At 42.1% G+C, this 144,179-nt stretch overlaps 2 protein-coding genes and 1 pseudogene across 2 annotated transcripts in view; 1 reads left to right on the forward strand and 2 right to left on the reverse strand.

The window, feature by feature from the left end:
* GPHB5 (glycoprotein hormone subunit beta 5) overlaps positions 1–2,027 on the forward strand; it is a 4,488-nt gene extending 2,461 nt beyond the window's left edge. The window contains exon 2 of the mRNA XM_059666443.1: positions 595–2,027. Within this exon, the coding sequence (XP_059522426.1) occupies positions 595–783 (189 nt within the window). The 3' untranslated portion in view covers positions 784–2,027. The remainder of the gene's footprint in view (positions 1–594) is intronic.
* An 11,475-nt stretch (positions 2,028–13,502) lies between these two features.
* RHOJ (ras homolog family member J) lies at positions 13,503–97,261 on the reverse strand. Its single transcript, XM_059694102.1, has 5 exons — positions 96,401–97,261; positions 38,277–38,335; positions 29,047–29,211; positions 27,067–27,162; positions 13,503–16,070 (listed from the first exon to the last, which is right to left on the reverse strand). Exons 1-5 carry the CDS (start codon positions 96,639–96,641, stop codon positions 15,927–15,929), a joined length of 705 nt encoding a protein of 234 aa, XP_059550085.1. The 5' UTR covers positions 96,642–97,261; the 3' UTR covers positions 13,503–15,926.
* Positions 97,262–101,063: 3,802 nt separating this feature from the next.
* On the reverse strand, positions 101,064–101,203 carry LOC132223252 (U2 spliceosomal RNA; annotated as a pseudogene).
* Between the last annotated feature and the right edge of the window lie 42,976 nt (positions 101,204–144,179).

The raw sequence follows: 144,179 nt of genomic DNA on the forward strand, positions 1-144,179 counted from the left end.
AGAAACACAACTTTTGGGGGGTATAAGTCTGCCCCATACCGGCCTGCTCTTGTTGAGTTGGCTGTTGTTATTCTTTTATTTGACCATTTAAGGCAGTGGTTCTCAACCTGTGGGTTGCGACCCTTTTGGGAAACACATATTACAGTGGTTCTCAACCTTCCTAATGCTGCGACCCTTTAATATAGTTCCTCATGTTGTGGTGACCCCCAACCATAAAATTATTTTCGTTGCTACTTCATAACTGTAATGTTGCTACTGTTATGAATCGTAATATAAATATCTGATATGCAGGATGTATTTTCATTGTTACAAATTGAACATAATTAAAGCATAGTGATCAATCACTAAAACAATATGTAATTATATATGTGTTTTCCGATGGTCTTAGGCGACCCCTGTGAAAGGGTCGTTCGACCCCCAAAGGGGTCGCGATCCACAGGTTGGCAACCCACAGGTTGAGAACCGCTGGTCTAAGGGAAAAGAGGCCAGTGCCCTGACTAAATAGTCAGGTATCGCACGTGTAAAACATTCTTGCGGCACCTCGGTTGAAAAGCGCTGTTCTAATGGCTCCCTGTTTTCTACCTGTGGGGACAGAAGCCCATTCTGGAGCCCCCCTACATCGAAGCCCACCATCGAGTCTGTACCTACAACGAGACCAAACAAGTGACCGTCAAGCTGCCCAACTGTGCCCCGGGGGTCGACCCTTTCTACACCTACCCCGTGGCCGTCCGCTGTGACTGCGGGGCCTGCTCCACGGCCACCACCGAGTGCGAGACCATCTGACGCTGGCGTGGCCGGCAGCACGGGTGGCAGCCTGGAGCCTCGCAGAGACCCACCGGCACGGGCAGCACCAGCAGCACCAGCAGCGATGACCCCTGGATTCGAGGACTGTTTAATTTGGACCACACTGTGGAGGAGGTTGCCTGTCTCCCTTGGGTTCAGCTCAGGCACCAGGCCCGGAGGCAGCACACAGCCAACAAAATGCAAAGTCACACCTGTGCCTTCACTAGAATAAGTTCTCTGGTTCACACACCTGCAAATTAATTTTCCTCTACCTTGAAGCTCAGGACATAATTTGTATAGCACCATCGTGGGTTTATAGCACGCCAGTGGTTTCAATGCAGTGGGCGTAATTAGGAAATGAGGCTAGGAAGTCTTTAAATTCTCATGTCCTCCTTAATGACTGGCCTCCAATAGATTTATGACGAAAGGGCCAGAAATCAATAAAACCGCTGCTTTAGTTCCCCTGCCTCCACCCCAAATCCCACTGCAAGCTTCCTGAGAGAAAGTCCTCCCTCTCCTTGGAACTGGGCAATTATTAAAGCAGGTAGGGAAATGGTAGCTCAAAAGGAAAGGAATCTGGATTTGGGTGATTTTTTTTTTCCAAGCAAAATTCCCTGGGTCCCCTCAAGATCCTTAATAAAGAGGCTCCTTTTCAATAAAAGTTCTCTGAAACAATAGGGAATGGCAGCTATCATTTACACTTAAAAACGTACAAAATTAAACTCATGTGTTTAGACTCATGGGATGCTCTCCCAAAGCTATGCCCCAAATGATGAACCACAAATATTCTTTCCCATTTAGCCTATTTGAAATTGAAATTGTAATTTCTTTTAAACTCAGAAAAAATGTTTGTAAGGGGTAAGACTGCGTTGCTGGCTCGGGGAACGTGATTGTGTAGCCGTTGCCCGCTCTAAGGCCTCTGGCAGGTGGTTCTCTGGCTCTTTTAAAACTCTAGTGCTTTGCAAGTGTCTTTAATTCTGACATTTTGGGGGTTGAAATTGACCTTGTTCCTTTTCCACAATATGCCATAAGAATCTTATTACTGCAAATAAAGCCTGTCTTCTGTCTTTTGAATTGATGAGAACTTTCCAAAATAGTTTTTAATACACCTGGGACAACAATAACAGACCCTCTTTAAAATGAACCATGAGGTTCCTTGTACCTTCATGTAGGATGTCGTGTTTAGGAAGGAACACACAGAGCCGGCTGGGTAGCGTGAGTCCCTGACGCTTCTATCCCTGACGCATCACCGCTGGGAGCCAGGAGTCCTCTCTGAGTGGGGAAATCAAGGAGTCCCCATGAAAACAGTAAAGCAAAAGTTGGGAAGATGGTCAGGGATTGGGATGCTGAAGCGGACATCCGGGAGCAAAATCCACCCCACTCTTCAGTGCAGGTCTGTGTTGGGCGGCAAGAAAGTCAACCGTAGCATGACAAGTAGTGAGTGCCTGGGGCCTCTGCGCGGACGGTGGGCGGTGACAGGGGATAATACCGGGTAGCGCCACTCACATGTTCTCAACCCATCCCTGAGCACGTCCCTCTGGACTTTTTGAGAGGAAGGGCTGCTTCTTCAGGAAACTTAGGGTGACGAGGCAGAGGTTATGGCTGGCCAGAATTTGAGAAATTCATCAGTAAGGGCCCTGGCAGTAAACAAATGACACACTGCAGTGGGACATTGAGGAGAGTTTGAGCAGAGTTAGGGAAACCAACAAGGGCTGTGAAACACTTCTAAACACCTGTTTAGAAGCAATGGGCAGCCCTAGGCTAAAGCAGTGGTCGGCAAACTCATTGGTCAACAGAGCCAAATATCAACAGTACAACGATTGAGATTTCTTTTGAGAGCCAAATTTTTTAAACTTAAACTATATAGGTAGGTACATTGTTATTAACTTAATTAGGGTACTCCTAAGGCTTAGGAAGAGCCACACTCAAGGGGCCAAAGAGCCGCATGTGGCTCGCGAGCCACAGTTTGCCAACCACGGGTAAAGGAACAAGAAGAGGAAGTGATTATCAGACCCCAAAGAGAACTGTAGGAGAGGGACGTATAGGAAGACGCAGCCATCACCACACTGAGGCCTGGTGGGGAGGGAGGCTGGCACACACCCCACCTCACTCTGCTCGCATGCCTGGATCTCCTGTCGAATCAAACTGGAAGGCAGGGAGTGAGGGAGCCCATTGACCCACTCCATAGATGCCGGCCTCCTGGGAAGCAGGGGGCTATGTTCACCTGGCGGGTCCTGTGGACACGCCCTTCAATAAGGCCATACAAGGGATGCACAGGTGAGGGGCGCGGGCGTCATGGGAACCTGGATCCTGGAGGTCCTTTGTAGACTGGGGGTGATAGCAGGAGAAACTGCCCTGAAACCGAGCTTCCCAGTGTCAGGGGAAGGGAACCGGGTTCTGGAATAACAGACCAGTCTGATACGTGGCCGTAAGCGGCGTAATTGCTGTACCGGCAGCAGAGCGCCTGGCAGCCAGGGGACTCTGATCTGCAGGGTCTCTGAGGCTGTTCCTAGTCCGTGGTGTTCATAGTAAACACACATTGTAATCAGAAAAGTTATTAATTAACAGGAGGAGACCATCTCTGTCAGTGCTCAACTCAAATCCTTTCAAATGTCTCTGTTCACCTTTCCTTTCTCCTTCTCTCTTCCACTCCCCTCACTGCCACAAATATTTATGAACTCTAATTTTGTGCAAGGCACCGTGTTTGGGAAATAAAGCTAAAAATATTGCTGCATTGTATAGCTTTCTGGCCGTAAGCAGGACCCTTTTTATTAATTTTTTGTAATTCTTGTGTCAACCACACTCAGAGGCATTGCTGTTACCCTTCTTCGGGTGATGACACCAAAGCTCAGAAAGGCCAAGCACCTTGCCCCAGAGAGACAGCGGATAGACAGCACGCGCCAGGCTCCTCTGACCCAGAACCAAACTCTCCCTATGGAGCGCGAAGCCTTCCTTCTCGCAGAGCTCCTTCCAGTCATTCCTGCCCGAGAAGCCTTTACATTTATTGCTGTCAGCCTCTCTCCCCACCGATGAGCAAGTTTGCAGTTTCTTCTGGAGGCGCCTAATGCAGAGTGGGGTTGTTTGAAGGAGGTTGCAAATTTTCTCTAGTTTCCTGTATAACCTCTAGGAAGACAGTGCTTCACTGTTGCTCAAATCACAGCTGATACCAGGAGAGACTGAGCGGGGCGGGGGGAAGGAGCAGGGCCTCGGAGGGAATTCGGAGAGACGGCTGCTGAGAGGAAGGTTGTGTGCTTGCAACTCGCTGCCCCGGGGAATGTGAGCGCTGGGTGTAAGGGAATGATGGCCCGTGCTTGTAGGGGAGTGCTGGATAAAACCAACTCTCAGCAGCTCCCTACTCTTGGAAATACGTTTATTTTGCAATTAACAAAAGGTAAGGGGAATTTCCCGGACTCCCCCTCGCAAGAGCATGTTGGAATGGAGAGTATGGATTCTCACAGCTCATTCTGCTTCTGGGTTTATTAGCTCCATGGATGGAGATGAATGTGATTTTTGAAGGTCGAGGCTGCATGGCTGGGTGTAGCGCTTCTGGAGTGAAGGGGCTGCTAAAGGCCTCCGAGGAGATGGTTTCTATTAAAGGAACAAGAACTAGGGAAAGGATGAGAACAAGAGGAGCAGGTGCAAAGCGCTGTGACTGGGAGGGTGAGGCAGAGACTTGTCTCCAATGGAGAAGAATGTGAGGGGTTGTCCTATTCTCTGTCCCAGGTCCTCATTACGAGGAGTAAAACAAATAGTTCCTAAGGTTTTGGCTTTGTATTTGCCTCTAAGTTCTTCCGGCTGTGCCATTTCTTTAGCATACTGGGTAACTGAGTTAACAAAAAAGACTTCCTGACACACAGAATCAATTACATGCTTTGACCTTGATTGCTAAAAAACTGGGGCTTCTGGCCCAGCTGGTGTGGCTCAGTGCTTGAGCGTTGACCTATGAACCAGGGGGGTCGTAGTTCGATTCCCACTCGGGGCACATGCCCAGGTTGTGGGTTTGATCCCCAGGAGGGGACGTGCAAGAGGCAGCCGATTATTGTTGCTCTCATCATTGATGTTTCTCTCTCTCTCCCCCTCGCCCTTCCTCTCTGAAATCAATAAAAATATATTTTAAAAAAATTGGGGCTTCTGGAAAATCATTCAAACCCGCAGTACAACCACTTCCCAAAAGCCAACCAACCAACCAGACAACATTCCCCCAAAGAGAAAAAAACATTTTATTTTAACGAAGAATATCAATATCACCAAAATGAGAATGGTAACTTTTTGGGGGGTGATGTTGAAGATAGGATTTTCAGCAAGGAACAGATGAAAATATCCCCAAGTTGCAAATACTCTGTACCACTTAAAATCATTGGAAGGAGCATCTGTTCACCTAAAATATACTATACACACAATAAAGGATATAGGTGCATCATAAACGGCCATTATCTTGAGAAAGTGTACATGCAGGATTATGCACTTAAAATAGACATTTAACCCTGTTTGTTTGCATGTTCTTCCTACAGGAAATGCATGAACAGATCATGCCCCACTGTGTTGGTCACGCGGATGCCTGAGGTGTCGCCAGCACGGTGAGGTGAGATGCAGCTTCAGAGGAAGGTGAGCTAAGCTTCGAGGCGCTTTCAAACCTCCAACTTCCATTTCCCTCTTGGAGTCTGCATATGGAAATGAAAACATTTCGGGGGACCAATGTTACTGCGTGGAATTAAGACATCCAGGCTTTTAAAATATGTGGGAAACATTTTTAAGATGAAGATTTTGCTCAGCTTTTGGCTCCGGCTTGTGCAAGCTCAGAAGCTAATGCTGAAACACCTCCCCAATTGAAACGTAAGTACCAGGTAATGAGAAACCGAGTCCAGCTGAAATCGGCTGCAGATTTCAGCATTAACAAATCCAGAGCCAACTTCAGGACACAGCCAAAGGAACTACTGTAGCACCCGTTCACTCATGCCAACCTCTGGAAGCTGCAGACAGGTGGAGGGACAGAAGCCAGTGGGCTCTGATCTGGGGGTCCTCTTCTTTAGCACTTAATTCTTTCTTTTTTAAAATTTATTACAGAGAGGAAGGGAGAGAGAGAGAAACACCAATGATGAGAGAGAATCATTGATGGGCTGCCTCCTGCAGGCCTCCTACTGGGGATCAAGCCCACAACTGGGGCATGTGCCCTTGACCAGAATGGAACCTGGAACCCTTCAGTCCGTAGGCCGACACTCTATCCACTGGGCCAAACCAGCTAGGGCAGCACTTCATTATTTCAATGTGCTTCATTCAGTAGAAACATTTTTATTCAAATGAAGAGAGGCTCTCAGATATCTTGGACTGGGATTTCATGTTATTGTCATAGTAAAGGGACAGTGACTGAAACATTTAAAAATTACAGGTAAATAGATCCTTGAAGAGAGATTGATTATGGATGCCAGTTCTCTTGCCTTATTCATTTCTCCTGAAGGAGATAAACTAGACTTTGCTGTATGGGCTGGGGAAGGAAGTGGCTGTGGGTGTGCAGGGCGTGGAGGCTGCCGGAGGGCAGGCAGTCCCCGTGTGAGACACTTTTGGCAGCTCGCACCAGTAGTTATGAGCAAGCAATCAGAGGTGCACCTGCAATAATGAACACAATCCTTGGTAAGACTCCATTTTGGGGTTTGACTAAACCCTTACAAGAATGCCAGCCACGTTGGGTAGCCAAGCTGCTCCCAGATGTAAACACTTTCCCAGTTTAAAAGCCTTTCAGTGTAACAGCATCTTGAAGACAAGTGGGTTCCTGTAGCCGAGAGCACGAAGGCAGACCTGTCAGCAGGGCCAAGGGAAGCTGCTGCAGGGAGCAGAAGCTGGCCCTGGGCAGAGGAGGTGACGCCGTGAGGACTGGGTGTGCTCAGTGACATCAGGTGCTTTTTCTGCCATTTCCAGGGGCAAAGGGAGTGGCAACCCTCACGCTCTTTCTTCGTTTGTTTGAAGGGAGGTAGGATTTGCCTTCAGAACTTCTCCAGCAACAGTGGAACTTGAATTAGAGACGGTAGGCTTCAGTGTGTGTGTGTGTGTGTGTGTGTGTGTGTGTGTGTGCATGCGCGCGCACGCAAGTGTGTACTTTTTAAAAGGGCTCTTGTACACAAGGTGGGAAGTCGGCGGGAGAACAAAGCTGTTCCCTGTGATGGTTAGTAAAAACTTGTTGACTAGGTGACTACAACTCTGGTCTGTGCTCGGGGCCTGCAAACAGAAAGAACTCTGGGGAACGCCCTGCTGAGAGGGCGAGCTGTTCGCAGTCAATCTATTCTGGCATCTAGAGCGCTGTGTCTTAATGAGGTTTCACCAGAAACTTTATGCCTCAGAAATGTGTTTTATCTCCACTTTCTAACTTCATGTGATATGAATCTCTCTTATTTCATCATGGAAAACCATTCTAGGGAGCATTTTATTTTTATCCCCCTATAAAAACCAGAGAGGCATTCAGAACAGCAGTCCTTCAGAGTTAGCAGAGTTAGCAGATCTTTCTCTTTTGATTCCAAAACATGCCTTTTCCTTTTCTGCAGCTGGGCAGCACATGACGAAAAAAGAGAGGGCTTCCAAAAGCCTTCTTATCCATCCAGGAAACGAACAACTCAAATATTAGCTTAAGGAATACCCAGAAGGTAGCATCTGAGAGGCAAGCGCAGCTGACGGTTTCTTCAGCAGGTAGTGATGTGTCTGGATGTAAAGGCTGGTGATAAGCATGGTTGTCTCATAAATCAGCATTCTCAAATATCACTGTGCCCATGAATCACCCAGGGTCTTAGTAAAATGCAGATCTGGGCCCGGGCGGCATGGCTCAGTGGTTGAGCATTGACCTATGAACCAGGAGGTCAGGGTTAAATTCCCAGTCAGGGCACAGGCCCGGGCGGCAGGGTTGATCTCCTGTGTGGGGTGTGCCTCTAGGAGGCAGCAAATCAATGATTCTTTCTCATCATTGATGTTTCTCCCTCTCTCTTCCTCTCTGAAATAAAAAAATAAAAATAAAATGCAGATTTGGATTCATTAAGTCTGGAGTGGGCCTGAGGTTCTATAGTCCTAACTAGCTCCCAGGAAATGCTCACGCTGTTGGTTCCTGGACCACATTTTGAGTAGCAAAGGGCTAGACAATGTTCCCATTTTCTCAGAGGCCTGGGGAAGGCAGTTTCCTTGACTGGTTGCTGGAGACACCCTCAGACTACCCAGAAGTGAAAATAGGAGAAAAGACGAATGGCTTAAAAGTCAGAATATGGCACAAAACAAATGGCAAGGTTAAAGAGAACATGAAATAACATGCCATTGATTGTGATAAGTGGACATAGAGAAGCCATTACGTAAGAAGAAGATTGTGAGAGAGCCGACCCTGAGCAGGCCAGCCATCCTTCCCTTGTCAGGCCGTCTCCTCTGTGGAGATGACACGGCGAGAAACAGGGGCTGTTTCAATTGGGATAAAATCCTGCTGAGATGTCCTTACACAGCAGTTGCTGTTTACTCAGAGCAAAAACAATTTAAGTCAGGCGATGAGAAGAATGTAGAATTTTGAACCTTCTGGCCCAGGGCTCCTCTAGGGAGAAAAAAAAAAATCCAATTCCTTAAAAATAATTGATTTAAAAAGTGGTAGTGGGTGATACTTTCAGGTATTTACAAAGCTGCCACAAACATATCCCCTTGCCATGAAAGAGTTTTTATTATTTCTCCAAAGAATCAACATACACTCAAAAGACTGACTTGTGCAGGGTCCCTGGGAGGCTAAGTGGGCTCTGATGGCCTCTGGGCAGGACGCGGTTCTGGGCCTTGGGGACCCTCTCCTCAGATTGCCCCAGACATCACATTCCTAAAACAGGGATCAGAACCTGTTCACCAATCAAAGATGACTGCATATCCTGGAAGGCTAGGAGGACATGGCTGAAAGTGCACCAAAATTACTTCAGCTAGAGAGTATCCTGAAGTTTCCGAGTCACCCCAGAACTCAGAACAAAGGGAAATGACCAGGGTAGGACATGTTTAAAACACATGCACAAAATGACTCTGGCTTGTGATAGAATATTCCCTAAGGAGAAAAAAGAATAGATTGTGACCAAGCTTAATCATGCATCCCTTCCTCTGATTTCCTGTAGTGGAAGTTGAAAGCCAAGAACTGTTGTTGAATTTGCATCCCGCGAATTCAGAGACAGCCAAACCCTCCCGGATGCACTCCTGCCCCAACGCAGACAGCTCTCTGGGGAGCAGGGCCAAGCCTCTGCCGCCGGGAGTGCCTCTGTGTAGAGATTGGTGCTTTCATCTCCTTTCTGGTCTTTGTTGTCCATGGAAGCACCATCCATTGTTGCTCTGACTCATATGTGTGTACTCCGTTATTGCTGCTGTGCATTTTACATGCCATGTTTCCATTCAGATATATTTCACTGGAGATGATTAAACATCATTCATACAAAGAACTGTCTTTACAGATATCCCAAAGTCATCCATTTCAGGTTTTGAGTCATGTCCATTCCCAAGGAAACTTTCAAAATGCTTTACTCATTCATATTTCTCCACGAGTTTCCCTTGACTGCCTGCTCTGTGTTAGCAGAGAAAGTGTGAGGGTGATGACTTGCCCTGATGCTAAAGAGCCCCCAGTCCCCCCAAACCCAAAGAGCATTGTCCAGCATTTTGTCCATTTTTAATGCATTGTGGGGCGGGGTCATCGAGAATTAACACACAATTTACCCTGTTGGTTGACTCTGCTTAGATACTGGGAAATATGGAACGCCCTTCCCACGGACAGCCCTCCCTTCTTCCCTGTGCCTCTGGAGACCAGGCAGAAATGAGCAATTCTCTGGGAGAACTGTCAGGTGTGTGTGTTTGTGCCTTGTGTTTGCTTTTAGCGTTCTCTCCATCCTCTAAATATTTCCTTTTAAAAAAGTACTTAACTTCCTTTGTAAGAAACTCAGTGTCCCCGACCTTCTCATTTCCTCTGTGTCCCTAATGGTCCTTGAAATGAAAACACTGGGTTGAGCTTCCTGATTTGCACTTGTCAGCCTGCACAACGGCTCTTGAGAGAATACCTGGTGACCTGTGGAATTCTCTGTGGAGAGAAAACGCACATTTTGCACTCTGGCATCTAAACATAGGGGTAGATTTAAAACCAAAGACATACATGGTTAGGTGATCATCTCCAGTATGGTATCAACATTCCTTCAAAGCAAAACCTCAGTCTCTAATCTTCCATCACGTTGCTGTCATGGGTAAGTTTGCCGTTAGGAATGCAATACTGCATTGTTAAAGGCTTACCTCAAGTCAAATGTTTCTTCTTGAAGACCTTCCACTTGGCGAGATCATTGCTTAGAAGACCTCAATGTGCTAAATAATGACATTTTTTGGGGCTTCAAATTCTGGGTTTAAATTTTTAAATTTTCTCCTTAAATTGTGAGCATAGTTGTGATTTATTCTTTACTACTGTTTAAGTTTTATTTCATTCGTGGTGGTTCTGTGAAAATAGTATATGGTTATATTCACTTCATCTGGCACTTACGGACCAGAATCTTCCAAATGGTTCTTTGCATATCGTGATCAGACATATTGTTTTTTTTTATTATTTTTATTTATTTATTTTTTATTAAATCTTTATTGTTCAGATTATTACATTTGTTCCTCTTCTTTTTCCCCCCATAACTCCCCTCCTCCCAGTTCCCACCCCACCCTCCGCCCTCACTCCCCACCCACTGTCCTCATCCATAGGTGCACGATTTTTGTCCAGTCTCTTCCCGCATCTCCCACACCCCTTTCCCCCCCAAGAATAGTCAGTCCATTCCCTTTCGATGTCCCTGATTTTATTATAATCACCAGATTATTTATTCACTTGATTCTTAGATTCACTTGTTGATAGATGTGTATTTGTTGTTCATAATTTGTATCTTTACCTTCTTCTTCTTCTTCCTCTTCTTAAAGGATACCTTTCAGCATTTCATATAATACTGGTTTGGTGGTGATGAACTCCTTTAGCTTTTCCTTATCTGTGAAGCTCTTTATCTGACCTTCAATTCTGAATGATAGCTTTGCTGGATAAAGTAATCTTGGTTGTAGGTTCTTGGTATTCATCACTTTGAATACTTCTTGCCACTCCCTTCTGGCCTGCAAAGTTTCTGTTGAGAAATCAGCTGACAGTCGTATGGGTATTCCCTTGCAGGTAACTGAGTTTCTTTCTCTTGCTATTTTTAAGATTCTCTCTTTGTCTTTTGCTCTTGGCATTTTAATTATGATGTGTCTTGGTGTGGTCCTCTTTGGGTTCCTTTTGTTTGGGGTTCTCCGCGCTTCTTGGACCTGTAAGTCCATTTCTTTCACCAGGTGGGGGAAGTTTTCTGTCATTATTTCTTCAAATAGGTTTTCAATATCTTGTTCTCTCTCATCTTCTGGCACCCCTATAATTCTGATGTTGGTATGCTTGAAGCTGTCCCAGAGGCTCCTTACACTATCCTCGCATTTTTGGATTCTTTTTTCATTCCGCCCCTCCGGTTGGGTGTTTTTTGCTTCCTCGCATTTCAAATCATTGACTTGATTCTTGCGCTCCTCTGGTCTGCTGTCGGGAGTCTGTATAATATTCGTTGTTTCAGTCCGTGTATGCTTAATTTCTAGTTGGTTCCCCAACATAACATCGAGGGTCTCATTAGTTTTGTTGTAGATCTCATTAAGTTTATCGGCGGCTTCTAAACAGTTCTTGAGAGACCTTAAAAGTGTGGTTCTGAACTCTATATCTTCCATTGACAATTTTGTCCTGTTTCTTTGTCTCCGCATTTTGTTATGCTTTCTTGGTGCACCCCCTAGTGGTCTTTGTGCGCAGTCTTGTAGTTAAGCCTTGATTGTTGAAGCAAAAAACCAGGGAGGGTTTGACCTCCAGGCCAAGTGGCTGTGGGAATCAGCTGTGTCTGCAGAGAGAGAACTTCTGTCCTCTAGGGAGGTGCTAATCTAGCCTTTGCCTGAGGCTATCCGGCAAATGCCTCTGTGCAGGGCTTGGGCGGGGAGGGTCGCACAGGTTCAACAGGGTGGGCCGGAGAGAGCAGTTATGGCGGCTCTCAGTCCTGTCCCCAGGGGCTCTGCCTCTCTGAGTCCCAGCAACCGCTGCAAAGCTCGGAGAGAAAGCTGCACTCGCTCTGACCGAAGCCAGACAGTCCCGCTTCTCCCGTTTGAGACTGGGTCCCTAAAGACTCGCCCGGATCTGGAGCTCAGAGTCTGCGACTCCCTCCCGATTGAAAACGCCAACCGCGCCCTCCCCCGCCAGCCTGCTCTGTGCACTCCGCACCTCAGAATTTGACTTCAGCACTGCGCCTCCTCTGAGTGTCCGTATGCGTTTCTCTTTCCTCCTAGTTGTAGGACTTCCACTCAGCCAGCGTTCCTGTGGTTCTGGGTGATGTCCCTTCCGTGTTTTAGTTTCACTTTTGAAGTAGTTGTTCAAGGCAGCAAACTCCGGCGTTAGCCTATGCCGCCATCTTGGTTCTCCTCGTGATCAGACATATTGTTATCAAAGTCTCATAGCTAAAACTCCCTTCTTGTCATATGTGTATGGCTTATTTTTTTATTTCTCAGTTTAGTGCTTCCTGGTTTGGGGATGCTGTAGTTATTACAGTTATTGAGTAACTGTTCTTTGAGTATAACTTTTCTTGGCAGAAATCAGCCCAGATTTATTCCTTTGACATAGCTTTGATTTGTGTCTTAGTACTTTTGTATTTCTAAAATAGTTCAAATAGTCCATTAATTCTACCAAACAACCAATCATCTGATTGAAAAAATATCTGTCAAACTAGTTATTTGAACCATTAGAGTTGGATTACATTACTGTATACTGTGCAATTAAATTAGGATTATATTACATTGTATACTGTGGATTTCAGGCATATCATATGTCAATCAAATTCTTGTCTCTAGGTTAGATGGATTACCTTATGTATATTGACCTAAGTCATGTGTTTGAAATGTGGCTGGGATCTATAGGAAAAACAAATGCTATTCCAGTAATATAGCTACCAATGTCCAACTTAATATCTGTGATAATGATATAGTATGGAGTTGAAGGGCACTGGGTGGGAAGTAAAAAAGCTGAGATCTGTCCCAGCTCTGTTACAAAATGCCTTCTCTAACCTATCTAGGCTTAAGTTTCCTCATCTGTACAATGAGGGGATTGGACTGTAGTTTCTGAGGTCTCTTCTAGCTCTGAAAAGTTAACATCTACCAGCAAAGGGAGATGGGCTGTCCCTTCTTGACTTTGGAAAATGGTGTAGAACATTAAAGGACACTTCTTCAGATTTCTATGCCTCTTCTTATCTTTGGTTGTAGGATATAATTGTATTCAATCTTCTGGCAGAAAATACTTTTTCATGAAATGAACTACGTCTTGCCATGAAACAGGATAAATGATTAATTGGTGTAATGATACTAACTCATTTAGGTTGCTTTTTTCTTCATTATTTTATTCAATCATTAGCTCATAAGACCTCTAGGAGCCTGTGTCCCACCCACACCTAACAGCCCCTCCAGGTTCTGGTTCCAGGAGAGAGCGAGTGTGACCTTCCCCCTGTGACGGAGGTAATCCCTGTGGCCCACGAGGGAGGGGATGGCCTTGGAACCACTTGCCTGTCAAGTGTACACATCTGGACAATTCTCCTTGGCTGAGCAAACATATTGCTCTCCATTTTTCATTCATATCAGTGAAAAGTGAGAGGCCCTCTAATAAGATATAATTATGCAACAATGTAACAAAATTGGCTAATGGCACTTCATTTATTACAGGGCTAAATGCTCATTATTGTTTGTAAAGAATGAATTTATAACCTCAGCAGAGTTAAGTTTATACATGGTTGATTTCTTACAAAGGTAGAAAGTCCTTGTTTTCTAGTCAAGCTTTGACTTACAAAACTTTCGTTTTCTTTTAGGTTGGGGTGTGTGTGTGTGTGTGTGTGTGTGTGTGTGTGTGCCTTTAAGAGAATGTTGAGCAACTAGATGGGAGAGAAGGGATATAGAATTTGAAATGTGGAAGAAGGGAAAACACATTTCAGAAATTGTAAAAAACACACAAAATCCAAAACACTGAGGGGGTGTCATGGAAGGCATTAACAGAGAAGACCCACACCATAAGCTCCTATGTTTATGTGCTTCCTGCAGGGGCTAGAAAGACTGGATTTTCCTAACGGAAGGAGTGTGAATCTGGAAATTCTTAAACTAAAATTGGTGTAATTTCATGCTGCAAAGAGGCACTTTGCTTATGCAATTGAAATAAAAAATAAAGTGCCTACCTGGGTGTTTCTAGGGTAATTGTAGGCAAATGAGAGTAATTAGAAGCCTCTGCAGTCTGTAATTAAAAGCTAGGGAGTAACGAACTCTGTGATAAAAGATCCATGGATGTTTGGGAGAGACATACAGAAAGGACACCAATCCTTTTTGGAGGTTTTTACTCCCCTAAGGCCAAAGTCCCCGTTCTATGAACACATGATTTTGAAAAGCAGAGTTTGGTCCTCACAGATCTAGCCCCTAAATACACATTTGGGATGATGAGTGTGGGAAAGAGGAAGAGGCAATATTTTAGTGTCAGTTATACTTGGAAAATGACATTTAAATAGAATGGGAGCTTACATGGGGGCAAGCTGAGTTCAGTTGTCCCCCCTTATCTGTGGGGTGCACATTTCAAGAACCCGAATGGATGCCTGAAACCAAATCCTATGTATATATGTTATGGTTTTTTTTCCCTATACACACATATCTTTCCACTTAAAGGAAGCACTGTACAGCTTCTCTTTGGCATATCCAAATTGCCAACGTCACTGCTCTTGCGCTTGGGGCCATTATTAAGTACAATAAGGATGACTTGAACACAAGCACTGCTCTCTCATGGCAGTCGATCAGATAACTGAGATAGGTACGAAGTGACCAAGGGCAGGTAGCATATACTGTCCGGTGGATACGCTGGACAAAGGGGTGGTTCATGTTCTGAGTGGGACGGAGTGGATGGTTGTGATTTTATCACACTACTCAAAACAGCATGAAATTTTAAACTTATGAATTGTTTGTTTCTGGAATTTTCCATTTAATATTTTCAGATAGCAATTAACCATGGTAACTGAAATGGCAGAAAGCGAAACCACAGATTTGGGGGGGGGGCAACTGTACTTTCAGTTGAAGCAATAGGAAAAATTAAGCCTCTTTGCTTAACTTTTGGGGACTTTTAAACACTTACTTTTTCACGCCCCATGGCCAGACCCTTCGTTTAGATCAGGTTATTACTGGGCATGGGAGAAAGGGTGAAGGCAAAGGAGGTAAAGGGGATGCAGTGGGGAAGGGAAGGAGCAGGAAAGTCCACTTTGCTGAATAAAGAATATTTCATATGATAAGTCTGCCATAGTCTCCCCCCAATCATTTGATTGAAAAGCAAAAATACTACTTTTAAAAACACAGTTCATTCCTAATTTGCCATGACGATATATAATACAGAAAAAATAAGGCTACCTATCAACATAAGCATTTCCAGGGTGAATCTTTGGTAAAAATGTAACCAGCAACAATTCATTCAACCAGGTGCAAAAATCATGGCCCTGAAATTTCCAAAGTCTTAACTCAGAAAGGTTTTCTTGTCTCTTCTTATAGTCAGGCATTCAGAGGTCCAAGTTGGTTCTAAAAGCTTTGGTAGAAACAGGCTAAAGGTAGAAATGAATACAAAATACTTTGTCTTTAGGCTATTTGGTATGGATTTGTAAGGCCCGGGTACACTGGCAAATTAGTAAATTTCCTAAAAGAATACCAGTGACTAAGCCACACAGGTAGAATAGCCGATTCAGTAAAAGAGGTTAGTACTGCAGTCCCATGTTTTGTAAAATACATTGAGAAAGGCCACCAGGACAGGAACCAAGCCTCTCTTTTGGTTTTCCCCGACGATTCCCATCAGCCGCACGTTCGCGGGAGGGGGCGATGCAGGGCAGTCTGACCCCGCTCCGCATTCCCTGGGGGGCGCAGGGCGGCGCTGTGGCCGCAGGGAGGGCGTGGCAGTCGCTGGCTAGTGGCTGTGCGTGGAGGCTCAGAGCGCAGAGGAAGCCCGCGGGTGCAGGGTCCCGCCCTCCTCAGGGCCTTGAGCTTGGTCGCAGAGGCTGGCTGCCCTTCTGGCCCGTAAGTGGGGTGGAGGTGGGTCTCACTCCACCTCAGATAATCGAACAGCAGCGGTGACACCCGGAGCAGCGTTTCTTTTTCTTGGGGTGGAAAATGGTGAAGATGGCTTCGTCAAACACCGCCTTGAGACCTTTCTGAGTCAGGGCCGAGCATTCCAGGTAGCACTGTGCTCCGATCTTAAACACACAAGAGAGAAAGGCATGAGAGGAGAGACAGAAAGGCACCGTGGGGTCAGCCCTCCGCCCAGCCAAGGGCTGTTGCAGCTGGTTCCTCAAACAGCCTGGGTGGTGGTTTGGACGTTTGTTTGTTAATCCTCACGCGAGGATATGTTTCCATTGATTTTTGGAGAGAGTGGGCGGGGGAGAGACAGAGAGAAACATCTCCGTGAGAGAGACACATCACATTGATTGGGTGCCTCCTGCACACACCCCAACTAGGGAAGGGTTATTAAGCCTGTAACCCACATACATGCCCTTGAACATGCCCTTGACTGGAATCGAACCCTGGACCTTTCAGTCCACAGGACAACACTCTATCCACTGAGCCAAACCAGCTGGGGGGGGGGGGGGTTGTTTTGTTTTCTTTGCATTTCACTTGGCCTCTGCTATTCTGATTTTTTGTATGTTTATATTTTTTACTTTCTACCATTAACAATAAATGGTTATGAATCACTTTTGGTAAGCAATGCATTCTGAAAGTCATCCATAACCATTTATTCCTTGTATAAAGTTATGAAAATAGAGGATTGTATTATGGTCTCAATATATTTTGTGAACAACAGGTGTGAGCATCCTCTCATTTGTACCCCGAATGTATAAATTGGGTACTAGTGAAATATATTTATCGCCTTCTGTACATGGTAAGGCAAAGTGTCAACTTGATAGATAAAACATGAGAAGAGAATGGGTATATGGTTTTACAGGTCATTCTTGAATACAATGCACTTCTGGTAAGGTGTCTCTCAGCAAGATAATATCTAATTGATATTATTATTTGGTTTTAAGATACTTTAAAAGGCATATTTTTAAGCAATTAAAAAACCCAAAACATGAAAAAATAAAAATCATAAAATGCACTTGACAGAGACAACCTCCTTGTCAGTAGATAGTCTATGCATATTTACAGATAAAATAGTTTGTGCTTGCTTAGAGCTTTATTTCAAAGCTTTTAATGATTTTATACAATGATATATTTGATAATCACAAAATCCCTGTGAGAAATATAAAAACTCAGGCCAGAACTATAGATTCTCATTAGAAAAACTGTAGGGCAAAGCAGACCATGTTTTGCTGTCAACTTCATGCGATAATTCATGAGAGGGCGACCTGGAGTTTTAAGTTCTCACAAAGTCAGTATGAGCCAACAGTTTGATGTGGGCCTTTTAATATCAAGGACATATAGAGAAATGCTTCTATAATATGCTTCATATTACAAGAATAACTGAAGAACTAAAGCAGGTTTAGAAGAGGGTGGCTGAATGGTGAGCTCCTAGAAACCAAAGCAGATAAATGACTCAACCAGGATAGCAAAACCACATGTCATTAGGGCCAGTAGCTTATGCCAATGATAAAGCAGGGCTGGTCCCAGACGATAGGGAGTGGTGGGGATTGCAGCGTGCTGTGAAGTGCACACCACCTCTAGAGTTGGCGGTATTACTCAGCTTTGGGCAATGTTGCCATGCAGGAATGTTGGTTCACTGTTGCCCAGCTTTGTATTTTTCAAGCGGAGTTGGACATTTGGATTTTTAGTTAATGTTTACCAATTTTCAAAATGCTCTGTGGGCCAAGCAAAACACTGACGTGGGATATCTTTGGCAGCAGCCGGCCAGTTTGTAATGCGTGGACCAAAGGAATTTATGGCTTAGCTTAGAACAGAGTGGGAACAGCTCCAGAAGGAACATGAATTGCTTAAGGACATCCAAATAGAAAGCGAAAGAACTAGACCCAGAATCTGGGTCTCTTTTCTGTGTGTTCTTTGCCTTGTTCCAGGACAGAAACTGTGACCCTTATCACTTAGCTAGAAGCTGGTCAAGTAGACAATCAAAGAAGTGAGGTTGTGCACTCATTCGAAAGCCCACAGATATAAAACTAAGCATGAAATAAAATTGTTCTGATTGGATTCAGATATTATGCACTTTTTTTTTTTTGGGTGTAAAGAATGGTTACTGTCTGAGCCAAAGGAGAATATCCAAAGAAAAGATATTGGATCTTGAAGCTCGATTTTATGGCTTTCATTTGACCATGGATTGACCTTTGAATTAGGACATAACTTGTTTTTTAATAATGAAAAACAGTTTCAAGAGAGGGATAAAAGGTAGAGAAAATTTTCTTAACAATGCCATGAAATGTCATTTATCACATTTCGGGATTGTGTCCAGTGTTCGATATAAACACCTGTGAAAAGCACACTACCCTAGTGAATGTGTCAATCGAATGACTGCTTGAAGTGTGCTAGCTCTTGTCAGTCATCCTGAAAACTGCCCAGAAAGGGCCCTGGGGCCCTTCTGTCTGGAATACCTCCTCACTCATGATCAGGAGCCTCAGCAGACTCTGGAAATTACAGGAGAGCTGGGCTGAGCTCGGCTCACACATGGGGTTCTGGGCTGTCTGGTCCTACAAGATGGGCCAGGACACTCTCTCCTTCTCCCCACGGTGCTGCTGAGTGTGTCACAATTTGCCTTTTGATGGTGCAGGAGGAGCCCAAACTTGTCTTTTCCAATTCAGACATTTCTGAAGATAATGAAATAGTAGATCAAGGAATTACTGTGTCACTGGGTTACTGTAACATTATTTTGTACTCATGTATCCAGGAAGAGTAGCAGGCAGATTACGGGTGTGATTTGGGAACTGTGTGTGAGAAACAGAACCCCGTTATGAGGTGAGTACTGTTAACCACATATCAAGTGCTGTGAGGGTCAGAGGGAAGAATGCATCCTGGTGCAGGGAAAAGGCACAGCCATGTGATAGGGATTGCTAGCAAACAAACCCCCCCCCCCAACTAAAACAAAGCATACCATTTGCACCCTCAAAGATGCAAATGGAATCTGTCTCAAGGAAATATTGCTTTTCTTTTTTAAAAAATATTTTTATTTTCAGAGAGAAAGACAGAGAGAGGGAGAAAGAGAAACTTAGATGTGAGAATGAAACACCTGTCAGCTGCCTCCTGCATGACTCCTGCTCATGATCGAGCCCACAACCTGGGCATGTGCCCTGACTGGGAATTGAACCAGCAACCTTTTGGTGCACAGGACAATGCCCAACTAATGGGTCACACTGGCCAGGGAAAATATTGCTCCTCTACAGCAGCTATGGCCTCTGCTTCTTGGTGCAAAGTGACCTACACAGACAAGTATTTAGAACCAACCTATAAGAGCTCAGGATTTGCAGACCCTTGTTTAGATACACATGCTAGCAATCTGGAACATGCCTCACCACGAGGATTTCTTTTCAGGAAAATAAAAGAGATTTAGGAATGTAAACTGAGCGAACACTTTTCTAATCTCTCTCTCTCTCTCTCTCTGTCTCAAAGCTTAATATGCAAATTGTCTCCTCGGGAGTTCAACTGAGAGACCGGGAGTTTGATCACTCGCTATGATGTGCGCTGACCACCAGGGGGCGGTGCGGAATGAAGGAAGGCCTCTGCCAGCAGCCTGTAGCCAGGGAAGGAAGGCCCCAGCTGGCAGCCAGAAGGCCCTGATTGGCCCTGGTCACCGGCCAGACCTAGGGACGCTACCCATGCATGAATTTCATGCACCGGGCCTTCAGTAACTTTATAAGCTGGGTCATTTATCAGAGGTGTGCAGAACATACAAATATCTGATAAGAAGAAATTGAAAAGAAATAAACAAACCCGCAATGACTAATCAAGTGGAAGAAAACTTACCAGGCTGTCCTTGCTGAGGTACAGAATAAGGGTGTGACTGGAAGGAATAGAGGCAAAGAGGTTTTTCCAGCTGTAGACATGTTTGAGAGGGCACACAGATTCAATAACAACCACAGTTTGCTGAGCCAGACCTTGTGTTAAATTAGCTAATTTAATCGTCCACAAGAACCTTATGAAGTAAATCTATCACCATCCTCATTTGCAGCTCATTTGATGCCCAGAGAGGTTAGGGAACCTTCATCAGGCCTCAAAACTGAGACAATGATGGAGGTTTGAATTTGTTTGTTTCCAGAGCCAGAGTCTTAACCACTCTGCTGGGCTGTGTCTAGCCAGCGTAAAGATGTGGCTGAAAGAGCAAAAGTAATGAACAAATAGAGAAGGAAAGGAAAAGTAAGGGGTTTCCTATAAATGGAGAGGAGAGGTTAGTGGAATAAACAGAGTAAGCTGGAATCTAAAGGAACGGCTAATAGCAGGGAGGTTCTTTATTTCTTATTTAAGAATTAGAAATAATACACAGAGAGGGCAACTTGAGAGCCAAGAAACGGAAAAAGAACCGAATGGCTTGTGTGAGAAAATCCATCTCCACAAATCAGTATTATCATCAAATTGCTGAAAGAGGAAAAGCGTTTGTTAGCCCAATGAATCTGCTATTGATTTTTTTAAGACTATACAGAGGAGATTACCAACTCAAGGGCAGGTAATGTGAGTGCATTCCTTGAGTCTGTAGGTAATATGGAGTGGTGGGGATTGTGGCAAACTGAAGACTCACATCTTGTCTAAAACACTGTTTAAAACTTGTAGTTGATCTGAAAATGCTGGCTACTTAGGACAGACCTGATTTTTTTAGAAGCCAGAACTGTGTACATTTATGTAAAGTTTTCAAATTGTTCAACATTGGCCACTAAATCACATTAAAAGTATCTGTGTGGACTGATCAAAAGATTTACAGGTGAAATTTGGCCCATCACTTGCCAATGCGCTCCTTAGGCTTTAAAGAAGTGGTTCTCAACCTTCCTAATGCCACAACCCTTTAATACAGTTCCTCATGTTGTGGTGACCCTCAACCATAAAATTATTTTCATTGCTACTTCAAAACTGTAATTTTGCTACTGTTATAAATCGTAATGTAAATATCTGATATGCAGGATGTATTTTCATTGTTACAAATTGAACATAATTAAAGCACAGTGATTAATCCCCCAAACAATATGTAATTATATGTGTTTTCTGATGGTCTTAGGCGACCCCTGTGAAAGGGTCGTTCGACCCCCAAGGGGTTGCAACCCATAGGTTGAGAACCACTGCTTTAAAGGATGCTTTTGCATGTACTGGTCCCCCTATTTGAAAATTTTCTCCTCAGTCTCCTATCTTTGTCCACCTGACAAATATCCTCGTCCTTTATACCTGGCTCAGATACTGACTGCTCCAAAATTTTTTCTCTGAATTCTTCTCCCTTTTCTCTAGTACATGTGTTGTATTTATTCAGTTGGCATGCTTTTGTTTGCCTGTCTCTCTGCTCTTCTAGCCTATGGGCCTTTTGAGGGCAGGGGCTCTCTCTCTCATCTCTGTAACGCACACCTCAGTGATAAAGTGACAGGTTTCAATGACAACAGGAGAAAGAGGACATGGTTGGTATATAAAACCAACCATGGAGGGTAGCAGTGACGTTTGCCATCAGGGGGAGAGTAGTGAAGCCTACAGTTGATGATCATGGCTGAACATCGATTACAGGATATTTGCAGCAATTTTGCTGCTTTAACCCCTCCCCCGCCCCCACTGCCTATTATTAACCCAGCAAGAAACAGTGCTGAAACAGAGTAAGAACAACAATATATAGGCACAAGGTGAGGAAAATGGCAGGAAATGGGGTAAAGAGGCCAAAGACAGAAAAAGGAAAAATGGTAAGTGTTTTAGTAAGAAATACCTTAGGAAGACTGAGCTTAGAAAATCATTTTTAGGTTGTATCAGGCAGAATTGGGAAAGAGACACACAGAGAATTATAATCTTAGAGCTAAAGTGTGGCAAAGCTCCTGGCACATATTGGGTACTCAGTCAATTATTGTTGAATATATCTAGCAATGTGGGCACACACAAATGAGCAAAGGATGGGAAAAGTAGGCTGAAGATGAGAAAATGCAATGATGGAAAGAAGAGGGAGGATCAAACAAGTACAGGGATAACAATGAATATTTATTATAAATTGATAGAAAGTACTCATGTAAATGTGATTGACTTTGGAGTGTAAAAAAATTATAAATATATATGATGCAAAGATGTCTTTAAAAATGAAATGCTATTTGAGAGCAAAAAGAGATGATAGATGAAAAATGCTTTGGAAAGTGAAAAGTACTGAACAAAAGGAATTGGATATGAAAAATGTCAACTTGCAAAGTGTTTAAGGTCTGGGGAGAATGGCACATTAAATATGGGCCTCAAGTCTGGCTGGTGTTGTTCTGTGGTGGAGCACTGACCCAGGAATCAAGAGATTGTGGTTTGATTCCCGGTCACGGCACATGCCCGGTTGCAGGCTCAATCACTGGAAGGGGGCATGCAGGCGGTAGCCAACCAATGATGTTTCTCTCATCGATGTTTCTATCTCTCTATCCCTCTCCCTTCCTCTCTCTCTCTAAAAAAAATCAATAAAAACATATTTTTTAAAAATATGGTCCTTCAGCATATAAAAAGAAGCCCTGAATCTAAGGATTTCTTTTCAGATTAGGGGAGGGGAAAAGGAACGTGGTGGTTAAAGCCCACTTTCATACCTCAGCTCTGCCACCTTCTAGTGGTGTGGCTTTAACTACCCTGGGTCCCAGCTTTCTCTAGGAAAGTGCAGATAATAATATACACGTCAGGGGTGGCTGTGAGGATTAATGAAGACAAGGCATGTAAAGCACTGGCACCGGGCCTAGCACACGGCGCGCTCCGTAAATGCCAGATGTTATTATAAACTGCGTGACAGGAAAGCGAGGCAGCAGAGAAACTTAAAGCATCTCTATAATTACATGAATTGCGATGAAACAAGTTAAGCTCTTGTTTGGTTTTCTTCTAAATTGGATCTTGTAAGCTAAACATTATTCTCTCCGTATCTGGGAGCAGATTTGTATGGAACCACAAAATACCCCAAAGGGCCAAAGCAATGCTTAGAAAAAAGAACGAAGCTGGAGGTATCACACTACCTGACTCCAAAATTATATTACAGAGCTACGATAATTAAACAGCATGGTATTGGCAGAAAAACAGACACACAGACCAATGGAACAGAAGTGAGAGCTCAGAAATAAAACCACATGTATATGGGCAAATAATTTTTGACAAAGGAGCCAAAAACACACAATGGAGAAAAGAAAGTCTCTTCAATAAAAGGTGCTGGGAAAATTGGAAAGCCAAATGCAAAAAGAAAGAAACTATTATAGTTTGTCTCCATGTACAAAAATTAATTCAAAATGGAACAAAGACCTAAATATAGGATCTGAAACAATAAATTACATAGAAGAAAACATAGGTACTAAACTTTGGACCTTGGTCATAGGGAACATTTTATGAATTTGACCCCAAAGACAGGAGAAGTAAAGGCAAAAGTAAATGAATGGACTATATTAATCTAAAACACTTCTGCACTGCAAAAGAAACCACCAGTAAAATAAAAAGGCAACCAACTGAATCAGAGAGGTTATTTGCAAACAACAGCTTCAACAAGAGGTTAATATCCAAAATATATAAAGAACTCATACAACTTAACACCAAACAAACAATCCAATTTAAAAGAATGGGCAGAGGACATGAATAGACATACAAATGGCCAACAGATTTATGAAAAGGTATTCAATTTCACTAGCTATTAGGGAAATGCAAATCAAAACTACAATGAGAACCACCTCACACCTGCTAGAATGGCCATTAGCAACAAGATAGGTAATAACAGGTGTTGGAGAGGTAGTGGAGAAAAAGGAGCCCTCATTCACTGCTGGTGGGACTGTGGACTGGTACAACACTATGGAAAACCTGGCAGTTCCTAAAAACATTAGGAATAGAGTTACGATATGACCAACAATCCTGCTTCTGGGTATCTAACAAAAAACCCTCAAAAACAGTTATTTGCAAAGATATATGCATCCCTATCTTAACTGCAACATTATTCATGGTGGTCAAGACATGGAGAAAACCAAAGTGTTCTCGATAGAGGATTGGATAAAGAAGATGTGGTATCTATACTAATAAAAGTGTAATATGCTAATTAGACCGGATAGACCGGACATCTTCCGGTCATCCGCTCCTCCTTCTGGACAAAGCCACAGTGGCAGGGGCCGAGGCAGAGGTGGTTAGGGTGATCAGGCCAGCAGGGGAGCAGTTAGGGGTGATCAGGCCAGCAGGGGAGGGTGGTTAGGGGCGATTATGCCAGCAGGCAGAGGCAGTTAGGGGTGATCAGGCCGGCAGGCAGAGGTGGTTAGGGGGAATCAGGCCAGCAGGCAGAGGCAATTAGGAGCAATCAGGCAGGCAAGCAGAGGGGTTAGGGGTGATCAGGCAGGCAGGCAGGCAGGTGAGCGGTTAGGAGCCAGCAGTCCCGGATTGTGAGAGGGATGTTCGACTGCCAGTTTAGGCCCGATCCCTGCAGGCAGTCGGATATCCCCTGAGAGGTCCCGGATTGGAGAGGGTGCAGGCCAGGCTGAGGGACAACCCCTGTGCACAAATTTTGTGCACTGGGCCTCTAATCTATAATAATAAAAGCATAATATGCTAATTAGACCAGATGTCCTTCTGGATGACCTTCTGGACAAAGCCAGGGCTGTGAGGGAAGCCTGGGTCCCGGGTGCCAGAGGGAAGCTGGTGCTGGCAGCCAGAGGAAGGAAGGCTTACTCTTGTATGAATTTCATGCATTGGGCCTCTAATATATACATAATGGTGTACTACTCAGCCATAAGAAAAGGTGGAATTCTGCCATTTGTGACAACATGGATGGACCTTGAGAATATTATGCTAAGTGAAATGTCAGACAGAAAAAGCTAAGAACCATATGATTTCACTCATATGTGGGCTATGAAACTCATAGACACACACAAGAGTATGGCGGTTACCAGAGGGAAGGGGTGGAGGATAGTAAAGGGTAAAGGGGCCAAATATATAAAAGAAGCCCCAAACCGAAGGGGTTGTTTTCAGATTAGAGGAGGGGGCAGAGGAACGTGGTGGTTCAAGCCCACTTTCATACCTCAGCTCTGCCACCTTCTAGTGGTGTGGCTTTAACTACTCTGGGTCCCAGCTTTCTCTAGGAAAGTGCAGATAATAATATACACGCGTCAGGGGGTGGCTGTGAGGATTAATGAAGACAAGGCATGTAAAGCACTGGCACCGGGCCTAGCACGCGGCGCGCACCGTAAATGCCAGATGTTATTATAAACTGCGTGACAGGAAAGCGAGGCAGCAGAGAAACTTAAAGCATCTCTATAATTACATGAATTGTGATGAAACAAGTTAAACTCTTGCTTGACTTTCTTCTAAATTGGATTTTGTAAGCTAAACATGATCCTCTCTATATCTGAGAGCAGTTGCTAGGAGAAGCTGGCAAAAGGCAATAAAGTGGTGAACTCAGCCATTGTTCCTACAGTAAGTATGAAATGAGATGGGAGGCTCTGGAACGACTTCTTTTCAGAGGGAAAAAACAACTCCCCAAATGAGAAGTCAGGCTAGGAAGCTGATGATGGCGGGAGACAGGCCTAAAGCAAGGGATACGGAAACTGTGCTCCTTGGAAAAAACCCTCTGGTGCTGAGCCTCAGGGACCTTGTTGTGAAAAATGTGTAGCTGGGAATCACATACAACTATTTGTGGAGGCACTTTGGTAAGATCATTTAAGCTGGATGTTTGAGGAAAAGGTAGAAGAACCTATAGACATATCTACCCACTTTAACAGGAGGGAAAATAAATGGTTGGAGGAGAGTTTACACAATGGTCAGGTGTGCAGTTGTGACGTCCGCAGAGCTGGAATAGAATTAATTGTTGATGTTATTATCAGCTGTGTAAATCAAACTGGTTTGTCTTCCTAAGACTCCGTTCCCTCACCTGTAAGATGGGACAAACCCTATCTGCTTGGAAGAGTTATCATGAGGCTGAAATGAGACAGCTTGTGAAGTGCAGAGCATACACTAACAACTGCGAGAAAGGCTCACACTGGTAGTTGACATTACCATCCACAGACGTAGGAAGCGTTCAGTCCCTCAAGTATTTGTGAGATATTCTCATGAATCACACCCATAAAAACAGAAGTTATTGAACTGATTTCTATTCAAGTGTATCGTGATTAGTTTTGGTGCCTATAAGAAAGTTTTAATAAGAGGAATGCATATGCTTTTGTTAACGAAGCATTTGTAGTTAATTTATTCTTGATCAGTTTAAAAGGGTAGCTCCTACTTCTGCTTGGGGCATGCATTTTTCAGGGTTAGTTTCTTTAGAAAGTAAAAGAAATGTCTGAAATCACTGGCCTGGGTTGATGGATTTGTGGCTAAATTGACGAAGGGTGGATTCAGCTTATGAAAAAATATTTATAATCCTTTTGCCTATTTTAGTGTCTGTTTTTGCACACATCTCAGTGGTAATCGGGAGACAAAGATTTGGTGTCTGGCAAATAACTTTTTAAAGTATTCCCCCCGCCCCGCCCCCGCCCCCAACTCCCCAAATCACTATTCATGTTAAGAGTGAAGAAAGGTCTGAGAAAACAATTCCAGCTGTGAGCGAACTGCTGTTATCTGCAGCTTGGATTCTCCAACTAGTTACCTTTCGGTCTCTTTTACTCCACTAGATGCTGTTTGTGACACCAGCCAGCCTCTCTAAGTGGCTGTGCATTATGTGGTGAGAAATACTGAACAAACATAACCCTGCCAGATGCTTTACCTAAGTCTCTCCCAAGAAAACCACAAAATGCCTTTTATGGGATCATTTAAATGAGTTACACCGATAATAAGCAGTGAGGTTTACAAATACATATCTAATGACTCTCTTTATTCATACTAATATGGCAAATGGATATTCTAGAGGTTGCTAAATCACATGCTAAGTGCCTCAGCTGTTTGAAATTCACCAAGTTTCTTTCCTTAATGAAAAACAGATAATGCTGGCTGACAAGAACGCCAACCAAGTGGTCCCTTCTGGCCTGACTGGGACAGAGGGGAGAATATGAAGCGAGCGGAGGTTCTGAACACAGTGCACTTTAAGCGCAAAAGCCTACGAAGCGCATGCCTCCCAAAGCGTACACCGGACTCCTCTCGGCGTGCGTGTAAAATTAAATTCAAACCCGACCCTACCGCCTTGGCAAGCTTCACGCCGTGCTCGTAGGTGAGCGGTTTCTCTTTCATATACAGCAAACGGGCCAAGGTTTTGGGGTCATCACGGAGATCAATCTGGCAAAAAACACACATGTGATAAACTCATTCTTCTTCTCAGGCATGACCAGGTATTTTAAACTGCGACATAACAGATATCCCCCCTCCCCCCTTGACATCTATGAAGTTGATGAATTTTCTCTAAGGAAGCCCACGCACATGCCCATATTAGGTCTGACCAGTACAGCGACTTCCTTGACAATGTACGCATCAGGCTTTCCTTGTCCTCTCCCCTTCAAAGCAGCTACCCCGGGGGCTGAGGGCTTTCTCCAAGGATTCGGTGGCGGTCTCAGATGTTTTTGAAATTTTCTATTTATTTCTAGAGCATTCTGATAGGACATACAAGATAACTGATCAGTCTCATTACCTTACAGTGATGCTTAGTTGATCCCATACTATATTATTCATTTTTAATAGTTTATTTCCTGGCAAAAGAGGCAGATGTTGGCTTTTTTAAACCAAATCTCCGCCCTCACAGGGGTGAGGGTTTGCCCACGGTGGGGATATTCTAACAAAGATGCTGCGGGCTCTGAAGGAAAGTCCTAAGGAGAAATTTCCAAAGGGTTTGTTTGCTCAAGGAATAAGCATTCATCTTTTCAAAGGCAAAACGACTCTGAAAGTAGCATGTGTGTTTGGTTAGGTTTTATAATTTAATTAAATATCTTAGTTGCTATGAAATCTCACTGTGTAAGAGAACCCATGCATACATGAATGGGTGTGAATGTGGGCCCATGCCATTCAGCATTTTTCCTTTCTGTGTCTTCGGGCTAGTACTTTGGGCTTAACACAAAGCACAAAATCTATTTAAAACTATAAAAAGTTGAAACAATATTTAACACCCGTGTGCAATTACTGTTGGAAATCCAAGCAGCGGAACTTCATTAGCTTTCAAAACACTTTAAAGGCGTTCACAGTCGCAGTTTTGTTTATCTGGAATCTCTGCCTTCACTTTGTCCCAAGATCTGGAAGACCCAGGGGCTCACAGGTAAGAGAGAAGAGTGAATCTGTTTGCAGGAGTGTCACCAAGGCTTTCCTGTCATAATATGACTGTTCTGATTGCTGGGGTTACTTTGATGTTCACACCTATTTTGTGACTTTCAAACAATCATGGAATTTAGATGATATAAAAAATATCAGCTGATAAGTATAATTAACATCCCCTCTTCAGTCTTCTGGCTCAGGGCTGGAGAAGGGTGCCAATTTCAAAAATTACTTGGTTATCTATATATATAAAAGGCTAAGTAACCGAGCGTCCGACTGTCCAACCGGTGGACCAGTTGGTACATATGACACGCACTGGCAATACTATATAATAAAAGCCCAATATGCAAAGTGTCTGACCGTTTGTTCCACCAGTCGACCAGTCGCTATGATGCACACTGACCACCAGGGGGTAGATGCTCTGACTGGTAGGTTAGCTTGCTGCTGGGGTCCGGCCATTTGGGACTGGGCGAGACAGGCCTGACATGCCCTGGAACCTTCCCTTGGTCCCTCCCCAGCTCTGATTGGCCCAGATAAGGGAGAGACTGGCCAGACATGCCCTGGAGCCAATCTCCTGCGGTCCCTCCCCAGCCTCTAAAATATTACTTCTAATTAATTTCCTTTCAATGTGCATGAATCCATGCACTGGGCCTCTAGTTTAAGAATAAAAAGCCAAGTGATTCATTTTTAAAGGTCTCATTAAAATGCCCTGTTTCGCATTAAATAGCTCTATTCTTTTCAACTATGGCTAAATAATTATGCAGACCGTAAGAACAGCTGTTTGCAGGATTGATCTCTCTGAGATCCTCTTCTATAGTGTTTGGTAGAAAAAGGATGTTCAAGAGATCCCCAAAGGGCCTTCCCTTTTTGCCACCCTCCCACCCACCCAACCCGCCCTGCCATCTCCGCCTTTTATTTAACCTGGGTCCCGATGAGGACGTAAGGCACATGAGGCATGCAGTCCTTCAGCTCCGGGACCCATTCCTCCTGGACGTTGTGGTAAGAGGCAGGATTTACCACCGAGAAGCAGATCAAAAACACATCCGTGTTGGGGTAGGAGAGAGGCCTCAGCTGGTTGTAGTCCTCCTGTGGGGAGAGCAGAGAGGGTGTACAGCCTGGGGAGGGGGGTCCCGTTTGGTGCAGTGGAATCCTGACACAGGCAAGATTCCACAGACCCCGTTCCTCCCCCTGCCCCGGAGTCTGGTGCTTGCTTATGTCACTAGAAATAAAGGAGCCATCAGTTAGGAGACACCTTTTTGTTGTGTGTGGAGATGATAAATTGCTCCCTTTTAAGATGAACTTTAAAAAAATATTTTTAACAGCTTTAGTGAGATAATTTACATACCATAAAGTTCACCCCTTTAATGCGCATACTTCAATAAGGATTATTGCAATTCTGTCACATTGGAATTGTGTTGTACTGAATATGTTTTTAAATTAGTGGGCCATTGGCCAAGGCTCAGAAATTCTCTCCTTATACAACTTTTAAAAGTTGCATTTAAATTTAACTTAGAAAAGCTAACTAAAATGCAAAACAAAGAGTTGAAGAATTATGTTGTGTGAAGGTTTAGAGCTCAGAATTTGGGATTTGTTTCTAAGTCTGCCTACCACCATAGGGTGGCTTAATAAATAAAATGCCAGTTTATTTATTAATTTTCTCCCCAGAGACTTTTCCGACCAGAATATGCTAAGAATGCTCCTTTCCAGGCCATAACCTACAACTGTTTATGACATCTGCCCTTTCACGTATTCCTCACACCTGGGGTGTCATAAATGGAGCAGGACCTTGCTGATTTTTTCCTCATGCCCCACTTGTACTCTGTCCATGGCAAATATTCCATAAATGCTGTTGACTGATTAGATGGCACTGGTCTTCAGTGACCTGCAAATGAACACATGGCTTTTCCATGGGTCACTTACTGCAATAGAATCATCTGGGGAGTTTTAAGACCATCTTGATGCCCTGTTAGCCAACTACCTGCCCTTACCCACTCTCCTACTCTGGGGCAAATTAAATCAGAATATCCGGCTTGCATATCTGGGCATTCGGACTTCCTTGGTCTGGAGTTGAGAACAGTTGTTTATATCATCATCATCATCATCATCATCATCATCATCTTCACCATCAGCTATATATATAATCAAGGACTCATTCCTAAAGGCATTGTTTCAAGCACTTACATGCATTATCCTGTTGAGTCCTCACCACTGGAATGATGGTACCATCACTGTCCACATTTCATAGAAGAGGAAGTTAAGGTTAAGAGAAGTTCAGCAACTGACAAATGTCACAGAACTATTAAATATAAGGATGGGATATTTAGCCTGAATCCAACTCTAGCTCTTAATCGTGACCACACTATTTGCTTCAGAATTTTAAGTGGCAGATTAAACATTTTCTTGAAAATTCAGTTACCCAGGAATCTTAATATAGACTAATGCTTTACCCAGGGAGCTAAGAAACTTAGAGACCACAGGGTATATATAGTTATCTATTTCATGGCCTGCATCTATTAGAAAATACCACCAGATGGCAGCAAACACTGTATTTTTAAAACCTCAAAGCCAAAAAACAAAACACAACTGGGAGGAATGTCACAGGGAGGTGAGGTAGGAGCAAATAACTGGTAGTTAGGAACATGTTTATTTGACTTTCTACCCAGAAGCTATCAAATGAGTCCCTCCAGCTGAGGGGCTTCTGACCGTGTCCTTCATCGGACCTTATCCTGCTCAGTATTCTGATCTCTCTTCTGTGGAAACGTTCGTCTTGCTGGGTTACTCCCTTTAAAAAGATGTATTAAGTGCCTCCTGAACATCTGTCACTGTGAAGGATGCTATAAAAACTATAGAAAGTGAGTAAGAATTGTCAATCCAGTCGTGGAAAAAAATGAAAATATGGGAAACAACTCAATTTATGTGGAAGTGAGACGGGTGAAGTATTTCTTGTTCTTTGTTAGCTCCATGATCACAGAATAATGAGACTCTTGATTTGACTGCATGATCTGACAGTCAGTACCGTGGCTCCCAAAAGCATGGTCCCCGGACCAGCAGCATTGGCATCACTTGGGCGCGTGGTGGGCATGTCCACTCCAGGCCCTGCCCAGCCCTCCTGGAGCTGAGGCTCTGGGGGAGGGGGGCTGCACCCTCGGTGTCTCTGTGTGCCCTCCAGGTGACTCTGGAATCGTGTTTCAGAAACACGGGTTACCGTGCTTCCCTTTCCCCTCAGCCGATTTTGTAGTTTAAGAAACCCAGGCCTAGACAGATGCTCTAAGTGACTGTATTGGGACCAGAGAGCAAACGTACCTTTAAAGAAGCCTCACACCTGGGCCGCCTGGGCTCTTTCAGCCCCTTTGCCACGGGCCAGAGCTGTGAAACGTGGCAGGGCTGGGGGTTAGTAACAGGGACTCCTGGGGACTGAGAGCCGGGCAGTGGGAGGTCGAGGGAGGTGAATGTGTACCAGCTGATAACTTCAGTGGCTTTTATTTGTGACGGGGCACACTGTGAGCCTAGATTGGAGGTTAGATGGTGTAAAGGGCTGAGAGGAGTGGATGAAGAGTCTAGCTGGTGTTTGAAATTGAGAGTGGAAGACCAGTGCTTGAGTGCTTCTTGAAGGGACAGTGTTTTAATCTGAAAGAACAACTCAAATGGGGCTTTGGAGGGTTAAAGTGGACAAAGGGGCTGGGGTGAGGGTTGGGGTGGGAAATCGGGGGAGGGTGTTACGGAGGGATTTGGAGCAAGGTAGGCGTTGTACTTCCCACCTAACTTCACCCCAAAGGCAGGGGAGTGTTTGGTCTGAAGGCACACCTGGTGTTCTGGGGGGAGTCTGGGTGACTATTAGAAAAGTTCAGGGACCAGCTTAGCATCAAATGGTGCAGGTGGTGAGTGAGACCATTAGACCAGCCCTCCTCAGACTATATACACATTTGAATCCCCCGGGACCTTGTTAAAGTGCAGATTCTTATTCAGCAGCAGGTCTGGGATGAAGCCCAAGAGTTTGCATTTCTAACCACTTTCCAGGTCACGCTGACCCTGCTGGTCCAGGGACCACACTTGGAGTGGCAAGGACAGTGCATCGCACATTCCTTCCGCCTCTTATCCCCCAGTCAATTGGAAGTAGGAGTCTGCTTCCAAGTCTTCTTGGGTTTAGGACATTTATCCCAGATTTTCAGCACAAGTCTCATTTTCACATTATCCCACAAACACACTCATAGCTTCCAGGCCTGGCTTGGAAAATCTGGGCAACATACCTCGGGCGGGAGTGTGGCACAGCGCTTAAGAGCAGGGCTAGGGAGGCACATTCTCTGGGTTCAAATCTCACCCTGCCGGTGACTGCTGTGTAATCTTGGGTCAGTTCTCTCTGCCTCAGTTTCTTTATCTATAAAATGGTTGGTAATAGTGTTGGCCTCATAGGACTCTGATGGGTATAAAATGTGTTAATATTTGTACACCACTGAGAACAGAGCCCTGAGTGTAGTATGTTCTTTAGTAGTCAGGAGTCCATCCTCCATCCCATGCCAACGATCGCTGCAGAGCCCTTATCCTCACTGGATAGCAGCACTGAATCCGAAGTGAGCTTTTTATAAACTGAGTAGTAATGAGACCCAATTGTTTACATGCTCTTGTCGAAACTCTGATTCAACGTCCCTACAGATTCATTTTTCAAAATTTGGGGGGAAGTAAGATCGTGTCCTAAGGTTACTTGTCATGTGGGGAAACTGCCATCTAACCCCCAATTTGCACACTTCTAAAACCACAGTAAGATGCGTGTGATTGAGAAAGGGTGGGTTACTCATTGAGAAAAAACAATTATTTTGAGGTTTTAGGCAAACTTTCCACGGAGGATTGATGCCAGGTCCTGTGCTCCAGATGGCCCCACTGGGTGAGCCAACAGCGAAGGGGAAGACTGACGTCCTTCCAAGTAGGCCCTGGGGTGCCATTAACGAAGCCCAGCTGTACTTGGCACCCCCCTCCCCACATCTGTTTCACGTCTCTGCAGCCCATGGGGAAAGGGGCTTCAGAAATCAGGACCGGTGCAGGCCTGGCTGAGGCGTGCAGCTGATGACCTTCCTGCTCCCACATGCCCATGGTCACTGGTGACAGATAAGCTGCCGTGGGCTGTGGTTTCTCAGTGACACACCCATTCTGTGCTTGTCCACGTGGGGCTTGCATCAGGGAACTCTGGGATGTACCCTGCTGAGAACCAGACTCCTGACACCAAAAGATTCTTGTTCCTCCCTGGCAGCGCCACCAACAGCCACTTTTGCAGATGTTGCCTTTGAGATATGTCCATCCTGGAGTTTGGTCCGAGAGGCCTCAATTTGAGCAGCGCTTTGCCCATATGTAAGCCAGGGCCTACTCAGAGAAGGAGGCACGATGTCTTAGTACCATGGCTGGCTCCACTCTAGGTGGTGGGAAGGGGTGGGAGGACGCTGGGCGCAGAGCCATGACCTGGGAAAGACCCCTCTCCTAGCTTGGCATTCCTCAGCCTGCGAAGGGCCAGGCGTCGCTCCAGCGTCCCCACCCCAGCATCCTGCTCTCCATTGGCCTCTCACGATGCACTCTAAACAACAGGCCTGCAAGCACGTCATGGAAAAGTCGGCTCTCGGATTCTCTGAAGCTGAGCCAAAGGCCTGAACTCTAGAGATCCCTTTCAGAGAGATGCTCAGAAATACACTCCTAGGGGCATGTGCCGGGCAGGATGAGGCGGCAAGACCTCGAGGGGTCTGGCTCACAGGCCTGGCCTTATTGCCTCCCCAGTGTGAGCTGAGGGGCAACATGCAGTCACCCTGAGAAACAGCCCTCATTTCATTGTCTAACCCAGTGATTTTCAACTGGTGTGCTGCAAGTATTTTTAAAACATGCAATACCTGACTAGTTAGGGGCACTGACACTTCCCTTAGATTGTCAAATAAAAAAGTGACAAAAGCCAACACAACAGCTGTCCAATGTAGCTGAATCAAAATTACACCTATTTTTTTTTGTCAGATCAGCAAAAAGTGTAATATAGTCTTTGTTGTGCCCCAGATTTCTGGTAATTAGTTTATGAGATGAAAAGGGTTGAAAATCTCTGGCCTAGCCTAATGTTTGGAATTCTAACTGATGAAGCAGAGTTCTGAAGACTGTTTGTAAAAGACTCTACTCCAAGTCCAAATATTAGTTTGTTTCAGGCTTTGGGGAGAGAGCTAATCTCTAACAGCAGCTGCCATGTGCTGGCAGTGTATGTGTGTGACTTCATTATGAACTGTCTTTATAAAGCAAATGCTTGGCTGGCTTGTCAAGGGCTGGGTTAAGGTCTCAGTTGTGCCCAAGGCCAACAAAGTGGGGCCAAGTGGTGGAAATCAGGTCAAAAGATTTGTCCAGGGGTAACTTTGAGGGTAGAAATAATGAGTTCCTATCAATTTACCTTTCAGAACACGTGCTTTTTGAGGTTGGTTTCATCAACTCTGACCCAGAGTTAGCTCAAGCAAAGATGCGGGACACTGCTTCTTGGTTTATTCATGAAATAGAATTATGCACAGCAAGCCATCTTGCTGGGAACTCTATAGCTGGGTTCAGTGACTTATTTCCTTTTTGTGGTTCAAAAAGGAATCAAGTTTGAGATCACGGCTCTTTCTTACTAGCAACTCTGGCCAAATGAGTATTTTTGAGTTTGTTATAGATGTTCCTTAGCCACATGACTGCAGCAACATTACTAGAATGTAACTGAGGAGGTGACTACTCTATCTGAGGCAGGGAGTGGAAATTTTGGGACAATGCTTCTAAATTAGATTTGTTATAAAGACTGATTGGCAGAGTCATAGAACCATGGGAATCAACTCAGGTAATATTTTTCACCACCTCTTCCTAACACTAGGGACCATGCCTCAACCACCAAGGACTTCTAGAGGAGTGCTTCTTGAATTTTAATGTGCACATGAATCACCTGGGGATCTTTTAAAAATAAATTTTAGAATGTGGTAGGTGGAGGCGGGGCCTGAGATCTACATTCCTAATAGGGTCACTTGTGACATGGATGCTGCTAGTCATTGGACCATATTGTGAGTGACAAGGATGATGTACAGACCAGTAGCAGTATCACCAGGGAACGTGTGAGAAATGCAAATTCTTGAGCTCTACTTGTAGAATAAGAAACTGGGGCTGGGGCCCAGTGGCTGGTTTTTGTGTGATTGTGATGCCGTTCAAGTTTGAGAACTGGTCTACAAAATGAACTACCTGTCATCCTTAGTGTAACAAATTTCAACATTTAATAATCCTTTACTGCTGAAAGGTTTCCCTTAGGTCTAGCTTCAAATCATTTTGCTTAATTACTCTATTTCTTTTAGCCTTTCTTGGAGTCATCTTTTTTATTTTTAATCCTCACCTGATATTTTCCATTGATTTTCAAAAAGAGGAAGGGAGAGAGAGAAGAATAGTAATTAGTTGCCTCCTGCATGCACCCCTGTTGGGATCAAACCCACAGCCTAGATCAGTGATGGTGAACTTATGACACACGTGTCAAAGGTGACAGGTGAACTCAATTTTTTGGTTGATTTTTCTTTGTTAAATGGCATTTCAATATATAAAATAAATATCAAAAATATAAGTCTTTGTTTTACTATGGTTGCAAATATCAAAAAATTTCTATATGTGACAGGGCACCAGAGTTAAGTTAGGGTTTTTCAAAATGCTGACACGCCGAGCTCAATAGGTTCGCCATCACTGGCCTAGCTCATTGCAGATGCAAATGCCCTGATTGGAAATAGATCCCACAGCCCTTGTGATGCACAGGATGATACCCAACCAACTGAACCACTGGGCCAGGGCTCTTGGAGTCATCTTTTAAAGTTCCTAACCACAGAATTTGAGGCCTAGAGGAAAATGTAAGACATGTTCTGATTCTTTTTCCTCGTGTTTTATGTTCCCCTATGAGCCTTGTCTACCTCTGAGCTTTCAAAGTAGCTGCTGGAAAACATTAAAGTGAAAGTTAAGTTGAAGAAATACCTAAAACCATTTGTTGTTATATTTTATCCGTGCTCATCACTTTCCCTGGTGTCAGAGGTTTAGGTCATTCTGCTTTCTTCAATTTGGTGTTTAAAGATATTTTTGCACTGCCTTAGAGCTTCATCTCCTATACTAGTATTGTCTAAGTTTTTTTTCTATAAAGGACAGAGCAGTGGGAAAGAAGAATTGAACTCCACACAAGCTTTTAAACCATTTTATTGAATTTGAAATTAAATAGAGGCCTGGGGAGGTTGTTCTGGGGACAATTAACGCACAGAAGCTAACAATTGCATGGACTGCTATACAAGAGGGAGGGCATGAGGGGCACAGAGCACTGTTTAGAAGGCACGGGAAACAGAGGTTTCAGAGTCAGGCAATAATTCTTGCTGTACAGAACTTTGCAAACTGGATTTAATATCTATAAAATCTGACTATAGGGGAGAAGGCTGTAAACTCCTCTTGCTTTAAGGCTGTGAGTCCCTGATGAAGGGGAACACACCAATGATTATGTGATTGAGTTTGGCAACTCCAGACCAAAGAGCAGTGTACCCTTCTTGCTGGAATGCTTTCTGGTGGAGGAGTAGCCAAGTATGAGCTGCACCGAAGCCCCTGTACTTAGCTCAGAGGAGACAAACCAATTTTCCCATATTGGGCATCTGGGGGTATCCTGTCCTAGTTCTGTGTCTTGGTATTAATGTGAGTTTCCACTTCCTGAGAGTAGATGTCCCAAATAGCCATCTGCTGATGAGTAGAAACTGGATGCTCTTATAAGCATTGAGTCTGGAGCTAAATTTTCTAGGTTCCCCACTTCCTAGACCTGCCCAACATTAGCCTTTGATGTCCCACAGACATTTATACAGTGGTCCTTGAATGCATACAGAAATCCCAAATAAAATTCCATTTACTATTTTTTTTTTCTAGTATAGAGCTTTCAAGTTGAGCAGAAAGACATATATCCAGATAATTAGGGGGTTGGAGGGAGGGGAGACAAATGTACTAGTATAACTATAAATAACAATTACCAGGAAACCCACAGTGGGAAAGAGTATGGTCAGATGTTCACTCCAAAGGGCTTAAGATGTAAAACTAAACAACCCACTGATTCTGACCTTAATAAATGACCCAAGACATATGGTAACAAAAGCTCTATCATAGAAATTGGCCCACAGCTATCAATTGCTTAACCACTTCCTCTCCAACCCATGAATTTATAACATTAGAAACTTTTCATAATGAAGTATAGGGTGTTAGGAAAGAAAGTGATGGTGGCATTTTCACCAAATAGAGCAGTGGTTCTCAACCTTCCTAATGCCGCGACCCTTTAATACAGTTCCTCATGTTGTGGTGACCCCCAATTTCATTGTTACAAATTGAACATAATTAAAGCATAGTGATTAATCACAAAAACAATATGTAATTATATATGTGTTTTCCGATGGTCTTAGGCGACCCCGGTGAAAGGGTCGTTCGACCCCCAAAGGGGTCGTGACCCACAGGTTGAGAACCACTGAAGTAGAGCATGTGCTAACTGATTAAGTGTTGAGAGTTCTAGTTCATTGCTTTACGTTAATGGTTGGCCAGGTTTTCCAACTTGAAGAAACATATCTGACAGAGTGAGAATATTTCAAAACTCTTAGAGAATTGAGAGTCAACTTCTAGTTATTCAGTTATTCACTTTTGGAAAACATCTAGTTCTGGCTTTTCTTTTTCCCAACACTTACTCTGTCTTCTTCCTACCCCTCACTCACTATCCCCTATCTCATTCTGAACATTTTCACAGCTCATTAGGCAATTCAAATAAAGGGTGGGCAAAGAATATAATGCAAAAATATAATGGGTGAAACTCAAATTTGAAATTGACTCGGTAATCCTAGATCTGGAATCGGTATGGGTAGGAAGAACTTGAGAGTCTTGGCCAAATACATTCTTTTGGTTATTGTTAGTCATCAATCAATGAATGAATGATTATTTGCCTATTAACATCTTGAATCATGAATGGTTTGGTTTTTTGTAATTATAAATATTTTTAAGATATTAAGAATATGCTTTGGTTGTCATTTAGGTAGATAATAAATTTGCCCCCAATGATCAGAAGAGGTAATATCTATTGAATGAACCAATATAATAAAAATAAATCAAGATAATAATAAATCAAGATAGTAAAAATATACCTGTCCTGCCGTGTCATACAGTCCGAGCAAGTGTTGCTTGTCTCCCACGGTCACAGTAACTAGGGGAGAAGAGAAGAGGAGAGCCCATAAATACAAGCTTCAATCAGGAGCCTTCACATTTCTCTATGCCAACATCTCTTTGGGCAGCGAGGATAAGCATATGCCTCATCCATGTATATTCTAAACCAAGATGACAGCATGATTTCCAAACGAAAGACAACCTTGCGCCCTAACCGGTTTGGCTCAGTGGATAGAGCGTCAGCCTGTGGACTCAAGGGTCCCAGGTTCAATTCCGGTCAAGGGCATGTACCTTGGTTGCAGGCACATCCCCAGTAGGGAGTGTGCAGGAGGCAGCTGATCGATGTTTCTCTCTCATCGATGTGTTTAACTCTCTATCCCTCTTCCTTCCTCTCTGTAAAAAATCAATAAAATATATTAAAAAAAAGAAAAGAAAGACAACCTTGGGCTGCAGGAAGACTGGATGGGCTGAGCCAAGTCCAAGTTTTTCAGATGAGATTGTTATTGGGGGAAGTTGGGGTATCATTTTCCCCCTGACTGCCAGGGTTGGAGTCCTTATGATATCTGGAGAAAAAGAATTTTCTGAGACTTGCATGTGAAGATGAGTGATTTTTATTTGCATGGCATTACATCCCTGGGTTTCTAAAGTCCCATTTCCCTTAATCCAGTCCTGGAAGAAGTATAATTGGGGTTATAGAGCTAAAAGCAAAGCCAGTGCCCAGGGTTCCCTTTCCATGTTGCAGCCGGGTCCAGTTCAGCATCAGGCTAATTTCAGTCCATTAGTTCATTGTGTGTGGGGTCCACATGGCCTGCAGGTGAGCCAAGAGAGCACTGCCCCCCTCCCCACAAAAGAGTCCCAAGAGGACAAAGAGAGAGAACTTGTTTGTTCGGGGGATTAAATCTTCCAAATTTCTTGCCCTTGCAGTGGCCACACCCATTCTGGCCAATGACCTATTCCAGGTGTGACTGACAGGAAAGTACCCTCCCTATGTCACCCCAACTTTACTGGGCATTTGTCTATCTTCCCTTGCTGGACCCCTGAGGGGTGCAAAATTGTAGCTTCCTGGCAAAGCTGCCCAAATGACATGCCTATAATACTTGGCCTTCCCTTTGCTCTTTTCCTGTTATTAATAACTAGATTAATTACAATGACATCAAGATGAATATTATTGGTGACACTAAGGCACGCTGTAGACTTCTCATTGATTCTTATTAAGCCTTAAAATATCAAGCTCCTGAAGGAAAAAAATGCTGAACTTTTTATTGGTTATTTTTCCATTTTGTTTGGTTTGAACCACCTTTCAGGACACAGAATTGTGTAAGCAATCTGTTAGAAATGTCTGTTTTTATCTGTCTTTGAAATGTTAATAAAATCCCCAAAACAAAGAATATTAACCCACCTGCATATTTTATAATCTATAAGGCAAAGCAAATAATGAAACAAGATGGACTTCATATTTATTTTAAAGAAGTTTCTTAAATGGAATATTCCTGTGCTTTAGCTCAACTGGTTCATTATAATTTTGAAACTCAGTTGCAGGAAGACATGTTGTATGGGTTCAGTTTCACATACCTAAAGGGTGTATGTAGAGTGAAAAGTGGAGAGTTTGATTTACCCAGCAGGCCTACTGCTTTGCCAAGCAATTGTATCCAAAAAATGAGAAGTAATAGAGGGATACCATCCACTCTGTACATGTCTGGAAATGAAATAAAGTCTCAACTTGAAACTAAACTGAGATTGAACAGATTGAATGCATAATACACTTCTCTTGGTGAGTGGAAAGAACAAACTTAGATTTCTAAAAAAATATTTAATTTCTCTTTGGAAAAAGGATATAAAATAATAAAGGAGAATGTGATTTTTCCTAGTTGATTAAAAACTGCAAATGCAATGTAAAGGTGCCTTCTACCATTAGCTATGCAGGAAAGAGAAACTGAATTAGCAATCTTTTATTTTTATTTACTGATTTTAGAGAGAGAGGAAGATAGAGCTAGAGAGAGATCTATTTGCTGTCCCACGTTATTTATGCATTCATTGGTAGCTTCTTGTATGTGTCCTGACTGGGGATCAAACCCACAACCTTGGTCTATTGGGGCTGACACTCTAACCAACTGAACTACCCAGCCAGGGCTGAATTAGCAACCTTTTAACCAGTTAACTGCCATGATATTTTGAATTTAATTAAAAAAGGTCCACCGCTTGCGTCTATAGACGCCTATGGTGTGCAAATGGTTAAAACCCTATCTCCAACATATGCCAGCCAAATTCTCTAGTCTGCTGATTTGGTACTGATTTTACTTTTATTTATTTTCAGATTGATGGGCTACATGTATGCAAAGTACTTCTTAAGGGGGCTCATCCTTTGCAAAGCACTCGTTTAAAAGCACTGACTCCACAGACACTGGGGATTTTTTTTTTTTTTTTAAATCTACACAGGTCCACACGTGTTAAGTTTGACAACATCGCTGTAGCCACTCAGCTTTTAAACGTGCACTTTAACGTGGTGAACCCAGCTCCGCCCAACCCTGGTGACAACACTAACAGAAGGGATTTTAAACCTTTTTACTTCCTTTCAAACGCCAGGATAGTGTTGGGAGTGAAGGTGAGCCGGCGTGGCCCTCACTCTTGGTCCTGCTCTGTTTTGCTCTTCCTGAATGCTTTTGCTTAAGTCCAGCCCTATGTTCCTGAACTCTGCCTAAATGCTTCCTTTCGTGGCCAACTCACTACCTAGTCACGGATCAGGAACCAAGGGAAGAAGTCCAGCCATTTCCAGGAATTTCCTACCTCTACCAAGCCCAGGGCATGCCGGTCAGGGGCAGCTGTTCCAGGGACGCCCGTGGGCCATGCCACGACCTCCAGCCCGGAGCCTCCTGGGGCGCAAGCCCTGGCCGCTGTCACCCCGGGCTCCACCGAGAGCTGCAGACATTCCTGAGCAGTGGCCCTGACCTTTGGCACGGGAGCCCTGAAGCTCCTGCTCGGGTTTTCAGAGAACCATTCCCTCGGCCCGCTTGTCCCCAGGCCTCCCCCTTGGCAGCGGTGGGGCCAGCGCCAGCCCCCTCCAGGGGCCTTTGCGATCCTGGTCCTCTCACAACTGGGAGTAGGAGGCCTGTCGGAGCGTGGAGAGGAGGGGTTACCAGCAAGATGTGGTGCAGCATAGTAAACGCCAAGCCAGGGCAGCGCGCACAGGTTAGGTCGAGCTCGCAGGAGGGGTATGACTGTGCGTGCGTACGTGCGTGTACGTGCGTGTGCGTGTACGTACGTGTGCGTGTGCGTGATGTGGGGCGTGGGAACGCCAGAGGGGCACTGCTGGGTGTGCGCATGCGCACTGCTGGAGCGCGGTCAGAAAGGGCTTTCCGGAGGAGGTGTGTGAGCTCAGGCCCCAGGATGGCCACAGGTTCCCCAAGGTGCATCCACCGAAGGGATAAGGGCGGTCCAGGAGCCACCAGGGTGTGCTGGGAGCGGGGCACGGGGTGGTGCACTAGCTCCCTGGGGTGCATGGGGAGATGGGGCAGAAGAGGTGGGCATGCAGGGTGGGGCTATGCTGATTCACGAATGCAGCCTTTATTCGGAAGGCTTTGTTGATCAATGAAAGCCCCCAATTCTTCTTCTCCCCCTTCTCTCTCCCCCCCCCCCCCAAGAAAGTGAAAGAGAAGGAATGAAAACAATATCCTGGGTTCTGGCAAATGGCGGGAAGATGGAGGGTGACATGTTGGGGTAGAAGTGGTGTGGTTTTCCTCTCTGCTGGCCAGTGGCTGTCTCCTCTGTGTGCTTGGCCAGCTCTGCTGGAGGAATCCAAAGGAAGGGAGCAGGGCTTGTGCCCCTGTCTCTGGAAGTTACTTTTATTCTCTCTTCTCTGCCCTTTCATTTTCCCATTCTATCGGAAGATAAGTGGATCGCACAGTTGATGCTAGAGAACATCTAGGGACAGCCAGAGACAGATCCAGGCGTTAATCACAGATGTGGGTTGTCCAAATGGCTTTGTGAGCCCTTATCTTGGACTAGCAGTGGAGGCCTTATTGTTGCCAACAGGCTGCAGTGTCCTCTGAGGCCCCTCAGTTTGGAAATGAATCAGCCACAGCAGCACAGAAGGCAGGTGTGCCCTAAAATGCTAACAGTAAATGTAGTGAGGTTGAGAGAGCAGGATCTAAGTCAGGTGGGTCTCATTACAATCCTGCCTTTGCTATTCGCTGTCTGCGTGACCTTGGGAAAGTCACCTAACATCTCTGAGCCCCTGTTTCCTTATTTGTTAAAAATGGGGATAACGTTGCCTACCAAAGTGAGGACTTGTGAGAAGGAAATTAAATGAGAAAATGCCTGGCACACAGCCTGGCCCATGCATAGTGGGTGCCGAACAACTGTTCTTTTCTCTCCTTCAGCAAATGCTTATTAAACCTCTTCTAAGGACAAGTCTCTCTTGCTCTCCACTGTATACCCAGTGCACATTAACTGGCACATAATAGGGTCCTAATATTTGTGAATTACTGGTCACTTTCTGTCCTAAACAGTAGCTATTTAGATACTTGTCTTATATCTCCAACTGGACAGGAAGGTCCTTGAGAACAGGATTCCCATACCCCATGTCTCACACAGTACACACACAGATCCTGGCAAGCGTAGTAAATGCTGAACACAGAAATGGAACACCAGGGGCAACTCAGGCAGAGGAGAGTCCTTCAAGCTGTGCAGACCTGCAGTTTGAGGCTCCTGGCAAGGCCTAACGGCTGGGAAGTGCCCGCAGCCAGCAAATCTGCCTGGCAGACAGCAGTCAGGCTGAAATCCCAGATCACCTTCTCTTCTCAGACTCTTAGCGTTGTTTCCAAGTTTAGAGAGGTTTTAAAGAGAGTGGGTCATATGACATGCTCAGACGGTTCTCTCCACAAAGTGTGAAAGTTTTCAGTGACCCGTTAAGTATGTAGAATGGAGGCCTTCTTTGTAAACCTTTTGCTTCCTTGTGTTTTTTCTTTGTGCAGATTGAAGTGGCCTCTGTGAGTTGGAGTGAAGTCTAAGTCCTGGCTTTGATTTCTTTCACCCAGAGAGAACTTACCCCCCTCAGCAATTCGGCCACCTCACAAAACTCCGTGTCATTTGCAGGGTGAGGACGTGTTGTCATTCCCTGTAAAACAGCCCAGCCCACCAGTCGAGCCCATCAGCAGCAATAGGAACCTGGTTTAAAGCCCCTTTCTTGCTGGCGGGAGGGCTGGCCATCTCAGCTGCCGAGAATGGGCTTTTGGAATCCATCTTGTGAATGTATGATGAATCCTGAAAACTCGAAGGCTGAAAATGTCAGGCCCCTTAGGAGGAAGCCTCGAAGTGCCCTTCCGTTCCCAGCATATAGCCAGCTGACTGCATCCCTCATGTCGACTGTATTCTATTTGGCAGGTAGAACGAGGCAGCCCTGATGAGGTGGGTGGATGTAGTACCGTAAAAAGGTGCTATTTTGGAGGAAGAAACACTAGATTATAGACATAGCAAGAAATAGAATTTTAAGAAAGTTAATAACATGACTCTCATGGAAACATAGGATGAGGGTATGTCAAAGATTTATGAACTCAATAATGAGAGGACCAGTAAGATGATAAATCTTGTTCAAAGGGCATTTCGAGGAAGTGGGCATACATAGGTACTTAAGAAACAAAATGTTAGAATAAGATGGCTACATTCAATAAAAAACTGGTTACTGTCCTGTGGAAAAGATAGCCTTCGGTGTTTTCTTTTATACTAAACAGTAAATATTGGCATCTCTACCCAACAAGATTTACAAGTTAGCATGCAGCTTCAGAAAGTCTAAGCTTTTAGTTAATAGTAGAATCAAATGAGGGTGTATTACCCTAGATTGTTACTTCTTGGGGGAGGGTGTTAAACACTGCCCCCAGCATGACATTGGACATTGGAAAGACAATTGCATGCACTTTGCCTTATATCCAAGTTGCAGATGATTTTTCTCCATGCCTGAATTCAAGTCTCTACTTTACTACTCATTTGGGGAGATGCTGGGCAACTCTGTATGTCTCCGTCTCACCTGAAAAATGAACAAATCATGCTTACCCTAAAGGCACATAAAAACTCTATATACGTTATTGAGAAGTCAGGGGGTAATCATCACAGCAGCTTGTCTGTGTCTAGGGGGTGGCAAGAAATGGGGAGTTTAAATGGAAACTCACAATCCTGACCCTCATCATACTTGCTGATTGGATATCTTCAGCAGCATCCATTGACCACCGCCCCTCCCCATCCCCGCTCCCCCCCCCCCCCCGCACCCCGTCCTCCTCTGAACTGACCCTCATTCGCTGCTCTGCTTCCTTCCTAGAAGATCTTGTCTGGGACTGACTCACCTGACTCCAGTGTCCACTCTTGGGGGAGCTTGTGTGTGTTTGTGACCTGGTTTAAACCTCCCAAATATGCATGCACATTTTATAAGGAACCATTTTATAAGAAGCTTCTGGGATGAGAGTCACCTCAAGTTAAAATAAGTTAGAAGCAAGTATGAAACTAGAAATAAACAATACATTTTCATAAACAGGAATGGTGGCAAATTCCTTCCTGGTGAGGTATCCATCCCCCATACATGATCCTCTTAATGTGGCTTGAAACCCTCCTTACTCATCTGCATGGCTCACCTCAGCCTGCTCTTTTTCCTTATTTGCTAAGAATGCTTCTTGTTTTCTGAGCAGTGGACTGTGTGTGTGTGTGTGTGTGTGTGTGTGTGTGTGTGTGAAATAAAAGTTGCTTGTGGCTCAGGGAAGTCTCTCATTTGATAGGCTGACACGAGGTCCTGTTTCTGTAGAATAAAGAATGAGGAGAAAATCTAATAAGCTTCCCGAAAATCTGTTAGGACTCTGAGCTGAGGGCTTGCTTTTGTGAGGTCTGTGTACTCATCCTGCAGTAACGAGAGTCCATTTGAACAGGGTAATGCATCTGCCATGCATCTTCCCTCCCTGGTCAGGTTTCTTTGATCTGTTAGGTCTGCCTGTAGTTATTCCAAGTTGAAACCACCCAGAATTTAAGACAGAAGAACTGGTTGGAGCCCTCAGCTTATTGTGAAATAACTCTGGGGCCTTGAGCAAGTCACAGCTTCCCTATGTCTACATTTTTTTTTTTTTTTTTTTTTTTTTTACTGGCAGAATGGAATTTACTGAGGAGCAGAGGAGATCATGAATATGAAAATTTTGTACACCAAAGCTTACACAAATGTAAGGTGGCATACGGAGCACATGGCTTCTTAAATAACAACACTTGGGAACAGAGGTTGCTGGAATGAAGTTGCACTGATTCTGGTTGTGGGAGGCTGTTCAGGAAAGATCTTTCCTTGCCAGTACTTGTTTGATGATGGAAGAGGAGGAGGGAGGGCGTGGAGAAAAGAGAAGTGGAGGACTTGGAACTGACTGGGGATGGGGCCAAACCGAAGACAGAGCCATGATTCCATGACATCCACATCCTGGAATTTCAGAGACTTGCTTGGCCTCACCCTTCCTCCCTCAACGTTCGCTTGGTCTCCATGCCCTGCCAAATCTACTTGCTAAGTATCTCCAGAACCTAACTCCTCTTTCCCATCTCTGTAGCTATCTCACTGCAGCCCCTTACCCCCATTACAGAGGGCTCCCGGTCCACATTTATCTTCCAGACTCCATCTTCTGTGCTGCCTTTTCCTCACTGCTACCAGTCCCACAGCTGTGGCTCCGTTGTCTCTAAGATACAATTCAAATACCTTCAAGAGTGCACGCAATCTTTGTAATCTGGCTTCTGGTTTACCTTTCCAGATCTCTTTTATTTTTTACTGTCCTACAATCCAGACTGATTGCAGTCTGTCATACTCATGATGCCTTTGCTTAAGCTGTTCCATGTTCTTGGGAAAAGAAATTCTAGAATGCTTTCCTTACACTTGTCAGCCTAGACAACTCCCATGACCTGGAAAACTCACTCCCATAACTCCTCTTTGATGCCCGCCAAGTACCTTAAGCCCCTTTTCCATGCTTACTTGCCCATTGGGCCATAAAGTGCTGTGTGTTATTCATTCTCATGTTCCAGCATCTAGAATGGGCCTGGCACGCAGCTCCATAAATAGGGGTTGAGAGACTGACAGTGCATTAAACTTCAACCAAACTGGAGGTTTTCTCCGAGGCATCTATTTTCTCTAGATTAATCTTTGGCATTTCCTAAAGGGTCACCATGTGAGTTCCTGGACACTAAGGGGCAGGATGGAGTCACCAGTGATGACATCCTACCTACACTAATGCTGGCCTGCTTGTTGTGAGGGGATGCCATGGGAATGAGGCTGTCCTGAATGGCCTCTGTGCTTGGGGCACTTTCCCACTTTTCCAGGCAACTTTCTCCAGCTCCAGGGCTGCCGACTCCAGGCCAGTGAGGCAGGGCTAGGGGCAGGGCTACTGCCAAGGTGTCCTGTGGGTCACTGTGACTGCATGTATAGTAGTCAGACTTCCTGGCAGCAGCCACAGAGTACAGGGAGTGGTCTTTTCATTAAGACTTTGGGAAGAAGTGACTGCATTATAAATGAATCCTGCGTGTGGAGGCTTGTGGTCTGCAACCCAGAGCATACTTTTTTTTTTTTTTTTTTTTTTTTTTTTTGCAGGATCCCCTGAATAAAGAAATCTTAAAAAAATAAATGCAAGCTCCTTTAGTCATGTTCATATATGGCTAGGAACCCACAAGAATCAAGCTGCCATTGAGGGATGGTAGAATAAATACCTAAATTAGAGGCAGAAACTTTAGGCTTTAGCCCCCACTTTGGTGATCTAAATGCACCTTGGCAGCCACCAGGGGAGCGAGTTAAAAACACAGATTCCCTGATTGCACACCCTACCCCCAGGATTCAGAGGAAATAGGTGTGGGTTAGGGTCTAAGAGTCTGCATTTTGATCAGATTCTCCAGGCGAGTGATTCAGATCTGAACCTCAGGTTCTTCATCATTAAAATTCTGAGACTAATAACTCAATTACTCTATAGTATTCCATCCACTTTAGACAGGTTTTGTGAATAATAGATGAAGTAACGTAAAGGAAAAAAACCTTAAAATTTATAAACTCCTACAGAGAGATTATCTTTCTTATTATATCTGTCTCACAGTACAGAAGTAGGCAGTCTGTTTGTAGCAACTCTCTCCCCTTCTTGTCTAGAAATAATCACAGAAGAAATTCAAACACCAGGTGTTGATAAAAGTGGAAGAGTGTGTTCCTACCAAGAGTTTTTAAAGAATTATTAGGCTCATAAAATTCTATCAGGTACCAGCTATAACTAGTTAGAAAAAATGATGGAAAGTATTATTTTCACGACAACAACAAACGCTATATGTGTCTAGTCATGTGCAAGACCTTTAAGAGAAACAGCACAGGAAGCACTTTGTTGAGATACATAAAGGAAGACAGATGGGGAAGCAGCTCATGGTCTTGGGTTGGAAGCTCTGTGTTGTAAAGATGTTACACCTCCCCAGTTAATAAGTTTAAAGTAATTCTGATAGGATTTTTGAGTTTGGGAGCTTGACAGAGTGATTATATTTGATACATAAGCATGTTTACTAGTCAATAAGGATAATAATTCTGAAGCAAATAAAGAATGAAGAAAACTTATAAACAAACACAGGGCCAATAAATACTGGAGTAAAAAAAATTCAAATTAAACAAGATGAAATCTTTGGCCTGTCTAATTGACAAAGACAATGAATGAGACCCAGTGCTGGTGAACACGTGATGATGCGGCACTCACATACTACTGCAGGAAACGTAAATTGGTTCAAGTAGTCTGGCAAACTGTTTGGCAGGATAGATCGAAGGCCTAAATGTGGGTCTATCTTTGACTCAGCAAGCCTTTTTCTGCAATGTACTCCCAGTAGTAATCATACAAGTGCACAACAATATATACAAGTAAAGGCTGTTCATCAAGTGTTTATTATAGCTGACAGCTGGACACAACCTAGATATTCAAGAGTTGGGGATTGGTCCTCATCAGTTATGGGGAAACTTATGTAACTTTAAAAAAATATTTTTATTGATTTCAGAGAAGAAGGGAGAGGGAAAGAGAGATAGAAACATCAATGATGAGAGAGAATCATTGATTGGCTGCCTCCTGCACCCCCCACACTGGGGATTGAGTCTGCAACCCAGGCATGTACCCAGACCTGGAATCAAACCATAACCTCCTGGTTCATAAGTTGACACTCAACCACTGAGTCATGCTGGCTGGGCTATGTAACTTTTTAAAGAATATTGAGGAATGTGGTAAAGTATTGAGGATGTAATGCTAGATGGTAGGAGATAAAATTCTACATTGTATATGTTAATCAGAAAAAGGATATTTGGGTGCCCAACAATTGTGGTTATGTTGTTGTTATTACTGTTATTTACAGATTTGATTAAATGTCATCACATTTAACTTAAATTGTCTCCCATCACTTGACTTCTACTAATTCTTCTTGGTCCTCTCTGATTTTGTCTTAGGCTTGTCTAGATTTACTTTAGGCTGTAGGGCCAACCTTGTGTTTTTATGAGTAGAACATGTGATGAATAGGTCTGCTGCAGTGCAGATTTATAAACCATGTATTGCAGAGCAGCTTATCTTTTTCAGAGAATTATGATGAACCACTAATATTTTACCTATACTTGCTTTTGGAAGGCACCAAGGAAATATTGTGCATTCGAAGATGCTAGAATCTGCCAAAAACACATTCACTGCATACCGAAAGAAGTATATGAGCTGCAAAGACAACAGCAGTAAATTGGTTCTAAGTATAGCCCTTTATTGACAATGTCTAGGCCTATCAAAATGAACTAGTCAAGTGAATGAATATTTGGAGTGTGTGTTTCTGCTCTCAATAACTTCTTTTCCACAGTATTATAAGATAATTTGGAGATCGTTAGGAGATTGTTTCTACTGTGCGTGGTGGTTACTCTAGATTATACTTACTTGTCTACCTGATTGTTACTCAGGATCCTAGCATTTCATGTATTTGTAAGTTTTTCTTTTTATTTCATTTAGTTTAGTCTAATATCCCTAACCAGAATAGGTGTTCTTTTCTGTAACTATATATATATATATTTACTTTTTAATATTTGTTGGTTAATTATGATTAAAGAAAGATGTATGTATGACAGTTTGAGATAAAACAGTTCTTGGGTCCTTTCTGCAATGAATACTTGGGAGCCCATCTTGTAACTTTATTTTCTCAAAGTTTATATAAGGTAACACCTACCACTTTTATGTCCTTGTTTACATATTTTCCCAACAATTGTTTTCCCTCCAAACATCTAAAAATAAAAGTATATTTTGGATGCTTATCAGCAATGTAAGGTCCATGGCTAACCAGTGCTGTTAAGGTGATCCAGTGAAAGGATACACTGAGTGCTGGTTACCATTGGAACCTATGTTGAGTATTGTCACTCAAAGCTAGGAGGCCTCATGAAGTGCTTGGCGCCTGCAGTCACCTGTGTCAATGAATTAGCAAGATGAGGCTTTGAATTCTTATTCTTAGTTTTGCTGATGTTTTTCTGTTAGGTTTTAGGTGAAGTACAATCAATCTAGTAGAGTTTCTGTGCATTTTCAAAGATTTAAAAAATATAACAGATAAGTGGGGACCCATATGGTCTGGTCTCAGTATAGCTTCACATTCAAGGACACAACACTAACAACCCAAATTCCTTCAAACCATTCTGACTTTAAGAGAAAGAGCAAGACACCAACGGGGGATTCAAACTTCTCAGTATTTTTCATAGACTAGTCTAGCCTTGACCAAGCACACCTTCTGTAACTATTTTAGTCTTCTTTCTGCCAACCTGAGAAAGACTAGGACTTGGCTGGTGCTCTCCTTTGGGCTTTGGAAGAGAGGGAAGCTGAGTAGCCAAAGACATTTTCTCTCCTCATCTGAAGGGGGAGGGTTTGGGGGAAGGGAAGGATTATAGGCATTTATAATTTAACTAGTGGCCCAGTGCACAGATTTGTGCACATTGAAAGAAATTAATTAGAAGAAATATTTTAATATCACTATTCACCCTTTCTCTATAATAGAAGTGTCAACCAAATTCATTATTGACAATGACAGATTGAAACACATGTGTGCAATTGGCACCAGCAAGAGCTTTATATATACTAGGGGTTCTCAGCCTTCTGGCCCTTTAAATACAGTTCCTCATGTTGTGACCCAACCATAAAATTATTTTCGTTGCCACTTCATAACTGTAATGTTGCTACTGTTATGAATCACAATGTAAATATTTGATATGCAGGATGGTCTTAGGCGACCCCTGTGAAAGGGTCGTTCGACTTCCAAAGGGGTCATGACCCACAGGTTGAGAACCGCTGATATATACATTGAGCGGCCAGATTATTATGACCACCTGATGTTTGTAGGCAAATTAGCTATAATTTTGCACTGAAGTTGCTAGAGGGCCAGACCATTATAAATAGGGAAGCAGGTTGTTTACCATAACAGTAGACAGATCACAAGAATTTTTGTGTTTTCTGTTCTAAGGCTTGTGGCCTATCACGAGGATTATTTAAAAAGATATTAGCTTTAAGAACATGTAATAAATAACTTCAAAGTGCAATGGGTATTTAATTTTAAAGCGTGCCTTTAACATTTCTGTAAAACGTTTTTTGTACTCATTCAATAGAAACTTATCTGGCCACTGGGTAAAGCTAGCAATAAAACTACTGGTCTGCAGTGTGTTAATTAGACCTGCTTTCTGATTTAGCTAAACTTTTTCCAGCTTAGTGAAGCACCACAACTTCTCTTTCAGGTAATTGTCAGCAACACAGCAGTAAATATCAACATGAAGCAGATTATTATTGTAGATCACACAGGGAGAATAAAGGGTAAAATATTTAACTGCAGCAGTGTTTGACTATATTAGTATTCTGTGCAGTGAGAAAACCTGAAGTCATTTTCAAGGTCCACCATTTCTTCTTTTCTGTTGGGTCAAGTTTCTAAGCTTTCTAAATCTCCATTTTCCGACTAATTAAAAGAAAATAGGATTCCATTGAGTCTCCTATCTGCCTACTCCAGGACTTCTGTGAGGATCAGATGAGATGAGGCATGGGAAACTGCTTCACAGACATTTGGTTGAACTGTAAAATGTTTGCACCTGGCTATAAAGCAGGTCGTGTTCCTAGGCTGAAGAAATTCCAAGGAGGCTAGTCGCTAGGGAGAGGAAGCCGGGTGTTGCTATGTGACATCATTATCCAGCACCCACAGCCACCGTTTCTGTCATGGAGTCTTGGCAGCATCAGCTGCGATTTGGTGGGCTGTCGCTCCGGGTTGGTGGCGGGGTCTGTCTCCTACTTGGAGGAAACTGAGTGTTGTTTTGTCAGCGCCAGGTCTGCAGTGCCATTTCTCTGTAAATGGCCAGTGCACGTCGTGGCAGTTCCTGTGTTGAGTGTCTGCCCCTGGTAGTCAGTGCACATCATAGCGACCAGTCAGACAGTTGGACACTTAGCACATTAGCCTTTTATATAGTATACTAGAGGCCCGGTGCACAAAATTTGTGCACTGGGGGGGGGGGGTCCCTCAGCCTGGCCTGTGCCCTCTCGCAGTCTGGGTTCCCTCAGGGGATGACCATCTGCTGGCTTAGGCCTGCTCCCTGGGGGATTGGCCTAAGATGGCAGTCAGACATCCCTCTGGCAGCCTGGGAGCCCTCGGGGGATGTCCACTTGCCAGCGGGAAGCAGGCCTAAGCTGCAGTCAGACATCCTTAGTGCTGCTGAGGAGGCGGGAGAGGCTCCCACCACCACCACTGTGCTGGCAGCCATCAGCCTGGCCTGTGGCTGAGCAGAGCTCCCCCTGTGGGAGCGCACTGACCACCAGGGGGCAGCTCCTGCATTGAGCGTCTGCCCCCTGGTGGTCAGTGTGTGTCATAGTGACCAGTCATTCCCAGTGGTTCTGCTGTTAGGGTCAATTTGCATATTACCCTTTTATTATATAGGATAGATACCCTTTCTGTGTTTCCAACACATTTTTTTTTTTTTTTTTGCAGGTCAAAGACTCATTTTCCAAGCTCTCTTAGGATAGAAGCATCATATCTTTTTCCTGGAATCTAAAGACACAGAGCAGTTTACACTACCACATTGTCAAGGACCCTTGGGTAGTTGGGATTGAAGTTCCTATTAGACCAGAAGGTTCAAGGTTCAAGAGTAGAAAGGGGAATTTGAGATAAGATGATGGCCATCCTGAGTTATCACCAATTGGTCAGTAGAAAAGTGAGATTGTACCAGTGGAAGCCGTGCGGACATGGGGTGGGGAGTGCATGTGTGGAGGTCTATAAAATCTTAACTTGATCAGCAGTACCCTGTTAAGTTAGGCATTCAGGACCTCATGTGGCTGTAGAGCTGTGGAGGAGGGGTATTCAGTGGCTTTGCCAGTAACTGTAGAGAAATTGTAATATCAAAGAGGAGAAAAAGAAGTTGGATTTGCTGGAGACAAGGAGTGGTGGTGGAAGTGGGAAAGAAGGTGGAGAAGAAAGAAAGGGGACTTGGGAGGGGTGGGTTACTGTAATGAGAACCAACCTTTGGAAGGCCATTGTGGGCTCCATTGCAGGGCAGATTCCAGGAGCTGGTTTAGTCTAGATATCTAGGTTGTTTGGGTCTAGCTCGGAACTTCCATCATATCTCTAGGGTTGCCCTAAACTGGCCTTATTACCAAGATTGCTTTCTGACCTGTGGCCTCTCTGTACTTTTCTCATTCTTGACCTATCACTCTCCAAAGGGAAAACCCAAACCTGTTCTGAAGGAATATTAAAGTCTTGATTTGAACTGGCTGTGGCAGGAAGAGTGATTAGGTCTGGATCTGGGCTCAGCTCTTTCATCAATAACTGTCAAGGGTGCCTGGGACTGGGTGATAAAGAGATGCTCATCATTTCTGTCTAGCTTATTCTTTTCTGCATGGAATTATATGCTCCTAAGCCCTGGCCTCCATTGAGGGCACTGGTAAAAGGAAAATGGTAGATGAAGGATGTTGCAGAAGACCTAAGTGTTTGCCTAGTGAGGAAGGCTGCACCAACATATCTATAACATTCACTGTATTCTGGTGACCCACCTTATGATGCTGGTGCCTCTCCCTCCCCTTCCTATCATGAATTTATGATAAGGGCTGTGATAGTTCATTTTATGTGTCAACTTGACTGGGCCATGGGGTGTCTAGATATTTGGTCAAACAGTATTTTGGGCATTTTTGTGAGGGTGTTTTGGGATGAGATTACAATTTTAATCAGTAGAGTATAGCAGATGTCCCTCCATAATGTGGGTGGGCCTCATCCAATTATTTTAAGGCCTGAAACAGGAAGGAAAAAAAAGGCTGACCCTCCTATGAATAACAGGGAATTCTCCCCCAGATTGCCTTGGGACTCCATTGGTACCATCAGCTTTCCTGGGCCTTGAGTCCGCTGACACAGCCACACTGCAGATTTGGACCTGCTAGTCTCTATAATCATGTGAGCCAATTCCTTATAATAAAAGCCTTTTTCTATATATATTCACATCCTATTGATTCTGTTTCTCTGGAGAACCCTGACTAATACAAGGACTGTGTGATAGGACTGCACAATCTCTCAGCTAGAGGACAAGTATCTAGTACATTGGCCCACTATAGGGGTTTAACAAATGGATTTAACAAATAAAAGGATATGTTTAGTCACGGAGTTTTTTAGGTGAGAACTGATGCCAGTACCAGTTGATGTATAGTGTGGTGGGTAAGGGACACAGGGATGAGCTGTGGAAGCATGAAGCTGATGAATGAGGTGTGAAGATGCTTTTCAAATGCCTTGCTCAACAATGACACAGATCATCCTTCTATTAATGATGGAGGAGGCATCCTTAGTGAAGCCAACGCAAGAGGCACTTCTTCAGCCACCGAGAAATGTGGCTCCAACACAGAGACAGAAAAGATAGCACATGGAGCAGCAGCCCTTCAGCTGAGTGTGAGACAGGAGAAAGCAGGGCTGGAGCTGTCTTCATCCCCTGCTGCCATTAGAAGGTGCATTTGAACCATGAGGATGGTGGGTAGGGATGGGCGTTGGGGTTGGGTGCTGATGGTGGATCTTGTTCAAGTGCAGATGCTGATTCAGTTGGTCTGAGTGGGGCTTGAGAATCTACATTTCTAATAAACTCATGGGTGGTGCCCCAGCTACTGGTCTGCAGGCCACACATAAGTGACAAGGCTTATCCTTTCTTTAAACATGGCTCTTTGAGCCCCTCAGGTGGTTGACAGATGTGACGTCTACTCCACTAAAGCAGTGCAGGAGGAACAGACTCTAAGCAGTAGCAGGTGTGCTCGCTGTCACCTCCCCACTCACTGGTCTTCAGAAACTGAGGGGTCAAAGCCGAAGGCATCTGCTCTCAGGGACGCCTGCAGAGAGGGCTGCCGCTTTCTGCAGCGGAGATTTGAGGCCGGGAAGGGACTTGGGCCAAAAAAGAGGACTGTAAACCGACGAAATTATAAACAAGTAATCTTGAGGCCCGGAAAATGTTGCCTCACTCCCCTGGGTCATCATTGAGGGGAAATTGACCTCAAAATGTGAGAGCATGAGTAAAGGAGGGAGGCAAGCAATTTGGGCAAATGAGACCATAAAAAGGGCTGATTTTCTCAGTCATTTATTTCAATATTTCAGTAGATTGTACCCAGCAGCTTGGAGCATAATAAAAACTAATGTGTTTCCTTCTATATGGGGATTTCTGAGTATCTTTTTGGAGTTCTGTGACCTCATTTACAAAAGTGTGCTTCTGGACCTTAGGAAGCACCCACTGCTTGTCTGTCTGCCTCCTAAGGACATGGGTGGACATGGTAAAGTCAGACTAGTTTATCTTCTCAGGCAAGCTCCCTTCACCCCAATTTCTCCTCTCTGGCACTGTGATTCGTCTCCTTTCCTTTTCTCCCTTATCAAAATCTATCTTCTTTGCAGTTCCCTACACACTGAGGTTCTACAGATGATTAACTGTGAACTCCTTACACCAAAGACAAACCTCTAAGGCCCAGCATGCTGTCTTGAAAATGATGCACATTCAATGGATACTTGTTGAATGAATGGATAGCTTTAGATGACCCCCACCCAAGGAGGATATTCATTTTAGAGGATCATGACAAACTGCTACAGCTCTAACTGGGGTCCCAGGAGCAGCTGGCAGGCTGGCGGGGTGAGGGTAGGGGGTTAGTGGGGAGGGGGAGGGGTTTGTGGAGACGTGCAGCTTTTCTAGCACTCAGGAATAACGGCAGGAGGTCCTGGAGATACTTTCTGGCATGGATGCCAGGATACAATTGTAGAATTGAAAGTGATCAGTTCTAGAAAACAAGGAAAGCTATTGAGCCCATGGCTTGGTCTCACTCCAAGACAGACAGTGATGGAGTCTGGCTAGTTCCCAGCACTGCCAGTTGAGACGACCCTGATTCAGTCTTGAGGGACAAAAGCAGCCATTGAGGGTGTCAATTTCAGGGCCTGAGGGGCACAGCCCAAGCCCTTGACCCTAACCTCTTCCAAGAAACGGGCTCCAGCATCCTCGAACTGCCATGCTGCTGGGAGGACTGTGGGGAATGTTGTGAGAGCTGCACACTCTGCTTCCAAATCTGACTTCCCATCCAAGCAACAGAGAGAAAGACAGCAAAGCACACCTGCTAAATACCTTTCAGTAAAAACACCGAACGAAACTAGTGAGAATAAATGAACACTAACCATACCTCTTCAGACAAATCTAGTTTTGCTTTAAAAAAAAATAAAGTCATCACATTGGCTGATCCTTTAGTGGTCAGCAAAAAGTTTTCTGTTTTAGACTTTGGTCTGAGGGTCAGGCCTTCTGGCTCGCCACGAGGTTACTGCATTTGTAACTAGTTGTCTTAGTTATGTGACCCCAGGAAGAGTGAGAAGGGAGTAGCCCATCAATAAGTGCTGACCCATGTAAAAATAGAAATGGCTGGGGGGAAGCAGAGATAGGGAAGAAGGGAGCAGTGATCTAAACCAGTGAGAAAATACTAAACGAATGATTTAAAATATCTAAAACCTACATGCTTTTGAAGTACAGTTGACCCTTGAACAATGGCAGGGTTAGGGGTCCCGATCCCCACACATTTGAAAATCTGCCTATAACTGTTGACTCTGTAGTTAAGTCTCTGCATCAGGGATTCAACCAACTGCGGATCGAAAGCAGTACTTTTGATCTGCGGTTGGGAATGCGTGCTTGGGAGTGCGAAGACACTGTATTCCATTTATGGTGAGTTGCATCTGTGAGTACAAAACCCTTGGATTCCAAGGGCCACATGTATTTATTGAAGAAAATCTGCATATACATGGACCTTATGCAGTTCAAACCCCTGTTGTTCAAGGGTCAACTTACTTAGGTGAGTGTACTTTTAGAAGATGAGGGAATTAAGAATTGCAGGCAAGTGGCAGCTGAATGCTCCTGATTAAAAACAAAGTTTTGTTGTTTGCATGACACTACACTGGATTCTAAAAGCTTTCACCTTGGGAATTATAGAGGTCTTGACCTTTTGGTCAAAGGCAAGAAGAATAAACAATATGTATATAAAAAAATCTAGAGCTAGCAGTAGGACTAGAAAAATTGTCTAAAAATCCAGCCAAATTAATCTTAAATAGGTTTGGGGAATTTCCTAATTTCTCTGTCAAATATTACCTCACCACCTTCCTGTTGTTAAGAGATGCTTCTTATCCCATCCTCATATCCCTGTTTGGGGGCTGCTGGAGTTCTGGGGATGGGAATGGAGGCATGAAGGGAAAGAGAGGGAGAGAGAGAGAGAGAGGGAGAGAGAGAGAGAGAGAGAGAGAGAGAGAGAGAGAGAGAGAGAGAGAGAGAGAGGTGGGAAGGGAGGGTCTGGGAGATCATAGAGAGGGAGGTGAGTTCCAGGCAGGAGGAATAGCAAATAGCTTCTTTCATCAAAGCTGCATGCCAGAGGGCTATTGATTAGGAAGCAGTGACATTTTTCTTAGGGTTAAAATCAATTGTGGAAATATCCCTGGACTACTTTTTCCAGGGTGAAAAAGTATTTTATATCATGTCTTCGGAGTGAACTGTTGGAATACATGAATTGACTTGAATAGATGGTACTGGACTGGTAACAGTTCTTTGATATGGTTTTAAACACATGCCTAATTCATACCTTAGCATTCCACAGGCACCTAATTATTTAGTGTGACAATGGTAGACAGAATAATCCATACTCCCTCTGCCCCAGCAAAATAATTATCCACCGTCTAATTATCCCAAACTGTGAATAGGTAACCTTATATAGTAAAGGAACTTTGCAGATATGATTAAGTTAAGGATTTTGAGTTGAAGAGATTATCCTTGATTACTTGGTGGTCAGAATGGAAGAAGGGGTGAGAGGGGTGTAAAGGAGACCATGAGCCAAGGAATGAGGGCAGCCTTTAGAAGCTGGAAAAGGCAAGAAATAGATTGTCCCCTAGAGCCTGTAGGAATGCAGCTCTGCCTACCCCTTGACTTTGGCCTAGTGAGATACATTTCAGATCTCCAGAAATGTAAGAGAGTAAGTTGTGGGGATCTGTTCAGCAGCAGTAGGAAATGAATACAGGGAAGTTTATATGATAGAATATCTACCAGCTGAAATAAATGCTTTGAAGTGGATGATGTTTGGGAAAGAGGATGTCCTTTCCCTTGGCTTAATGTTTCCATGTGAAGGGCGTCACTTAATGTTAGCACTTTGACCTGCTTACTCCAAGGGGAGTGGAGACGATGGAGAATGGTCTGTTGGTAAATTTTGGAACAGTAACTGGGCAAACATCACTTTCCCTTTGAAATCTGTCTGCCTAGGGAAATAAAAGCTCTGTTCTCTCTCTGTGGATACTTAAGCCTTTGTTTTCAATGCTTTTTGTCATGGATTAGGAAGCCCACTGTTACCCATGGTCCTAAGCGTATCTGGTCTTTTTCTGTTTGACTTTTTTTCTCTCTCTCAGGCAGGAAAAAAAAGTGTTATTTTTTGACTCCCCTGAAACACAGTTCATCACATAGATATTATCTCTTTTCCTTGAGTAACTTATTTGTCACTATTTCATTTATTTACTATGTCTTGCTTAGTTCTAGAGAGTATTTAAGATGGCTTATAAGTACATTAGAATTAAAAATGAGCAGAGGAAAAACGAAGGATGGACTTATTGGATGCAACTGGAGTGAGATTAGATACAAAATACATATCGTAAGAGTGTTCTGGTGCTGGCACGGGTGAGCTTGGGGAGGGCCAACATTTGGCTCTGAGCTTCTTATCAGTCAAAGCAAAGAGGGATGCCTAATTGGGTAATGATTTGTAGAATCATAGAATCAAAATAAAATGATTTATGGAATATGGCAGCAAAACACCAACTGGTTACTCAAGAGAAGCATAACTCTTCCCAGAACTGATACTGTGAAAAACTCTTTCCTATGGGTTTTTATAAAGAGAATACTGACAGAATGTAGTCGTTTTGAGTAAATAGGGCTGTCTTCTCCATAAGCTATTTCTGACAGTATTCCTCAGTGTAAGTAAGTGCTACAGTAAAGACATATCCCCCATTGCATTGAGAATTTATTGAAAATCTACTCTGGGTTGGGGAAAGGTTGGTGCTGGGGCATACATGGGTGAGCAAAACAGAATTATCCTTGTCTTCAGGGAGCTTATGGTCTAGAGGGGAGCCAGATACAGTACAAGTAATGCCACACGATGAAGTTATAAAATCAGGTACTAAGACAGCGTAAGACAGAGGACTCACTTTAGATTAGGGGTGAAGGACAGTCTCTTTGAAGAAGTGACATATAAGTTGAGACCTTAGTAGTAAGTAAAGTGAGCAAGCAAAGAATGTGTGTGTGTGCAGTGAGATCAGGTGGTCGTGTGTGTGTGTGTGTGTATGTGTGTGTGTGTGTGTGTGTAGAATATTTTAGGCAGAAGAAAACACATCCAGAAGCACTGAGATGGAAAAGATGGAGGAAATGAAAGGTCAGTGTAGCCAACATGTACTGAATGGGGTGGCGGGTGGGAGTGAGCAGACAGTGGCCTGGAGAGCTTGTGTATATTGTAGCATAAGCAGTGGAAAGCCTTTGAAGGTTTTTGAGGAAGGACATGACATGTTATAATTTATATTTTAAGAAGCTCAACTCCGGCTGCTGTGTGACAGTAGGCAGGAGAGAATTAGGAAACGGTTGCAGGGGCCCAGGGAGAAGGTGATGGTGGCTTAGACCGAGTGGTGGCAGTGGAGATGTGATGTGCCTGTGGTGGTGGGGGCAAAAGCATGCACAGATAGGTGCTTGCTGTTGATCCAGAAAACATTTATCCCTATTGCCGAACTTGATTGGATCCTAAGTCAATTTTAACTGTTTCTTAACGGATTATAGCATTTAAATTAGTTCCAATCGCAAATTGGGCATGTTTCCTAGGAGAGACATATCTGTATCTCTAACAAGGTTCTACTTAGAGCAGTGGCTCTCAACCATGCCACACCCTGGACCAATGAAAACAGAATCTCTGGGGCTGAGACGTAGGCATAGATATATTCTAAAGCTCCCCAAGCGCTTCCATTATGTGGCCAAGATGAAGACCCGCTGATTGAGAGCAGTAGATTGACGATGAGGTGTGACATGTGGGTTAGAATGAAATCCAACATTCAAGATGATAAACAAGCTGGAGAAGGAATATTTTTACTAACGTGAGCCAACCCTTTACAGTTTTCTCTAGCCAGCTCTACATGGGAAGAATTAAATTGTAATTAGCTGAGGAAATGAACATCCTTGCAAACACTGTATTTCAGCATCTTCTGTCAAATTTATCTGAAACCTTGAACTTTATAAATAACTGAATTCTTAGGAACTGCATGAATCAACGTGCGGGCTAATTGGACTTGAAAGGTTTCATCTCTAAATCGTTGCCAGAGGCCAGCAGTTTTGAGCATATGGTGGCTGCTCAGTGGTAGTTTTGAACAGAACAGTCGGCCTGCATCCTGTTGCTATGGAAAGATTCCCAGGGCTACACACTTGTTAGCCTTCATGTATCAGAACTGATTCATGCATGCACTGAGCTGGTGGGTTGTCATCATCCTGCCAGTTCTTCAGAGGCTACCAGTTCTGTAAGGACAGGGAGTGTAGTGTATGTATCTTGTTCCTTCCAGCGTCGACTTCACACCTTCCTCTGTTTTCTAAAAGTGCCCGGAACTTCTCAGCGTTATGCAGTGGGCTCTGACTGGTTGTAGGTCTATAACATATATCCTGATCACATTAATTAGCTGAGCGTTGGCTCATGACCCAAGTCAGACCAGTTGGTATCAACAAGACTCAATTCAAGGCCCTTTATTTGAGCTGTAGGGGAATGGATCCTTTTCTGGTTGGAAGTGAATGGGCAAAAAAGGTAGATCCAGGAGCTGCTGGTAGCCATTTAGGAACTGTGAAAAGAAATATCCCTGAGAATGAGCCAGTCCTAGAAGGCAGGGCTAAAAGATGTTGTGCAAGTCATGTACAAAGCTCCATCCGAAGCTAGGACTACCCTGCAACTTGCAATGATATAGGGGCTGTGGCCCCAGCATGACAGCAAATGTTTGTTGAGTGAATGAATGGTAAACAGAGAAAAGAGAAGAATGTTAGGAGATAAAAAGAAATCAGTGTTGAGTTTATGTAATTGCAGAAGAAAAGTACACTATCTAAGAGGCCAAACTTTTATTGTTTTTCTGACTCTGAAATCTACTTAAAATAGCAAAATATGGAATTTCCTTCTGACTATCTACAATGGCAAAGGGAGCTAACATGGGAAAGATCAGCAATAAGTAATAAATCTGGCTGTGGGATGGACAGGAAGGAGCAAATCCTTTTTCCATAACGCCAGTATCAAGGGAAATCTGACTCAGATTTGGGAAGTCAGTGACTTCCCAAACTGAAGTATTTTATCATTTCCTCGGCTTTACAAATGATTCACTTCATTTAATCATCTTTAATTTGACTTAAATTATTAACACTTTGCCCATATTTGAATTTGTAGAATCACCATATCATGAAAGAAAATATGTTCATGTGTTTCAATACACTTATCAAAAGATAAACATGTCTAGTCAGTGAACTACATCATAACTTGTTATATCCTAAGTTTTTGGGGGCTACAAAGATACTTAATATAAGAAATCTGTCTCATTTTACTCATTACATGTGGGTGAGAAAACAGCAAAAGAAATATCTACCACCAACTTCTCTGATGATTTTTACCCAAGGATGTATTCATATACGAGAAAGAGACAATTCACTTTTATAAATGGGAAAAAAGATAGTTTGTATTTGCCAATGGAAGCTTATATAGTCTCTTCCCAGACTATATACAATGAAAATATCATCATTTCTTCCCTTCCTGATTTCTCTCTTTCTCTCTCTCTTTTTAACTTACTCACTAGAACACGCTAGATTCTAGGCCTGCAGGAAAGAGGGAAGCAGAAACAGAATGATAAAAAGTGGGTGGAGTCTGCAAAGGATAAAAATTTTAATTTCAAATTTCATGCTTTGGAAATCCAAATACATTTGGTGAGCAGGTAACCGCCATTGGATATGCTGCCTTAGAACTCTGTACTAACTATAGAACGGGCGCTGGTAAGTCCACTGTTTAAGAGAATTGTTGAGGGTCTAAGGCAGCATTTCTCAACCTGTGGGTCACGACCCCTTTGGCTGTCGAACGACCCTTTCACAGGAGTCGCCTAAGACCATCCTGCATATCAGATATTTACATTACGATTCATAACAGTAGCAACATTACAGTTATGAAGTAGCAACGAAAATAATTTTATGGTTGGGTCACAACATGAGGAACTGTATTTAAAGGGCCAGAAGGTTGAGAACCACTTACTAAGGGGACAGTGTAATCCTGGGTGTCCACGCTGAGAGAACCTCAGTGTGTTATTTCAACACAGTTACATAAACGTTTGCTTAGTCTTCAATCTGGTTACTCTATCTTCACTTCATCAAACAATACGGGCCAAGAGCCATATGTCTATTGGGAGCCTCCCTGGTGATCTCTAATTCTTTCCGAGCCCAGCCTTGTTCTGCATCCCCTTCTAATTCTGTCTCCAGACCTGTGACATGGAGCTTGGTAGCAACCCAGAGGAAAAGTTAAAAGGAATTTATCACTCCATTTCCACAAGGGCTGACTCTAAATCTTCTTTTATAAACCTGTAAACAGATTGTGATCTGAATTTGTCAAGCTGAATTTGCAACTTGGAATTTATTCTCCCTCATCCCTCAATGTTTGGGTTTCTAGGTTAGTCCACAACAGCACAAAATAAAGCTGAATCCTTGTGAATGTAAATAAAAGCAGTAGAAAGTTTTCTTTTTTTAAAAAATTGAAGTTATTTGGGTGATATTGCTTAATAAAATCATATAGGTTTCAGGTGTAAAGTTCTATAATACACCATCTGTATGTTGTATTGTGTGTTCACCACTCCGAGTCAAGTCTCCTTCCATCTCTATGTATCCCCCCTTTACCCTCTTCTCCCTTCTTACTCCACATACTGTTATAGAAGAAAATTGTTAAAAATATACCTTGAATCTTAGTGGTGAAAGAAAAGCGAGGTGCAGGAAATAGGAGGAGGACGGTAACAGGATTCATACTGGCTAACATTCCCTGAATACTTGCTATGTAGGCATTGTGCTAAAGCGCTTTACCTGAATTATCTCATTTAATAGTTAAGGAAAAAGAGTCTCAGGTTATACAATTTTCCCAAGAACACACTAGTAGTAAAAGATCTGAGAGTGGAATGTACATTGGTCTGATTTCAAAGCCCAGGCTTTACCCACTATGTGGCTTCTGTAGAGATTCTGAAGAAAATTCTGGAAACTTACCAGGCTCTTGATGTCATTGGCTTATTATTAAGTCCAATTTTCCTAAACACTTAAGACTTTTTTGACTTTTTTTTTATTGCACGCTGTGCTTATTTTTTAGCTTATACATGAAATGTTAGAGGAGAGACTAAAAGAGAAATATTTTGAAGACCAAGATGAAAGATGGGGTTAGAGATGAGTGGTGAGAAGTAAGAACATGAAGAGAAGGCAGGAGGGGAAAGTGAGTATGTGAGAAGGTGATAGTAAACAGACATGGGGTTGGGCCCTTTCCTGGAGTTCAGCCCAGTTCCTTTGGTTGTTGCTAGCGGAGAGCTGGGAGGAGGGAGGAAGGAAGGGTAAGACTTTCCTAAACTGGGTCTTTGAAACATGGGGAATCCTTGTATTAACTATGGATCCATGCACTAACTATGGGACCTCCTTTGGGTTTATGGAATGGTTACATATCATCTGTGTATAGCTACACAGTGAATTGCTGATTAAACCAGGATTAGAATCCAGGTCTATACAAATTCAAAGGCTGGGCTCTAACCACTTCCTTCTTTTGATGTCTCTGATGGTCTGAGCTACTGTGTGTGACTGTGGATATCTGGATGTCTTCTGTGACATCCCTCCCATTGGTGGTTATGGATCTTACCTTTTCCAGACCCTCTGGTTTATAAGCATTTGCCCATGAAGAGATCATAGACCCAGATTTATATACTGGTCTATACTTAGGTCAAATTTGGACAGTTTAAAAAAATATATTTTTCTCAGTAATATATTCTGTGTATTAATGGAGTCTTCTGCCTTTTTTTCCAATGAAGCAAAGCCATCTTGAACTTTTTCCCATTGTTGAGCTTACTCCGTGATGACTCAAAGGTAAGAAAAGCAATGTTGACAAGTGACAGTACTGAGAGAGTATAGTTCAGTGATGGCGAACCTTTTGAGCTCAGCGTATCAGCATTTTGAAAAACCCTAACTTAACTCTGGTGCTGTGTCACATATAGAAATTTTTTGATATTTGCAACCATAGTAAAACAAAGACTTATATTTTTGATATTTATTTTATATATTGAAATGCCATTTAACAAAGAAAAATCAACCAAAAAAATGAGCTCATGTGTCACCTCTGACACGCATGTCATAGGTTCGCCATCACTGGTATAGCTGCTTCAGTACCTTAATGCATACAAAACTCTTTAGAACTCGATGGAAGCCCTTTGGGTTTGGTGTTTCCACAGATGTGATTGAGGTGACGAAGAAATGTTTTCTTTTTTAGTTATTCAGTGACTTGATATTATGCTGTGCTGGATCAATTATTTATTAACTAGGGGCCCGGTGCATGAAATTCGTGCACTGGGTGTGTGTGTGTGGGGGGAGTGTCCCTCAGCCCAGCCTGCCCCCTCTCACATACTGGGAGCCCTCAGGCGTTGACCCCCATCACCCTCCAATCGCAGGATTGGCCCCTTGCCCAGGCCTGACGCCTCTGACAGACGTGTCAGGCTTGGACAGGGGACCCCCATCTCCCCCTGATCACTGGCTCTGGCCCCTGCCCAGGCCTGAGGCCTCTGGCCCAGGAATCATGCCTGGGCAGGGGACCCCCATCTCCGTCTGATCGCTTGCTCCACCCCCCACCCAAGCCTGACGCCTCTGACCCAGGCTTCAGGCCTGGGCAAGGGGACCATCATATCCCCCCAATCCCCGGCTCAGCCCCCCGCCCAGGCCTGATGCCTCGGCCAGAGGAGTTGACCCTCATCACCCTCCGATCACCAATCACCGGATCGGCCCCTTGACCAGGCCTGAGGCCTCCGGCAGAGGTGTCAGGCCTGGGCAGGGGACCCCCAGCTCCCCGTGGTTGCAGGCTCCGCCCCTGCCCAGGCCTAATGCCTCTGGCTGAGGCGTCCGGCCCGGGCAGCGGGGACCCGCAGCTGCAGCGGCCCCGCGATCATGGGCTCCGCTTTAGGCCCAGGCAAGGGACCCCTAGCTCCCGGGACTGCCAGCTTCGACCGTGCCCAGCTCCCATTGCTGGCTCCACCCCTACTTCCTGCTATCACTGGCCAGGGTGGAAAAGGCACCTGATTCTCCGATCATGGCTGGGGGGCAGGGCAAAGGCGGCCCCAGGGCCGCCTTTGCCCTGCCCCCCAGCTCTTAGCTCCCCCCTGGGTTTCCAATCACTGTCAGTGGCAGGGGACTTCTTCCTGCTTTCCCTTTCGCCTCCCTGCATTGTGCCTACATATGCAAATTAACCGCCATCTTGTTGGCAGTTAACTGCCAATCTTAGTTGGCAGTTAACTGCCAATCATAGTTGGCAGCTAATTTGCATATAGCCCTGATTAGCCAATGAAAAGGGTATCGTCGTACGCCAATTACCATTTTTCTCTTTTATTAGATAGGATAATTGATAAGTTGTTCAATTTTATACTTTATATGTTCAATATTATACTTTTTTCAGAAAGGGTCTAAAGGGGCTGGCCAAAACAAAAGAAGATTTTGTTCAAGTGAGGAAATCAGGTGAAAATAAAATTAATGAAGGAAAACTTAAGTGAAGGCAAACAAAATTTATACAAAATGCACCATCCTAGCTCCTGTACACCGACTCATGAGAAGCAGACATAAATTTGGTCCTGCACTTTCCACAGTCAATGTGAAGAGGGTCATAGATGACTCTCAAAGTTTGTATAGGTCTATTATGTAGTTAAGGACACGGGATGTGCTAACAGGGTCACACAGCTAGTAAGTGCTGGACATTGTATTTAAGTTCTTGTCTGTCTGACTCCAAGGCTCATGCTATTTTCAGTAAGCTGTGCTGCTTCTGTGTACACACAAATACCCATGTGTGAGCGGACTCAATCAGAGACAAGGATGACATTAAAGCTAAGGCTTTGCATGCTTGAAAATGCCTTTATTTGTTGAAAATTAATTTTTATGTAGTTTTGTGGCCTTGGGAAAATTAATTAATGTATTCGAGTTTGTTTCCTTGTTTTTGGAATTGGGATCTAAATACCTTTGTGCTACTGGTGTAAGGACTAGCGATAATGTGTATACATATCGCTAATATAATGCTTGATTGAGATTTGACAGGTGTTCAAAAATGATAGCTGTTAGTAAGTTCCAAAGCTGTGCCTTTTAAACCAGGCATTGCCATGGTTTGATCACATTTCTAACAGTCTCACCAATGCAAAAAATAATAATAATAATAGCTAAAACATATTGTCTTCTTGTGCTAATAGCAAAGCATTTTTTTCTGGGTGTGTTGTATCTCAGGTACTCCACCCCAAAGCCTATGAAGACAGAGCTCTACCACCCCCTGTTAGTGACAGTGAGACTGAGGATGAGAAGTTAATAGAACCATCTGTTTTGGAAATGAATGTTGTATGTGTTCTGAACAGGAATAGGTGCTATAAATCGATTGGTGCTGTTCAGTTGTAGGAGTTCACGTATAAAACCTGCTTGTTATGATCCTACCCTTTTTAGCATCACGTCAAGTGATAGCACCTTTAGACAGCTGTGTAAATGACTATGTTGTCTTAGAAGAGTCTGTGACTCTCACAGCCCAATTCAAAAGAAGATCACTACTCCAGAGTAGTTGCTGCTGTTGTGTTTCCCACATCATATTTTAAGACAGTGGTTCTCAACCTTCTGGCCCTTTAAATACAGTTCCTCATGTTGTGACCCCAGCCATAAAATTATTTTTGTTGCTACTTCATTACTGTAATGTTGCTACTGTTATGAATCATAATATAAATATCTGATATACAGGATGGTCTTAGGCAACCCCTGTGAAAGGGTCGTTCAACCGCCAAAGGGGTCGCGACCCACAGGTTGAGAACTGCTGTTTTAAGGAGTCATGAGTTAAGCCTTCCTCAGTTGCTGGGGAGTTGTTTCATGGCAATATTTTTCAGGGTGTCCTTGCCATTTAAGGCAAAAGATGATGTGGGTCATGGGTAGAATTCTTTGCTAGTGCATCAGAAATACCAAGTTTCATGCCACCATGTCATTCCAAAGAGCAGAGGAACCGGAGGAGCTAGCCTGGTTCTCATGGGTGGGTCATTCCAATTGAGAGACTCGTTAATGGTGCCATCTTAGTTACCTCAAGACATACAGGGAAGAAATAATTTTCTTTTCTTAGCTTTTATTAGCACTTGTTCAGATTGGCAGTAGGGAGAGACTGAAGGTATATTTCATCACCTTTTTCCTTGGAAGTTATTTTTCAGATTACTTTAAGTTTAAATTAAAAAAAAATTACAAGATACATGGAACAGACTGACACCTGTCAGAGGGGAGGGGGAAGGGGGAACTGGATGAAAGAAGATGAAGGGATTAGCCAAAGAACATATATGTATAGCTCATGGACACAGACAACAGTGAGGTAATGGCCAGAGGGAAGAGGGGTGGGGGAGCTGAGGCTGGGTGGAGGTGAGCAAAGGGAGCGGTAGAAATGGGGACATCTATAGTCATGTCAAAAATAAAAATAAAGTAAAAACTTACAACAAGGAGAATTACTATAGTTCTCCATTAGGCCACCCTATCGTTTTGAATATTTCTATACCCCTAGAATCCAGTGGGTTCTTTGTGTTTGGCGATATCGATAACACGGTATATGACCTCTATTGATTTGAACTGTAAAACTCAATAGAAAATGAACCTTTATTTTTGCATTATTTGTCAGAGTTTTTCATTTATATAAAAATAATGTATATAGCAAATAATTGTGGCTATTTCCTGTTGCATCTCTGAGTTATCTGTCTTATGTAACCACAGACATAACATAACTGCTTGCCTGGGTCTGTTGACAGTTGTATTTACTTCGGATAAAAGCTTATGGATTTTTCTCACAAAATGGGAGTGGGGAATGGCTTATTTACAGAGAACAATGGCGATTGCTTATGTGTGCCTTTCTATCAGGACCAGGCTTCTCATACAGGCAGAACAGAGGTACGTCTTCCTGCAGCATCAGCTCCCAACAAAGCAACCAAATAACACTTCATTTTCACATTAAAGCAAGAAGGCCATTATGGGGGAGAATATCAAATTCATATGGATATTAGAGATAAAACATGGAACATCAGAGAAACCTTTTACTTGCCATTACTGGATATACATTCCTCTCCTGCTCCCCCTCTCCCCGACCCCCACCAAAAGACTACATTTGGTGGAAAATTTTGAGAGGTACTGGTGATTCTACTATGACCCTTTTATTCAGTTGAGGGTAATGTGGTTTTTAAAAATAGTATCCTTATACCACTTATTCATTTAATACCATGGGATCTCCTGGCCCGAATATAAATGAGCTTGACATTTAGCTACTGAATCAACCAGTGCCTGCAGGGGATCTGCTTCTGCAGACCCCCTGCAGGCCTCAGGCTGACTTCCTAGTTGGCGCTGGATGCCAGCCTGCACTTTTTTCCTTTTCAGCTCTTAACAGCCTAACTAACTGCTCTGCAGAGTTAACTGGGCATTGATGTCCTTGTCGGCGACAAAGCTGCAGAAAGCACATAAAGGTACTTCATGTGAGTGTCTTTTGCTTGTACTTGCGTTTCTTTATATCAATAAATCCTAAACCCTCCCTTTGAAGTGACCCCAAACAATTGGCAAGTCATTCTTCTGAACGTGTGCCTAGAGACAGGGGGGACAAGTATCTGTTTAAAAATTAAAAATAGACCAGCTGGCGTGGCTCAGTGGTTGAGCGTCAACCTATGAACCGGGAGGTCACGGTTCGATTCCTGGTCAGGCCACATGCCCAGGTTGCAGGCTGGATCCCCAGTGTGGGGCATGCAGGAGGCAGCTGATCAAAGATTCTCTCTCATCCTTGATGTTTCTATCTCTCTTTCTCTTTCTCTCCCTTCCTCTCTGAAATCAATAAAAATATCTTAAAAAATAAAGCTGACAAGTCATTGATGAGATTAGAAATCTCTTCTTCTCCCCCTCTTTCTCCTGAGTATTTATGACTGTATCAAAGACCTGGGAGGATGCTAATGATTTTTGGTCTTTACTTTTCAGAAGCTTAGAGGACAGAAGATCAATACTATTAGGATGGCTTTGCATTTTTGACTCACAGTTTAAAAATGCACATTAAAAAAAAGAACGTCGATGGCCAATGACCGTGGAAAGAATGCACATGTAGCGTGGCCCCCTGGTGTGCTTGCCTGGCCCCTGAGCAGCATTTTGTGAGCCACCTGAGAGCTGGCAATAACTTCACAGAGACTTCCCTGTGCAGCGCCCTCGCTAGCTGGGATTTATATAGATTAGTCATTATTTTTCATGAGCACCCTGGGAAGAAAGCAAGTGAAATATTGAGTTAGGACTTGCCATGGGTTGAGTCAGAAATCAAAAGCTTTAGGTACTTCAGTCCATTGTGAACACGCTCTTAACAAAACACAGTTTTTATCTCATGGAACCATGATCACAAATGGGAAAATAAATGGGGAGGAATCCTGTGACAAATGTCTTAGTTACATTAACTGAGTTGAATAATTTGCCTTGAACATTCTAATTCCATGGGGAAAGTCCTGATATAACTTGATCTCATTATTTTTTCCTTGTTCTGTAAAGCTCGTAGGTATTTATGAAGTATCCTCTGTGAAGCTTAATAACAAGATCCTAATGTGGTCCTCCAGTCTGTGGGCTGGTTTTCTTCTTGACAGTTGCTGCGGCGTATTGATCATCTGCTCCCTCCCTCACTGCTTCTGCTGCATGTCTCATGTAAATATTCCAGTATCTTTCATTTATCCACTATTTCTATTCTGTTGCCTGGAGGCCTCCACATCTCCAGTCATATCATTTTCCCCCTCTGTGATCAATCAGCCAGCAAGTATTTATTTGTTATCTTGTTGTTGTGGCAGGCTTTGCAGGAATTAAGCTATAATTTCTAAAGGAATGGGGAAGACTTCAGTTCAAATTGCTTTGCATAGCAACCAATATAGTAATATTTCATGCCAAAAAGTACTAACTAGGCCTGGCTGGTGTGGCTCAGTGGTTGAGCATCAACCTATGAACCAGGAGGTCAGGGTTCAGTTCCTGGTCAGGGCACATGCCCTGGTTGTGGGCTCGGTCCCCAGTAGGGGGCGTGCAGGAGGCAGCCAATCGATGATTCTTTCTCATCATTGATGTTTCTATCTCTTTCCCTCTCCCTTCCTCTCTGAAATCAATAAAAACAATATTTAAAAAGTACTTAATGGTTTTGATGAAAATAATAAATACTGTAGAAAAGGATAGGATCTTAAATTTCTTTTAAACACAACCACATAAAGACTATTCTAGAAAGAAAGTATATTCTTATACTCTTAATATTAAGACATTTTATGATTTTTAAACCATGAGTAATATTTATTTCTTCCTATTAACCAAATCCAACTCCTTTATGGTTTTCTCAATGGCCCTATTTTCAATATTATAAATTATTCATTTTATCATTCTTCCATACTTTCATAGTACTTACCATACAGAATAAAACTATGTGACACTTTATAAGGGAAATGCAAGTCAGGGCCATTATCCCTGAGGACTGGAAACTGACATTCAGATGGCCACAAGGTTTCTATTTTAGTTCTTCAGGATTTCACATCTGGTCTTTCAGCATAGAGCCATCTTGTTTGATACTCTCCCCTTTCTGCTGCTCTTAATTCCAGAAAATATAACACAGGTTTGCGAAAAACCTTCTTGTTTCCTTCCCCTAGTCATCTTGAGACGTCTGTTTTCATGTCTCTCTGTCCTGCAAGTAGTCAGCAGTGCCCATCACAAAATTACAGCCGCAGCACCCTGCCCTGACTCCCTTAACCCCTGAAGTAGAGAAAAGTCCTTGACAGATGCAGTGGGTCAGATTCAGACAACTAAATTGGTGGTTCTGGTCAAAGCAACTTTCAGAAACAACTTGTAGCCATTTTAGTTCCCCAAAGGAGTCAGTAAAAGTATTTGGACTGCTGACTTCTAATGCTCTTAGAATGATATGGGAACCACAGAAATTCTGTGAGACTTGGCCAAAGTTTCTTTGGTAACATGGGTCAAATTTGTTGGATGAACTCTTCTTTCTATTTCTACTTTGAAATGATTTATTATTCCTTGAATAAGTTAGGGCCAGCAGTGTACAATGACGTTGAAAGACCATTGGCTGAGTTTGTGTTCCCAGACCCCCAGAACCCATCCTAGGCTGTGTCAGGCTGTGTGGTTTTATGGTCTGAGCATGGGATGAAATGTCAACTCTGCTGCTTGCTCGTGTGTGATGTGACCGAGGACACATTTCTTAATTGTGCTTTATTGTCCTCATCTCCAGAAATGGAGAAATCAGTTACCTCCCAGGATATGTATGAATGTCTCCATCACAGTTCCTGAAGCGGGAGCCGTGTTCCATAAACTCCAGGGTGATTGTATCATCATTCTAAGCATGACTGAAAGCACACAGCTCAAGACTTTCCCTGGCCTTGATTTCTCAAACGTTCATGTTATATGATCTGATGATGACTGCAGCTTGAACAATTTCCAGCTTCCTAAAGGTAGTCTTCTCTGAACTCTGTGATTTTCCTTTGCCCCAGGAAAACAAAGAAACAGGTGAGCAAAGAAACAAAATATTGGAATGACCTTTAATAACACTTCTAAGATGGACTCAACTCAGCTTTCTAAATATACCTGAACTCTGCAGTTTTCCCCCTAAGGTCTTACTTATGAGTTATCAAGAAAAAAGTTTCTCCTACATGAAAGATTTGTCATGCTAAGCTGGAATCTGCTGCTGGTGGAAACCAAGGCCAAGAGAGACCCATTGCAGTGGTTCTCAACCTTCTGGCCCTTTAAATACAGTTCCTCATGTTGTGACCCAACCATAAAATTATTTTCGTTGCTACTTCATAACTGTAATGGTGCTACTGTTATGAATCCTAATATAAATATATGATATGCAGGATGGTCTCAGGCGACCCCTGTGAAAGGGTCGTTCGATTGCCAAAGGGGTCGCGACCCACAGGTTGAGAACCGCTGCCTTAGAGTGAATCTAAAATGTGTTGAGCACAGTCTGGAGCTTGCCAACGCTTGGCAGCTGTAGGACCAGCAGGACAAAGCAGGGTGGCGGACCAGCCAGGCTTACGTGGCAGGGAAAATTCCTTTCATACCTAAGTTGTACTTGCTCAAGAATGAGAAGCATGTGAAAAATCCCCTGACCTCACTGTGACGTGTGATAACAAGACCCTTGTGATGGAGATGGTCCGATGATACCCATCAATTAATTCAGCCTAACCTGCAAATGCAGTAGAAGTTCACAATTAAATCTGACTTACAAAATGTACATCTACATTTCATCAGCATTTCTGTCACATCTCTTGTGTCTACCGTATTTGAATACAACGTTGGAGCAGAATTAACCTGAAGCTTAACAAGTGCATACTTGGAGGTTTTGACTAATTGAGCACTAATTGAATGCTATGTTATACAACTCTCTCTTGCTATTGGCCTACAAGGGAAACCAGGAGAATTTAAGAAATACTAATGACTCTCAAGAGCAGATCTGTTTTAATGTTTAAAATGAAAGTTCCTAGGAACTGGTAGTGATCGGACATTCATACTATTTTAAGTGTTGTGTAGCATACTTTGGAAACTAAAGGAAATTATTCTTTGTAAGTTTTAAAGCTTTTTTTCTCATGAGATAAACCTAACTGGTTGATGTTTTGGCAGATCATACTTTTGAGCTTATGTCATCTTGTTTCCTGTTAGCGCCAAGCTCTTTCTTAACAATAGAGAAACTCTGGTGTTTTTTTTTCTCTTGCTCATATTTTCTCTCATTTCTATAGACAAACTATATCTCATGAAACACCCTCTTTTGTCTACTCAGTGTTCATTGAAATAAGGTTTCCGTGTGTGTGTGTGTGTGTGTGTGTGTGTTTCAAAGTTCTTTCTCCAAAGAGAAAGTTCCAGACCCTGCACTGCTTTTTGGCCACAAGAAAACATTCCATGACCCATACGGACTTGGGAAAGAATATCCCCAAAGGCATTCAGCTGGGTCATCTACCGTCACAGCTGGTTCACTTAGCACATTTCGTTGACAAGGCTGTTTTAGAAGCAAAGGAACTATGTCAAGTGCTTCATGAGACTCGCATCCTCTCAGGACCTGCAGCCTCTCTTGGAACTTGCTGGCCATTTAAGAGATTCTCTGGAGTCGCAGTAAGGAGAAAGGACGTGGAAGTGGAGATTTGGTGTATGTAGAACAATGTAGAAACAGTTTAAACTCTTTGTGAGCGCTGTGTTTAGCTTTTAAAACATTGAAATAGTTAAGAAATATGTTTATGAAGGGAAATTTCTTCTATGTGTCCCATATGCAGACTTTTCTCTCGGGAAATTATTTAAGGGGAAAAAAAGGATATTTTTAAAGAAAGTAATACATTTCCTTTCTGTGTTGAAAATAATTCTAAGATGAGTCTTTCGGTAAGTTCTAGAGTAGGATTAGGGAAATCAATATTCTGATTTAAACACAGGTCCAGATATAATAATCAGAAACAAGCCACCCCTGTAGTGTCAACTTCAACAACACACTGACTTATGTCTAATCCCAAATGACCATCTCAATTTGAAAAAGTGTGTGTTGCAGCACAGGGCACAATTATCATTAAAAACCACACAAAACTTTTTTTAAAAAAGGATTTTATCCCAATTTTTTGTTTTGAAAAATTTGAAACATACTGAAAGGTTGAAAGCATGAACTCTATCACCCACCTAGATTCAACAGTGTTAACATTATGTCACATATGCTTTATTTCTCTCTCTGCACACCTTCCCTCCTCCCCCCGAACCATTTGAAAGTGAATCGCAGACATGGTGACATTGTACCCATAAGTACTTTAGCAGCATCTCCTAAAAATAAGAACAGTCTCCAAATAACCACTGTTATTATATACTAGAAAGTTACCCACAAAACTGTTATCATACACTAGAAAATTAACATTAATTTTCTCATAGGATCTAAAGTATTCATATTAAAAACTCCAAGTTTTTTCTTTTAAAGTCAGGACCCAATCTGGTTAAAACATGGCATTTAATCTAGAGTGGTTTCTACCTTTGTTCCTACCTATGATAGTGCCTACTTTATTTTATTTTATTTTTTTAAAATAAGAGTCCAGGCCAGTTTCCCTATGGAAAATATCACATGTGGAACTAGTAATAGTTTTGATAAGCCTTTCAATAATTTAGAATCGCAGAAGTAGCAGCCTAAGAACTTAGTTTAGTATATCAGTAAATGGATAGTTACCAAAGTGGTAAATGCTTTCACAATATAGAAACCAGAGGAAATTTAGATAAAAAAGAAAACATTTGGCAGGAAACATAATAGTATTTTGGGATCACAGTGTTTACAAGTTTTCTGGTTTTTAAATATTCTACAATCAGAAGAAAGGGAACTAATTTCTTTACCAGGCCATCTTTCCTCAGTGGATATGTTTAGCAAATGGCTGAGAATGCCAGTTTGAAGCCTGCAAGAAAAACTGTGGTTAAAGAAAACAGTTATTTGTACAGCAGGTAGTTATCTGTGGCAACAGGGACCTTCACCTTTCTACCCACATGTACAGGTTCATATACGTTTTTTAGAAGTGGTTCTAAGAAGTAGACTGTTTTCCTTGTTGCCCACTTCCCAGGCACTCTAATGTAGCTTTCTCCCTTCTGCTGTTGTCTGAATACTCCTTGAGATGATAATCTAGCAAAGTGTAGCTGGGGGGGGGGGAGGGAATAAGACAGTTTTTCTTATCCATCCTGAATTTAACTGTAATGAGCGCTTACGAAAATTAATCTTTTCAAATATCAAAAAGGAAGAAAGTATGGCCAAATACCCAAGAATGTAAGAATTTACTCGAGGCAGGTAGTAATAATTCTCTAGTTGAAAATGATTTAATGAAACCTATAGTGTGGGAAGGCTTTACCAAGAGAAAGAAAGTGTAGGTCTAGAAGGGACCCCCAGAAGTCATTTCATGTCATCCACTGCCTCAGGCATGTCAGTGTCCTAACCACCCAAGTACTGTCATTTTCTGTTCTCTCTACAGAGAGAGATTCATATATACACACACTCCATAAACTCCCATCCTCATTTCAGTGTCTCATGAACCAAACCAAGTTAATATTCATTCTATACTGGTTTAATATGTGGACCTTTTGTGTTGTGTACTCTTCCCTGGATATTGGAAACTGACCAGAGTCAGGGAAAATGCGGCCTAGGAGATCAGATGTTACAGAAGAACACAGAAGTTGGATTAAGTACCTCTTCCATATGAAACACACACACAATAATAGCAAAGCCACAGATAGTTATTCAACACTGACGCAGATGTTGACACATTGGCCCACTTCATCCTCATGTCCTTGATGAAATAAGTCCTTATTATGTCTCCATTTTACAAATGAAAACACTGTAGCTTAAAGAATGTAAGTGAAGCTGAGACGAAACTGCCACTGAAAGACAGAGCCGAGTGTCTAATTTAGGTATATTTGATCCAGAGCACAGCTTGGCTACATGTGTGTGCATCCATTCCTACCATGGCTGTGCAACATAGTTATAGGATGAAATTTCGTAAAAGCATGACTAGTTCTTTGCCCACATAACCAGGAAAAACAGTAGTTCAAGTATGGCATGTTTTACAGAAAGTAATTTTGATTTGTTTGAGTAGTTGTAATACCACCCAGCAAGATGGTTGGGTTCACTGAATTATGAAATTGTTTAACTTTTCTGTGCTTATTCATAAGTATGCTCTAATATCTACTATAAAGGACTCAAAAAGTCAGAGGGAAAAGGTAGAGATTAATAAAAAATTAAGGAAAAACCTAGATATAAATAGAAAGATATAACTAGAAAGTGAAAACCCTTGTAATCTTGAATCATTCACTCAAAAGATATTTATTGAGTACCAAGCATTCTTTTAAATACCAGAGATATAGCCCTCATCATAATGGACAGATGGTAAAGAAATGTGCTGTGCGAGTGCATGCATATGTGTGTGTAATATATTATGTGGTGATAAATTCTGCAAGATAAGTGGAAGTAGTTCATTATTATATAGAAAGACTGGGGAAGACCTTGCTAATTAAGTGACATTTGAGTAGATCTCTGAAGGAAATGAGCAGGCCAGTTGTATGGCTATTGGGGACAGAGTGCTAGGCAGTGGGAATAGCAAAAGCAAAATCTCTAAAAGAGAAATTTACTTACAAGGAACAGCAAAGAGAACAGAATGAGTGGAGGAGAGAGAGTAAACTTAAAAAAAAATACCGCTAATATTTTTCTTTTATCCAAATGCATCATCTTGTAGCTCCCATAAAGTGTTAGATAAAAATGGTAATAGGGGAATCCTTACCTTATTTTTGACTTTAGTGGAACTATTTCTAGCCTTTTCCAGTTAAGCATGATCTTGGCTTTTGGATTGAGATAGATAAGCAAAATACCCATGTGTAAGTGGTCTATTGCTGGATGAGAAACCACACCAGAATTTAGTGACTTAAAACAATGAGAAATCATTATCTCAGGTTTCTGTGGGTTGACTGGACTTGGCTGGACAGCCTTCCTACTTTACAATATGTCAGTTTGGGCTGCAGTCTTCTGGGAGCTTGACCTGGTTGGAGCTTCCAAGACGGCCCACTTCTATGTGTGGTGGTTGGTGTTGACTTATCAGGGAGCTCAGCTGGCACTGTTGATCAGAGTGTTTTAGCTCTCATTTTGTTTTTTTCATATGGCTTGGACTTCACAACATTGACATCTGGGTTCTAAGAGAAAGGAAGTTCTGGGTTTTGATGTATCAGAAAATCATTTCCTCTTCATTCTCTTGGTCAAAACAGGTACAGGACCAGTCCAGATTCAAGGGTTGGGGAATGAACTTCACCTCTTGAGGGTGGAGTGACATAGTTATACAGGGAAGGGAGAAATTTGACTATGGTCATCTTTGGGGGCTATCATATAATTAATTCCCTATTGTTATTTAAATAGAAGTATAAGGATTGATTATTATAATTCTTTTTCAGTCCTCATGAAGATGATCATACCACTTTTCTCCTTAGGCCTATTAATTTTATTAACAGATTTTTCTAACATTAAAATATCCTTAAATACTTGCCAGAAACCTCTCTTGCATCTGCCTTTATCTGACTCTTCATGAAGTACTTAGCTTCTGTGCTCTGGACCAGGTCTATGGAGGCTTCTGACATCTTCAGATTATTCTCTTTTCTGGACTCTTTTATGTACATGGGCTATATGTCTTTTCTAGGTGTATCCCTCACTATCTTCAAAAAGTATACTTTTTGTTGGCAATTTTTGAGACCTATCACTAATAGGATCTCTCTCAGCTTCTTTCTACTCCCTTTGTTTCTTCTGAGAATTCTGTTGTTTTAGGCATCATTTAAAAACATTTTGAAATATATGTCCTGATTTTACTGAAAATACAGTTTGTATTTTTGTTTTCTATTTTTTTTTCTTTTGGAGGTTTTCAGGAAGAGGAAAAAACTAGATTTTTGCAATTATGGTTATATCAGAAGTCTCAATGAAATATTACTAATTTTACAGAAGTAAATATCAAAATATTAAATTGATTTTCACAAGCTCTGAATAAACATTTTAGAGTTGAAATTGCTTGAGAAGGGAAAGATTTTTGGTATTTATGGAACTCAAGGATGAGGTTATTATATGTTAATAATTTATCTTCTTTGGTAACAAATACAGCCCTTTTCTGGAAAGCTAGAGGCAATTTATATTGCTCAGGGGAGAATTTATCTCCTGCCTCAACTTCCAACTATAGCTTAAAAATGTACCAATGATAATTATATAAGTGAGAAGAGTTGTTTAAGTGATAGTCGGATGCAATTAGGGAAAATGCTTTTTCTTGATGGGGTGCAGGGGTTGAGGAGGAACAAGGCTGGGAGTTAGCGAGAGTCCCCAGGATGTGGGTGTGGGATAAGGGTGATCTTGAACTTCAGAAGTGGGAGAATGCTAGGGAAATCAGAAAAGAAGCAGACAAAATCTTTCAAACAACCAACTTCTGCATTGATCCCAGTAGGGACTAATTGCACTTATTAACTACTTAGAATTTGGTAGAAAGTAGGCCTGGATTTTGCAGTAGGCAATAAATTGTTTGAGGTACATTACCAACAGTAAACAGTAAAATTACAATTATGTCTTTAGAATAGAGTGCTTTAATATCCAAATGTTCTTACTGTGAGTCTTTTTAAGGTAATAAAAATGGATTTACATGCTTGATTAGAAACTGTTTTTTCTGGTACTGCAGCTGGATGGCTTGGGCTGTGGAGACCCTTATGCTCCCCTCCCACGTCTGCTGCTGAGATAACGCCGGCAGTTCGGAGGCGTTTCCCACCCACAAAAGCAACAAGCAACCTATATGCGTGAGGTACAGCACCCAAAGCAGAGATCTCTGGTCCTGAGCCTGATTTCTGGCACTGGAGCACCCATGCTGCTTAGGCATGTGTAGAGGAACAAATAAGGATTGATTGCATTCCTAGGGATGTGGTCCTGGGGAACGAGGATGTTTGGTTTTATGCCGTTGCTGTACCTTGTGACTAATTACTTCTTATGTCATTCTATACTTGTGGTGCATTTAATAAAGTGATTTATTACAAATAAGAAAAAATAGCATTGGATAGTGTTTTCTAGCACACAAAATGTTTCATGTGCATTATGTAATTTGTAATTTCTTAAGGATGTTTGGCTAATATAGATTAGTTGCCTGGGGAACCTTACAACATTGTTATCAAGAAGACAGGTTACTTCCTAGATAACTTGGTTTCAATACGAAATTTCATGTTAGAGAGAGTTATAGTGATAATAAATTTGCTCAACAAGATATTTTTAGAGGTACTCAGGGTAAAATTGAACTATAAAATGAGACTATAGAAGCTTTAAGAGTGTTTATGGATAATACCATCTTCTCTTAAAAACAAACAAAACATGTTGCAGTCTATTTACAGGGATGAGATTGAACCCTGATCTGGAAAAGCAGAATTGTGTAAGGGCAATACCTGAGGAATATTAATATACTAGTGTCCCGGTACATGGATTTGTGCACATTGAAAGGAAATTAATTAGAAGAAATATTTTAATATCGCTATTCGCCCTTTCTCTATAATAGAAGTGTCAACCAAATTCACGATCGAAATTGACAGATGGAAACACATGGGTGCGATTGGTGCATGTGCGAATCAACTTAGCCTTATATATATATAGAATAAACTTGCTTAATTACCTGCTTTCTGATTTAGCTAAACTTTTTCCAGCCCAGTGAAGCCCCAACTTCTCTTTCGGGTAATTGTCAGCAACACAGTAATTGTCAGCAACACAAAGCAGATTATTATTGTAGATCAGGCAGGGGGAACAAAGGGTAAAATATTTAACCGCAGCAGTGTTTGACTATATATTCTGCACAGTGAGAAAACCTGTAGTAATTTTCAAGTTCCACCATTTCTTACTTCTTTTCAGTTGGGTCAAGTTTCTAAACTTTCTAAATCTCCATTGTCTTGCTAATGAAAAGAAAATAGCATTCCACTGACTCTCCTATATACCTACTCCAGGACTTCTGTGAGGATCAAATGAGATGGGAAAACACTTCACAAACATTTGGTTACAGTGTAAAATGTTTGCACCTGGCTATAAAGCAAGCCGTGTTCCTGGGCTGAAGAAACTCCAAGGAGGCTAGTCACTAGGGAGAGGAAGCCAGCCATTGCTATGTGACATCATTACCCAGTGCCAACAGTGACTGTTTCCAGGCTGGGCTGGGCTGTGGGCCGCATTTTGCGCCATGGCAGCGTCAGCTGCGATTGGCTGGCTGTTGCTCTGGGGTGGTGGTGGGGCCTGTGTCCTACTTGGGGGAAGCCAAGCATTGGTTTGTCAGTGCCAGGTCCGTGGTGCCGTTTATTTTTAAATGGCCAGTGCACGTCATGGCATCTCTGCATTGAGCATCTGTCCCCTGGTGGTCAATGAGCATCATTGCTACTGGTCAGAGGGAAGGATGGACACTTAGCCTTATATATATATATATATATATATATAGAGAGAGAGAGAGAGATATATCTCCTTTCTTCTTTTTCCTATCAAGAGAGTTGGGGTCTCTCTCTCTCTCTCTCTCTCTCTCTCTTTCTTCCACCCTCCTCTCTCTCTCTCTCTCTCTCTCTCTCTCTCTCTCTCTCTCTCTCTCACACACACACACACACACACACACACACACACACACACACATACACAAACACCTCTTCTCTAAGAACATCCAGTTTTCTCATGTTACATGCATACACTGATCCAGTAGAGCAGGACTCCAGGCGGATCCTGCTTTTAAATAGCACCTCTCTTGGGGAGTAAGGTGTTACCTAGTCATGGATTCCAGGGACAAAGTATTTCCTCTATTAGTCTTCATCCCTAGAATATAAGGATCTTGTTTCTGAGACTTGATATTGAAACAAGAAAAAAGCAGAAATTTGAAAAATAATAGAGGAGGATTGTTGTCTGTACCCAAGAAAGGATCCTGATGGATCCTTGTGGAAAAAGTACAAGGATTTGAGCCCGAAAGAACTTTGTCCTTGAAAAAGCACAGAGACAGTTTACGTAATTTTCTCTTTCCATAGATTTGATAGACATCGCTCAGGGGTGGACTTGCATTCTTCCTTCTGAATCACTGATTAACTCACCGAGGAAGAAACACCCACCCTTCTTCATTCCTCTTCTGTCACAATGTAATTTCCATAACTGAGTTTCTGTGATTCTCACATATACCATTAAAATACTTCTTACATTTTTCCCTTAATAAAGGATAACATTTAAATGGTATTAGCATGAAATCTGGCTAATCAGGAGCTTCTTGTCAAATTAATACAGCATTGCCTTTCTTTGAGAAGAGGGGCCTCCCTTTCCTCAGAGGGGAAGCAAAGCTCATGTACATATCAAAGCAAGTTTAGGGTCCTTAAAAAAAGAAGTAGGAGAACATGCAAAGACTCAATATGAACCAAAACCATTTTAGTGTGGCTCTTTCTTGAACATGTCATATATCTTTTAATAGTAGATTATTGATTTTAAGAACCACGAAAAGGAAAAAAATGCATTAAATCTTCCAAAGTCGCCATTTTTGGTGACTTCATTTAAAGGTCGTTGGTGCCCTTTTACAAAGAAAGAGAAAAATGTGAACAATTTTTAATGGGCCAGATGGGTCATTCTGCGGGCCGACTCATCTCAACCTGAAACTGCCTCACTTGGTGCTCTTTTTCTCTGGGTTTTGAGCTAATTGCAGGGTTTGTGAAAGTAACCAGACGTTGGCTGTGAAAGTGGAACTAAGTGCCTCTGTCAATGGAATCGAAATTCTCTTCCCCATTTCATAGGCAATGGTCTTCACTGTTCACGACATGGTGACAGATGGGAGAGCTGAGGCAGTGATGATTTCACAGAGGAAAGTTATGATGGATGTACTAGCTCCTTGTTGCAGTGAAGGAAAATAAAATGTGTTTTTTCAAATGATGTGTAGATCCTTTGAAAGCTATGAGTCCATTAATCTATATTCCCGACCTCCTTCCATAGCTTCCCTACTACTGTAAGCGCTAACACTTGGATATCAGTTGAGATTTTGGAAATGACTTGAGGACCCACATATCTAAGTAGGCACAGTGTGAAATAACCTCTTTTACTGTGTACATCACTATGCTTCAGGCTAGTTTATAATGTGGTAGGGTCCAAAATAACTCTTCTGACCTCTTGTAGATACTTCAGGGTTTGTGTATAGGTTGGCATGAAGATTTATTTTTGTATCCAGAAAAATCCACTGAGTTCTAGATGACCTTGGACCTAGTTCTAGATTACCCTGGAACATTTCCTTTTGCAAAACTGGGATTCAATCTGTGGTTACTGGTGAAATTGCTAAATAGCGTGTTTGGCTGATGTACACCACTCTTAAGGTTTTACTATGTTAACGGGTAGGAAGTGAATGAAGCATAAAAGCCAGTTAGGATGATTTGTAATCTGCTACATACTAAATCCCAGTAATACTAGCTTGTCTGTTACAATGTCAGCATGAGTATTCACTGCTATAAAACACAGTGCTCTATGGTAACCACAGGGACCAAAATGTTTCCTGTAATACCAAAACATGTGTCAACCTAAGAACACATTATTTTCCTCATAACAAGGGGAAGAGACGGAAGATAGTGGTGATCAAAAAGATTATGTAGTCTAGACTTCTATATCCTGTTAGGGCTGCACCTAACCCTGTTGACAAGATACCCATTCCTGCCAAAAAATTACAAAAGCTACTGTGCGCTGGCTATGGGTTTGAAATACAAGTTGCTTGTGATGGACTTGAAGTGAACTCTCGAGGAGCTTCCCATTAACAATGGGAAAAGAACGGGTTATATGTTTAATGGGCGTTGGGAAGGTCTGGATGTATTTATTATCTCAGGATGACAAGGATGAAAATTTCCTTGGTCTTCAAATACATTAAGACTCATTTTTCTGTGCATGATAATGAGGATTTCACTATCCTTGCTGAACTTGAGTGAGAGGAAGTGGCTTTGATCTGCCACCTGATTAATTTCACCTAAAAGGGAGGCTGGTATAGAGAGTTATTAGGAGGGTAAATGAATGAAAAGAATAGTGTAAAACCTCTACAGCAAAGTTTGTGCCTAATGTTGACACTTAAGATTGAATATTCACTCTGTCTCTTTTGAAAATTTTGGTTAAAACCTGTTTATTATTGAATATTCTTAAGGCTCTTATTTACCATCTTGAACTATTGCAAGTGTCATATGAAATTCATTTTGGTTGAGAAAAGAAGCCTTTAGGGCTCATAGAACAAGCTAATCCAATATGATCGGAGGGGAGAGAGAGCATAGCCATTCCTCTCCTAACAACTCTTACTTTGACAAGTATAAAGTGCCCCATTATTAATATATATGAACATGTTCATTGAATTTCTTGCAAGCATGCCAGCTGAAAATTAGTACACTTTCTAGAGAATGAATGGCTGCAATTTATAAACATCACTTATAATTCTTAAGAGGCTTATATCTGATATACATTAAGGAGATTACTGACTTACTGTTTTTTCCCTTAATTTATCTCATTATTTGAAAAAAATTGTACAGTTCCTACTTTAAGGATTTAAATTTTTCTTTTTTTGCCTGTAGTATATGACATCTGAAAAACAGATATCAAATAGAAGAAATCTTTAATATAATTGGGAAAACAACTTTTTGCCTAGTTAAATTATTCAGAATTCATAAGTTTGAAATTTGATTGGAAGCGAAACCTTTTGGAATTCTTTTCCTAAAAAAATAAAAATTGTTTTATATGTTTTAAACAAAGGCAGTACAATATTTCAGAATGTATGTTCATGATGCTTAGGATATATCCTTTTAGGATGTGGGAGGGTTAAATTCAACATAGAAAATTATCCTGACACTTCACACAGGCTTCTAACTTTAGTGTATTGCAGTGTTTAAGACTGTGAGATGCTTGGATGTCATTCATTCATTCATTCATTCATTCATTCATTCATTCAATTAAGCAGTCATTTATTCAGTAGGCATTGCTGGGTTGTAGCCTCATTCCCAGGCATTGGGGACATAAAAGTAAATGAGACAGAAAGAACCTTTCCTTCATGAAGCATACATTCTATGAGGAGATAAGCAATGGACAATTGAACAAACAACATAATGACTACAGAGGGAATAATCAGGTTTTGAAAGGGAGCCAATTTAATCAGGGTGGTCTGGCCTCATTGGGGAGGTGACATTTGAACTAGGTAGATTTGAATATCCATTCTGACACTTAGCCATGTGATGTTGGACAAGTTACTTCTCTGAGTTTCAGGTTTCTTGCCTACGAAATGAAGATACTTATTACCTGGAGATAATGTTAGGCTCAAGAACACAGGGCTCGACACATATTAAATAACTAGCTAATTACTATTTTATTAAGAAACTGTAAATACTGCTGCAAAAGGATCAGGAAGCAGTTTTGTTCCTTATGGTGCATTCTGCTTCGGCCGCACAGATCATTGTTTCTCTGTTGTTGGCAAGTAGAATCACATTCTAAGTCCTCATTTACTAATTTGCTTTAAAAAAAAGCTGGAGACGCTCCAAAGGAAGGCTTGGTTCCTCACTAGCAAGAGCGCTTATCAATTGGTTGTTCAGATAAGGTTGCCTGAGTCCCAGTTACGCAATTTCTGCCTCTTCCATAATTTACACGCCGTCTCTTTCAGGAACCAGATTCTAGTCCAAGTTGAAACTTTTTGGACTCTGAGAAATTGAATTTTAGGCGACTTTCCATCTTTTTCTCCTTTTCTCCAAATGTGAGGTCAAAGCATGAAGAACAGAAGGGTTTGCAGAAGGGAAACAGATGTTTCTGTTCATTTCACAATAGTAGAGTTGGATGGAGATGGAAGAGCTATAACAGTGTCCAAGACAGAACCCTCCCAACCACCCCAAGGATTTCAGGCTCCTTCCTGTTTTTTAAGACTCCTTTGCTCCAGAGGGTAGGTGTTCTCTGATTTCCCTCAGTGACCCTTCTGAAGATCTCAGTCTTGCTGATTATTGTTTTACAGGCAGCAGGCTCAGCCAACAGCCATTCATACAAGTACTTATAAAGCTTTGCTAATCAGGACTGCGGCTTTTCTCCCAGCAGCTCATGCTTGGTGCACCCAAGGTAGCCTGGTTAGTCTCCCTCCTGCTTGGTGCACCCAAGGTAGCCTGGTTAGTCTCCCTCCTGCTTGGTGCACCCAAGGTAGCCTGGTTAGTCTCCCTCCTGCTTGGTGCACCCAAGGTAGCCTGGTTAGTCTCTCTCCTGCTTGGTGCCCCCAAGGTAGCCTGGTTAGTCTCCCTCCTGCCCTGGTTTATAGTCCCCAATTATCTCTGTTCTGAGTCTCCGAGGCTTTCCCAGCTTCCCACTAGCCTGCCAACACTTTCTAGTTCTCAACCTTGTATGTTCTCTTTTGTTCTGAGTCTCTATGTCCCAGCCATGGGTACAGATCTTTTTGGCAAGCACTCTGGTCCCTCATTTAGGAATTTCCTAGCTGTTTTTGAGCAGCTCTGAAGGCCTCTTCTGGTTTTATACATTTTCTCCTGTTAGAAACTATCAAGTCAAGAAATCATCTATATAATTACATGTTATATTTATTTATAAAAATAAATATAAAATTTGTTGTTTTTTATATATATACACACATTATTCATATATAAAATTATATAAGTATAATTTATATATGTTAAATGGCTTTTTTACTGATTGATGGTTGATTATAGAATTGTTCCTCTTAACTTGATTTATAGGCACCTTTATAGCATAAAGAAGGGTTTTTTGAACTTGCTAAATTACATTAGATCAAACTATGAACTTACAATCTCCAGATGGTTTTGAACTCTAACATGGGAGTTTTGTAAGGTTCATCTGATCAGGAATGCCTAAGGTGCTTATAGAAGTTTATATTTGCAGCTCTATTTCTTAGTGGGTCTGGTGTAGCAGCCCTGGATGACCAAAGACTGCATTTTTAACAAGCAGGTTTTTCTGATGACCAGGCAAACTTAAGAAATACAGGCGTGTCATTTGTAGTTGAGTAAACACCTGACTAAATGTGATGCTTAGGGAAGTTTATATTGTTATGTGGGTCTAGTGTATTAAATGTAAAATCTATTAAAACTGGTTTTCTCTTTCTTTGGGCCTATAGCTCACCTCTCTTACAATTATGTGTGGCTGAGGGTCTAACTTCTCTCCAATGAAATGTGAACAGAACTGCCGTGTAAGCAGCTAGTGGACCTGGCCCACCCATTACTCCTTGCCCTCACTCCTTCATATCCTTTCATCTCTCACTGTCTAGGTACAGAGCACTACAAAGTCCTAGGCAACAGCAGAGTCACAAGATGGAAAGAAGTCCATCCATGAATGACCACATGGAATGAACCATCTCACCAATGTGAATACTTGCTCAGGTCTGTGATCTGAGCAAGAAATAGAATTCTAATAGTTTAAATCACTGTATATTAGAGCCTATTTGTTATAGCATCCTATCCTATCTTGTGTGCTGCCCTCATTAAAAAAAACCACTTAAAAAGTGTTGGCTTAGCCATTAAGTGGCAGGTGATAAAACAACAACAACACAGAACAGGCTGGAAAGTTAAAGATCTATGATCTTCTGTGGGAAAATACTTTACAAGGCTGTTGTCTGTGAAACATGGAAGATAAACCTAGTTCATGGAGAGTTTATAACACTCAAAGGAAAGGTTGGGAAGTGCCAGAATTCTTACTGTGTTTAGCAAGGTGTTACAAGGAAGAAAAGAGCTGAATTTGTTATTTTTAAAGCAGAGATAAATAGAACACATATTAATGGCCTTATACAATTGGAAAATTGATTATTTTTAAAAGATATTTATTTATTGTCCTGACTGGTGTGCTCATGGTTAGAGCATCATCCCAAGTATCAAAGGGTTGAGGGTTCGATTCACGGTCAAGGGCATGTGCCTGGATTGTGGGTTTGCTTCCCCTTCCCCTCCTCACAACCTTGGCACATTGGGACGATGCTTTGACCAACTGAGCTACCTGGCCAGGGAAAATTGATTATTTTGGGATTCCACAAATAAAAGATACAATTAAAAAAAGGTTTGAGCAAAAAGAAAACCAAAATGGATTTGAGCAACAATATTCATTTCTCCATTTAAATAGGAGAATCATCTCTGGGTCAGAGATAAGACCCAGCAAGTATTGCCCTTCTATCTAAGGCTACTGCTTCATAGGGCCTCCAGGTAGCCAAGGTTAATTTGAGAGCAAAAGGCATTGGTTAGAGGAAGCAGACAAATAACACATGTTTAAGAAATTATGTCTAGAAAAGACATTTCAGTCTTAGATGTGGTTGCTGACACATGGAACTTACCCGGAGCCCAGTAAAATTTGGAGAGAGTTGTATTTCCAAAGAAACGTCAAGCTTGGGTTAAATATGCTATGACTACAAAAAAAAAAAAAACACACCCAAAAACCACTTGAGCCCCCAAACTGCACAAGTAAGAAACAGACTCTGAAGTTGTGCAGCCCCCAAGGAAAACATACCCTCTCAGTTCCAATTCAGATGTGAGTCCTACAGGATAATGGATGAGGGAGAAAAACCTCCTGAAGAGCCTCGCCAGAGAAAGTCAAGAATAATGGATGAAGGAATGCCTCTCAGACAACGGCGTTAGGATCATTCCCCCCACTTCCAGGGCAGGGTCTTCCCTGTGCTTGCCTTCAGGGTCTGTTATTGCTATGTGTCACCCATTCTTCCCTTTTCCGAAAGGGGGCTGGAATATTTTGGTTATCCCATCCCCACCTGTCATTGTCCAGGGGGTGATTGCGCATATAGGACAGATAATTAGTCTTCCATTGGACCACAGGAGCCACATCTCCATCAGATGGAAAGGACAGTGTGCCACCGGCAGACGCTGGACTTTGACCTGCTTCAGTGACAGGATGGGACCCTGGGTGGTTCCTCTTAGGAAAAGGGTGAGTTTGTTTTGCCCGTGGGAAAAAGTGTGCAAGGGAATTTGGTGACTGGAGAGTCTGATGCAGGCAGAGATGGCTAGTTTCCACCAAAATTCATTCTTCCCTCTTTTGGCCACGTAGGTGGGCTTCATTTCCCGGCCTCGCTTAGAGGGAGGTGTGGCCTTGTCACTAAGTTATCCCCTCCGGAGTGCTACCAGAAATGATGCCTGTCACTTCCAGACCTGGCCCATAAAACTTTCTATTCAAGTTTCTCCATGTTCTTTCTCATTAGGCTGTTTGGGTGCAGATAACTGGAGATCCTAGGGTCACAAGATGCAAGGAGCCCAAGTCCCTAGATCACCACATGGAAGAGAGCAGCCCCACTGACTTGAATGCCTGCGCAAGACCATGACATCAGCAAGGGACACCCTTAACTGCGGTGTGAATCCCTTACATGTTTGGGTCTGATTGTGATAGCAGCTAGCTAACATTGGCTTTTTGATTAATGTTATTAGCTTAGACCGATACACTGCTTACTTGTTTGTTTACTGTTTCATGGCCTTCACTTCTTCCTTTGCAAGGTATCTGACCTTGGGCAAATTGGTAAATATCTTTGTGCCTTGATTTCCTCATTAGTAAAATTGGGAAAATAGTAGCACCTCATAGGGCAGTGATGGCGAACCTATGACACACATGTCAGAGGTGACAACAAACTCATTTTTTTGGTTGATTTTTCTTTGTTAACTGCCATTTAAATATATAAAATAAATATCAAAAATATAAATCTTTGTTTTATTATGGTTGCAAATATCAAAAAATTTCTATATGTGACACGGCACCAGAGTTAAGTTAGGGTTTTTTAAAATGCTGACACGCTGAGCTCAAAAGGTTCGGCATCACTGTCATAGGGTCATCGTGAGGAGGAAACCATCGATGTATGAAAATACAAGTGGGACTGAAGGACTATAGGAGTGTACAGTTGTCATTATTGCTATTAACATACACATTCTTATGGTGTTTGGGTTTCATAATTAATACTACCACATACTGAGATTGGGAATGATGAACACCCTGAATGAAAGCTGTATTGTGAACCAAGACAAAATGCTGAGTGAATACGCATGAATCAGCTCTTTTTGTTTTGTGAACATTGGGCAAATCCAAAAGTTCAGGGTATCAGGAATGATGCCAGACTCTCCATGACTCACAGACGGTCCCTACTGAATTCATGATGGGATTTATCCTGACTGCGCTACACTCAGAAAATTAACTGTTTGGATTCTGCTAACATACCCAAGGGGTGGCGTGGATTTTTTGTTTGTGGGAAAGTAAGTTTTCTGCCTGATCAGAACCTGTATCCTCACACAGTAGGCAGGGCCTCCACAGACCTTTGTGATCATGTGCTCATGATCGATGAGAGAGACAGTCTCTGTTTTCTTCCCTGTCCTTTCCCGAGAGGCCTTGTGTTGTCCACCTTTACCTACATTTGTAGAATAGGCCAACTGTATCCAAAAACATAGACACCCAGTGTACTGAGCCCAGTTTGCTATTTGACTCACAAAAAGAGAGAGAGAGATGGCAGATTTTGGGAAAGCCATCCCAGAGATAAAATACTGTTTACCTAAAGCCCAACCTCAATGGGCAGTTAAGTAGTAAAATTTATGAAGCATTTCCTAGCTGGTCAGCGAAGGGAGCCAGGCTCTGTGGAACTGGAAGCCTCAGTTGCTGGGAGCCTGTCCGCTGCAGCCTGAATTGGTTATAATCCTTGATTTGTGGGCAGCTAACACTGGGAGGTAGGCAGGTTTTCCAGGTGCAGTTTCTAAACCTGGGAGCATGGCTTTTCCTGGGTCACTCTGGTCATAGATATTTAATTTTCTTTCTTCTTCTTCTTTTTTTTACTCCTGAGAGAAGCAGTTCACAACTTACCACCTCTGCACTATACTTTTGCTTTCTGAGTGTAATTTCTACCCCTGGAGCCTCTGACCCTGATGGGTCTCATAGGCATCGCAGTGTAGACTGTGGAAGGAACTAACCATATAATTCCTGTCACTGTGCCTTTGGTGTAGCCTCCATGAGTCCAGAAAAAGCATTAGACACACATCACAGTGCCGTAAAAAAGAGATATTGGGAGTTTGGGTACCTACAAGACTGGGTTTTGAGCATCATTACATTTAGAAGGAATAGAGTGAATGATTCCACTGGCCCATTTTTGTCTCCCCTTTCACTAATTTCTTTTAGATTTGTGTCTAAAGTTAAAATCCTGGTGATTTATTTTAATGTCCCATGAGAGTTGTTTAGGTTTCCTTTTGGCTTACAAAACATGACCCATTCTCCAGAGACTCTCAGGTGTCTTTAGAAGGAACAAAAGAGAAACGATTGAGTAAATGTCCTCTAATGGGCAGAACTGTGTCACAGCCCTGTATAGGCCTGGAGCTTTTAAAATTTTCACTTTTTATTCTCTTATGTTATTTCCCCCCTGCAAATTGGACCCACCTCTGCTTTGGCCATTAACGTTATGATTGAATCTGCCTTGGACCCATCACCATTTAGTTAGGTGGAAAAAGCTAGAACTGACTTTCAGATCTCTGTGAAAACTTCCTTTTACATATCACTCAGTTGATAGAGCAACTAGATTCCTCCCCTTTTCCATGAATTGTGTTAACTTCCTGCATAGGCAGCCTGAGTTTGCAAATAGTGGCTTAAAATGAGTTTCCAAACACAGGTGGTTTTCGACAAGCGGAATGGGTGATAGAAGAAAGAGCCACAGACAAAATCAACTCTGACTGAGAGTGATGGAAATGGTGCATGAGGTACATCTTTTCCAGATTTCAGCTGAATGGGCTTATTTCACACACCCACAAACATAAACATACAAATCACGGTCACAGTCTAACTCAACATGCAGTCTGACTAAGCTCAAAATGAACGTGCTATCCTTTTGTTATGTCTTGTGAAATATTATTTGCTATTGACCCATCTCAGGGATGGGTTTGCTACAAAACTCAAAGCTATAGACAGGATAAAGTTAGAATGGGAGGAGAAATGTGGTTGTTTCATGGTAATATGGGAAAGCTCTAAAGGTTGTTAGGGCATGTTGGGCCATCCTGAGGGGAATGGGGAGCAGGGCCCAGACATATTTCTTAGGTATACCTATAAAAGGCATGGGTGACCCTTTCTACCATCATTCTACTGCCCCCAAATTTTAGTCCTAGCCCTTAGTTGAACTTGGGGCTACTCTGGAACATGCTCTTTACATAAGAACTTAAGTGTTTGAGTGTGCTATCCAAAATTTAGGCAGGCTTTTGGATATATGTAGGAATTTTAGTACATCCCATTTGTTACCAAATGAAATTTACACATTTAGACTTACATATTTGATATATCTGATATTGACTACTTAGGTTAAGCAAATTCAATGATGTATATGTATCACAATTCCAGCAGAGATGAAATGATTATTTAATATGTGAACAAAATAGTTCATATGTTACATAATAAATATATTAATTTTATATGTTCATTCCTAAAGAGATATCTATGGGATCAGCAATTTGTTCATTTATTCATCAAAGCTTTAATGGACCAGGAATTATCTTGGAACTAAAGGGCCCAAAATAGGAAGGCATACTAATTCATTTATTCAATGCTTATCTATTGAGGGCCTATGTTGGGCTCTATTTTAGAAGCTGAGGGTAGAACAAGACAAAGTCTTTGCCCTTATGGAGTATACATTTCAGTTTGGGATACAAATGGTAAGCAAATATAAGTATAATGCCAGGTAGTACTAAGCATTATGAAGAAAGACATAGCAGGATGAGAGGTTAAAGAGTGACTCTGCAACCCTAGCTGGTTTGGCTCAGTGGATGGAGTGTTGGCTGTGGACTGAAGGGTCCTGGGTTTGATTCCGGTGGCAGGCACAAACCGGGGGTTTCTGGCTTGATCCCCAGTAGGGGGTGTGCAGGAGGCAGCCAATCAATGATTCTCTTTCATCATTGATGTTTCTATCTCTCTCTCCCTTCCTCTTTGAAATCAATAAAAAATTTTGGGAAAAAAAAAGAGTGACTCTACATGTGTATGAATGTGTTAACTAGCATAGTCAGTGGAAGTTGAGGAGGATCTGGAGAAATAGTGTCAGGCTGGATACTATAGAGGAAGAGCAATACGAAGTCTTACAGGGAGGACAGAGTTGAGTGTGTTTGAAGAATATCAAGATGGCTGGTGTGGCTAGAGCAGAAATACCGAAGAGCAGAGTTAGTAGATGATGTTGGAGAGATAACAGGGACAAAGTCATGGAGTGCCTTGTAGACCATGATCAATGATGGGGTCTGAGTGTGATGGGTTGGAGGATTTGGGGCTGTGGATAATCCCCCTGCCAGCCGTGTGTAGAATTGACTATAGGGGACAATATTAGAAGCAGGGAATCTGGAGGTGTTTACACTAGTTTGGATGAGGAATGATGGTGGCTTAATAAGAGTGAAGGCCATGGAGGTGGGGAGAAGTAGTCAGGTTTGAGATATATTTTGAATGTTAAGCTATTGGCAGAGGTTGGATGGAGAGGAAGGAAGGCATGGTCAAAGGAAGAAAGAATTTAAGGAGAGTACCAGCGTTTTTGTTCTGAGCAACTGGGTTCATGTATTTCTATGGGGAAGCCTGCGGGGGAAGTAGATTGGGGGAAACAAAAAGTTCTGTTTGGGTCAGGTTAAGTTTGAGATGCCTGTTAGATATCCAAGTGGACAGTTGGATATCTGAGTCTGGGTCTCAGGAGGTTATTGGGGGCGAAGTACATATTTGGGAGTCATCTGTGTCTAAGTAATATTTAAAGCCATGACACAAGATACAATCAGCCAGGGCATGAGTGTAAATAAAGAGGGCCAAGGACTGAGCTCGGAGGAATGCTGGCACTTAGTGGCTGGGAAGAGATGGAGGAAGCAGCAGAGATGGAGAGAGATCTGCCAGTGAGGGCAGTAAAGACCAGGAGAATGCGGTGTCTCTGAAACCAAGTAAAGAAAGTGTTTCAAGGAGAGTAACAAACTATAAGAAAAGACTCCAAGAGACCAAGTAAGAGGAGGACTGAGCACTGAATACTGATTTGGCAAGACATGACCCTTTCCCTCAAGAGCTCACAGCACAGCGAGATTGGGAACCTAAGGAAACGGATAAATTGTTATCCAATGGTGGAAGTTGTGTTCTAGAAATGTTAACTCATTTCTGGAGATGGGTTGAAGATGGAGCAAGGAGCTCCCCTTGGAGAGTCAAGGAAAGCGACGTGGAGGAGATGTACTTTCGGATTCTGGTACATGGGAAAAAGGGGAAATTATTAAGTCTCATAAAACTGAAAAAAATTGTTTTAGTTGGTTATTGATTTTTCTATAATCACTCATGCACAACTGATATTTCCTCTCCCAAGCGAATATCCCACTATTATAACTCCGTGTGTACATATTTATCAATTATCAATACTCATGATAACTATAAGGCCAGTACACATACTCCATCACACCCTACTCCATCTGGAGGCTACTCTTGGAATTATATTTTTTCTTTGTGATAGTCTTTATCTTTTAGTGATATTTTAATTCCCTTTTAAAGTGTGTGTAAGTGAAGAAACCCTATTTTAATTATAATAGCTATGATGTACCTACCACCTACCACCGTAAGGCACTGTTCTAAGAACTACATGTATTAATTTATTAATTTATAAGCCTACGTGTTCTTCTCTTTATTCTATTCTCATTAAAATATTCTTCCCTGGGCATAGTCATTATCCCAAATAATAAAAGGCTAATATGCAAATCGACTAAATGGGGGTGTGTGTGTGGGGGGGGTGGGCGATCAGTGCTATGATGCGCACTGACCACCAAAAAAAAAATCCTAATACCTCTGTTATGTCTTTTATTCCTTCTGTGATAATTGAGGCACAGAGAGGTTGAGTAACTTGCTCAAGGTCACACAATAATGGCAGAGCCAGTATAAGAACCAGGCTGTCTGGCTTCAGAGCTTACCATTTTAAGTGGTATGCTATACTTCCATCCTTACTATTATATCTCTACCTTCCTGGGGTGGGCATCTATTAGGGAAACCTATTCAAGGGATAGGCTGTCTTTGACTTGAACTACAATTTTCTAAAGATTCAGTAAATCAGTTGCATGCAGGTTGTCATTTCAGAATAGTCTGGTAGGACACAGGAACTGGATACCGGTTACTCCACATGAAGAAGAGAGCATTATTTAGTTTAGTTTTATTTTAACAATTGGTTATAGATTCTCATGTGTAAGAATTTAGCTCATAGATTTAGAGGATGGTGTTAAAAGGAGCTAGAGTCTTTGTAATGGAGGAGATACCTCTATTGATGGAAACATTCACTTAATTACTATCCTAGATGTATTGGCTCATGTCTTCATTTCCTTTGTAATCTAATTGAAAGCATATGAAAAGATTGCATACTTAAAAATGTACAAAGTGCCAGGCCAGTGTGGTTCAGTGGTTGAGTGTTGACCTATGAACCAGGAGGTCATGGTTTGATTACTGGTCGGGGCACATGCCTGGGTTGCGGGCTCAATCCCCAATGAGGAGCATGCAGGAGGCAGTCAATCAATGATTCTCTCTCATCATTGATGTTTCTATCCCTCTCCCCTTCCTCTCTGAAATTAAAAAATATATATTTTAAGAAAAGGTACAAAGTATAAATTGGAACAACAATTTTTGGCAATGCCTACTATGTGCAAATGATTGCATTGGGTATAGTGGCTGTGATTTCTTGAGAGCTAAAATCATTGAGTAGCCAAAATCTTTAAGAGGCATTGATGTTCAAATAACAATAAGTATATGCACAATTGAAATATAAAATAATTCGACTCTAGTGGAATTTAGTGGTAGTTCAGCCTTTGATCTCTAATGTTTTTGGTTTTGTTTGTTTTTTATTGGCTGACTTTATCTGTAAAGATGGTGTTATTCTCTTTCTTTCTGACACTACACTGTAATTGCTTCACTCAAGGATGGGGATGGGATACATATGTTTCAAAAACACTTGAAACCTCTTCCTTTAGGAGATTTTGAGTTCCACCTTTGATCGAAACGTTCTTGAAATTAGGTACCAGCCAGTTTTCCTTTTCTGGCAGAAAGAGGATGTGGAATAAGTAACCTTACAACTATCCTAGTAACTTTAAGTCACAGACCCCATAGTTTCATAATTTATTCTTTCACCTCAAGGTGAAAGCCTACCTGTTCTTCTCTTTATTCTATTCTCATTAAAATATTCTTCCCTGGGCATAGTCATTATCCTAAATAATAAAAGGCTAATATGCAAATCGACTAAATGGGGGGTGGGGGAGGTGGGCGACCAGTGCTATGGTGCGCGCTGACCACCAGGGGGCAGATGCTCAATGCAGGAGCTGCCCCCTGGTGGTCAGTGCACTCCCACAGGGGGAGCACCGCTCAGCCAGAAGTCAGGCTCATGGCTGGTGAGTGCAGTGGCAGTGGTGGGAGCCTCTCCCGCCTCTGTGGCAGTTGGACACCCCCCCCTCCCCCACTCCCCCCAGGGCTCCCGGACTGTGAGAGGGCGCGGGCTAGGCTGAGGGCCCCCCCTCCCCCAAGTGCACGAATTTCATGCACCGGGACTCTAGTATTTTCAGAAAAGCTTAAGGGAGCCCGCATTCAAATTTGCTCTTAATTTCTACAAATACAGAAAACCGGCTGGGAAATGGACACTGTGGCTCTGTCCCTGTCTGCTCTGTAATATTGCCATAGCCATGTAAGCCGAGGAGGGGCGGGGAGCCTTAGGTGATTGTTTAGCTCTGGAGAGAAGCTACTTCCTGCAGAAAGAGGCTTCCAAACAGCCACATAACAACAAAGCCAACACTCACACAGGTTTCCTGTGGGCCGCTTCCCCTCTGGGGAGTCTGACCCAGAGCCAAGGGGAAGGAAATGCTCCTCTTACAAAATCTCAAATCTCTGACAACTCACCAAACCGCTCACATTTTAAAAAGTTATAAAATCGAGGCTGTTGTGAACTTCTGAAGAATTTCATGAAATTGCTTTTAAGAAATTAAATAAGACTTGTTTGGGAAACTAAGAGAAAAAGAGTAAAATGGAAACATTTAGATAAGAGATCACATTGATAAGCAGTCACACTACAAACTTTAGAACGCTTAAAAATATACATACCTGGAAGGATTAAGTCGTGACTACAGTATGTTAACCATCACGCTTTAAATTATCGTATCCCCAATTTTGTCCTTTGGGGACAGACTTTAAAAAGTTTCAGATTTTATTTTATCTTTATTTTTACTTTGTAAAACCCATCAATTAAAAATGTTTCTTTTCCTTCAAGATACAGATCGCCTGATAGATATTTAAACCCTTTCATTACTCTCCCCCCACCCACAATCCCAAGAAAATCAAAGCATAGTAGTACAGCACCAATTGTTACAGCAACATGAGAATTCTGCAGCTTATCATTCCCAACATTTTCATTTCTGAATGGCCCGTGGCGAATATAGGAAAAGTGGCAAGAGCACTTCTTTCAACAGTTGTGTGGTTAGTGGTGATTTCTTTTTTTTTTTTTTTTTTAAAGAAATTGCGATGCAATTACACTACATTTTAAAATATTCCCAATAAAAAAAGTTGATGAATCTCAGGCGCATTTCAAGGAATTTCCCCAGTATTATTCATTTGATTTAACGGGGGAAAAAAGTGTTACAATACAAATCGATGTACCAATTGTTCTCCTAATAATTCCAGCAAAGTCCTTGGTTGTATGTTATGCTAAAGTACTTGGGTCTTGCCAGGCCCGCACCCAATACTGACAGGAGAAACCGGCCCGGCCCCTGGGAAGTCGGGGTGCCGCCTCCCGCACCACTCACCCCGCAGGCAGGGACTGGGACCGGTCTCCCGCCGTCTCTTACCTGCATAGTGGTCGAACACGGTGGGCACGTACTCCTCCGGGAAGGCGTCGTTGGCGTAGCTCATCAGCAGGCAGGTTTTCCCCACCGCACCGTCCCCCACCACCACGCATTTCAGCATCTTCTTCTCCTCGCTGCCCCCGCAGCCGCAGCTGCTGTCACTCTCCTTGCAGTTCATTCTCGCGGCTCCAGCTGCTGCCCCGGAGCGGCCGCCGTGGCTTCTCCCGCTTCTCCCAAAGCCCATGAAGCACCAGGCTTGAGATCACTTTGCTTTACTTTGGGTCCCTGGGATCCTACAGACTTGTCGCAGGCAGCTGGCACATGCCCTCTGGCTCACCATGCTGGCAAAGGAAGGTGACACACACACGGGAGAATCAGGAAAAGGGTCTGTCCCGGTTCCCTAGCACTGTGAGGCCAGAAACCCTCATTTTCACTGAGGACTAGGGGCTTCCTGGCAGCCTGGAAATTTCAACAGCCCGCGGGTTTCACTCTGCTCTCCCCCTCTCCAGCCTGGCTGCAGACACGGGATTTTGCTGAATCTTCCCCATTTCCCACTTCACAGCTAACATGGAGGAGAGCTGGGCTTTTTAATGGAGTTTCCCCCTTGCTTCCTCCAGCCTGCCGAGTGTCAGGAAATCATGGGTTTCCTGCTGCATTCCATATTAGGATCCGTGGGCTGGGGAAGGCTGCAACAATGGGAGCTCTGTGTGCGTGTGTTTGTACTTGTGGGGAACGCTGCCAGGACCTGGAGTGGGAAAGCACTAGGGGTCCCACTGCAGACTCAAGCTGTCAGACTTCCTGTTCGTCCTCTGCCGGGGAGGCTGTTTGCCTGGGGCTGGCTGGGAAGAGGCTGATGAAAGGGTGGAAACTGGGGAGTACTGTCGGCCACAGAAAACAGGGGAATGGTGTAAGTGAGCAGAGAGAACCACACCAGCGGTTCTAGGATAACATATGACATCATCCCTCTCTGAGTCACCAGTTAAAAGCTCTGTAAATTAAAAACGGACAGTTCTTCACATACTTAAATGAGAAATCTTAAGCAATTCCTCCCTGCAATAAAGAAAGGAACAAAACAAAACAAAACACCCCCAAACCTTCCAGAGTTAGTTACATTGTTTCAAAGGGAAAGGTAGATCATAAGTGTAAGATGTGCATTCAGGTTTTTTTTTTTTTAATGGATTTTTTTACAGAGAGGAAGGGAGAGGGATAGAGAGTTAGAAACATCGATGAGAGAGAAACATCGATCAGCCGCCTCCTGCACACCTCCTACTGCGGATGTGCCCGCAACCAACGCACATGCCCTTGACCGGAATCGAACCCGGGACCTTTCAGTCCGCGGGCCGACGCTCTATCCACTGAGCCAAACCGGTTAGGGTGCATTCAGGTTTATAAGTTGCCACTGTTGAGCACGACGCTCAAACAAATGTGTACTCCAGACACAAGCGTTTTTATGGTCGTAGCACATAAGAAATCCATCAGATGTGGTGCATTTGCATCTTCTTTTTAGTGAATAAACACACATGTGCTTGGCTCACCCTGACTCTGGGAAATGAATGTGTGGGACGGCTTTATTGATTTGCTTTAGGCCCCCAAATGCTGCTTTTACTTGGAGGGTCCCCTTTTTGATTTAGCCCCATCCCCTTGGGCCAGCCTGGTTCCCGTCAATTACAAAGGAGCCATTGGCAGCTAATTTATTTGTCTGTTGGATCACTCAGAATGAAGCCCTTTTGAAGCTCTGCGTTTGATTAACGTACTTGGTTTTAGAAAAGAAGTGGAACTGGGCAAATGATTTTGGCAAATGGGTCAAGTCCTTTTTTGATGGAGCAACTGTGTTTCTTTGAGATTTTTGAGCGCTGATTTTTAAGTATTCAGAATATCTAACTGATTTGAGGAGGTTTCTGTGTGTGTGTGTGTGTGTGTGTGTGTATGTAGAGGGTGGGAAAGATGTCTCTATATATCCACATATATATACTACTGTGTAATAGATATAGCCCAGATTTCTTCTACAGTTACATTTACCATAGTGCTTAATGTCCCAAAATCTTTCCTATAAAGGGCTGGTGTTTCAGTCAGGTTACGGTGTATCTACTAGGTTATGTTGCCATGACAAACAGCTCCCAATACTCCGTGATATAGAATAACACGTGTGTTTCTTGCTTACGCATCTGTAGTGTGTCTTTTTGTCACCTTCATTCTGGGATCTAGGCTGGTGGAGCAGCCACATGGAGAACATGGACGGTCATCTCGTGGCAGAGGAAGAAATCAATGTGGGAGGTGGCACTGGCCATTAGGCTTCCTCCTGGAGACAACGCTCAGTTGTCTACTTGTCAGGTGCTGTGCCTGTGGGTTTACCTGTGTGTAGGCGACTGCCTTTTCCTAAGCTCCTGTTAGAAAGTCTTACACGGGCTGACCACCCAACCTGACCCTTCTCAGGGCTTCAAACTGGGCCCACCTCTCTCTCAGTTGCTGGGCTGGCAGCCCCCAGGTTCCAGGATGGCTCCATCCTGACTGCAAACCAGAGAGCGTTTGTGGGACTCTTGTCCAGGGGTTACAGGTGGTTTAGAAAACCAGAGGTCACCTAGTTGAGATGGAGTTAGCAGTGCAAAAGTTGAATGGATTATGCATGGTGCCATTCTGAAGCATTTGAAAGCACCCATTACTGCATGTGATCTATATACTTGTGTTTTCATCCATTCTACCTGAAACATCTGGAATATGGTATAATGAAATTGCAGTTTGAAAACTTGTATTTTTCTTCTAGAAAATAGGCTCAAGTGTGAAAGTGGCAGCCAGATAAATCTGTGCAGGTGGAGGAGTGACTGACAGTGTCGAGAACTCCATCCTGAAGATGAACAAGACCCCTTTGAGCACAATGTGCTGAGACATGTTTGGCAGACCATTGAGGAGTTCTGCCTTTGGCCTTGTCCCTGAGACCAGGCAGTGAATGTGACCTGGGGTAAGTACACCGTTCAAATACCATGTGCTCAAACATTGCTGCCCAGCCTGAATTCCTCTGTTACAAATAGGCCCCAACCCACTAAACACTTGGTCTGGAAAAAAAAAATTGAGAAATTGGATCAGGTAACATTTTGCTACATCCATGTATAACCTAAACCTTGTGCCATCAGACACAGATATTTAAGTTCGTGTCCATTGCCATGCGAACTGCAATTTAAGAGACAATTAGGAGACTTGATGCAACCAATTATGGGTCTTTTACCTCTGACTCAGAAGGTTGGTATATCTGCCAGGTTGCATCATATGCAAACATGGGTCAAGGCTGTTGAGGATGTGGGCTATATTTCTCAAACTTGTTTCATCATTCTTACTATCCCTCCCCTCCCCCCCATTGAATATGTACAGGGAATAATGTTTGAGACATTCATGTAAAAATGGCAGAAAAGTTAAAATTTTAATAGCCTGCTTATTATATGGACCAATTTGCCCATGTAAGAATAAATCTTTTTAAATATTAAAAGATCCACCTGAAGCAGAGTAACAGAATCTTAAAAAAAGAAAAAAAAAAAGACAATTCATCATTGTCCTTACAGGTTCACAAGTTTAAAGACTTGTGATTTCTTGCCCCAGCAGAATGGTCGAGAATGTACTTTAATTCCCAAGGTTTCTAGGTATGAACTTAGAAGTTCTGCAGAGACCGTTTGCCACAATGTCCTTTACCAGATGCCTGTCCTTCAGGGTCCTGGCCATGTGGAATGATTGGGGAGTGGTTTCATAGCCATTAATTATGTGGTTTACCTCAAGCACCAAGTTTACACAAACTTAGCAGCACACGGTGAAGTCTTGTGGGGCGGCATTTCCTGCTCATTCTAAGAGGCCTTAATTCCTTGGCTCCCTCTTGTCCTCTGAGCTTTGGCAAATGCCAACAGCACATGAATTTTGCCAAATGCCAACAGAACATGTTTGTATACAATTCTGACTCCTCTGATGGCTCCCGGTTTTGGTGTGACTTTGAAAAAAAGAGCCCAGACTTCCTCCTCTATTTTTCTTTCTTTTGTATTTGAAATTCGAAGCTACGCAGGGAAATAACGCAATAGGATCAGATACGCTGATTCTGGACTGGCCTCTGCCTAGGAGACTGCTTCAACTCTAATCTTAGGAATGTGCCGTATTTCCTAGGATTCCGGATGCCCGGCCAGTCATCATGCGTCACCCCCATTCCAGAGTCAGGCCTCTGGTGGTGGTGGGAATGATGTGAGGCAGGAGGGGCTGCTAGTTGTAGGAGTTCCGTCCTGAATCTCCCACTGGGCCCAAATCTCAGGATCAGTTGGGCAGTGTTCAAACTTAACATACTGTCCTAGGACTAGCCTGGACAGGAACCGCCCTCCCCAGGGGGACTGAGTCATTGCCTTCAGGGACTCTCGTTCCTGAACCTCGATACAATTCTGCAATTGATGCCGGTGTAATATAGCTCCCCTCACAGTTATGTTAGAAAGATCAAATGAGCGTTTTAAGAAGCAGAGGTTCTTTTTTGAGTCAGTAGGGTAAGCCACTAAATCCAGGGTGTTCAGATGCCACCATTCTCCCCTCCGTGACCAGGGTAAATGTCATCATGGCACAGGTTCTAGCTGGATCTGGACATGGCCACCAGATCCTTCTCAAACCTGTGCTCCAGGTGTCTGTCGCAGACAGATTGGCATATAAAGTAAAATCCTTTTCTAACCCTGATCAACCTGCACCAGCTGCAGAAAGTAACTCCTTTTATATAATCAAGGAGGAAGGAGAAAAGGCAGATTCATCTCCTAACATTTACTACACTTGATCTTAGCCAAAAGGCTGAGAAACGATGCATCTTCTAACATTTAGTGAACAACTATTGTATGTTAGACACTGTGCTAAGAAATTGTGTACACTTATTCCATTCAGTCCTTTCAGTAATGAGGGTGGCAGGTGTCACAATTTCCATTGTTCTTAAATGGAAACAGTCTCAGGCCCACGTCACAGAGGTGGTAGGTTCAGTGATGAAGCAGCGGTTCAAGTCCAAGTCTGAATCTGAAGGCCATATCACACTTGCTCATCAAGCCTTTTTAGAATCATTGTTAATAATCACTTGTTTTTATGATTTTAAATGTAGTGTATAGGTTTGGGGAAATGGCTGAAAGTACAGTTTACCATTTCTACAACAGATATTCCTTGAGTACTTACCAAGTACTGGGGATATAATGGTGAACAAATCAGATTTAAAAATTATTTTCCCATGGAACGTACATTCTAGTGGGAGAGAGTAAATAATAAATAATGAGAGAGTAAATGTGTAAATTATCTTTATAGTGCTATGGGAAAATAAGACTGTAGCAAGATAAGGATAATTGGCTAGAGAAGAGGGCTGGGTTTTCAGAGACTGGATGTTTAATAGGGGATGTCTGATATGTGGGGGAAGAGTGTGTTATACAGAAGGACTAGCTAGTTTAAAGGCTGTAATGTGAGAGTATCCCTGAAATATTTGAGCTCCAGTGTGCCTTAAACAGAGCGAGTGATGGATAAAGCGATGCGGGGGGCGGCGTGGGGGGAGGGGGGAGTATGGCACCAGACTGAAGAGTCTTTTAGGTCATGGTATGGACTTTGGCCAAGTGTGATGGGGAGCCACTGAAGGGTAGGAGCGGAGGAGTGATATGATATGATCGGGTATATTTTAAAAGGATCACTCTGGCTTCTGTGAAGATTGTAGGCTGTGAGTGAGGGGAGGATGAAAGCAAGGAGCTCGGCTGTAATAATCCAAGTGAAATATGGTGGTGGCTTGGACCAGGGAGGAAGTGGAGAGAAGAGGTCATATTCTGGGTATACCAATGGTCTAAAGGATAGGATGTAGGTTATGAGAGAGTAAGAGGAGTCATGGATGAATCTGAAAGATTTTTTTTTTCCTGAGCAACTAGAAAGATGGAACTTCCATTAATTGAGGCTGTGAGTAGAGATTTGGGGGTAGGGAAGACCAAGACTTCAGTTTTGGGGATGATGTGTCTATTAGGCAAACAGGGACATATATGGGCCTGGATTTCAGGAGAGAGCTGGGCTGGAGATGTAGATCTGCTTCCCTGAAGAAAAGAGAAACCCATTCAGGTTAGAGGAGCAAAGGAGATTGAGGAAGAGCAAGGAGAGTGCCTCCAGGAGGAACCCCATAGAGCAGGGGTGGGCAAACTTTTTGACTCGAGGGCCACAATGGGTTCTTAAACTGGACCGGAGGGCCGGAACAAAAGCATGGATGGAGTGTTTGTGTGAACTAATATAAATTTAAAGTAAACATCATTACATAAAAGGGTACGGTCTTTTTTTTTTTTTTTTAGTTTTATTCATTTCAAACGGGCCAGATCCGGCCCGCGGGCCGTAGTTTGCCCACGGCTGCCATAGAGTGTGGTGTCCAGGAGGCCAAGCAGGGAAGGTGTTTCCTAGAGGAGGTAGTGACCAACAGTGCCGAGTGCTGCTGACGTTCAAGAGGAAGGAGGATTGACAAGTAACTGTAATGGGAAGGTAGTTTGTGATCTTGACAAGAGTGGTTTTGATGGAGTGCGTGGGTACAGAAACCTGACTGGAGAGGTTTAAGAGAGGAATCAGAAAAATTGGAGATATTTTTCTTTCAAAGTCCAGAATAATAGCACAGTTTTGGGATGATGGGAATGTGTTAATAAAAAGGGAAAAATTGATGTTGGAGATAGGGAGAGAATTGTGGATGAGAGGAAAGGTGTTCACAAGATTTTGCAATGAGGGAAGAGATAAAAGATATTTCTTTATGATCTAATAATGACAGTTTTCTTTCATTGAAACATTCTCAAGTGGTTTGCTCAAGTGGATTATTTTAGTGATATCAGAATTTCAAATAGCCTGATCCATTACTTGAAAGCTGGCATATCAAGATTTTTAATGTTAAGGATAAAATAATGGGATTTGTTATAAAGAGAATGATCTTCAGCAAAAAAGGCTTCATTGCTATGAGTGTAATTTTTCCCTCAGTCCATGATGATGTTCTTCACTGGTTCCAGCAAGAGAAAAAAGATTACGTGCTGTTGGAGTATTTTGAAAATCATATCGAAGTGCCGTAGGAGAACCTGAAGAAATGCTGTCAGACTTGGATGTTGTAAGAGTGGAGTGGGAATTGGTTCAAAGTGCTAACCTTTCTTTCAGCCTTATGTGTGATATGTTCCTTGACTTAGCATCTGACAGAGCTTTGAAAGTGATCTTCAGTGAAAATCATGCCACAAGTTTTGGATCTTCTGCTTAATTCAGTTATGGGGTCTCTGAAAGATCCATCCTAGATTGCCATTCCTGATATCCGCATTGTGACTTAGGATCTTAAAGTTTATTGGAAAGAAAATATCAGAAAATAAACCATCTATATGTGGACGGAAACTGATCTAAGTTGACATGGAATTGGATGCCTTCGTGAAAAATTGTGAACAATATTGTACTTCTCAGTTATACATAACCATTATTGTTTTTATTTTTAAACTATGAATTTATTATCTAATATTGGGATAAGCCTTTGTTTCTTTTCTTTTTTAAAAATATATTTTTTATTGATTTCAGAAAGGAAGGGAGAGGAAGAAAGAGAGAGAGAGAGAGGGAGAGAGAGAGAGAGAGAGAGAGAGAGAGAGAGAGAAACATTAATGATGAGAGAGAATCGTTGATCAGCTGCCTCCTGCATGCCCCCCATTGGGGATTGAGCCCAAACCCGGGAATCGAACTGTGACCTCTTGGTTCATAAGTTGATGCTCAACCACTGAGCCACTGGCCAGGGCCTTTTGTTAGTGTTTTTAATAAAGATTCTCCAGTTGTTGTATTGGGGAGAGAGATACAAATGTGGAATTAGGGAGATCGATCAAAGGTTGGTTTGTCTACTTGAGAGATGATGGTTATTTGGACTGCAGTGGTGGGAAGGTAGACAGTAATATTTAACAGTTATTGAGTACTTACTATAAGAATCCTATGAAATAGATACCATTACTGGTCCCAATTTTATAGGCAAGGAAACTGAGGCACAATGAGGCAAAGTAACTTAGCCAAGGTCACACGGCTATGAGATAAATATTGAAATCCAAGTAATCTTATTCCATAAATCCCGACGTTAGTCACTAAACTTATTTGCCTCTTCTAGATGGAGATGAGAAGGGTAGATAAAGATATATTAGAGATAGGAACAAGAGGACTTGATATCTGATTGGTTATGAGAGGCGAGGAAGGTGGATAATGCAAAGATGACTCCTGGAATCGACTAGAAGGATTCAGTATTAATTGAAGCAGAGGAAGACTGGAGGACATGCAGATTTGGAGGGGAGTTTGACATGTACAGACAGGGTGATGCCTGTGAGACATCCAAGTGAAGACATATAGTAGGTCTTGGCCCATGTGGAATTCAGCTCAGGAGAGTTCTGGGCTAGAGATAGCCATTTGGGAACTGGCCGTTTACTGGAAATTACACTTGAGCTTTGAGTTGGCCCACAAGTAGTGCAGTATTTGCTATGAAGTGCGGCCCAGTAATATGCTGAAGGAATGGATTTGTAGTGCACCGTATCTATATATATAAAAGCCCAAGTGGCCGTTTGACTGTTCAACTGCTGACTATTTGACCGTTCGACCGCTGGACCATTTGACTGGTAGCTATGATGCACACTGACCATCAGGGGGCAGACGCTCAATCCACAGGCATGGAAACATGGAACAGACTGATGAATCTCAGAGGGAAGGGGACAGGGGGAGGGTGGGAAGAGATTAACCAAAGATCTTATATACATCCTAGAGGCCCAGTGCATGTGCACTGGTGGGGTCCCTCAGCCTAGCCTGTGGGGATCGGGCCTAATCTGTGCACTGGGCCTCCGACATCCCCTGAGGGGTCCCGAATTGTGAGAGGGTGCCGGCCAGGCTGAGGGACCCACCGGTGCACGAATCTGTGCACCGGGCTTCTGGTATTATAATATGGATGTTAGGTGCTTAATAATGTGCACTCAAAATAGTCTCACTCCTCAGGAATTTCCAATGAAACAACTGTGAAAGAAAAGCACTTGAAAAATATACATTTCAAACATGGGCATTACTACTTAAAATGTTTAATGAATAGCTCTAATGATCTGTTTTTTTATTTTGCTAAGACATAAACATAATTTTTTTAAAGTTATAGACCTCACCAACATTATTAATCAAGATGGTATTGAAAATAATAATTTCTTTTATATTCTAAAGTATTAATAACCTCATGTTTTAAAAGAGTTATACTTAAGCATTTTTAAGTTTATTAAATTTAAAGAAGAGTTATAAAAATAGTACAAAGAACTCCTATAAATTCTTTATCCAGATTCACCAATTAGTAACATTTTGTCACATTTGCTTTATTATTCCTACTCTCCTTATATATACACTAGAGGCCGGGTGCATGGAATTTGTGCATGGGAGGGGAGGTCACTGAGCCTGCACCCTCTTGCAATCTGGGACTGCTGGCTCCTAACCGCTTGCCTGCCTGCCTGGCTGACCACCCCTAACCACTCTGCCTGCCTGCCTCACTGCTCCTAACCACTCGACTGCCTGCCTGATCACCCCTAACCACTCTGCCTGCCTGCCTGACCTCCCCTAACCACTCACCTGCCTGCCTGATTGCCCCAACCACTCACCTGCCTGCCTGGTCACCCCTAACTGCTCACCTACCTGCCTGATTGCCCCTAACCACTCTGCCTGCCTGTGTGATGCCCCTAACTGCTTGCCTGCTTGCCGGATCACACCTAACCACTCTGCCTGACTGATTGACCCTAACTGCTCATCTGCCTGCCTGCCTGATTACCCCTAACCACTCTGCCTGCCTGCCTGATCACCCCTAACTGCTCACCTGCCTGCCTGCCTGATTGCCCCTAACCACTCTGTCTGCCTGATCACTCCTAACTGCTCAGCTGCCTGCCCAATTGCCTCTAACCACTTGCCTGCCTGCCTGATTTCACTAACCACTCACCTGCCTGTCTGGTCACCCCTAACTGCTCACCTGCCTGCCTGATCATCTCTAATCACTCTGCCTGCTTGCCTGATGCCCCTAACTGCTCGCCTGCTTGCCTGATTGCCCCTAACTGCCTCTGCCTTGGCCCCCGCCGCCACGCTCTGTCTGGAATGACGTCCAGAAGGTCATTTGGCTGTCCAGTCTAATTAGCATATTATGCTTTTATTATTATAGGTAGCATTTTCTGAACTTGTGTTGCAGACATTATATATTTTTACTTCTAAATACTTAAGCATGTCGTTCCTAAGGATGAGCTCATTTATCAAATTCAGGAAATATAACATCTTGATAATTTGCAGCCCATATTCAATTTTCTAAATAGCTGTAATTGAAAAATCACCTTACAACCAACAATTTCTTCAGAGCAATTTCCCCTTCAATAGAGGATCCAAACTAAGAACCTGCTTTTCATCTAGTTATCATGTATTTTTAAACCTCTTTTAATTTGGACAGTTTCTCAGCCTTTATTTGTCTCTCAAGATGTAACTTTTGAAGAATATAGACCAATGTTTTGTGGAATGCTCCTCACTTTAGGTTTATGTGATGTTTCTTTGGGGTCAGATTCAGGTTATGCGATTTGGGTGGGACTATTGTAGTAGTGAGGTGTGTTCTTAGTGGATCATGTCAGGAGGCGAAGATGCCAGCTTACCTGAGTATTGATGATGTTAACTTTGGTCACTTGGTTAAAATGGTATTTTCCAGATCTCCCTCATAATAAAATTATAATTTATTCCTTTATAATATTAAATTATCTAAAAGAGTTAAATTTTGAAGTAAAACTTGGTCCCTAAAAGCTATATCTACAACTCGAGATCTAGTTTGTTAATTGCCAGATCTCCAGGAGGAAGATGCATTAGCATCCAGATTATTTAACATACATTTCCATTGCCTTATTTTCCTCCTTTACGTGGATTTTAATATTCTCAGTACCCTAAAATTTGGTATTGGCTTTTTCCTTGTCCCCCCCCTCCTCTTTTTTTTTTTTTTAAAAGAATATTTTATTTATTTTTAGGGAGAGAGGAAGGGAGAAGAGAGAAACATCAATGTGAGAGCATAACATCGATCAGCTGTCTCTTGCACACTCCCTACCGGGGATGGAGCCTGCAACCCAGCATGTACCTTGACCTGGAATTAAACCAGCAACCTTTTCTGGTACATGGGTCAATGCCCAATCAACTGAGCCACACTGGTCAAGGCTTCCTTGTCTCTTATTCCCTACACTTAGCAATCTCAGAATGCTAAACACACCTTAAAACATCAAGAACCTACTCATATAAATATGAAGAAATATACAACTGAGCTTATTTTCATTTTATTCTTGAGTTAAATGGTTATTCTCTCAGGTCTGTTAGCATCAATTTTAACACAAATTCTGCAGCAACCATTAAAAACACGAGAAAACAACATATTTGTGTAAAGCTTTATGCATATTTTATCCATTCTTATTTTATAAACTTCAATGAGTCATCCAGTATGAATTTTGGCAGACTAGTGTGAAATAGTACAGTTCTGTGTTTTTTCATTTGATAACATTGGGACACATTTTGCCTTGTTACACATCTGTTCAAAGCTTGCAATAAGTTTACCAAAATTCTTGCTGTATAAGGGCAGCTCTAAATGAGATTTCAGAGAGAATTCGTTTCAAGCATAAATATTTAAATAAAGCATTTGTGCTTAATTCTCTTTCATGAAAATTGGCTTCCTAGTCCTGTGTTTCCAGTTATTTGACCCTCAAATGAACTCCATTGGGTCAAAGACAATAAGGGAAAATTTGTTTCATTTAATCACATTTATCTTCATGATTGATCCCCAATGCAATGGAATGAATGAACCACATAATAGAAAGCATGTTTTATCTCTTAAGTACTATTCCAAATTTGCTAAAAATCAATTGCCTTATTTACTTTTAAGAAATTAAAAATATTGACTAGCCAAGTTGAAACAGGAACCTCACTTCATTTGGTCAAGAATTAAAATTGGAAACTTCAGAAATATACATTGCTAATCTGAGCAACTAATCCTAGTCCAACAGTAGGTTGGATGCTTTGAATGCTCTTAGATTCCTTTTCAACTAAAGTCACAATTGCATGAAATATTTTTTCATAGCCTTGAACACATTGTATCTTATAATAAGTTATAAGAAATTTCCTTGCACAACATTATCATAGACTGTCTTATAGTATTCAACTGCAGCAAGATACTTTTTCTGTAGGGGATCATTGAAAGACCTTAATAATTTTATAATGTTCCTATCATTTCCCCTTTATGAAAAGAATATCAATTCCAAATTGACCTCAAGCATTATTTAAAACTAAGGCAGAGAGGGTATATTAGTTAGATTAAGACTAAGGTATCATAACAAAGAAACTGAATAACAATGTGACTTTAAGAGCACAGAAGCGCATTTCTCTCGTGTTGTAGTCTAGTGAGTCTAGGCTGGTGGGCAGATCGGGTCCACATACTGATTCAGGGCACCACACTCCTTTTTCTTGTTTGTTTGTTTCTGCACTGTTATCTAGGATATTGTCTATATTTGCTTGGGCGAAGGTAGGTTTGGGGCACATCCATGTTCCAGTCCTTTATAAAGGGAAGAGAGCATGAGGAAGTATATTTCCAATGACTTTAAGGTCCTGATCAAGAAATGGCACACCTTTATCCTGCTCACATTCTTTTGTCAATGGTCACTAAATGTAAGGGAGGCTGGGAAATGTAGTCTAGCCGGGCAGTTGTATACCCAGTGAAAATTGTATTACTATGAAAGAAGGGGTGGACATCTAGCTCCACAGAGGGGACGGATAACTTGCCTAAGGTCACATAGCTAGTAAGTGGAAGAGTAAGTGGGATTTAAACACAGGTTCTTTAAATATTGGGTTTCAATATTGTTTCAGTTTTTATTGTTGTATAACAATGATCCAAAAAGGTAGTTATTTTTCATGATTCTGTGGGTTGCCTGGGTGGTTCTTCTGTTACCTGGAGTCACTCAGGTGGCTACATTCAGCTGGCAGGATTGGTTCAAGACTGGGCTCCACTGGAGTTGCAAGTGCGGTGCCTTGATGTTCTTCTTTTGGCTTCTTGGCTAGCTTGGGCTTCCTTACAGCACTGTGTTGTTAAGGAAGCATTCTAACCAGGAATGTCTAGGAGCATGGAAAGCCTGGCATTGGAGCCACACATCTTCACTTCTTCTGCATCCTTGTAATAGATTCAAGTCAGAGGGCCAATGCAGATTTAAGGAGAGGCTCCTGAGCTTTATGAGTGGAAAACTCAGACTGCAACAGGTATACAGGATGGAGCTACTGCTGTGACCATCTTTCTAAACAATTTATAACAAATACTAGGCAGTTCCACTTCTCAAAACCGAGGACTGTAGGAAAATTATAGCCCAGGAGATCCTCTGATTCAGGTCTGAAATTCATATAAGAGATAGGATCTGTGCTCTTCCCTTTTTCATTCTGCCCTAAGGGAAGGTCATGACAGAAAGTGCAGAAGATTAGATTAAGAGGCTGAAAAAGAATGTCTGGTTTTGAATGGGTGGTGCACACCACTGGCTTCCTGTGGCATTATGTTACATTTTGGGGTGTGTTCAAGGAACGAGGCGGCTTAATGAGTCGATATGTCTTAGAGGGCACTGGAGGTTGGGAATAACTTCATCTGGGGTATGTCCAGGAGATGTTCCCTAAATAAAAATACCTGGATCTTAGGGCTAGGCTTCTGTAAGAAGCAGAGAACCTCTCTAGAGCCAAGTAGAGGGGCCAGAGTTGTTTCAAGTAGGAGTCAGGGATCTGGAAGGCAGTCAACAGTGGAAGTAAAGTTCATTGGGGACACTGGGCAAGGGGATCATTTGGGGTTGGGAGCATGGAAGAGGGGGAGATTGAGAAGAGCTGAGACCTCAGATGGGAATCTGAGATAAGTTACTCCTGAAATTTTTAAGAGTAGTGAGTACATCCCATTTATCCTTAGAGGCAAATGAGTGTTAAGCATTTGGTAGATAATCATAGATGTTTATTTAAGTAAAGTAATTTTATACTGAAGAAGTGAGAAAATTCCTAACTAATGAAGTCTAGTAATAGTGGGTGCTAACAAAAAGGCCAGGAGGCTAGTTGGTAGTGAATGGTCAGAATTTGTGATTTTGAAAATCAGGGGGTGCTTAAAAGAGCCATGATACCTCTCTGCTATGGTCTCTCATCTGATGGGAAATACAGCCTCTATGTGCCCATTTATGGGGTCTTGTAGGACTCTCGGGAAAAACCAAACTAATGACATAATGGGGCATTTTAAAGAGGTTTACAATTTATACTAAATTGTATAGCTAAATTCCCAAATCTTGAAGTTGGATCATGCCAGTTGTATTGAATTACTGATTTTCAACAAGTAGTTCCACATTTTTAAGTCTCTTTTGATATGGTGTGCATCAATTCTGTAGTTCTTTTTTTGTCCTTAGTTTTACATGCACTATCAAATCTAACTTTTAAATTTTCTCCCTTTTTTGTCACTGTGTTTTATCAGTTTAGGCAAAGTAAAATTCCTGTAGATTTTAGTGAGCAGCATTGCTAGCAGCTGTTAGCTGGCTCTTATGTATACTGTCTAGTGTTTAAGATTTGTTGATTATATTAAAAAGTTCTGTATGGTTGAACCAAATTTGGACACATATACCAAAGAACAGTGATGTAGCCCTCGAGTTTTTGTATAAATTGTCTTTGGGGTTTCTATATTCCAGGGGTATAGATGAGAATCAGGCTAGAAAAACCTTCTCCTTCTGGTTATGAATAGAAGAATAGGAAAGATATTTGCTCCTATGGTAACAATGACAACTAAAAACCTAGATTAAATTAAAATTATTCTTGTATGTAGGATAAATGATGAGGAGTGAACACAGGGAGCCTTAAAGAACTTTCTGGGAAAAAGTAAAAACAAAATAAAAATTGTATATTCAGTCATTATATTATATTCAGTGATATATTAAATATACTATTATATTTAATGACATAATGCAGATATATTATTAAATATCTGTATGTTTATCAATAAACCCTACTTGTAATAAATCTGTGTTCTAATTTTTTATTAAAAATTTTGTTGTTGTTAATCCTCACCTGAGGATATTTTCCCATTAATTTTTAGAGAGAGTGAAAGGAAGGGGGAGAGACAGAGAGAAACATCAATGTGAGAGAGACACATCAATTGGTTGCCTCCCGTATGGGCCCTGACCAGGACCAGGGATCAAGCTTGCAACCAGGGTACATGCCTTTGATTTGAATTGAACCCAGGACCCTTCAGTTCACAGGCCAATGCTCTATCCACTGAGCAAACCTGCTAGGTCAACCCTGCCTTTTTATTGCTTAGTAATCTATGTTGTAGTGGAGCAATGAGAAAGCCAGAGATAAAGCCATAAGAATAATAAAAATGAAACCCTGTGGTTATCTTATCTTAATACAAAATTCTGGACATAATCATGTATATTAACCGACCATGCTGTAGTGTTCTGAAAATGGGTATCACTACTCTATTTCCATGTCACTTAGTAGTACATATACCATGCTAGTGTATATTACTTTAAAGGTTAGACAGTGAACTTCTACACAAATATAATAATTCAATCCTGAGTCTTGAATAATTAGATTGTTTTCTACTCATCATTATAAACAAGTACACATCTTTGTGTTCATTCCTAATTATTTTTAGGGTAGATTTTTGGAGCTTAAGTTCCTTTTGATATATATTCATTAATCTTCCCATTGTCTGCACCAGTATAATGCACTGTTGCACTGTAACTTTTTCCTTTATAAAAATTACCTGGAAAAAATGATGGTCTTGTCTATTGTTTTGTAGGCACATTCTGAACCGGGAAATGTGCTGTTTTGGATTTTAGAAAATCCAATCCAAGACAAAAGCATTGTTTGAAAAAAAGAAGAAAGGTTATGCTCCAGTGGAAAAGTCATGGCTCAGGTTGACCACCATGCTTCCTTCTTCCTGTTGACTGGGTTTTACTGGAATCATTACATGGTGTATTATGAGGGGAAAGAATGAGAAGGAGATAGTGGATAGTAGCTAATAGGATGAAGGGAATGCATGGAGACAGAGTCTAGGAACAGGGCAAGGCAAATTGAATGAGTCTGCCGTGGTAGGAAGAATAATGGCTTCAAAGACGCCCACATCCTAATCTCCCGAACCTGCGAATATGTTACTAGTACATGTGGTAAAAGGGACTTTGCAGATGTGATTAAGGTATGGATCTTGAAATAGGGACGTGACCCTGGGTTATCTGGGTGGGCCCAGTGTAATCACAAAGGGCTTTATGAGTGAAAGAGGAAAACAGGAGAATGGGATTCAGAGAAGGAGACAACAACAGAAGTGGAGGCCAGAGCCATGCCATTGCTGGCTGGAGGGGCAGCCTCTAGAAAAGGCAGGTAACCGAGTCTCCCCAAGAGCCTCCGGAAGGAACACAGACCTGCCGACTTCTTGAGTTTAGCCAGGGAGATCAAATTTGGGCTCCTTACCTCCAGAACTTTGAGACAATACATTTGCTTTGTTTTAAGCCACCAAGATTGTGGTAATTAATTATAGCTGAAGTAGGACAGTAGTACAGATGCCGAATTGAATGGGGGGAGGGCGTTAGGAAGCTATGTGATTTGGAAGAATGTAAGATGTTAGCAAAATGAGTTTGATGTTTGAATGGAGAGACAGGGATGAAGAAGGTAAAAAGTATGTGTGAAATGGCAGGGAGCGGGTAGAGCAAAAGAAGGTTGTTACGACCCCATTTTTTTCAGCTCTATGTGATTTTCCTTCAGAGCACTGCTTGAAGGTAAATATATGTTTATGTGTTATTTATTTAATCTCGTCTTTCCCTCTAGATTGCAAACTCTATGAAGGAAGAGGATGTTTTGATCATCATAATCCCCTGAGCAGAGCTGAAATAGATAATAAAGAACAATAAAGACTGGAGTGAATGAGTGAATTGGAAGAAACCAGTGGGTAAATAAGAAAGAATAGAAAAATCTATAAGCAGGGAATACTAAAGTATGTCCCTAACATACTTAAATGTGATACTTGTCAGATAACTTGGGCTAACATACAGCAAAAGGCTGCGTCCATCTGTCCATCCATTTGTCCATCCATCCCGTAGGTTAAGTGGTTAGTAACACAATCAGTGAGGCAAGGGTTCAGCCAGTTACTGTGTGACCTGGGGGCATGTTATTTAAATCTTATTTTTGGCCTGTGAAAGAGAGACACTGATAGGGTTGTTGTAAGAATTAGATATAAAGCAATTAGAATAATTCCTGACACATAATCATTGATAAATATTATTCATTATTATTTTAGTTGAGTTAGATACATTTTGCTGTAGAAAGAAGACCAGGCCCACCACTTTATCCCTGAGTGACTGTGGCAAGACTTCACTGTTCTGGTTAGGGGAAGGGATTGTTCTAGACCAGGGGTTCTCAGGCTTTAATGTGAACAACCCGAAGGTCTTTTGAAAATGCAAATTCTGGAGTGAGATTCTGCATTTCTGAGAAGCTCCCAGCCAATGCTGATGGTGGTGGTTCCTAGGCCGCACTTCGAGTAGTTGGGCGCTAGACAACCTCTAAGGCCCCTAATAGCTTCATTATCTCTGCTATTGATGTCACCCTGCTGTTTCCCAGGCTGTGCATTCCTTGCAGTTTGCATCAACTTTTTCTTTCTCCTCTTTGCCTAAGTCCAATCCTTTTTCACTGATTCATTTCTTCTTTGAAAATGTCTCTTAAGTGTCCACTGAATCTAAATGATGTTACAATGATTTAGAAAATTGATAAAACTACTCAATGGTGGAGCCTTTAAAAACTGTAAAGAAGTGTATAAGTGTCTAACCACTATGCTGTACACCTAAAACTAATCTAAAATATTATTGGATGCCAGCTATAATTGAAAAATAAAATTAAAAAAGAAGCATTAACATGATAAAACTTGTAAAATTTGTAACCCATGAATATGCCCTGGCCAGTGGGGCTTACTTGGTTGGGTGTGGTCCTGTGCGCTGAAAGGTGGCTGGTTCAATTCTCAGTCAGGGCATGTGCCCAGGTTTCAGGGTCGATCCGGTAGGGAGAGTACTGGAGGTGGCTGATCTGTGTTCCGCTCCCATGTTGATGTCCCCCTACCTCATTTCCACTCTCATATGATCTATACACACATATATCATGTATGGTTATATCTAAAAAGGAACTCACCCCCCCCCCCCCATTTTATATACAGAGAAAAAAAGGGCCAGAAGGAAATGCTTTACACGGGCTGAGTTTGGATGGAAGAAATACTGTTCTCTCTGGGTATGTATTATTTTTTCTTTTCTGTAGTTTCTTTAATGAGTATGTTTCATTTGGAAAATGAAAACATTGTTTAAAACAAATTATGATACTGGAATTCTTCCCATTTAAAGGCGTTTCTGGGACCCTTAGGGACTGTTGCCCTCCTTTCTCTCCTAAATATCTATGCCTCTTTTTCATTCTTTATCTTCAGGCTTCGCTGACAACAAAAGTCCCTGCTCTCCAAAAGGATTTTTCACTTCATCTCATCTGTGAATAGAGACTTATCTCCCCCCCCCCCCCAGGTCTAGCCTGATGGAAGGGATTAACCTCTTTCCTAAATGATAACATGGGTACGGAAGGCCAGTCCACACACAGCCAGGTCTCACTTCCAGTGGCTACTGAGGCCTTGTTCCGACTCCTTTAGGGTCGGCCTCACGTAAAAGGAGAAGGGGAGGCAGTGGAAGGATGAAGTCAGATGTCCAAAGACAGCTTATGCCAGAAGCAACTCGAGATGCAACTCCACAGCCGGGAAGCAAGCCAAGGAGCCAGCCACGTCCACAGCCGCCGAGTCTCCAAGGGGAACAGAGCTGTAGAGCCAGATGTTACTTCCAGAAAAAATTGCAGCGTGAGACTTGGCCTCTGAATGGTGCATCTGTCCAGCTTATCATCTCCTTGGTCATAGATAATGAAAACTCTGCTGGGAGGGCCTGGAAAAAAAAACAAAGAAGGAAAATAACTCGACAGTGAAAAGAAAGTCACGGTAAATGTTTTTGCCAAAGCATTTATTTTGGAGTTCCTCAGATTTCTCAGCTTGAGTTCATATTGACATATCCTTTCTGGGAGGAAAAATGTCTGTCGATCAGCTTTGAATGCAGTCTCTGCTTGATTTTACTTTTTATGTCCCGTAGGGTATGAGGAGGAGACTGGGTCATACCTTTAGAGGAGAGAAGAAAAACCCTTCCCTTGCCCCAGATTCTAGACCTTTCCAGAATAAATCTTCTCTCACTGTTGTGCCACTGTACTTTCCAGGTCTGCTGGCTTTGGTGGAACGGGTTGTTTACTGCCTGATGAAGAAGGAGGAGGCTAGAATCTTGCCCGTGTTCCACACATGAGGCTGTGCCCTGCGCACGTCTGTGTTCACCTGGAGTGGCATCTTTTTACAAATAATACAAAGATGCTGCTCACTGGCTAAGCGCTGTGCCCACAGGTTTACCTCTGTGTAGACGGATGCCTTTTCCTAAGTTTGTGTTATAAAGTGTTATACAGGCTGACAGCCCAACCTGACCCCCATCTCAGGTCTTCAAACTGGGACCAAGTTCCAGAATGGCTCCATCCTGACTGCACACCACAGAGGTTTGTGGGACTCTGTCCAGGTCTGGTCCCGAATTTGTTTCTCTGCTCTGATCAGGAAGGTTTTGCCCTGAAACCCAAGTTCTCCACTTATACTTAAGATATAGAGTCTTTTCTTATTTTCTGAGCTAAATTGATAACTCAGACACATGCCTGGTACCTTGGCCTCTTTAGAGAGGGGGACCTGTCTCGGTCTGGTCATTGGCCTACCAGGGGTTCAGCAGTGCTCCTGCTCCCCAGCCTGGTTGGTAATCCTACCTTTCTGCTTAGATCTCATCATGTGACCCTCTCCAGGGCAAAACTCCTCCTCCTTATTCTACTTGCCTGTTTGGATGCTTCTGTGAATTTGTGTTATGTTCTGGAAGTCAACAGCTGCCTGTACCACTTCCTATCCCTGTTGCCTTAAATCCTCTGGGCATCCTATCCTGTTCCACGGGCTGAACTTGTCCTTGAGGTCTGGGTCTCTCCTTTGGTGCGATGTCTTTTCTTTCCGAGGCTGCCTCATCCTGCTGATGGATGAGGGCACATACCTGGCCATCCTCTGAGAAGTAGCACTTAGCTCCAGGAGGGGATAACTTTATGTGAGCAAACAACTGCTTATATGTTATAATGAATGCATCTTTCTAAAAATACCTCTCTACCAGGTGCGCAGTGTCTGAATTCTACCAAAGACATTGCCCCCTCCAGGAGTCCTCTGCAAGGGTAAGGGACAGTGACCAGTGAGTCACAAATACCTATGGCCATGAATTAGGAACACCATTGTGTGGAGAGTGGCTACAGCGTTTGGACAGGTTCAAGCCTCGGACCAATGAGAGGGCACGGTCCTCTTGTGACAAAGCCACGTGTAGGTCCCAGCTTGGAGGGCAAAGCCCTCCCAGCACAATTATAGCCAAAGGCTGTGGTTGTGAGCTTGACCTTATGGTCCGAACCTGTGGCCCCAGGTGGCTAAGCGGTGTAGACTGTGGGAGGTGCAGCAAGTGCTGCCAAAACAAAGCTTGATAGAGTTCTCAGGTGCATGTAATTGAGTAGATTCGAAACTGGTGAAAACGTTGTAAACGTCTTTACCACGCCCTTGCTTTGCCTTGTGGGATCTGACTATAAAATAGAGACTCAGCTTACAGGCTGTGTCACTGTCTCTCCATCTGAGAACAGTGTTCCACCTAGCCCCAGCGATATTCTCTTGTTTGTTTTCTTTAATCCTTCACCACCCCTCCTCAGGTTCATCACTGGCCGTGCTGAGTGCGGTTCACCATTGTCTCTCCTAACTATAGGAATCCATGGTAGCAGGCTGGCACAGGAGGTTTAGGGAGAGCAGAACAGAAGAGACCTGTACAGGAACAACTAGAGGTAAGTGCTGAGGACAACTTTTCCCATTTTTCTGCCTTTACCTGGTCTCAGCCCTGGGCTGGCAGCTCACATACCTTTAGGCTTTTGTGGTTTGGCACATAATGGGTGTAGAGAGAAGATTGGAGAAAAACATTGTCCTTTAGGATCATTGGAAAAAGAAACAGAAACAGGATTTGGGTATTATTTGGAAGTAGGCAGAAAAGCTGAGGAATGAGCCATAACTAAACCAATTCACTAGATTATAATGTAAAACAGGGACCTAAAACATGGCCGTGTCTGACATAAGTTAGGAATAAAGGTAGGGGAAGGATGCAGGGTCACAGGTAACTGAACTACCAATAGTTCGTACGTCTCTCACGTTAAACTTGTACGTCAGTGTTCACACTCAGACCTACCCATCGCAGCTCAGCTTACAGGCTGTGTCACTGTCTCTCCATCTGAGAACAGTGTTCCACCTAGCCCCAGCGATATTCTCTTGTTTGTTTTCTTTAATCCTTCACCACCCCTCCTCAGGTTCATCACTGGCCGTGCTGAGTGCGGTTCACCATTGTCTCTCCTAACTATAGGAATCCATGGTAGCAGGCTGGCACAGGAGGTTTAGGGAGAGCAGAACAGAAGAGACCTGTACAGGAACAACTAGAGTTGTACAGGAACAAGCCGAGAGTAGTGGTGGCCAAGCTTTCAGATCTCACAGACCACCAGTGGTCTGAGGACCACCGTTTGGCAACCACTGGCCTAGAGCACCTCACCTCCTTCATGTTCATAGGGCGATATAGGCCGATGGGAAGAGCCTAATATCTGATGGGTCACTAAATAGGAGTTGAAAACCTTCAGGTGGTTTTCATTCTGGGAGGTGGTGATCCGGAGGGGCTGGAACCTGGCTTTGGTGTCAGCCAGGACTGGGTTCTTTCTGATCCTGGCTCACCCTCTTACTGGTTGTATGTATTTGAGTACTTGGCCTCGGCCTCACTTTCCTCATCTGTGAACTGGGTACTATGTCAGAGGGTATTGTGAGGATTGCATGGAATCATGTTATCACATGATATGATACTGCAATGCTCCACACAGAATGTCCAGAAGAGAGTTTTTGAATGGTGCTTCTGTTTTGGAGGAATTCCCTGTTTTCCCAGAAAACAACCTGGTATTCCTGTCAACAGTTTCTTGGATGTCCAAAGAGGTCAGAAAACTTTCATTTTTGAATCTTCTGGCATATGAGGATGTGAAATACAAAAGTAGATATATAGTTTGCATGATTACATTTTAACACATCAATGCTGTTAAAACACACACACACACACACACACGACTGTTATTCATATGATCCTGTAACTGTACAGGGTGGTCTGGAAGGGACCCAAGTTTAAAATTGGGTGGGGAAAGTCTTTCAGCTCTGTTTGTGTCTTTCTATAACTGAATGTCTAACCTTATTTGGAAATAAGGTGAAAAGTCTAAATTTGAGGCTTGGGCTATTGGCCCTCCTAGGTCCTCATTTGATGAACCCCAACTGTCAGAGAAATCTGGGCTGCACAGACCACTATTCCATCTCTGCTGATAGAAAGCAGAGTGCCTGCTGTTTCCTGTCAGTATAACCTACACGTGCGGTTTAGGCTGAACTCATCTTTGTTTCAGGAGAATCACAGTGTGTGGCACAAGCCCTGGACTGGGAGTGGCACTGCTGAAGGTTTGAATCCATGGACCAGTGTTAGGAGATGTGGGAGGTACTTCTCTCCTCCAGGCTCCGGTGCCCTGTCATTCGAAAGAAAGGGCTAGAATTAGATCTTCCCGAGGTGTCCACTCTGTAACTGTGATCTCGTTTGTGCATGGAGTTTGCCGTGTGCATGGGGCACACTTTAAGGTTGACATGATCTAGCAGAGTAAAAGATTTATATCACCATTTTCAGACCAACTAAGTTAATTATAAAAGGTAATAAGTTGGTAGTTAATCACTAAGTTAATTATAACGACTCCTTGGAATAATCATTTAATGGTTATCTTTAGGTCTATTGATATCTTCACAAGAACGAAAACATCAGGGAAAACAATGAATCTGGAGATGAAAGGAGTAAGAAATCAAATATGAAAAGACCTATGGTTAGAAAGGGACCGATCTGGGGTAAAAAACAGCAACCCCCAGGTCTTCAGATACAACTCCAGATCACACCAGATGTTTCTCCATTCAGTCCTTCACTTATTTTTAGCTTTATCTTCCTCTCCATCTACCTTTGACCATTCATTATTCCTATTCCACTTTTATCTTTCTTTTTTGTTATGTTACTCCTCACCTGAAGATATTTTTTCCATTGCTTTTCAGAGAGTGGAAGGGATGGAGGGATGGAGAGAGAAACATCGATATGAAAGAAACGCATTGACTGGTTGCATCCTGCATGCACCCTGAACACGGGCAATAATTGAACCCACAACCCAGGTATGTGCTCTTGACAGGGAATTGAGCCTGTGACCCTTCAGTGCATGGGCTGAGGCACTAACCATTGAGTGACACCAGCCAGGGCTTATCTTTCCATTTTTTTTTTATAAGTTCACTAGAGGCCTGTTGCATGAAAAGATTCATGCAATAGGCCTTCCCTTCCCCTAGCTGCTGGCACCGGTTTTCCTCCAGCACCCAGGACCCAGGCCTTTGCTCCGGCCAGAGCCGCCTTCAAGCCACCTTCAAGCCTTCGCTGCTCCGGCCGGAGCCGCCTTCAGTCTTTGCTCCGCCACTTCGCGCCTATGTATGCAAATTGACCACCATCTTTGTTGGCAGTTAATTTGCATACCTCACTGATTAGCCAATGGGAGGCGTAGCAAAGGTACCATCAATTACCATGTTTGTCTATTATTAGATAGGATGGTATATATAGAATGACTTGATTTAAATATATTGTGTAATGATTACCACAATAGTTAATGCCCATCACCTCATAGAGATGCAGGGGAAAGGAAAGGTGTTTTCCCTTGTGATGATAACTCTTAGGATCTACTCTCTTACATTTTAAAATTTATACAATATAAGGTTTAAAGTGGCATATATTGGAATATTCTTGCACAAGAGAAAAATCATTTATGAAACAGTTATGACTTAATTGTTTCTCTTTGCCAACAGTGATCAGTTGGAAAGTAGAAAGATATTTTCTAGTAAATAAATTACATACTTGGACATGCTTAACTATTTAGATGAGGGAGGAGAAAAAAGTATATAACTTTATTTAAAGAGAAAATTAAAAATCTATATTTAAGGTGTTTTTTTGTGAAAGTAATTTATATATTAAAAATAAGAGAGATATGTACTCAGGGAAAAACATTAGAAGGAAAACAAAAATTATGCTGCGATTTAAAAAGTTTGAGAGAGAAAGAATATAGCCAGAGTCATTTAATAGAGTTAATTTCTTTAGTTTACTTGAATAAAAATTCCTTTTAGCTGGAGGAACAGATTTATTTATAAAATACTGTTCACATAAGTTTTTCAAAGATGGTGGGACATTTACTATGATTCCAGATCAAGGCAGATCTTATGGTGGGTTATAGGTGTGTCAATCATGGCTCTCAAATTTCGCCCTTAAGAGTTTTATTCCTTTAGGTTCCTGGAAGGTATGGTCCTTTATTTTTTAGTCTTTACTAGAGGCCCAGTGCACTAATTTCATGCACTAAATTTGGCTGCTGGCTGCCAGCTGCCGGCCGGGGCCTCCCTCCTTTCCCCCGGCCAGCCCTGGCTCCTGGTCAAACTCCCGGACAACTCTCAGTCGAGGGGACAATTTTCATACTACACTTTTATTACATAGGATTCTTTTGAGGGCAAGGCATGGACTGGAGGAGGAGACAAAGGGGCATAATCCCCTCTATTTCACCAATGTAGCTAGAGAGCTGTTACCAGGAGCTGTGTAGAAGGCTAAAGGCAGAGAAGCCGAACAATGACTTGTTAATTCAAATTCTGAGGGTTATCTTGATAAAAAGGGCAGGGAACTCATTCTTGGAGAGTGAATGCATAGATTCCAAGGAAAGGAGTAATGACCCGAAGTGCATGAAATACTTGGCATCACCATCCATAGAGATTTCCTTTGTTCAGAACTGAATCCAACCTACTGTCTAGGGAAGTCACGGAGTGAATCTGAGGAACTACAAGTTCAGTTCATGCCTTTGCCTAGGGGGTCGGTGGGTATCTCTCTCCACCTAGTGGCCAGTGCCTCCCAACCACAAAACTAAAAGACAATTGGTTATTATGGCAAGGAAACAAGTGAGGTTTTTTGTTTTGTGATAGCAGGCTATCAGATCCTAGAATGAAGAAGATAATTAAGCATATGTTTGGAAAAACCAGTGGGCGGATTGATAATTAGGTTGGCTTGCATGGTTTCCATTGTGCAGTGACATGCTTTGCATTCTAGTGGAGCATGAGCTGTGAGGGATAGTCACTGATTACGTAATACAAATGGAATTTAAACTTGTGGCCAATTTCATAATATCAGTTATTCACATGGTAAAACCCACCTTTTAAGGATAAAGATGAGACGAGATTTAAAGAATCTTCAATTATTAATTTGACATGAATTTTTAACATGAATTTTGGATAATCAGTCTCAATTATTGAGCACACTAGAGGCCCAATGCATGAAATTTGTGCAAGGGGCTCGGCTCTCACAGCCCCGGCTTCGTCCGGAAGGTCATCCAGATGGTCGTTCTGCTGTTTGGTCTAATTCGCATATGAGCTCTTTATTATATAGGATTGTAAGTGCTCAATGAAAGCGCTTATTGAATTGAATTTAATAGATTCCGCTGTGCCTCAATTTTGAAATTGCTCTTATTGTTTCTATTTTCCCCAACTAAAGTCATATTTCATTAAAAACAAATATATCTTTTTATAATATGCAGGTAATGAGCATTTTTCAGTTGTTTTCATGCTGGTCTTGGCAGACTTTGATACTGTTGAATACTCCCTTCTAGAAACTTTTCTCTTCCCCTCTCCTCTGGTTGCCATGACACCACCCTCTCCTGCTTGTCTCCTACTTCCCTGGCAGGGTTATCTTTAGTGTGCTTTCCAGTGTCACTCTCCTTTCATGGCCTCTTAATACCACCGTGGCCTGAGGGCCTATCTTAGCATTCTTCTTTTCTCCATTCCACTTGTCTTCCTCCAAGATCACACATGAATATTTGAACTCTAATGCAGATACTGGTGGTTCCCAAGTCTCCATTTCCAGTTCTCACCCCTTCTTTCCTGAGTTCCAGACACAAACTCCTGTCTGTTACATAGCTCTGCCACGACATCCTGCAGGCACCTGGGGCCCTATGCAATCCTAACTAAGCCCATTATTTTGCACCCTTCTGCTGCTTGCACTCTTGCCTGCATTTCCTATCTGATACGTGTCATTATTCAGTATTCAGGACCCAAAGGACAAATGGTGTTTGTTTTCTTACAGCACAGCAGTTTCTGATAACAAAATTAATATTAATAGGAGCTGTGCTTTATTAAGCAATTACTATTTTCCATACGTTGTGCTTAGTATTTCACACATTGTACCAGATAATGCCGGAACCCACACCGTTCTGCCTGCGTCAGCTTGATTTTAGTGTAGCTGTAGTGAAACGTTCTATTCTTGTTGCCACCCTTTCACTTCAAGAACATACCCCACCCCAACTTTCCTGCCTCTGGGCTTTGTCTGAAGCTGGGAAGGCTGGTCAGCCAGTGAATGAGCCAACTGCCAGGTTGTGAGGAGAAATTAAAGCTCCCAGGAGTGAACCTCAATAAATTAGGAGTGGGAGTTAGTGGATAAGTGTCCCCAAGCTTCTTGCAGAGGCACAGTGTTGAGTGCCATTCATTAAGGTACTTCAGAAGACCCCCTGCAGGATTGAACCCTGGTTGCCCAGTCAGTAACGTATGGTTAGTGGGCTTGGTTTTCTCCCTCCCTTGCCCCACTCTCCTTGTGTCCTGGGAGCACCTCCTAAACAAGCTCCCTGAACCTGAGTCCTGTCTGAGACTCTGTTTTTTGGGGAGAACCCAAACTGAGACACACATTTAATCATCACAACAGGCCTTCCTTTGTGATAATATTAGCAGTAGCCCCTTTTATAGATGAGAAAACCGAGGCACAGAGAAAGTGACCAAACTTATCCAGGGTTATTCATCCAACTAGTTGAAGAGCTGGGATTTGAGCATTGGTAGTCTGACTCTGGAACCTTTCATCTGCTAAAACTGAGATAGAAGGGGCAAGTGAGAGAATAGCTGGGCAAGTGTAACTGATTGGCTGTGATGTCTGTAGATCACTATTCCTTCAATGTCAAGAAAGTGTTTTGTTTTGTTTTTTTCTCAGCTTGTTCCAGTTTGGTGATGAGAATTCTCAGGAGATTTTTGGTTTATCTAGTAGAATGGAAAGATTCACAATGTTAATGAACAGTGCTTCTAAAAAGAAAACAAAATAGATGCGTATTTTGACAACTTTAAAGGATATTAATGTTGTATAAGGAAAAATATGCATGATTTCTGAAACTTTTGATATATTGTACACTTGAAGTTAATGCTTGGATGTTCTTATGAATCTCTCTGCTTTAAAAACAGAGGAATCCAAAATGTTTCCATAACATGAATAATCAGCTTCGTTGTTAAAAGGCATTTTTAAATGTAGATAAATTGTGATCATTTATACTAATGTGTGATAAGAACATTAGAAACAATAGTGGTTCCTCATGAATTCTTACTATTTCAGACAAAGGGAGAAATAAAAAATGGGAATTCATTTACTTTAAAGTAGCAGATGGGTTTTGAAATATTATTTGAAATTGGAAATAGAATGAAGAAACAGAACCGCATGTTGCCCTAGGGCTTCAGATACGTGATCTCCTTCCACTTTCTTACAACCCTGTAAAAATTGTTGTAATTTTTCTCATTTTATAGATGAGGAGTTAAGTTTAAAGATTGGACACATTCCCTTTAAGTCATACAGTTATTAAGTGGGACAGCTGGGATTTAAACCCAGTTGAGCGGCTACTTAAACAACACTCTCATTACATTGCCTGGGAAATAAAATATATGATCAGGATGCAAGGATTTTGTAGATGCAAATGTATAATGAGAAATCAAAAATGTAGAAGTCTTTCCAGGTTGTATGATATGACACCCGAGGCAGAGGATGTGGTATAGGATATGCGCAAGCACCACTTTGGTGGACCTTGAATTAATGTAGACAGTGACCTCCCTTGGAATAGCTACCTTTAAATTTCCTCCAGCATTGTTCCCAGCTTATAGCTGTTTTTAGAGCACAGCATCTGAGTTAAGTAGTGGTGACAGAGACCATGTGGCTCTCAAAGCCTAATATACCTCAGGTACTTTACAGAAAAAGTTTGTTGATCTTTGTTCTAAACTATTTGGTGGCTGGGGGTGAGACTTAGAGCATTGGTTTCCTATGGCTTTGTTTTCTAAAAATCATTTAAATGTTCAATGCAATTACAATGTACACTCAAATACTAATGTGCTTGTACATTTCTTGGTACATGTTACATTTTCTTCTCCATTTTCAAGATCACACTGTCTTGAAACTTCTATCTTTCAGAGTCAGCTCCAATAACAGACACAGGGATGTGAAAACAATTCATACCAGGACTGAGTCATTCTTTGAAAGCAATTTGCCTGGTAGGAATCTTATTAACAGTGGTAATGATGTTGTTGTTTTAGGTATAGTTTTTATTGATTTTTCTGTTTTAATTCATTCATTTCTGTGTTGCCTTTGTTAATGCCTTCCTACTGCTTTTTTTTTGGGGGGGGGGGTTATTTTGTTATTCCCTTACAAACTTTTGAGCCCTATGCATTATTTATTTTCCTGTTTTAATTGTTAAGTATGGGTTTTGATATGTAATTTATTTTGTTACTGTTGCTTTCTAAAAGTTCTATAATTTCTCTTCATATTACCTGTTTGTCTTATGAGATCAGGAATTTTTTTTCTGGGTAGAAGAGTCTTCATTTTCTGAATTTGTAATTAATTGCTAGTTTTCTTTCATCATTATTAGCTAATATTATCTATATTCTGTTTACTTCTTAGAGATTTGTTAAGACTTTCCTTATAGAGTAATATGTAATCATTTTTAGTGAATGTTCCATAGGCACTTGAAGATAAGATATATTTTCTATTTCCAGACAGAAAAATTGGTAACATATCAATCATATCTACATTATTGATGATGTTGTTTAGGTATTCTGTGTTCTCCATTTTGTTCAAATCGATCTTAGACAAAGGGAGATAAATTTAAATCTCCTTTTGTTAGTACCTCATTATATCCTTCTATAATTTCTGTTTTATGAAAGGAGCTGCTTTTTTTTGTGTGTATAGATATGGAGGAAAGTGAGAGCAGCTAATGGGGAAAAAAAGCAGCTCCTGATAGATTGCTGACAGTTGGTATCTTGCCTGCCTCTTATAGCTAGACAATGATGTTCTGCCGTTGAATGCATATTTCACAGGGTGCCAACATCAGACACATGTTGACCATGATAGGATTGAGTATGACCAAGTAAGACCAGTCCGTAATCATATGTGAGCAAAGGCAAAAATAAGAACTTGTACAAATCAGAAAAATGACTACACATGTCTGCCCCTCCCAGCTATCTTGAGTGACTGCTGCTTCATTACTGTGTTTATCAGTCAGGTTCTCCAGAGAAACAGAAACAGTAGGGTTGATATAAATATGCAGAAAAAGGTTTAGTGTGAGATATTGGCTTACATGATTATGGAAGCTGAGAATCCTGTTATCTGCCGTTAGTAAGGTGGAGGCCCAAGAAAGCGGTGGTATAGTTCTGGTCCAAATCTGAATGTGAAGGTTGAAGAATGGGGCTGGGAGGAGGGCTAGGGGGAACAGGGAGATGGTGCACGCCAGTGATGTAGTCCTGGTCTGAGTCTGAAGGCCCAAGAACCAGGAGCACCAGTGTCAGAGGGCAGGAATGTACATGTGCCCAGCTCAAGCAGAGAACAAGTCTGCCCTTCTTCCGCCTTTGTGTTCTATCCTGGCCTTCCACCTGCATGCTGAGAGTGATTTTACTCAGGTCACCAATTCAAATGCTGATCTCTTCTGAAAATACCCTCACTGATACATGTACCCAGAAATAATGTTTTACCAGCTATCTGGGCACCCATTAGCCCAGTCAAGTCAAATAAAATTAACCATCACTGTTACCAATGAAAGCTTTAGCCCTACTGTGTATTCTCACCTCCTAGATAAACATCATTAAGATACCTGGTCATAGAATTGTTCCTATTTGCAGACACCATCCATCCAGAGCTAAACCATACTTCCCTAAACCTTCCTCCTAATCATCCAGCAGGCCTCAATCCTATAACTTGCCGGGACACTTGGGGTGTGGCCTTTCTTGTTTCAACAGTGTCACTAAAACCAGCTGGTTGTTCTGTCTTCATTGTGAATTGCACCCATTGGCATTCATATTACAGTCACAACCTCTGCTTTTTAGGTATGTTTTTCTTTATCTTAATTATTTAAAATTAGTTTCAGGCATGTCTTTTGTATATAGTACAGAACTGGATTCTGTTTTGGGAGACTATCTAAAGATCTTTTCCTTTTAATAGCTTACTTAAGCTTATGTACATATCTTGATAGAACATGTGTGTTTGGCCTTAGTTCTGTAATTTCATATTATGTTTTCTGGTTTATTTATAAAAGTTTTAAAAACTTTTACTATGTGTACCATTTTTCTTCTTCCTTTTCCGATTGCACTCTTTCCCCCCCTTGATATTTAGGAAGTTTTAATTTTAAATCTGGGGGCTGCCTTTACCTGATACCCTCATTCCACTTTTATTTAAAACAATAACTATTCCCACATGAGAAGCAATGTAATCAAGCTCTGTTCTCTTGCTCAACCCCTCTCTTCACCTCTAATTTTAATAAATCTAACGCACCTCTCCGTTTGCTGGAGTTTGCCCTCTACAAGTTTCCTAAAGAAACTTCCATGTGAACAGTATTTCCTGAGCTTTTGAATCTGCAAAACTATCGTCAGTTCTGCTTGTTTGCACATTAGGTATTTGAGAGTTGCTTACTTGCTAAAATTTACCAGTAAACCAAAATCCATGCTCGTGGCGATTTGCAGTCCCTGGTGGGTGTGTGCAGGGGCGAACATTTGCCACCTGATGTGCATGTCCCAGCCGAGGGCACACAGGGCTTCCCCTTCTGGTTTGAGCTCTCATCATGCAGTCTATTTAGCACCATTTTATTTTTTATTTTTGTTGGTGAGTTCAGTGTTTTAAATGGCCCTTAAGCTGTATGATGAAGTGCTATCTAGTGATTTTAAGTGCAAGAAAGCTGTGAAGTATCTTATAGAGAAAATACATGTGTTAGGCTTCGTTCAAACATGAGTTATATACTGTTTGCTGTGAGTTCAATGGTCTATGACCTTCTAGTCCTGACTTAAAAAAAATAAAATGTTGTTGTACTCCTTTTCCCCTCCCTCTACTTTATTTTTCATTTTTGGTTTCCTCATTTCAGTCTTCTATATCCGCACTGTGCTTTTTATGGTGTCTGGCCTTCCTTTTATTCCTTATCGTTTAGTCTTCATTTCTGAAAAGGCTTTGTTTTCTCTCCTATTTCTTTTCTGAGTTGAGTGTTGGTATTGCTCCTTTGTAGTCCCAATTGTGGCATAAAAGCTTAACGTTCTCAGTTGGAATGTTAGGTTGTACTTTTTATCCACTTTGTGTCAGTATTTTTCTGGTTGTTTTCATTGTCTCTAAGAACGCTTTCTTGCTCTTTTCATCTTTTTTTATTTTCCTGGTAGTATCTTTGTGTGAGTATAGAGAATGTCTCCGTCATCACTCAGAGTTTAGTGAGGTAGTTTTTTGTGATGTTTAGCAGGAGCTCTTGTGGAAGCCGAGGCCCGGGTAGATTTCTAGGCTCATAGCTCAAGGGCCTCCTCTCTGCTGCTCTAGCAAACGATTTAAAGCAGGGCCTCTTGTGTGGTCCCCTCTTTCTGGCATCAGCCTTGGGCTCACCTAGAGATAATCAACAAGAGATAGAACCTTCCGGGCGACCCATGCTTTTGTAATTTTTAAATGTGCTGGCTCTTTCTGAGGTGATTCCTCCTCAGGCCTTCTCTGCACCCTTTATCCCCCCCTCCTGTTCTGCTCCATCTTTGGGCAGCACTTATTTGAAGTTTTATGATGTTTCTTTCTCCTAGGTTCATTGAGAATAAAATGTATGAGTTTAGTTTTCATTTTTCTTGCTGTTCTTTATGCTGGGAAGCTTCAGAACGAAGCCACAGTTGTGTTCCTACCGAACTCTTCTGGGTTGATGGTTCACTTGAATTAGAATCAATATGATATAGTGCTTGTTTGTCCTCAGATTCATTTGGGTTCCAGTCTTGATTCCCGGTTTCCCAGACCTGCAAGCTTGTTCCGAGGCCACAACTGAGATGATGAATAACAGTTGTTTCGAAGAAATGTAGAGCTAACAATTGAGACTAAAACAGATTACTTTGATTTTATATTTATTTCTCTTTTATGCTGAAAATGTTGCTTCCTAGTGACATTTCTTACTTATTGTACTTAAAAAGCAACACTGGCAGCATTTTCACTAAAAAGAATATAGCTAAATGCTGTTTGCAATTCTGTGGCCCTTTTTTTTTTTTTGTCTTTCATATACATTCCCAGAGAATGATAACTCAAAATATGTTTTTTTTTCAAAATATGTTTTAAAATATGTTTTAGGGTCACTCGAAATAATTTTTCTTCATATGTTCCTATTATCAATTTGGTAGATTATTAGGTACATTTTTTTCAGTGTATTTGTACAGAGTATACTTTTTAACGTCTACTTTTTAAAATTATGTAAAAACATCAACATGGTTCCAAAATCAAAACAATAAGCAAAGTACATTCAGAGATGTAGCTTCGTCCTTGTTGCCTGCTCCCTTGCTCACCCTCCCCCATAGGGAACACTTTACTCATTTTTAGTTTATTCATCAATTGTTGCTTTTTTTGTAAATACACATATTTGTATCTCCCCATGTTCATTCTTAGATAAAAGGTATCATATAATAAGTATTGTTCTGTGATTTGATTTTCCACTTGACCATATATGTTGTAGATCACACCACGCCATAGCAGTATATAAAGTCTCCCTTCCTTCCTCTCTCTCCCTTGCTTTATACCTTCTTTAAAATTGAGGTATAACAACATGTATGCAGTAAAGTGCACAAATCCTAGGCATTCAGCTTATTGAATTTATTTCATATGTATGCACCTATGTAACCACTACAAGATCAAGTTATGGAAATTTATCACCACCCCAAAAGGCTCCCCTTTGGTCTCTTCCAGTCAGTATTCCTAAAGAAAACCATTATTTTGATGTCTATTATCATAGGTTAGTTTTACTGATTCTAGACATTCATAAAAATGGAATCATACAGTATGTAGTCTGTTATACATGTAGGCTTTTAACACTATGTCTGTGACACTTTATATTTTTGAGCATTTAGTAATATGTTCTTTTTCAGTACCGTGTAATATTCAATTGTGTGAATATACTACAGTTTATTTATCAATTCCATTGTTGATAGGAATTTAACTATGTCTAGTTTTTTATAGAGTATTTTATTTTCATGCACATGACCAATTGTTCAAAAAACTATGGCTTCACTGAATTGCCTTAACATCTTTGTCAAAGGTCTGTATTTCCATGAGGCTATTTCTGGAATCTTTATTACTTTGGTCTGTGTCTCTCCTTTCACCAGCACTTTATTGTCTGGATTACCAGAGCTTTATATTGTCTTGAAGTCAGGTAACAGGAGTTTTCTAGCTTTGCTCTTCTTTTTTAAAAATTGTTTTGACTGCTTTAGTTCCATTGCCTTTCATATAAATGTTTGAAGTAACTTGTTATCTAAAAAAAATGCTAGGATTTTTACTGGGATGGTGTAGACTCTACAGATGAATTTGGAAAAGGTTGACAACAATTATTGTTTTCAAATCCATGAATAGTGTATATCTTTCCATTTATTTAGATCTTTTTGACCTAATTTTGATTTCTTTGATAGAGCTATGTAATTTTCAACCTAAAGTACTTCTACATATAATGTTATATTTGTACCTGAAATGCTGTTATAAATGGAACTGGTTTATTTTATTCTCTTTTTTTTATGCTCAAGGATTTATTTTTGTTGTTTTCTTTCAATATAAATTAAAAAACTTTAAATTATAGTTGAAATACAATATTAAATTAGTTTCAGGTGTACAACACAGTGATTAGACATTTATATAACTTACAAAGTGATCACCCTAGTATGACACCATACATAATTACTGCAATATTATTGACTATATTAATGGTAATGTTTCTTTAATCTCAACTTCCAATTGTTAATTGTGAGTCTGTACAAAGGCATTTAATTTTTGTATATCGACCTTGTATCTTGTGATCTTGTAAACCTTAGTTCTAGGGGCTTTTTAGGTTGGGACTTTTCTGCCAAGACAATCATGTTGTCTGAGAATAGATGACAATGTCTGGCTGTTGTTTTTTTCTTGTCTCATGGAATTGAGTAGGAATTCTCTTCTTTATGCTCATACTCTTCATATGGAGTTTAGTTGTTAGTCAGTGACTGGAGAGGAATTCATACACATATCAGGGGGCCACCTTCCCAGAGTTCCCTTCCCTCTGTGCTTATAATCTTCAAGTTCTAGCTACTTTGATTGCCCAGGCTCAAAACTTTTTCTGCATAGTTCACTGAGATCTACATATTTTTGCTGGGTATCTATTCGTCTGCTTACAGGAAACATAAAGCAATCTCAGGGAAAGAGCCAGATGAGGTGGTAAAGCTGGCCACCTGTACCTTCCTTCCTTTATGCACCCAAGCCCCTCAGACCCTGCCTGTACTCATTGCCTGCAGCTATTTTTAAGTATTTGTCTAGGCTTTGTAATGTTTTCAGTGGTTAGAATGTCCCAAGCCGAACCCCAAAGTATGACTATGCTCACAAAATACCCAAGCACTCTAAGTTTCCCTGAAATCTCCTGATAATATGAGTGCTTACTGTCAGTATTCTTATCTTTGCTCCTGCAGTCTGGTCCAGGTATTTTGACAACATCCCAATCTTTTATTGCCCCAGGAAATTACTCAAAAGCATTATTGAGAAAGATTCCAACCAAAAAGTTGCTTATTCCTGTTTCTAGCTGAAATTTCTATTGCCACTCAAAATTTTTATCTTCAACCTTGAGACTCTTGCCATTTTTTACACAATGCCTTAAAACTGCTTCCATTTGTCCAGTTTTCCTCCTAGCCAAGTTTCTCCAAGTTGCCATACATGTTTACCACTTTCTGGCTTGCTTCACACCTTCCTTTGATGACTCTCAGTGCTTGCATTCCCAATTTGATTTCTGACTAGTTTGTACCTGTCTTTTTCAAATTACAATTTTACCTCCCACGTTCTGGGCCCCACATAGAGTGGACATTTCTTCAAGGAAAGGACTTTGTCATCTATATATTTTGTGCCTATCTCAGATCTTAAGAGAATCTGTTGGTTCAAAGCTACTCCATAAAAGTTCTCACCAGTTAAACCATAGCTTTATAGAATAGTGCCTTTTAGTTGCTTTATGCATACTTTTTCAAGATTATTTTTTACAGATGCCATTGGTGTTGAGCCCAAAATGAACTCCTTCTGTAAACAATCTGAAGCACTGAAGCTGCTGCAAGGGCACCATGAATAGGGTTGGTGTCAACTGCCCAGGTGGTGCTATAGAACAGACTTTACTGACATTTTCTCATGACCTTTAACGTCCAGGGTTTATAATTGCAAAAGTGAAATAGAATGCAAATTCTATTTCAGAAACTCATAACTGTTTTGGAAGCAGTTAGTAGTGCAGTATGCATGTTGCAAGTTGTTGTAGAAGAGCTAGGCTCCTGGGTCATCTGGTGTCATGACTGGGGTGATGGTGATAGTCATTCTGCCATGCAAAGTAGCGCTCCTTTGTGCTCCATTAATCTTTTGCCATTGGCCATCTTGTGAGCAGATTAATTGTGGTAGAAAAGTGCAGATGCTTTATAATGAAACTCAATTTATTCTGGAAATGAAGACCATAAGTGAATATTTTTTTTCTTGTAGTTCTGATAGGACTTCAAAGTGAGAGACAGAAATAAATGTTAGGAATATCTAGAATTTGGTCCTAGAGATTGAAAATGATCACAAGCTCTTTGAATTACATTTCTGTTAACATTGGGGCCTGTTCCCTGTTCTCTCCACATTGAGGCTTCCTCTGTTGTCAGAGATTAATGTTCCCTCCTTATTCATGCAAAAAAATTAAAGAGACATATAAATATGAAACATGTACTTTTCATTAATCAAAGTTTTAATTCATCTTCATCACAGACCTCAAAAGACATACATTGTTGGTGAGAATTAGAACTATCTGATACAGCCAATATGAAGTGGTAGGTAGCCTTATTTTAAATATGTAAAAATTTTATGGTAATCTTTATTTTCATGCTAAATGAGGAGTTGTGTGATGGGTGATGATACTTTCCCAATAAGAATCACTCTGTTGTTGTTATTTTTAAAATATCTTTCCTTCTCTTGGTGGAAATAACAAGAGTATTTTTGTTGTTATTATTTTATTGTTTGTTGTTTTTTTGTTAATCCTTACCCGAGGATATTTTTCCATTGTTTTTTTTAGAAAGAGTGGAAGGGAGTGGGAGAGACAGAGAGAGAGAAACATGGATGTGAGAGAGACACATTGATTGGTTGCCTCCTGCACGTGCCCAAACCATGCCCCAACTGGGGCTGGGGATGTAGCTTGCAACAGAGGTATGTGCCCTTGACTCAGAATCAAATCTGGAACCCTTCAGTCTGAAGGTCGATGCATTATCCACTGAGCCACACTGGCCAGGGCGACAGAGTATTTGGTTGGAAATATTAGCCACATAGAGGGGAAGAAGGTGTGTCCAGGTGAAGGAAAATGGAGCTAATTTATTGTGATAATACAGTTGGAACTGCAGTGCTGTAAAGGACATAGAGATGATCTCTTCATGATTCTTAATGTACATGGGAGGAAAACTGAGAATGAGAGTAGTAATGGACTTGCATGAAGTCCTACCAACAGTTGGCTGATCAGGAATATAACCAGGAAAGCTACTCATTACCCCCTAACAATGGTCAGTACCCACACTTAGGGCTTAGGCTGCTCTTCAATGGTGGGAGCTCCCCTAATCCCTCAGGGTATAGAGGAAGGGTTGATGGGAGGAATTCCTGCCTATGGTGTTCCATGACCCAAGGAAACTAGGGCATTCATACTTTTAACTATCTTTATGACAAGGTATAGTAGTAGGTCAAGTGAGCACCTATGAAGGCACCTCATTCTCATGCAGGGTGCCTGCCAGTTCCCCTCCAGCTACCTCTTCTCACACCTATTGAGCCAGATCCCGTCTCTAAACCAGGACACAGCTCATGGGATATTTCCCCAGAGGTAAAAGTGGAAGCACAGGCAACACCAATTCTAACACAGCTGAATTTTGCTGACTAGTGCCAGGTGGTTTGGCATTGTAAATAGAGGCAAAGTGGTCAAAAGTAGGGGTGTCTGGTATTCAAAAAATCTGTGGAAATTACAGAAATGATATATGGTTGAAAAACATTCAAATATCACCAAAGAAATCTCTTACTCTATCCTTCCTTCTTTGCTCCATGGTACCCACTGGCATCAGATTAATGAGATTCCAGCTTTTTCTATGTCTACAAAAACAAAAGCGTTGGGATTTTATTTTGTTTTTATAAAAATGAAGCTGTATTCTGCATACCTGATTTCCAACCCCCCTTACCCCTAACATTTTTTCTTGGATTTCACTCCATATAAGTACCTGGCTACATAAGAGTCCATAGTAAGGATATTCTATTATATATTATAACATTTCTGTGTTTAAGGGCATATCATTGCCTCTAATTTTTTACTTACAAATAAATACTAGAATGAATATAGCATTTCCTTTTGCTAAATCTGTAGAGGTTGAGTTTTTTTGGCCGATGCATTTAGACCAGGTCCTCAAACTACGGTCTGTGGGCCACCTGCAAATACAAATATTGTATTTGTTCCCGTTTTGTTTTTTTACTTCAAAATAAGATATGTGCAGTGTGCATAGGAATTTGTTCATAGTTTTTTTTTTTAAACCATAGTCTGGCCCTCCAACGGTCTGAGGGACAGTGAACTGGCCCCCTGTTTAAAAAGTTTGAGGACCCCTGAACATTTAAATTTTTCTAGATATAGTCAGTTCTTGGGGATTTGATAAACAAGTGAAAACCAAAGTAATGGGATAGACCTATGTAAAAGGCCTGAGTGTTCTGAGTACCAGAACATCTAAAGCAGAGGTCCTCAAACTTTTTAAACAGGGGGCCAGTTCACTGTCCCTCAGACATTCCACACATGCACACTGCGGGCCTGGGACGAGTCAGCTGCTAAGCAGGACAGGCAGTGGGGGCAAAAACACCCGGCGGGCCGGATAAATGTTTTTGGTGGGCCGCATGTGGCCCGCGGGCCGTAGTTTGAGGACCCCTGATCTACAGGTAGAGAGAAGCTAAAATATTTGGCTTCTCTCACTCCTTCTGCACCAGAGCCCTTCAAGACCAGACTCAGACTTGATGATTTGCTAGGAAGACATACAAGATTCAGAAAAGCTGTCACAATCAGCAAAGGTAAAAGGCAATTAGGGTGAAGCCCTGGAGAAGTGAGCTTGAGGTTTGTCCTTTCCCAGTGGAGTCACCTGGACACCCTTAATCCTCCCAGTTATCTGTGTGGTAACACGTGCAAAGCATTGCCAACCAGGGGACCTACCTGAGCCTTGGTGTCCAGGGTTTTAGCTTTATGTTTCAGGTCAGTCTCATAGGTGTGCAGCACCCACGTGATTCACCTCAGTGACTCAGTTTCCAATCCCTCTGAGGTCAAATGGGACAGCATGACCCAGGACCTCAGGCATATACAAAAGGCTTTTATCATTAGTCACATTGTTAGCACAAATCAGCTGGCCAAATGGATGCAGCCTGGCCCAAGGCCTCAGGAACATAAAATCACTCTTATCCAGCGGGCTGTTCTTTTTTCTTTCTTTATTGATTAAGGTATTACATATGTGTCCTTATCCTCCAATTGCCCCCCACCATCCCCCCACTCATGCCTTCACCCCCCTGTTGTCTGTGTCCATTGGTTAGGCTTATATGCATGCATACAAGTCCTTTGGCAGGCTATTCTAAGGGCTCTGAGGTTGTCTCCTCGGACGAGGGCCAGTTGTTCTGCAGTCAGGCCTTCCTTTGGAATGTGCAGGTCTTGGGCAACCAGGCCCGAGTTAACCCTCTACTACACAGGCTCCTTGTACTTTATTGGAGGGATTCTTTCATCATAGGTCCTTATGATCATATTAAGGCTTGAAGAGGAGTTATTAAGGCTACTTGGAGGATGTTTGATCATGTTTTAATTTTAGGACTGAGTAATTTCTACTGCTTCATACAATGGAGCTACATAGTGGGGTCAGTGTCTGACCAGGGCTGACATACTTGGTTTGAGTTCTAGTCTAAGCAAATCCTGAATTTGAGTCTGGAGAGACCACCATTTCAATACAGATCAGGGATTTGCACATAGGAGCAGAGTAAGACTTTTTAGGGCTGGAAAGGAAGTGATATGAGTCTAAGGGAAGATGTGCTTTTGGGGTATTGATCCTTGGTCTGGTGCGGAAGAAGTGATATTAACAAATGCTCAATATCCAACATTAGGTATTCAAAATATACAAACATTTGTTGTATATCTTCTCCCTGCAGATATCATGATATCCAAGGATTGACAGAACCAACAACTGGTGAAGGTGTTTAAGCTACCAGTCTGGTGCCTTGTTACAACAGTCCCATCAAATTAGTGTACCTCCAGTACCTGCCTCTTAGGGCATTTCTGCCCTGACCTCAAACTCCAAGGCATAGACCTTTCTACCTTTTATCTTTATCTTATATTTTCCTATTCACCAGTCACTCCATAAAGTAAATGTATTTGAGTCAAAACAATAGGTCAATACAAAGTCATGTTAAGAAAATAATTGGATAGGTGGCATGTAGACTGTAGCCAAGGAGTTAGTGAAGAAGAAAAATAAAGAATACAATAAGTAGAACAATGTCCATTATGAAACCACAGAACCATTCAAGACTATTCAGTTTCAAGTAGGTCACTGGTTGGGATGATAAAGAAGGAGAGAGAGAGAGCTGATTCTAACATCTTTGTCCTGGGGTAGTTTGTTTCTTCAATGAATAAATGACTAAAACAATCCTCCATTATATTAACACTACCTTACTGATAAGTTTTGACATATAGTGATTTTATTTTTGTTACTGTCAATCTGAAATACTGTTTGTGATCAGTTTTCCATCTTACAATATTTTATGCTTTATATAGTTGACATAAAGATTTATGGTAGTTTGTTTCTCTTGTCAACATAAATTTGTCTCTGTGCTATTTAAGTCTTTGTCTGTAATTGGTATGTGCCTCTGGCTTACTTTTGGTTTCTGTATACCTGATAACTATATTGACATCCTCTTGTTTTTGGTGTGAGGTGCTCCCAGTTTGACTCCTGGTGTCTGGTAGGCATTCATGTGATGTGTTCCTGCCTCGCTGAGGCAGGATCTTATTGTGTTTTTACCACCTCTGATTCCATGAATCATTGTGATACATTAAAAATTGTAATTCCCAGCACCTGCTTCACGCAGAGCTGCTCTTCCTTTCTCTACCAGCCTCCAAGGTTTTACACACAGGATGATACCCTCAGGATGAAATATGCTGCCCTCGTGCTCCTTTCCTCCAATTTCCTAGTTAGTTGTTTCCTTGAAAATGCAGCCTCTGACATGTGTGGAAAGCGATATAGTACTGTCTGAGCAGTCTGCAGAATGGTTAACCTGCAGAGTGGTTCCATTTTTGCATTAATGGAATTTTTGATCCAAAGACAACAGTGGGTATAGTGGACATTACTTTTCCATCCCATTTGTATTCTCTCTTTTTTTTTCTGGTATCAAATTCATTTTTCCCCCCCTGTGAAATAAATACTTCTCTATTCTCTGATATGGGGTGGGAATAGGGAAACAGTTATTTCACTAGGCACATTTTCCCCAAATGATGCCTTTGCAGAAAATTAGATACGTTGAGAAAGTGGACAAGGGGTAGCTTTGCATATCCTTATTCTCCCTGTGGGTAGAACCTCACAGTCAGTGATGCTGTTCCACCGTCCCTGTGCTTTCTAAGGAGTTCCTCTCCCCAGGTTCTAGGGAGGAGGCAGGTGGCTGTGGCATAGCAGACCGGAGCATTGCATGCTCCCCTGATCACAGTCACTCATTCAAAGATGGGATGGGACCAAGGCAGAGCCAATGAGACATAATGTTCCCAGCTGAGAAAGAGACGGATGTTTTGTTCTGCACTTGAGCCCAAGAGAATATGATCCTGGAGCTGCTTAGGGCTCACCACATGGAGCCAGAGATCCATTCCATTCAGCGAACACAAGAAAAACAGTCAAACATGAAGAGGACTTGAGTTTTTTTTTTTTTTTTTTAATTAAATCTTTATTGTTCAGATTATTACATTTGTTCCTCTTTTTTTCCCCCCCATAACTCCCCTCCTCCCAGTTCCCGCCCCACCCTCTGCCCTCACTCCCCACCCACTGTCCTCATCCATAGGTGCACGATTTTTGTCCAGTCTCTTCCCACATCTCCCACACCCCTTTTCCCCCCAAGAATAGTCAGTCCATTCCCTTTCTATGTCCCTGATTCTATTATAATCACCAGTTCATTCTGTTCATCAGATTATTTATTCACTTGATTCTTAGATTCACTTGTTGATAGATGCATATTTGTTGTTCATAATTTGTATCTTTACCTTTTTCTTCCTCTTCCTCTTCTTAAAGGATACCTTTCAGCATTTCATATAATCCTGGTTTGGTGGTGATGAACTCCTTTAGCTTTTCCTTATCTGTGAAGCTCTTTATCTGACCTTCAATTCTGAATGATAGCTTTGCTGGATAAAGTAATCTTGGTTGTAGGTTCTTGGTATTCATCACTTTGAATATTTCTTGCCACTCCCTTCTGGCCTGCAAAGTTTCTGTTGAGAAATCAGCTGACAGTCGTATGGGTATTCCCTTGTAGGTAACTGAGTTTCTTTCTCTTGCTGTTTTTAAGATTCTCTCTTTATCTTTTGCTCTTGGCATTTTAATTATGATGTGTCTTGGTGTGGTCCTCTTTGGATTCCTTTTGTTTGGGGTTCTCCGCGCTTCTTGGACCTGTAAGTCCATTTCTTTCACCATGTGGGGGAAGTTTTCTGTCATTATTTCTTCAAATAGGTTTTCAATGTCTTGCTCTCTCTCATCTTCTGGCACCCCTATAATTCTGATGTTGGTATGCTTGAAGCTGTCCCAGAGGCTCCTTACACTATCCTCGCATTTTTGGATTCTTTTTTCATTTTGCTTTTCCGGTTGGATGTTTTTTGCTTCCTCGCATTTCAAATTGTTGACTTGATTCTTGCGCTCCTCTGGTCTGCTGTCGGGCGTCTGTATAGTATTCGTTATTTCAGTCCGTGTATGCTTAATTTCTAGTTGGTTCCCCAATATAAGATCAAGGGTCTTATTAGTTTTCGTGTAGATCTCATTAAGTTTATTGGCGGCTTCTAAACAGTTCTTGAGAGACCTTAAAAGTGTGGTTCTGAACTCTATTTCTTCCATTGACAATTTTGTCCTGTTTCTTTGTCTCCGCATTTTGTTATGCTTCCTTGGTGCACCCCCTAGTGGTCTTTGTTCGCAGTCTTATAGTTAAATCTTGATTGTTGTAGCTACTTCCAGGGAGGGTTTGACCTCCAGGCCAAGTGGCTATGAGAATCAGCTGTGTCAGCAGTGAGAGAACTTCTGTCCTCTAGGGAGGTGCTAATCTAGCCTTTGCCTGAGGCTATCCAGCAAATGCCTCTGGGCAGGGCTTGGGCGGGGCGGGTCGCACAGGATCAACAGGGTGAGCCGGAGAGAGCAGTTATGGCGGCTCTCAGTCCTGTCCCCAGGGGCTCCGCCTCTCTGAGTCCCAGCACCCGCTGCAAAGCTCAGAGAGAAAGCTGCACTCGCTCTGACCGAAGCCAGACAGTCCCGCCTCTCCCGTTTGAGTCTGGGTCCCCAAAGACTCGCCTGTATCTGGAGCCCAGAGTCTGCGACTCCCTCCCGATTGAAAACGCCAACCGCGCCCTCCGCCGCCAGCCCGCTCCGCGCACTCCGCACCTCAGAACCTGACTTCAGCACTGCGCCTCCTCTGAGTGTCCGCGCGCGCCTCTCCTTCCTCCTAGCTGTAGGACTTCCACTCAGCCAGCGTTCCTGTGGTTCTGGGTGATGTCCCTTCCATTTTTTGGTTTCACTTTTGAAGTAGTTGTTCAGAGCAGCAAACTCCGGCGTTAACCTATGCCGCCATCTTGGTTCTCCCTTGGGAATCTTTTTTCGAGGACTTGAGTCTTAATGACATTACCCAATCCTCTAGCTTGATCTAAGACTGAAGTTTTATGCTAATTTGCGTTGGATTTCTCTTATTTGGCAACAAAGAAGCATTGGCTGCTATAGTGGCAGAGTGTCTCTGTACCTTGTTTTCGGTCTTGTGCCTATGCTTCTGGTAGCAAAGTGCGACCTGTAAGTCACCAATTATTTCTCTTTCCTCCTTTAACAACCTCACAGTTATTGAAATTCCTTCCAAATTCTTAGCATACATTATCAGTCAGCCCTGGTTTTCTCTTCCTGGTCCTTGTAAATATTTAGTGGGAGGTTAGTGAAAGTTAATGAAGGGCACTTGGATGCATTTTTAAACTGGAATGGTGATGCTGATGGTTGAGCTTTATCAAATTCTCATTTAACAAACTTTCCCAGTTATATAACGCTGGTCCCTTATTAATTAGCCTTTTTTCCCCTTTTGGTTTGACCACATGTAACAGAAAAACCAAGTGAGAGCAGCTTAATCTAATTTTCTCATGTAATGTGGAGTTGGAGGTAGGCAGTATAGGGATGGCAGGGTGTCATTAGGGACCTGTCTTTCTGCTCGGATATCTCAAGCTTGGATTCTCAGTCTTAAGGGCGCAGGGCCTTGACAGAATTCCAGACAGAGAAGAATAAGACCAAGGAACAAATATCATGTGTCAGCTGAATGAATACTTTAGGAGAGCATTCTTTGAAGCCCTACTGAATGACTTCCACTTATTTTTCATTGGCTTAAATTGTCACATGGCCATTCCTAGCTGCAAAGGCTAGAAAATACCTTTTCTTTCTTTCTTTCTTTCTTTCTTTCTTTCTTTCTTTCTTTCTTTCTTTCTTTCTTTCTTTCTTTCTTTCTTTCTTTCTTTCTTTCTTTCTTTCTTTCCTTCCTTCCTTCCTTCCTTCCTTCCTTCCTTCCTTCCTTCCTTCCTTCCTTCCTTCCTTCCTTCCTTCTTTCTTTCTCTCTCTCTCTCTCTCTCTCTCTCTCTCTCTCTCTTTCTTTCTTTCTTTCTTCTTTCTTTGCTTTTTTTTTTTTTTATAAAAGTTCTTTTATTGATTTCAGAGAGGAAGGGAGAGGGAGAGAGAGAGACAAACATAAATGATGAGAGAGAATCATTGATCGGCCACCTCCTGTTTGCCCCCTACTAGGGAACGAGCCTGAAAACTGGAATGTGCCCTGATCAGGTTTGGAACCATTACCTCCTGGTTCATAGGTTGACACTCAACCACTGAGCCACTGGCTGGGCGAAAGTACATTTTCTTAATTGGGTACACGGGTGCTCTTAATAATGGTATTCTTTTAGTAAGAAGGAAGGGAGATAGGCAGTTGGCTATCTCATCTATAAGGAGAATAGATATTGATTGAATAGGTAACCAGAAGTCTCATCTATGGAATCCTTAATGCAACAACCCTTTGTGACATATTAACTGCCCTGTATCTATTCCTGTATTTTTTTTTAATATATTTTATTGATTTTTTACAGAGAGGAAGGGAGAGGGATAGAGAGTTAGAAACATCGATGCGAGAGAAACATCGACCAGCTGCCTCCTGCACACCTCCTACTGGGGATGTGCCCGCAACCAAGGTACATGCCCTTGACCGGAATTGAACCTGGGACCTTTCAGTCCGCAGGCCGACGCTCTATCCACTGAGCCAAACCGGTTTGGCTATTCCTGTATTTTTTGGTGGTTATAAATATTCTCTGAAATTTTTGTTGTTGCTTTTGGCCTTGTGTCTCTTTCCTTCAGTGCCCTGTTCTCTGAGGTCTCTAAAGCTCACACACAAGTCACATATTGAAGGATATTAGTGGGTTGCAAGTTACTCATGTTTAGGATGGTATTTTATATACTTAGGCTGGACCAGTGGTCTGGATGGAGCCAGCTCTACTATCCTCTGAGAGTTGGTTGTTGAATTGTTCAGGAATTTTGCAAACTGGCTGTTAAAGCCATAATTAAATAATAAATTATGTGAACTTACAATAAAGTGAATTACATTAAAAATATAGGAAAAATACCAGAAACTCATCACTTCTTAATTATTTTACTCAGTAATTACTATCTATGTTCATGATGTTATTTATGTTTATTTTACCAGTATGGTGAAAATTAAATAATAGTGTGGTACTGTGCATTTCTTCCCAACTTTGCATTGTTTGTAGGGACCATGGTGGGAATTTTTATATCATGGACATCAATAAATCCTGAGTTAGTATTTTGTTGATTGTCTATCTAGACCTAAAAAAGTGATGGAGAAAATGTTAATAATTCAGATAAAACAAGTGTGCAGTGTCTTTAGCTGTTTCACTGTAAATAGCACAGAGAAACTGAGAAAATATTATTTCAGTGTTAGGAAATTGTCTGGTTCAGAAAAGTTGTTCACATAAGTGACAAATGTGAAATTTCAATATCTTAATTGTTTCACATTTATCCTACTCGCCAATAGTAACCAAAACATCAACTAAAATTCATGTCAGAATTACACCAAGAGAACTAGTTGTTAAACATTAGACAGCACACTGTGGCTGCAACCTAAAGGGGAAGGAAGTCATGTTTCTGACTGCTAGAGTTGGTTTATGTTAGAAAGAAACATCAACGAGCTTGCCTTACTTGTGGTGTAGGAGTCAACACAACATCACCAGACCTGGACTCTACCTTCGACCTGCCTCTTATGCCCAAATCGAACCTGCCTGGCACTAGGCTCACTGAATCACTTCTCTAATATTCCTTACTTTGTCTGTGCTTTCTTAAATCCAGTTATCCTTATTTAATACTTTAAACAGTATATGGTTGGTAGATCCTATGTGACCACTCAGGCAGTGTGCCTCTTGGACAGTCACTAGTGTCCACACTCAGTATCTCCCAGCTCCTCTTACCTCCCACTACTTGCTGAGAGGTTGGCATTTGCAGAGCTTCTCCTTAGCTACATTTCCAGACACCCTCAAGAGCAAGCATGCAAGTTTGCACTGCACCCTTCATATTAATCTGTATCCTTATGACAGTGTACCCGGGTACACCAGCTTCTCAAAGAGTTGTTACTCTAAGGAAAACTATTCAAACTAAGTTGAAGTTTGTAGTTAGCTATTCTGAAGATAAGAGATGCAGCAGGAATCTTTAGAACACCGGGTAGAGAAAATTGGACATGGTCCACCAGCTCAGTAAAATGACTTTACTGAATCACTTTTCTTACAAGGTCATGATATTGTTAACTACTAAACTGGTGGTGTTTTTCAAATTAATAGAGACAAATCTCATTCATGTAGATGCCACTAATTTGAACAAAGGCTGGTTTGGAGTTTACCTGTGTGCCACTCCTAAAGAACAAAGATTACCAAATGAAGAGTCAAACAAGAAGAGGGAAGCAAGAGTACAAAAATTTTCCAAGTACTGCAGCAGAATACTTGTAAGTATCATATATTACAAATTATAGCTTGTAGTCTGGAGAGAAAGTGAGAGCCGAATCATGATGGGGCTTTCAGGGTCCCCTAAGGAGCCGAACTTCATCCTGTAGCTGTGGAAAAAATTGTTAAGGAAGAAAATAACTTTGGATGTTTGTTTTAGAAATATTATCATAGTTGTAGGAGGGAGGATGGATTATAGGGGCAAATTATACCACCAAAGGATTTACTACAAAATGAGGAGGGTAGTTTGCAGGGAGCAGGGTAGAAAGGAGTAGGTTCAAAAAAGATCTACATAGGTGTTGAAAGTGACAATATTGACAACTTTTTGATGTATAGGTGACGAAAAGAGAGGGCAGAACATGGCTGGCAAGGTTTCTGGCTTGGACTCTTCATCGATGGGGAGATATTTCATGTGGAGAACAACTAAGAGAGAGCAAGTAGGGGGTGAGTGAGGGTATACTAGGTGTTGGGTGTAATTTTTAAAGGCATGGATTTAGAGGTGCATGTGGAATATTTAATTGGTGATCACCAGTGAGTGATTGCAAGTTCAAATTTGAAATGGGAGAGAAGTGCTGGGGATAGAAATTTCTGTTCATTAGCAAGTTGGTAATCAAACCCAAAGAAATAAAACATGTGAGGCAAAAAGTATAGAAAGCAGAGATTGTAGTAATTCAACATTTAAGAAGCATGTAAAAGATGAGGCCACAGACAGATGGAGAAGGGATGTTAGGGAGAGGAGGAAAACCAGAGTCATAGGACAATAACTGCCTATCTCATTCCTTGAACACTACTTTCTGACCAGGTGTTACCTTCACCTGGAAGCATAGTGCCAGCTATCCTAAAAGTTTGGGCTCTTTATTAATTAGAAAACTTTTAGAGATTCATATGGATATGCACAATACATGCTAGAGCTTAAATAAATACTGATTTGTTTTTTCAAAAAAAAAAATTGGGGCTCAAGCAAATTGTTACCAAACACCCT

The sequence above is a fragment of the Myotis daubentonii genome, chromosome 1 (assembly GCF_963259705.1).
Source record: "Myotis daubentonii chromosome 1, mMyoDau2.1, whole genome shotgun sequence".
NCBI lineage: Eukaryota > Metazoa > Chordata > Mammalia > Chiroptera > Vespertilionidae > Myotis > Myotis daubentonii.

Excerpts from the sequence above, each read along its gene's own strand:
- RHOJ (XM_059694102.1), bottom strand. The coding sequence starts at position 96,641 with ATGGGCTTTGGGAGAAGCGGGAGAAGCCACGGCGGCCGCTCCGGGGCA. Across the intron at positions 29,212-38,276 it reads TGTATGACACGGCAGGACAG|GAGGACTACAACCAGCTGAG; the intron begins GTATATTTTTAC and ends CTCTCCCCACAG. Across the intron at positions 16,071-27,066 it reads GCGTGAAGCTTGCCAAGGCG|ATCGGAGCACAGTGCTACCT; the intron begins GTAGGGTCGGGT and ends TGTGTGTTTAAG.